General features: G+C 42.3%; 1 long non-coding RNA gene across 1 annotated transcript; it reads left to right on the forward strand.

The window, feature by feature from the left end:
* Positions 1-38,716: 38,716 nt before the first annotated feature.
* On the forward strand, positions 38,717-116,204 carry LOC134344741 (uncharacterized). The gene is made up of 3 exons (XR_010017509.1): positions 38,717-38,838; positions 67,625-67,750; positions 116,097-116,204. It is a non-coding gene; the product is annotated as an uncharacterized LOC134344741 (long non-coding RNA).
* The last annotated feature ends 27,975 nt before the right edge of the window (positions 116,205-144,179 follow it).

A 144,179-nucleotide genomic window follows, 5' to 3' on the forward strand; every position in this document is an offset into this window, starting at 1 on the left:
TCTTTTATCTGCCACTTTATGATATGAATATGACCAATGGCAAGGCAGTTCCCAATAGGAAGCAACCTACAGCAGGATTTAAATAAGCTCATTAGGGGAATGAAGGTGGAGGGGGTCAGTAGCTTTAAATTTCATGGTGTTAACATATCGGAGGATCTGCCCTGGGACCAACACAAGGAATGTGTCATCACAAAGGATGCACAACAGTGCCTCTACTTTCTTAGAAGTTTGCATAGATTCAGCAAGTTACCAAACACTTTGACAAACTTCTATAGAGAGCTTGGAAGGCCACGGAAGGTTGGTATAGCAGTATAGATTAAAAGTTCTGACACTGTAACATGATACATATCCTTCCTAAAAAGATCATTGTGAGGTGTACCAACGATAAGCCGTCATTAACTAAGGAGTTGAGGACTCATAGGTCTGCAAAGGATCATGCCTATAGGTCTAAAGACTAGGGCTAGGGTGATCAGACACACAAAAAAAACAATTTGAGTGTCTAGGAAATGTGGTAATAGGTTTCAATCAATAGGAGCATTTAATGTAAAAAAAATGTATACAATATACATCCTGAAATTCATTTTCTTTGCAAACATCCACGAGAACAGAGGAGCGCCCCAAAGAATGAATGACAGTTAAACGTTAGAACCCCAAAGCCCCCTCCTCAGCTCCCCACCCACACACAAGTAGCAGCAAGGCAACAATCCTACCCCCATCCCCACCAGAAAAAAATATCAGCGCCCTCCACCGAGCACTCAAGCATACAGCAAGCATCAATAAAGATGCAGAAATAAGAATACAAGCATGACAAGGTAACCTCAGCCTAATTTATTATCATAAAATAGAAAGCACTAATAAACCACACAGAATACTATACACTCAGACTCCGCATAACACTACTCCACATAGCAACACTCACAACACGCTGGAGGAAGGAGATGTTCGCAAACTATTTGGAAAGCATTAGGAAAGCTGCAAGCATTCACTGTGCTAATCAACCAGCACCTGTCCTCACTGAGGTACCCAACACCTCCCTGCAGTTATGCAGGCATCAGAATGCTTTAAAGTTGCTGCAATCATTCCAGTTACCAGGAAAGATAAGATCACCAGACTTCATTTTTATAGTCCATTTGCTCTGACTTCAGTAGTTATAAAAACCTTTGAATGACTGATGTTGGCCTACTTTGTCCATGACTGATCCTTTTCTTGACTAGCTGCAGATTGCTTCTAGAGCAGATTGCTCAGCTGAGGATGCCTTCATTACATTCTTCAATATTAGGTGTTGGGAAGAGTCCTATGTGAGGATCTTGTTTGTGGATTTTAGCACTGCCCTCAACACTATTGTTCCTGTATTGTTCCATAACAAGCAAAAACAGCTAGCTGCACTCTACAGTACTTGTCAGTGGATTACAAACTTCCTGACAGGAAGGGAGCAGTATGTAAAACTGGGTTCCTATTTGTCCGATCCAATGTTTGTAAGCACAGGCTCTCTCCTGGGCTGTGTTCTTTCACCCCTCCTGTTCTCATTTCATACATATGACTGTACCTCTACAGAGAAATCCTTTAAAATCCTAAAATTCACAGGTGACATGACAATAGTTGGCCTCATCTCGAATAATGATGTGACCTGCTATCAAAGAGAGACACACCATCTTGCAGTATGGTGTGCTTGTAACAACTTGGAGCTAAAGGTTATGAAGACGGTGGAAGTGAGGACTGATTTCTGCCAACAACCCCATAACTCTCCCCGCACCCTCCTGACAAATAATGGTCACGCTGTGTCTGTTGTCAAGCCATTTAAATCCCTAGGGACTAACATTACCAATATGTTGAAGGACAACTCCTCACTAGAAAAAGCCCAGCAGAAATTGTTCTTGCTACACCAGTGTATCCTGATGAATTTTTACTCAGCCATCATTGAGCATGTTGTGACCAGCTCTATCACCATTTGGTTCCCCACTGCATCTTCTCTTTCCAAGTCCAGGTTACAGTGAATGGTCCACTCAATGGATATCATTGGCAGTTAGCTACTGACATTAGAAGACCTATTGAGAATCAGAATCTGGTTTAATATCACGAGCATATGTCAGGAAATTTGCGGCATTAGTACAATGCAATACATGATAAATATAGACAAGAAACAAAAATAAATGATTTACATTACCATAAATGTACATTAAATAGTTAAATTAAGAATAGTGTAAAAGCAGAAAAAAGTTTTAATGTTCTGGTATGTTTCACATATTGGTCATAAAGTGATTCTGATTCTTAGTGTGATGCACTGTGGGGAGTATCCTAACACGTTGTATCATAGCCTAGTATAGAAACATCAATAACCAGGAGTGGAAAATGCTACAGGAAGTGGAGGACATAGCCCAGTCGATTGTAGGCAAAGTCCACCCTACCATTTACACGGAGCTCTGCCATAAGAAGCCACATCCAATCTCAAACACTCCACCATCCAAACCATGCCCTCTTTCGCTACTACCATCAGGCAGGAGGTATAGAAGCTTTAGGTCCTAAACCACCAAGTTCAGGAACAGTACTTACCCTTCAAACATCAGGCTCAGCAACCAGCGTGGATAACTACTACACTGAATCCTCAGACTCCCTTTCAAGGACATCAGTAGATAAGCTGTCTCCAGAGATAAGAGACAGAAAGATCTAGAAAGGGGAGGGAGGTGTCAGAAATGGACCAGGTAAACTTGAGTGCAGGGTGAAAGTTGGGGGTAAAGTTAATGTCAACGAGCTCAGCATGTGAGCAGGAAGCAGCGCCAATGCAGTCGTCAATATAGCAAAGGAAAATTGGGGGACAGATACTAGTATAGGCTTGGAACATAGATTGTTCCACAAAGCCAACAAAGCAGGCATAGCTGGGGCATGACTGCATTGGCACTGCTTCCTGCACACATGCTGAGCTCATTGACTTCATAACTTTGCCTCCAACTTTCACCCTGCTCTCAAGTTTACCTGGTCCATTTCCGACACCTCCCTCCCTTTTCTTGATCTTTCTGTCTATCTCTGGAGACAGCTTATCTACTGATGTCTACTATAAGCCTGCAGACTCTAACAGCTACCTAGATTATTCCTTTTCCCACCCTCCCTCTTGCAAAAATGCAACAGCTCCAATGGCAGGACAGCCAGACTTACCCAACAGAGGCAAAGACATGTCCCCTCCCCCGCCCCCCGCAGGGCAACAGCAAGATGGCCTGACTTACCCCACAGAGACAAGGACAAGACATGACCGCCCCCCCGCCCCACAGGGCGACAGCAAAACAGCCTGACTTACCACACAGAGGCAAGGACAAGAAGAGACAAACACCAAAGAACAACAGACAGTTTCATCTCTGCTCCAGGGTAGCTCCAAGTCTCAGTTCAGCCAGCAACCTCAGATGGCTACAGAAACAGCCATATCCCTACCTAGCTCAGAATGGCTAGCACCCATTCAGCTGCCCCAGGAAATAGCCAAATCCATACTACAAAGACTACTCCAACAAGTGGCAACAAGGCTCCATGAAGCAGTGGTCCTCCAACCAGGCCTAGAGGCCACAAATGGTTTCACTAGCCTTCCATCAGCAGATTGCTCCAAGGGGAACTGACAAGACAAACCAGCAGCCCACACTCTGTCTGTCTGTATCTTGTTTTACGGCGGTTGGCATCCAGCTTAATGGTGCATTTCCGCCACCCTCTGCTCCAGAACATATATATATATATATATATATATATATATATATATATACACATATACAAACCTACACTTCACCCTCCCATCTTTGACCATCCTAGTATCCTATTCCTGTTTATTCGTCATATTCTATAAAATACTCCCGTATCCCTTAAAAACGCTAAAAATACCCGGACTTGTGCTCTCTCACCCATGCCCAGCAACCCTTTTAATGTGAATTCTTGCATCCCCAACTCCCTTAATTTATTTCTCATCATCTCTCTCTGTATCCCATACTTCCTGCAATTCAGAACTGCATGTTCTACTGACTCCTCTTCCTGACATTCCTCACACAATCCTGTCTGGTGTTTCCCTATCATTTTCAATGTTTTGTTTAATGCACAGTGCCCCAGCCTTAACCTAGTCCACACAATTTCCTCTCTTCTGTTTCCATTACCTACCCTAGTAACTGCAACACTCTTTTGTATTTGATATAAATGCCTCCCTTTCCCCTCCCTGTCCCATCTTTCTTGCCACATTCGGTTGACTTTTTCCCAGATTACACACTTAACCTCTGCTTTACTGATACTAATGTGCATTTCCACATTTTCTTTCTTTAACGCCCTCTTTGCCAACTCATCCACCCTCTCATTCCCCTTCACCCCTACATGTGCTGGAACCCATAGAAATTTTACCTGACCTCCCTGATTTGCAATTCTTGTAACTAACTGAAGGACTTCATAAAGTACATCTTGCCGACTGTTTGTGTGAAAAGACCTTAAACTTGCTAGAACTGAGGATGAATCTGAACATATCAATGCTTTGGCTTGTCTGGCTTTCTGCACCCATTGCAATGCAACCAACACTGCCAGCATCTCCACTGTAAACACCCCTAACTTATTAGATGTTCTTCTGCTGATTCCAATTTCTTTTGCTGGTATAACCACCCCAAACCCTGTCACTCTTGTTTCAGGTTCCTTCGCACCATCCGTATAAATGTGAGTATAATCACTATACTTTTCCATCACATGACAGTTAAATGCATTTACCAAATCTGTTTTACATCTTTCTTTCCTTTTTACCTCTAACAAATGCCAGTCTATGTCAGGCCATACAAGCTTCCATGGAGCTACAACCGGATAAACTACTGAAGGACTTATCCTCAGATCAAACACTCCACATTCTTTCGCGATATCATTCCCTACCCGACTAAAGGTATCCCCCTGAAACCTCCCATTTTCCCAGCACTCCTGCAACACTCCTTTAGTAGGGTGAGAATCATTGTGCCCCTGCAAGTTAGCCCAGTAGTTTGCCATCAGTTGCATCCTTCTTAGTTCCAATGGCATTATTCCCATTTCTACCTGTAGGGCTGACACTGGTGACGTTTTAAAAGCCCCACTGCACATTCTCAAGGCCTGAGCCTGAATCACATCCAGTTTCCTTACAAGAGACCTAGCTGCTGATCCATATACTATATTTCCATAATCCAATACAGATCTTACTAAAGCCACATACATTCTCTTCAAAGCTGAACAACTTGCTCCCCATTCCCTACCAGTCAAGCATCTCATCACATCTATTACTTTTTAACATTTCTCCTCAACTTTCCTGATATGGTCTGCCCATGTTAATCGTGAATCAAATATAACTCCCAGAAATTTAAATGATGCAACGCTTTCTAATTCAACCCCATACATCCTTAACTTCTTCCCTACCTCAACCCTTTTCCTGGTAAAAAATACAGTTTGAGTTTTATCTACTGAAAATCTACATCCCCAATCATAACCCCACTCCACCACTTCATCAATTGCTTCTTGTAGTTTCCTGATTATATGGTCCATGTTCCCGCCTCTTTTCCACAAGGCCCCATCATCCGCAAACAGTGACCTACCTATATCCACTGGTACCTTTGTGAAGACATAATTGATCATAATAATGAAAAGTAACGGGCTAATCACATTACCTTGAGGTGTGCCATTTTCCACTATGTACTGTTTTGATAATTCTGATCCAATCCAAACTTGAATTTTTCTACCAAACAAAAAATCTTTAATCCAATTAAAAACTCTCCCACCAACCCCCATCTTGTGCAGTTTAATTAATAATCCTTCCTTCCACATCATATCATAGGCTTTTTCAATGTCAAAGAACACTGCCACTACTGACTCTTTATTTGCCTGGGCCTTCCTTATTTCAGTCTCTAACATAATCACTGAGTCCATGGAATTCCTTCCCTTCCTAAAACCACTCTGATAACTTGCCAGCATTCCCCTTTTCTCAAGCTCATATGATAACCTTTCTGTTATCATCCTTTCCATTATCTTACATATACTTGATATTAATGCAATTGGTCTGTAGCTAGTGGGTTTTGACAGATCCTTGCCAGGCTTCCTTATTGGAATTACTACTGCTTCTTTCCATGCACTTGGTAATCTTCCCTCCTCCCACACTCTGTTATAAAAATGCAGCAACTTCAAGAGCACTTCTTCTCCTAGATTTTTTAGCATCACAGAGCATATCAGATCTTTCCCTGGGGAGGTTGGTCTCGATCTCTTTATTGCTCTCACCATTTCTGCTAATGTAAATGGATCATCAATTATATCATCTGTTCCTTCCCTCCTGCTTAACACACCTGGGTATTAGCTCATTATTCTTTCCCTTCTTCTTCTCTCTTCTTCAGACAAATTTTCTGAACTGTGTATTGGTACAAATGACTTGGCCATGACCTCAGCCTTATCCAGCCCACACTCTCAATCCCAAGGCCACTTATATTGCAAGCCCAAAGATGGGAATCATGTGCCTTTGATTTAGTCAGACAAGGGTCAACTGGAAGACCCAGAGTCCTGAGTCCATGGACCGGACCGTGAACCGGAATGGGGAATTCATGGACCGGACCATGACAGTCCCATGATCCTCTCATGTCCCTTTTGCCAATCAACTTTCCAGCTCTTAGCTCTATCCCTCCCCCTCCTGTCTTCCCCTATCATTTCAGATCTCCCCCTCCCCCTCCCACTTTCAAATCTCTTACTATCTCTTCTTTCAGTTAGTCCTGATGAAGAGTGTCGGCCCAAAACATCGAATGTATCTCTTTCTAAAGATGCTGCCTGGCCTGCTGCGTTCACCAGCATTTTTTATGTGTGTTGCTTGAAATTCCAACATCTGCAGAATTCCTCGTGTTTCCATAGGTTGTGGGAACAGCTCTGTGCTGGTGTGAGTGAAGTTATCCCCTCTGGTTCAAGAGCCTGAAGGCTGAGTGGTAATAACTGTTCATGAACCTGGATGTGCGGGTCCTGAGGCTCCTGTACCACCTTCCTGATGGCAGCAGCGCAAAGAGACTTTTCAGCAGCATTCTGTGTGCTGCTCAGGATTTCCTCCTGTGCCTAATAAATTGGCTAATGAGTGCAAGTTCGTGATCTTCTGCTGCTGTAACCCATCCACTTCAAGGCTCGACGTGTTGTGCATTCAGATACGTTCTGCATACCACTGCTGTAATTTGAGTTACTGTCAGCATCTTGTCAGCTTGAAACAGTCTGGGCATTCTCCTCTGACCTCCCTCATCACCAACTGATTTGCACCCACAAAACTGCTGCTCACTAGATGAATTTGTTTTTCACATTATTTTCTGTTAACTCTAGAGACTTGTGCATGAAAATCCAAGGAGATCAATAGTTTCTGAGATAATCAAACCACTCTATCTGGCACCAACAATCATTCCGCAGTCAAAGTCAGTTAGATTACCCCTCTTCATTCTGATATTTCGCCTGAACAACAATTGAACCACTTGATCTTGCTTTTACATGTTGATTTGCTACCACATGATTGGCTGATTAGATATTAGTAATAATGAGCAGGTGTTTGTAACAAAGTGGCCACTGTGTGTATGATAGCTCTTCGAAAGAGCACGCAATGTAAACCCTTTCTCTTACCTTGTCAAATTCTCTAGCAATTTTACTCCCTCCCGCACCCCTCACCCTCACCTAATTCCTTTATCACAAGGATTGCTTGTGTAGCTTCACACAGTTCCGGGTTTTTCCATTTCATCAAAATCAATATGTTCAGTGAACACTGCCATTCAAGACAATATCTCATGAGGTGTGGACAGTGTTTGCAAGGGTTGTGCTAGATACTTGTCTACATTTTCTCATGAGTGGGTGGCGGCGAGCTCATTCCCTGAGCCACAAATTTCAAAGTTCAAAGTAAATTTATTATATAGTAAATATGTTTCATTATATACAACCCAGAGATTCTTTTTTTTTTGCGAGGATCCACAGTAAATACAGGAAACACAATGGAATCAATAAAACTCCACACCCAACAGCATTGACAAAGAACCAATGTGCAAATGGCAACAAACTGTGCAAATACAAAAAGAAAAGAAACAAAAAATATAATAATAAATAAATAAGCAAGAAGCAACAAGAACATGAGATGAAGAGTCCTTGAAAGTGAATCTATAGGTTGTGGGAACAGTTCAGTGATAGGGCAAGTGAAGTTAACCCCCTAGAAACCATAGAAAAACTACAGCACAGAAACAGGCCTTTTGGCCCTTCTTGGCTGTGCCGAACCATTTTCTGCCTAGTCCCACTGACCTGCACATGGACCATATCCCTCCATACACCTCCCATCCATGTATCTGTCCAATTTATTCTTAAATGTTAAAAAGAACCCACATTTACCACCTCGTCTGGCAGCTCATTCCACACTCCCACCACTCTCTGTGTGAAGAAACCTCCCCCCAATGTTCCCTTTAAACTTTTCCCCCTCACCCTTAACCCATGTTCTCTGGTTTTTTTCTCCATGTGCCTCAGTGGAAAAAGCCTGATTGCATTCACTCTATCTATACCCATCATAATTTTATATACCTCTATCAAATCTAGTTAAAAAGCCTGACAGCTGAGGGGTAATGACTGTTCTTGAGGCTGGTGGTGAGAGACCTGAGGCTTCTGTACCTTCTTCTTGATGGCAGCAGCGAGAAGGGTGTATGGCCTGGATGGTGGGTGTCCCTGATGATGAATGCTGCTTTCCTGTGACAGTGTCCATGTAGATGTGCTCTAATGTGGTCCTCAACTTGAAGGTACCCGTACAGTGCTTTTGGAAAGGGAGTCTCATGGACACCTGCAGCTTATGAATTTTGTGCTCAGCAAAGTAAGATACAGTTTTTTTTAATTCAGAAATAAAAATAACATCATTAATCCTGAGCACCGCACTGTAGAATACATACCAAGGCCTTGGAGAGGGTGCAGAGTAGATTGAGCAGATTGGAAGCAGAGGTTTTATTTACTGTACGTGATTAGACTAAACACTGGATTGTTCCCCTTGGAACACTGAAGGTTAGAAGATTTAAGAAGTTTTCAAAACCATGAAGGATTTTTATGTAATAACACAGCAATTTTACTAGACTTTCAAGACTTGCATCTACCTATTAGTGTGGGAAATTTCTCAATGGAAACTAAAACCTGTGGAGAGGTAGTGTTATGTGCAGTAACCTCATTATCATCATTATTATGTGCATGTCATATGATGTAGGTGATCAGGGTCCCATGACCATGATTGCTTTTGGCAATTTTTTCTGCAGGAGTGGTTTGTCATTACCTTGTTCTGGGCAGTGTCTTTACAAAACAGGCGCCCCAGCCATTATCAATACTCTTCAGATATTGTCTGCCTAGCATCAGTGGTCACATAACCAGCTGTCCATATGACCATCCACCATCTGCTCCCATGGCTTTATGTGTCCCGGATCGGGGGTCTAAGCAGGTACTACACCTTGCCCATGGGTGGCCTGCAGGCCAGCGGTGGGAAGGAGCGCCTTGCACCTCCTGTGAAAGAGAACTCCACCCTGCCACCCAAGCATTAACCTGCCAAAACCAATTAAGAAAATTATTAACAATTACATAGGTTCCTGACCTTTGTAAATACAGTAGTTGAATTACACATTGTTATTTTTTAACCTTATTCTAGCTCAATGCACTGTGTAAATCTGTACGAACAGAATGCAAGACAAGCTTTTCACAGTGTTCTAGTACAAGTGATGATAATACACCAAAACCAATGGAAACTAAGAATAAAAGAACAAGGAAGTTATGATGTTTATAAAACACTATCTTGGACACAACTAGAGTATTAATAAACAATCCTGGGCACAATACTTCAGGAAAAATGTCAAGGTGTTAGGGAGGGTGCAGAAGAGATTTACTAAATTGATTCCAAGAGACAGGAACTTCAGTTGCATGAATACTTTGGAAAACTGGCATTACCCTTCTACACACAGAGGAAGTTAATAAGGAATATAATTCATCATCATCATAATATGTCATATCGTATAATGTGGCCTATCATTGTTGACCATGAATGCTCCTGGCAAATTTTTCTATAGAAGTGGTTTGCCATTGCCTTCTTCTGGGCAGTGTCTTTACAAGACAGGTGACCCTAGCCATTATCAATATTCTTCAGAGATCGCCTGCTTGGCGTCAATAGTCTCATAACCAGGTCTTGTGATGTGCACCAGCTGCTCATACGTTATCTGCTCCCATGGCTTCATGTGACCCTGATCAGTGGGTGGGCTAAGCAGGTGCTACACCTTGCCCAAGGGTGACCTGCAGGCTGATGGAAGGAAGGAGCACTTTACTCCTCTCTTGGTAGAGACGTATCTCTGCCCCACCAACCCAGGAATATAATTAGGACATTTAAAATCATGAAGGGTCTGTGGAAGAAACTGGAAGAGAGAATGATTCCATTGTCAGAAGGGTTAGGAGATAGAGGACAGAAGGTAAAAGTGACAGACTGAATAATCAAGAGTAGCAAAATGTATTTACCCAATGAGTGACTGTGCTCTGAAATGCACTGCCTGGACCATGAGTGTACAGAGATTTAACCATGGTGTTCCAAAGGAAGCAGGATAAGTATAGAATGAAGATCATTTATAGAGCTGTGATGAGAGAGGGGGTTTAGCCAGATGGCTCCTGAAGGGTTCCAGTATAGATATATGGCCTTAATAGCCTCTGCTATGCTTTAAGCATTCTACGGTTTACAATAAAGGATGTTGTGGCCTAGTAGGAAACCTTAATGCGGGGCATTCTCATGTTTTCATTCTTCTTAGTGACCACTTTTGTACTGTAGGTTTGGGCAATACTGTTGGAGTACCCTAGATAAAGAACTAAAGTTCTTTGTAGATAATATACCAGTTACGGGAAAAATAATTTTTTAACACCACACAGCAAATGCTAGAGGAACTCAGCAGTTCAGACAGCAGATATGGAAGGGGATAAATAGTTGGTGTTTCAGGCCAAGATGGGAATGGAAGGGGGAAGAAGCCAGAATAGGAAGGTGGGGAGATGGGGAGAGTATCAGCTGTCAGTTGATAGGTGAGACCAAGTGAGAGAGAAGGTGAGTAGGTGGGGGAGGGGAAATGATGTGAGAAGCTGGGAGATGATAGGTAGAAGTCATAAAAGGCTGAAGAACAATGAATCTGATGAGAGAAGACAGTGGACCATAACAATAAAGGAAAGGAGATGTGGAACCAAAAAGGAATGATAGAGAGGTCATGAGGATGAGGAGGTGAAGAGAAGGGGTGAGAGGGCTACCAGAATGCTTGAAAAAAAAAGAGATGGGGTGGAGGGAAGCAGAGAGGAGTGATTACCAGAAGTTAGAGATATCAATGCTCATGACATCAGGTTGGAAACTACCCAGAGGGGAATATGAGTTGTTGCTCCTCCAACCTACGTTTGGCCTCTTGGTGGCAGTAGAGGAGGCCATGGACAGACATGTAGGTGTGGGAATGGGAGGTTGAACTGAAGTGTGTGGCCACCAGGGGACCCTGGCTTTTGTGGTGGACAGAGAAATGGTGTTCGATGAAGTCATGCCCCAGTCTGTGTCCAGTCTCACTGATGTAGAGGAAGCCGCACTAGGATAATTTGGTAAAATTTCTGGCATCTACTGAATAGCAAGGATTAAATTTTTTAGGTTGACAAGGTGCTAATCAAGAGGACTCCTTTATAGTGTTGTTGGAGCTACATCAGCTCAGGCAAACCCCTAACCTATATTTGGTAAATCATGAAACGGTTTTGGAATGAGTCACTTACAGTGGGCTAGCCAATCTTTCGTCCCTGTAACCCGGTGAATTTCATCTCAATGCTGACCATCCACACATGTTGATGGTGGGGTGCTCAACAATGGCAAAGTCATTCAATGTTAAGTCGAGGTGGTTAGACTCTCCCTTATAAGAGAATGCCACTTCCAGGTTTTTATGTTACACAGATTTTACTTGCTACGTCATCTCAGAGGGATGTGGACAAGGATGTTTTCTTTGTCTGAGGGATCGCAAATACAGCTGAACACTATACAGGCGTCTGCAAACATCTCCACTATCTTCTCCGTCACGGTGGAGAAGACAACTGATAAAACATCTGAAGATGGTTAGCCTTAGGGCTCTTTACTGAAAAACGTTAGGTCATGGTGAAAGAATGAATAGCTTTGAGAACTGCAAGGTACAGTTTGAGCCAGTGAATGCTTAATTCCCACTGAGAACAATTTTAATTGCATTGTTTGATGGATTCTTTCAGCCCTTCATTCTGTCTCCTCTGGTTCTAGCATTTCTGACAATGGGATCCTTTTCTCTCTATCTACCCTGAGTAAAAAAACTTCATGATTTTAAACATCTCCAAGAAAACCCCATTATCTTTCTTTGTTCAAAGGAGAGCAACCTGGTTTCTCTAGTCTGTCCATGTAACTACAGTACCACAGTTCTGCAATCATCGCAGTACATCTCACCTACACCATCGCTAAGGCTTTGACACATTTCTTAAAGTGTCATGCCCAGAAATAGAGACCAAGAAGGTATTTACAAGATTCACCATGATGTTACTCTTATATTTTATGCCTTTATTTCAAAAGCCATGGATCTTAAATAATTTTTAACCATTTTCTATATTGTCTGAACCAGAGTCAATGAACACTACACATATTCCAAGTGGCCAAGTTTTTGGACAATACAAAAATAAAACATAAGAAATAGGAGCAGGAGTAGACCATCTGACCCGTCAAGCCTGCTCCACCATTCAACAAGATCATAGTTGATTTGGCCATGGACTCATCTCCACCTACCTGCCTTTCCCCCATAACCCTTAATTCCCCTACTAGGCAAAAATCTATCCAAACTTGTCTTAAATATATTTACTGATGTAGCCTCCACTGTTTCATTGGGCAGAGAATTCCACAGATTCTCTGTCCTCTGGGAAAAGCAGTTTCTCTTCATCTCCATCCTATATCTACTCCCCCGAATCCTGAGGCTAAGTCCCCTAGTTCGAGTCTCACCTATCAGTGGAAATAACTTTCCTGCCTCTATCTTATATATCCCTTTCAAAATCTTATATGTTTCTATAAGATCTCCTCTCATTCTTCTGAATTCCAGTGAGTACAGTCTCAGGCAAATCAATCTATTCTCATTGTCTAACACCCCACCATCTCTGGAATCAACCTGGTGAACCTCCTTTGCACCACTTCCAAAGCCAGTATATCCTTCCTCAAGTAAGGAGACCAGAACTGCACACAGTACTCCAGGTAGTCTCACCAATATTCTGTACAGTTGCAGCATAACCTCCTTGCTCTTAAATTCAATCCCTCCAGCAATGAGGTGTGAACTACTGTCCTAACATCCCTACCTAGCGTCCGCTGCAAACATTCACACCTCCATTCATGCAAAGATAAGACCAATGACCCTTTCATTACCTCTATGACTCTTAATGACCCTCGTGCGATTGCTATACTTTCAAAAAACTAAAAGAGTTTATAAACCGGAAAACTACCCACAATGGATCAGTACCGAAGAAGCCTCTTGGATGAGTGGTGAAATGTCTTCGAGACAATACAGCAAGTCCAGTTGCATTGATATACTACTGCTAAATATACAATGACTGAGAGCCTTCATAGACTTCTAGACAGAGTGGATATGGAGAGGATGTTTCCTGTAGTGGGTGAATCTAGGATAAGTGGATAGAATCGCAGAGTAGAGGGAAGTCCATTTAGAACAGAGATGAAGAGGAATTTCTACAGCAAAGGATAGCAAATCTGTGGAATTCATTGTGGAATATTGTAAATGGGTATATCCAAAATGGAAGTTGATAGGCTCTTGATTAACAAGGGTGCCAAAAACAATGGGGAGAAGGCAGGAGAATGGGATTAAGAAAGATAATAAATCAGTCATAATTGAATGGTGGAGCAGACTTGATGGGCAAAATGGCTTATTTCTGCTCCTATGACTTATGATCTATTCCCTAGATCCACAGAATTTTGACTTCTAGTTTATATTGAAGTTTTCCATGTTAATTTTCCCCATCCTATTACTGTGCAGTATCTCTATATAAAACAATAAAAAATGGCTAATGTCAGTATTGAAGCTGCACTAGAACTGCTATATTGTCACATCAAAACTCTTCATGGCTTTGAAAGCCTCTTAAATCTCATCTTACCCTTCAGTGCTCCAAGGGGTTCAATCCAGTTTTTATTCTAATCAAGTAAAACAAGTCTCTGCTACCATTCCACTCAATCTTCTCCGCACCCTCTCCCAGGCCTTGTGATATGCTCTACATTGCAGTCCTCAGGATTAATGAAGTTTCTTTCATTTCTAAAAAAACTTTATCTCACTTTGCTGAGCACAGAACTCATTCCTGACAAGCATTTGAAGCAACGTCTGCTATTCCACACTTTATCTGCTGGGATTGGAGATTTGCCTATCAGAACAATTAAATAGCAGAGCTGCAGTTCATCAGAGCCAGTCAGCCTAGCTGAGAGAAATGACAGAATGCTATTAATTCAAAGCAGATTGTCTGGAATTAAGCAAGGAGCCCAACAGAAGCAAACACCCATTATATACAATAATGAATTAATAAGCATCACAGCTACAGATGTTTTATTTTGAGTATATTCTGAAATTATTTCCTTAAAAATGAAGCAGTATGAATGTTAGGCTTATTAAGTAGTAGAGGATGGAGAGCATTATGCAGGTTTATAGAATAGATGAAAGCTTCTTAGGGTGACAAGACTATGCTCTTTCTCAAAAGTTAGAAAGCAACATTGAGATACTGTATAGAACCTCATGTAGGCTTTAGCAGAGTGTTTTGTATAATATACGGTCGATACAAATGGAAAAAAGGCTTCAATGTTAATTCATTTGGATTCTGCTTGAAGTAAAGGCAGATGATTATGGAGAAAAGCTTTTCAATGAATAAATTATAGAGCATGATTCATCATTATTATTATAATTGTAGACTTATTAAATTAGCTTTTAATAATATTAACCTAGAATATTTCAAGACCATCATAGCTGTGGTGAAACATTGACCCAGATTTTCCCAAGAAACACCAACAGTTTTTCAGTAAATGTCAGGAAGCTCGAGGCACCTGGACAAACATGGGGAAAAATAAAATACTAGGCTTCCCAGAAACTTCCCAACTAAGCACAAGCATTGGACAATATGTTCAGTCTAGTCATCTGAATTGAGATCTGGTGTGAATTCAGCCATTCCATTCAATTCAACAGAGAAAGATAAATTACAGAAAATTTATAATTTAAAAAATAGGACATAGAACAGTACAGGCCCTTCAGCCCAAAATGTTGTTCTAACCTTTTAACATACTCCAAGATCAATGTTGCACTTCCCCCATACATAGTTCTCCATTTTTTCATCTATGTGCCTATCTAAGAATGTCTAAAATATACCTAATGTCTCTATCTTTACCAAACCCTCACCCTGTCCCCAGTTGTGCACTCTATTCATATTCCACTCTTTGCATAAAAAGCCTAACCTGACATCCCCCCTTTTTTTTCCTCCACCATATAGTTATCCCTTCTTGTATTAATCATTGACACCCTGGGAAAAAGATGCTGACTGTCCATTCTATTGATGCCCTTATCATCTAATACACCGCTATCAAATCACCTTTCATCCTTCTTCGCTTCAAAGAGAAAAGCCCTAGCTCAATCAAATTTTAATCATAAGGCATGTTCTTTAAACCAGGCAGCATCCTGGTAAATCTCCGCTGCACCCTCCCTAAAGCTTCCACATCCTTCCTATGATAAGACAAGCAGAACTAAACACAATAGTCCAAGTGTAGACTAACAAGTTTTACAGAACTGCAACATTAGGTCATGGTTCTTGAATTCAATCCCCCAATTAACGAAGGCCAACACATCATATGCTTTCCAAACTACCCTATCATCTTTGAGGGACCTATGGATGTGGGTCCCAAGAGCCCTCTGTTCCTCCACACTGCGAAGAATCCCAATATTAATCTTATACTCTGCCCTCAAATTTGACCTTCCAAAGTGTATCACTTCACAGTTCTCTGGGTTGAACTCCATCTGCCACTCCTCAGCCCAGCTCTGCATCCTATCAATGTCCTGTTGTAACCTACAACAACCTTCTAGACTATCCACAATACCATCTACCTTTACATCATCTGCAAACTTACTAACCCACTATTCCATTTCCTCATCTAAGTTTGTCCATTAATTTCGTTTACTAGAGATATTCAATTCTAGTATGCATGCTAGTGTTTCTACAAAATTTAAATGATATTTTAATGATGTGATTAATTTTAAAAGCTTTAATGTTTTTTTATGTTCCTCTTTATCAGAGTCACTTACAATATTTAAATTAATTGATAGCCAGCCAGTTCTATCATTATTGCTTAAGCAGCTGACAGACCTTCTCAGCATCCTTGTGGACAGAGTATGTTAAGGCTATTTACGATTTGACAGTAGTGCTGTTTAATTTACCCATTTTACTGCCTGGTTAAGTTCTGGAAAACTATCTTCTTTCTCTTTATTGGTTATCCAACATCTTATCATCATTCTTGGTCCACGTGTTTCCTGAATATCATATTAACCTCAGACAATCACATTCTGCCACTTAGGAGAATATTGTTTGGCTGCAGAATTTGATGATTGCCTCCCAGAATACTATTCAATAAAGCTGACTAAATTTCAGCTTTCCCAATATCAGTAATGGAACTGAATGGCAAAATATGGAATGAAAGATTTGTACTTGCACTTATTAAAGTTGCTATTGAACCATCCTTAGTTACATTGCAATATGCAATTGGCAACATCCCTTCATGTGTGATTTAATAATTTGTTTTGCACCTGCCTAATAAGAGTTGTAACCTTTGCCTGGATATGAGACTCCCATATGTACAAGCTATGGGAAATTAAAATGGGCCATGGATTAAGTAATATAAGACCATAAGGCATAGAGCAGAATTAGGCTATTCAGTTCATCACATCTGCTCAACCATTCCACCATGGGTGATCCTGGATAACACTCAACCCCACCCACCTGCCTTCTCACCATATCCTTTGCTGCCCTGACCGATCAGGAAACAACCAACTTCCACCTAAAATATACCCCACCGACTTGGCCTCCACAACCATCTGTGGCAGAGAATTCCACAGATTCACTACTGGTAGGTTAAAAAATATTTCTCCTTACCTCTGTTCTAAAAGGTCACTCCTCAGTTATGAGCCTGTGCCCTCTAGTTCTGGATATCCCCACCATAAGTAATATCCTCTCCATATACACCCTAACTAGTCCTTTCAACATTTGTTAGGTTTCAATGAAATCTTCCCCACCCCATATTCCAGTGAGTACCGGCACAAAGCTGCCAAGCTCTCCTCATATGTCAACCCCATCATTCCCGCAATCATCCTCGTAAACCTCCTCTGGACTTTCTCCAATGACAACACATCCTCTCTGAGACGTGGGGACCAAAACGATTGACAATACTCCAAGTGCAGCCTGACAAGTGTCTTATAAGTCTTCAGCATTATCTCTTGCTTTTATATTCTATTATCCTTAAAATAAATGTCAATATTGCATTTGCCTTCTTTACCAGAGATTCGACCTGTAAATTAACCTTCAGGGAATCTTGCACGAGGTCTCCAAAGTCCCTCTGCACCTCTGATGTTTGAAACTTCTCCCAATTTAGGTATTAGTCCACACAACAGTTCCTTTTACTAAAATGCATTATCATACATTTTCCAACACTGTATTCTATTTGCCACTTTTTTGCCCATTCTTCCAATTTGTCTAAGTCCTGCTGCAATCACATTGCTTCTTCATCACTCCCTACCCCTCTACCTATCTTTATATCATTTGCAAACTTTGCCACAAAGCCATCAATTTCATTATCCAAATCTTTGACAATCTGAAAATTAGTAGTCCCAATATTGACCCCTGAGGAATGCCACTAGTCACTGGCAGCCAACTGGAAAAGTCCCCCTTTATTCACACTCACTGCCTCCTCTGTCCATTAAACAGCCTCATGTCTAGCACCTTATCAAATACTTTCTTAAATTCCAAGTAAGTGACATCCACTGCCTCGCTTTTGTCCACCCTGCTTGTTACTTCATCGAAGAACTCTAACAGATTTGTCAGGCAAGATTTCCCTTGATAGAAATCATGCTGACTTTGACGTATCCTATCAGTAGTCTCCAACTACCCTGAAACCCCATTTCTTAATAATAGACTCCAACACTTTCCCAGCCACTGAGGTTAGGCTAACTGGCCTATAATTTCCTTTCTTTTTACTTCCTCCTTCTTAAAGAGTTGGGTGACATTTACAATCTTCCAGTCTTCAGGGACCATGCCAGAATCAAATGATTCTTGAAAGATCATGATCAGTGCATTCATTATCCCTTCAGCAACCTCTCTCAGGACTCTGGGATGTAGTACATTTGGTCCAGGTGATTTATCCACCTTAAGACCTTTGAATTTACCTAGCACTTTTTCCATTGTAAGAGCAATGTTACTCACTCCTACTCCCTGACACTCACAGACCTCTGGCACACTGCTGGTGTCTTCCACAGTGAAGACTGATGCAAAGTACTTAAGTTCATCTGCCATTTCTTTACTACCTCACCAACATCATTTTCCAATGGTCCAATAACAACTCTCACCTCCATTTTACTCTTCATATAGCTGAAAAAAACTTTTAGTATCCTGCTTTATATTATTGGCTAGTTTTCCCTCATACTTCATCTTTTCCCTTCTTATAGATTTTTAGTTGCCTTTTGTTGGATTTTAAAAGTTTCCCAATTATCCAACGCCTCCCTCACTTTTGCCACCTTATATGCCCTTTCCTTGGCTTTTATGTAGTCCTTAACTTCCCTTGTTGCCTACCCCTGCCATTTGAAAACTAGTTCTTCTGTGGGACATATCTATCTTGCATCTTGTGAACTATTCCCAGAAACTTCAGCCATCTCTGCTCTGCTGTCAATTCCACCAGTATCCTCCTCCAATCCACTTGGGTAAGCTCCTCTCTCATGCCTCTGTAATGCCCTTTATTCCACTGCGATGCTGATAAATGTGACTTATGCTTTTCCTCTTAAATTGCAGTATGAATTCAATCATATTATGATCATTGGCTCCTAAGGGTTCCTTTCCGTTAAACTGACTAATAAAATCTGGGTTATTACACAACACCCAATTTAAGGCAGCCTTTCCCCTAATAGGCTCAAGCACATGCTGCTCTAAAAATCCATCTCATAGGCATTCAACAAATTCCCACTCTTGCGATCCAACACCAACCTGATTTTCCCAATCCCCTTGCATATTGAAGTCCCCCATTACAGTTGTGTCATTACCCTTGTTACATGCCTTTTCCAGCTCCCTTTGCAATCTCAATCCCACATCTTGGCTACTATTTGGAGGCTTATATATGATTTCCATAATCATTTTTTACCCTTGCAGTTTCTTAACTCCACCCACAAAGATTCAACATTCTCTGACCTTACGTCACCTCTTTCTAGAGATGTAATTCCATCTCTTACCAGCAGAGCCACACCGCCACTTATGTCTTCCTGCCTGTCCTTTCGATACAATGTATATCCTTTGATGTTATACTCCCAGCTATAGCCTTTTCTCAGCCGTGCTTCAGTGATGGCCACAACGCCATACCAACCAATTTCTAAGTGTAAATATTCAATGTTACTAACAACCATTTCTGGTATGGAATGGTAACAGTAACAATGGATAAACATATTTCCCAAGTAACAGTAATAGTGAATGATAAGGTGTATAATCACTTAGATTTTGACACAGTGGGATCTGTATTTAAGCTGAAAGAGTCTCTGGAGTGAAAAGATCCACAATAAACAAGCGCTTCATTAATTACTGCCTAATTAAAGCCTTAGAATGTCTCACCTTTATAGATGCAAGCCTATTCATTGCGAGAGTAAAGGGGCCTAATTTGCCTATTCATTATTCCATTATCATTGCCCCACCTCCATCCAGCATGCAAATCATTGCTGGTTCATCTCTCTAAATTCAAATCAAATACATCAAAGTAAACAGGTAGAGGACGGAACAATTGCTAAGAGTCAGTGAACAGCACACAGTGTTCTCCAGTAGAGTGAACAATCACAACCCCAGTGGAATAATTTAGTGAGCATTAATGTCAACTGTGTACACAATATATCATCCAGAAATACGGCAACCTATAAAAGGGATAAATTCAGCAATTTGCTGCATATCTTTTGCTCAAATTACAATGGCGTTACTTTTCTGGGCCTCCGTAGAAAATCTCCGACAAGCATTTTAAATTAACCCCACCATTTGCTAATCCAGTCCAGAATAGGGCGATTGGGCATGCTTCAATACATTACATTTCTTTGATTTGGAATTTTGTGCTTGATTTTATTGCTGCAAGGTGGTCAGGGAGACTCAATTATGCTCAGTGAAATGGGCTGTGGTTACATGAGGAGTTCTGAGCTGCAGTTATTAGCAACACATTTGGAATTGTTGGATTGTAGACAACCTATTGGAAGGAGACAAATACTGGGGACTTCTGTTTTGCCATGCTGGTGTTCTGTAGTAGTTTCCTGTTTTGTTGACGGTAAGAGTAAACCCGTTCTAATTCCAAAAATGGACAGCACGCGGCAGATGATTGAACCTCAAGTGAGTTCACCTTCTTTGGTGAGTTCTACGTGACTGTTCATTCCAGGCAGTGTGTTCACTGCTACAACACATGTCGACAGGCAGGTTAACTTTCACAGAGTCATACAGCAAGTAAACAGCCCATTTGATCAATCACCTCCAAGTCAGCCAGTGGGGACCCATCAATTTCCTAACCCTATCTTCCAGCACTTGGCCTATAGCCTTCACTGCCTAACTGATTCAAGTGCTTGAATAAGAATCTTTTAAATATTTTCAGTTTTGCTGCTTCTACCGGTCTCTCAGACACCCATTGTATTGTGCTTCTACGACCTAATCAACCTAAGCTCTCTCCCCAGATTCCTCCAACTTCACTGAAAGCATAAACAAGCCAACACCAGTGTCCTGTCCAAAGCCAACATCCCTGGCAATGAATCTTCATTGTAGTATTTTGGCTACATTGGGCAGACCTCATCACTTGCTTGAGATCAATACCAGCACCCTGAAACAGACTCTTTATTTCAACCAATACTGGGAAGAAATCACCTGTACGATAGAGAAGGAAAGGTTCACGGACATGCTCTATGACTCTCTGAAGAAATGATAGCAGCCCCACTGTCTCCCAGGAATCTAAAGCCCACGACTGCCCAAGCAGAAGATCTGCAGTGGGTATAGTATTGAGCACAGATAAGCCTGTAAAAGCAGCAGAAGAAACTCACCACCCACACTCCCCGTCAGTCACCTCGTGTACAGCAGTGGAGTGTCGGAAATTCCCACACTGGCTTCATTAACTACCTCAGAACCAACAAAATCCAAGTGGAATAAACCCCTCTTGCCGGAGAGTCCCAAGATTCCCATATTGACTCCCGAGGTTCCCAAGATTGCCTGGGATTCCCACCGATAAAGATTACCTGAGAAGTCCACCTGAGATTCTCACATTGACCTCATTAGCTACCTCACAGCCCACAAAATCCAAGTGGAATAGATTATCCTCAATTGACAAGACTGCTGCTGGGATATCTGAATCAGAATCAGGTTTATTATCACAAGCATGTGTCATGAAATTTGTTAACTTAGGAGCAGCAGTTCAATGCAATAAATAATACAGTAGAAAAAATCAATCAATCAATTATAGTATATGTATATTGAATAGATTAAAAATCATACAAAAACAGAAATAATATATATTAAAAAAGTGAGGTAGTGTTCACGGATTCAAGGTCCATTTAGGAATCAGATGGCAGAGAGGAAGAAGCTGTTCCTGAATCACTGAGTGTGTGTCTTCGGACTTCTGTACCTCCTACCTGATGCTAACAGTGAGAAAAGGAAATGCCTTGGGTGCTGGGGGTCTTTAAGAATGGACACTGCCTTTCTAAGACACTGTTCTTTGAAGATGTCCTGGGTACTTTGTACGCTAGTACCCAAGATGGAGCCAACTAAATTTACAACCCTCTGTGGGTTGTTTTGGTCCTATGCATTATTACCCCCCCCCAACCTTGCGCACCCCCCCCATACCAGACAGTGATGCAGACTGTCAGAATGCTCTCCATGATACATCTATAGAAGTTTTTGAGTGTTTTTGTTGACATACCAAATCTCTCCAAACTCCTAATGAAATATAGTTGCTGTCTTGCCTTCATCATAGTTGCATCAATATGTTGGGACCAGTTAGATCCTCAGAAATCTTGAGACCCAGGAACTTGAAACTGCTCACTCTCTCCACTTCTGATCCCTCTATGAGGATTGGTATGTATTCCTTCGTCTTATATTTCCTGAAGTCCACAGTCAACTCTTTTGTCTTACTGACGTTGAGTGCCAGGTTGCTGCTGTGGCACCACGCCACTAGTTGGTATATGTCTCTCCTGTATGCCCTCTCGTCACCACCTGAGATTCTAACAACAATGACTGTATCATCTGCAAATTTATAGATGGTATTTGAGCTATGCGTAGCCACACAGTCGTGGGTATAGAGAGAAAGAGCAGAGTTGCCCAAGTGTACATCAGGAGTCTCATAAGGAATGAAAATGCAGCAAATAGATTCTCTTCTTGCAGTGGATAACTTCCAAATTTGATTTTCAGCATCCCTGAAGTGACATGCGCACTTCTAATGACACCTGACACTGTAGGATGATGCACGATTCTGTATGTTTGCTCTGTGACAGGATCCTGAATTATCCCTTATGAGCTGTGCTTTTAAAAAAAGAGAAAGAGCTGTACAGCACAAACACCTTGTTATTAAGAGAGAGAGAGGTGACACGGTTTGCTTACAGTTTGTTTAGAATTTCTGCAAGGATACTGCCTGCTTCTGAGTTCCTACAGAGAGAGAAGGGAGGAGCTACTTGATGGACAGCTGGTGTTCAGCTGCTGAGATAAATACAAGGTCAGCAGGTTGTTACAGTCACACATGGTTTTGGACACTGGATGAGCTTTGTTGTGCCCACAGAAAGGTGGGTTTTTGGAGGATCGATCAGGAGAATGGATCAGTGGCTCTCGCAGTGTGTAGATGGTGACCGGTGGGAAGTTATTGGTGTATCCAACCCTTGCCTGGGTTGATAACTCCACCACAGAAAACGGTCCCCTTGTTGTGGTCACATTTGGTGACTTCTAAAGGATTTCGGAGGACAACGGGAAGAATCGACGGCATCGGCTTACTCGAACAACCACAACACCTCTCTCTCTCCATCACTACTCAACTCAATACCATGAACCGAACTGAACTTTACCTATCATCGTAGACTGTATCCATTTACCCCTAAGTTTGAAAAAGCTTGGTTTTTATATTTCCACACATATATATATATAAATAATCTTTGCTAACCTGTTTGATTTATCCGATTTTATATTACTGCATTGTGTAGTTACTAATAAATAGCATTAGTTAACAGCAATACCAGACTCCAAAGTGTTTTCCATTTCTGCTGGTTCTTTAACCTGTCACAGGGTATGTGACAGTTCCTTTGGCTGATCTATGTAAATAAAACTGAGATACTATAGCTCTAGAGATGAAGATCAGTGGTTCTCCATTTCTCAAAAATATTGTGACATATTGTGTCTCCGTTTTATTCACTTTTCACAATATCCATCTTTCACTAAGACTATCTTTCGCAATAGTTCACAGTGAAATGGAGGACATCATGGATAGCTCCTGCTGAAACCTGGAGAAAGAACAGCATGCAGAGTCTCAAGCAACCGCCACTTTAACAGCCACCAAAAGTAGTCCTTATTGAGTTAGTTATATGTGAAACATAGATCAGATTTCAGTATCACCTCTTTGAGCCACAGCTTCTGCAGAAATGATTCACTTTTGCTCCCAGAAGACTTTGACTGTGTTTGATCCCCTTCTTTCCCACTTTCCTCCTTTTCTACTGCCTCTTTAGCTATGCATGCCCTTTCTTACTCTCCCTCTCACGCTTCACGTCAAGGAGAATAACTACTATGATATCTGTATTTGGAAGTAACCGAGTTTTATAAAAGTGATCACCACCTCATCCAGCTTTCAGCACACCAATCAGTACAAACTCTGCAAACTTCTTTGAAGTCTAGAACCACCAAATTCTCCTGCAGTTAACAATCTATAGAAACCAATTATCATCTAATCGACAACAAAATGCTGGAGAAACTCAGCAGGCCAGGTGGCATCTATGGAAAGGAGTTGGTGTTTCAGGCCAAGGCCGTTCAGCAGGACTGGAGAAACAAAGATGAGTAGGTTTAAAAGGTGAGTGGAGGGAAAAGAGATACACAAGTTGATAGGAGGGGGGAGGGATGAAGTAAAGAGCTGGGAAGTTGATTGGCGAGAGTGATACAGGGCTGGAGAAGGGGAAGACTGATAGGTAAGGACAGAAGGCCATGGAAGAAAGAAAAATGGGGAGGAACACCAGAGGGAGGCATTGGGCAGGCAATGAGATAAGGTTAAAGAATGGTGAAGTGGAGGGGGCATTACTGAAAGTTCGAGAAATCAATATTCATGCCATCAGGTCGGAGGCTACCCAGATGGAATATCAGTGTTGTTCCTCCAACCTGAGTGTGGCCTCATCGCAACAGTAGAGGAGGCCGTGGATTGACATATCAGAATGGCAAATGGGAAGTGGAATTAAAATGGCCACAGGGCTGCTTCTTCTGGCAGACAGATCTACATTGGGTCTCACCGATATACAGGAGGCCACATCAGGAGCACCGGACACAGCATATGACCCCAAAAGGCTCACAGGTGAAGCGTTGCCTCAGCTGGAAGGACTGTTTGGGTAGTGAGGGAGGAGGTGTAGGGGCAGGGGTAGCACTTGTTCCACTTGCAAGGATAAGTGCTAGGAGGGAGATCACTGGGGAGGGATGAGTTTCCAGTGCTCCTGGTGTGGACTTCTCTATATCGGTGAGACTTAACATAGATTGGGAGACCACTTTGCCGAGCATCTACACTCCATCGGCCAGAAGAAGTGGGATCTCCTAGTGGCCATCCATTTTTATTCCGTTTCCCATTCTCATTCCAATAGTTAATCCATGGCCTCTTCTGCTGTCGCGATGAGGGCACACTCAGATTGGAGGAACAACACCTTATATTCCGTCTGGGTAGCCTCCAAACTGACAGCATTAACATCAATTTCTTGAACTTCCAGTAATGCCCCCCAACCTCACTGCTCTCTCACCTTATCTCCTTGCCTGCTCATCGTTTCCCTCTGGTGCTCCTACCCCCTTTTCTTTCTTCCACTGCCCTCTAACCTCTCCAATAAGACTCCCCCTTCTCCAGCCCTGTATCTCTTTCACCAATCAACTTCCCAGCTCTTTGCTTCATCCCTCCCCCTCCTGGTTTCACCTATCATCTTGCATTTCTCTCTTCCCTCTGCCCACCCTTAAATCTACTCCTCATCTTTTTTTCTCCAGTCCTATACTCTTTTCCATAGATGTTGCTGGCCCGCTGAGTTCCTCCAGTATTTTGTGTGTGTTGCTTGGATTTCCAGCATCTGCAGAGGGTAGATTGGATGGGAGTGGTTGGGAAGTCTTTCCTAATAATAGACATTTCTTCAAGTTCAAGTTTATTGTTTTCTGACAGTACATATATTAAACCAACCTTTCCTCTGAAACACAACGCGCCCACAATACATATATCACACACAGTTCATAAAAACATTACCACAGATAAGTTAATAAAATACAATTCAAAATGCATGTGAAGTGCACAACACAATAAACAGTACAGGAAACAGCTTGCTGTCCTAGTGTCAGCAGCTCAGTGATGGCAGGGTATTTATTATTCTCACAACCTGACAGACTAGTAGTCCAAGTCATGATGCTCCTGTATCTCCTTCTTGATGGTAGTGGGTCAAAGAGATTGTAGGCAGGGATCCTCAACGGCGTTTTGAGCCCTTTGTATATGAAACCCCTTTTTGCTCGTTAACCCTTCACTAAGAGCCACTAGACTCAGCGGTGGGAAAACCACCTTTCTCAAACTCTAGCAACACACATCAAAGTTGCTGGTGAACGCAGCAGGCCAGGCAGCATCTCTAGGAAGAGGTACAGTCGACCTTTCAGGCCGAGACCCTTCGTCAGGGCTAACCGAAAGGAGAGCTAGTAAGAGATTTGAAAGTGGGAGGGGGAGGGAGAGATCCAAAATGATAGGAGAAGACAGGAGGGGGAGGGATGGAGCCAAGAGCTGGGCAGGTGATTGGCAAAAGGGATATGAGAGGATCATGGGACAGGAGTCCTAGGGAGAAAGAAAAGGGGGAGGGGGAAGCCCAGAGGACGGGCAAGGGGTATAGTGAGAGGGACAGAGAGAGAGAGACAGAGAGACAGAGAGAGAGACAGAGAGACAGAGAGACAGAGAGACAGAGAGACAGAGAGAGAGAGAGAGAGAGAGAGAGAGAGAGAGAGAGAGAGAGAGAATGTGTGTATATAAATAAATAACAGATGGGGTACAAGGGGGAGGTGGGGCATTAGCGGAAGTTTGAGAAGTCAATGTTCATGCCATCAGGTTGGAGGCTACCCAGACGGAATATAAGGTGCTGAGGTTTCATCTTTACAGTAGAGGAGGCCGTGGATAGATATATCAGAATGGGAATGGGACGTGGAATTAAAATGTGTGGCCACTGGGAGATCCTGCTTTCTCTGGCGGACAGAACATAGGTGTTCAGCAAAATGATCTCCCAGTCTGCATCGGGTCTCGCCAATATATAGAAGGCCACATTGGGAGCACCAGACGCAGTATATCACCCCAGCCGACTCACAGGTGAAGTATCACCTCACCTGGTAGGACGGTCTGTGGCCCTGAATGGTGGTAAGGGAGGAAGTGTAAGGGCATGTGTAGCACTTGTTCCGCTTACAAGGGTAAGTGCCAGGAGGGAGATCGGTGGGGAGGGATAGGGGGGACGAATGGACAAGGGAGTCGCGTAGGGAGCGATCCTGCAGAAAGCAGTGGGGGGGGGAGGGAAAGATCTGCTTGGTGGTGGGATCCCGTTGGAGGTGGCGGAAGTTACAGAGAATAATATGTTGGACCCGGAGGCTGGTGGGGTGGTAGGTGAGGACATGGGGAACCCTATTCCTAGTGGGGTGGTGGGAGGATGGAGTGAGAGCAGATGTGCGTGAAATGTGGGAGATGCGTTTGAGAGCAGAGTTGATGGTGGAGGAAGGGAAGCCCCTTTCTTTAAAAAAGGAGGACATCTCCCTCGTCCTGAAATGAAAAGCCTCATCCTGAGAGCAGATGCGGCGAAGACGGAGGAATTGCGAGAAGGGGATGGCATTTTTGCAAGAGGCAGGGTGAGAAGAGGAATAGTCCAGATAGCTGTGAGAGTTCTCAAACTCTGTACGCCTGGGGTCAGTATGACTTAGGTCCCACCTAAACCGGGAAGTTGGGAATTCTCAACCACCCGGGTTCCTGGAAATGAAAATAAGAAAAAACAAACCTGAAGATGCTGGAAATCTGAAACTAAGACAGAAACTGCGGGAAATTTTCAGCATGTCAGGCAGCATCTGTGGAAAAAGAGACAGTCAAAGTTCTCGTGAAGGGCTGCAGATGCAAGATGTTGACTGTTAGTCTATCTGTAGAAGCTGCCTGACCTATTGAATTTTTTTCCAGCACTTTTGTTTTGGGATCACAGAGACAGCTAAAGCTGGGAAAATCTGGGGCAACATAACAAGTTGCTGGAAGAATTAAATGGATCAGGCATCATCTATATTGGACACTCTCTGTTTCAGGTTGAATCCTTTCATCAGACTGAAGGAGCAAAGGGAAGAGTCTTAGAATAAAGCTGACTATAAACCACACTCTCACCAACTTTAAGTTAATAAACCCCCCCCCCCAGTTTCTCCTTAGTATTTCACCTTTCACCCTTAACCTATGACTCTAGTTTTATCCTCACTCAACCTAGGAGGAAACACTTGGCTTGCAATTACCCTCTTTATACCCTTCATACTTGAATATACCCCTCTCCTATCTCCTCTGGTTCTCCTACGTCGCAGAGAATAAAGTCCTAACCTATTAAACCTTTCCATATAACTCAAGTCCTCAAGACCTGGCAACAGCCTTGCAAATTTTCTCTGCACTCTTTCAATCTTATTGACAACTTCCTGTAGGTAAATGACTAGAAATGCACACAATGCTCTAAATATGGTCTCACCAACGAGTTGTACAACTTCAACATAACATCCCAACTCGTGTACTCAGTACTTTGATTAATGAAGGTCAATAAGCCAAAAGCTCTCTTTATAGCACTCTCTACCTGTGATGCCACATTGCAGGAATCATGGATTTATATTCCAGATGATATGTGATAGGTTGGAGGCAGCAAATTGCTACAGATTTTATCTTGGCTTCAGTTTGATAATGTGGATGTCAATCAACTTAGCATGTAATTGATGGCACTTCGTTATTCTGTATAGGTCTGGCATGCAAGAACAAGCAATATGGTATTACCCTTCTAGATATGGTGGGTGAGGCATCTATCTCCAGAATTTTAGGATTATCCCAAGACGGAGAAAAAACAGGGCCCATTGAATCTTAACATTGGACACTAACCACATAACTGAAACGTAGAGGATAATTGTTGATAATTGTTTCTGTTTGTACTCCTGAGCAAACATTGAAATGGTGCATGGGTCTGTAGTTTCTAAACCCTCACAACTGAATTCCCATTTGATTGTGAGGAGACTGTGGGGATAAGTGGAATACCAGGTGCAGGAAACCTTTAAATTAATCCTTGACCTCTGCCTGTCAGCAGATGAGCTTAGTCCATTTTTCTGGATGGCAGCTGGATTTCATATGGAGTGACTAACTATTCCTGAACAACGAGATACATTGTTCAGCATAAGTTGAGAGGCAACACTTGATGGGAAACAGACATTAGAGCATGAAATCTGGCTCCCCATTCTGGTGTTGTGCCAAATCTCAATGTGGTACTGGTGAAAATCAAGAATGATTACAACATCATTGAGGAATAAAAAGCAGGTTTTTATTGGAAGAAGATTACATTTCGGAGTCTGTCTCATTCTTCATCTCTCAAGGTGAACCCTATTCCTCCAGGGATCCATGGCATCTCAATACAGGTTAAAAATTATTTCTTCCTTGTTTAACCAAGTAATGAAAACAATCTTCAAAAGGATAAACACAAGTTATGTTACTATCAATGACCTTGTACAAATTGCAATGTCATGGACACTTACCAAACTACATAACTTCCTTATTGAAGCTTTAAAAACTTGCAGTTTTTCCACAAAAAAAGTAAGTAGACAAACATCCCATGAAGCAATTTGCTGGATGACGTCATCTGTGAAATTCAGCTATGACCATCATTCCCATTCAAATTTATCCACTGGTCTGGAAAACCTAGGCTAAATAGACTTTACATTTAGTGAACTTTAGGCATTATCCGATACTATTGAAGTTTGAAAAAGACTAATTGGTTAGATGAAATGCATTTCCAGGTGGGAGATGACAGCCTTTTTCTCTTCTCCCTCTTCGGACCTGGGATTGAGGATGACTTTCTTCCCCATCAGTTCTGAGGTGGCTAATGAGTTCAACATGCGACTTGCAGATTTTGCCACAGGTGAGGCAGAAGTGCTTATTACAATAAGTAGGTAGTTTGTAGAGTGGTGTGCTCCTGTCTCCATTCACTTCTGATTTCCATAGATTCTTCAAAGTTACTGTGCAAGTTGATGGAGTTGTTAAGAAGGCATATGGTGTGTTGGCCCTTATTAGTCAAGGGATTGAGTTCAAGAGCCACAAGGTAAGGCTGCAGCTCTGTAAAACTCTGGTTAGACCACACTTGGAATATTGAATTCAGTTCTGGTCATCTCATTATAGGAAGGATATGGAAGCTTTAGAGAGGGTGCAGACAAGATTTAACAGGATGCAGCTTGGATTAAAGAGCATGACTTATGAGAAGAGGCTGAGTGAGCTGGACTTTTTTCTTTGGCGAGAAGGAGGATGTGGGTGACTTACGGAGGAGAATAAGGCAATAAGAGGAAAGAATCGAGTGGATAGCCAGAGACGTTTTCCCAGGGCAGAAATGGCTAATACAAGGGGAATAATTTCAAAGTGATTGGAGGAAAGCAGAGGGAGAAAACTAGAGGGGGGATGTCAGAGGTAAGTTTTTTTACACAGAGTGGTAAGTTCATTAAACACCCTGCCTGGGGTGGTGGTAGAGGCAGATACTATACATTAGGACATTTAATAAACTCGTAGATAGGCACATGAATGATAGCAAAATGGAGGGCTATGTAGGATGGAAGGGTTAGATAGATCTTGAATGCACACAAAATGCTGGAAGAACTCGGCAGGACAGGCAGCATCTAAGGGAAAGAGTAAACAGTTGACGTTTCAGGCCGAGACCCTTCATCAGGACTGCAAAGGAAGAGGAGAAGTCAGAGTAAGAAGATAGGAGGAAGGGGAGGAGGAAGTACAAGGTGGTAAGTGATAGGTGAAACTGGGGGAGAGAGAGAGGTCGAAGTAAAGAGCTGGGAAGTCGATTGGTGAAAGAGAGAAAGGGCTGGAGAAGGGGAAATCTGATGGGAAATGACTGAAGACTATGGAAGAAAGGAAAGGGGAAAGAGCACCAGAGGGAAATGATGGGCAGGTAAGGTGATAAAGTGAGAGAAGGAAATGGGAATGGGGTATGGTGAAGGAGAGGAGTGGGAGAGGCAATTACTGGAAGTTCAAGAAATCAATTTTCATGCGATCAGGTGGGTGGCTACCCAGATGGAATACAAGGTGTGACTCCTCCAACTTGAGTGTGGCCTCATCGTGATGGTAGAGGAGGCCATGACTGACAGGTCAGAATGGGAATGGTAAGTAGAATTGAAATGGGGGGCAATACAAGGTCCCGCTTTATGTGGTGGACAGAGCAGAGGTGCTTGGCGAAACAATCTCCCAATCTATGTCGGGTCTCACCGATATACAAATAGATAGCAGATGGATCTTGAAGTAGTTTAAAAGGTCAACATAACATAATGGACCAAAGGGCCTGTACTGTGCTGCAACATTCAATGTTCTGCAGTATGTTCGATGTTCTGCACATTCCCAAATGTGGATTCAAGTTTTTCAATGCCATCCTAAATATTATTTCCCTGCTTTAACCAGTAAAGGAACAAGGATTGACAATGAGTTTCTGAAAGAAGCTTTAAGACCATCTGGAAATCTGTACCCCTCTGTAGTTGGTAGTCTCTTCTTACAACAGAATTGGGAATAAAGTGTCTGATTCAGGAGTCTGGTGGCAGATTGGAAGTGATTTGACAATCTCATCAGAGCTGAATGGGAGTCATTACTGTCTTGATGATTTTTGTTTAACACAACTTCATTAAATACTTCTCAGGCTTCCATCCGGGTACAGGTATCGATTATAACAAATGTATTAATGTCCGATGTCAGTTATAATCGATACCTGTACCCAGCTGAAAGCCTCAAAAGAGGTTATTTGTCATATATACCAGGAAAGCACTAGATCCTTTTTCAACAATTTCATTATTGCAAAACAAATGAGAAAATCCACATGTTTCCAAAGGCTTGGGAAGAGATTCACAAGGGACACTTAGGCCTGGGGAAGCCTGAGTTCATAGGAACTATTCCCCACCACTTTAACATAGAACATAGAATAGTACAGCACAGTACAGGCCCTTCGGCCCACAATGTTGTGCCGACCCTCAAACCCTGCCTCCCATATAAGCCCCCACCTTAGATTCCTCCATATACCTGGCTAGTAGTCTCCTAAACTTCACTAGTGTATCTGCCTCCACCACTGACTCAGGCAGTGAATTCCATGCACCAACCACTCTCTGAGTAAAAAACCTTCCTCTAATATCCTCCTTGAACTTCCCACTCCTTACCTTAAAGCCACGTCCTCTTGTATTGAGCAGTGGTGCCCTGGGGAAGAGGTGCTGGCTATCCACTCTATCTATTCCTCTTATTATCTTGTACACCTCTATCATGTCTCCTCTCATCCTCCTTCTCTCCAAAGAGTAAAGCCCTAGCTCCCTTAATCTCTGATCATAATGCATACTCTCTAAACCAGGAAGCATCCTGGGAAATCTCCTCTGTACCCTTTCCAATGCTTCCACATCCTTCCTATAATGAGGTGACCAGAACTGGACACAATACTCCAAGTGTGGCCTAACCAGAGTTTTATAGAGTTGCATCATTACATCGCGACTCTTAAACTCTATCCCTCGACTTATGAAAGCTAACACCCCATAAGCTTTCTTAACTACCCTATCCACCTGTGAGGCAACTTTCAGGGATCTGTGGACATGTACCCCGAGATCCCTCTGCTCCTCCACACTACCAGATATCCTGCCATTTACTTTGTACTCTGCCTTGGAGTTTGTCCTTCCAAAGTGTACCACCTCACACTTCTCCGGGTTGAACTCCATCTGCCACTTCTCAGCCCACTTCTGCATCCTATCAATGTCTTTCTGCAATCTTTGACAATCCTCTACACTATCTACAACACCACCAACCTTTGTGTCATCTGCAAACTTGCCAACCCACCCTTCTACCCCCACATGCAGGTCGTTAATAAAAATCACGAAAAGTAGAGGTCCCAGAACAGATCCTTGTGGGACACCACTAGTCACAATCCTCCAATCTGAATGTACTCCCTCCACCACCACCCTCTGCCTTCTGCAGGCAAGCCAATTCTGAATCCACCTGGCCAAACTTCCCTGGATCCCATGCCTTCTAACTTTCTGAATAAACCTACTGTGTGGAACCTTGTTAAATGCCTTACTAAAATCCATATAGATCACATCCACTGCACTACCCTCATCTATATGCCTGGTCACCTCCTCAAAGAACTCTATCAGGCTCGTTAGACACGATCTGCCCTTCACAAAGCCATGCTGACTGTCCCTGATTAGACCATGATTCTCTAAATGCCTATAGATCCTATCTCTAAGAATCTTTTCCAACAGCTTTCCCACCACAGACGTAAGGCTCACTGGTCTATAATTACCCGGACTATCCCTACTACCTTTTTTGAACAAGGGAACAACATTCGCCTCCCTCCAATCCTCCGGTACCGTTCCCGTGGACAACTAGGACATAAAGATCCTAGCCAGAGGCTCAGCAATCTCTTCTCTCGCCTCGTGGAGCAGCCTGGGGAATATTCCATCAGGCCCCGGGGACTTATCTGTCCTAATGTATTTTAACAACTCCAACACCTCCTCTCCCTTAATATCAGCATGCTCCAGAACATCAACCTCACTCATACTGTCCTCACCATCATCAAGTTCCCTCTCATTGGTGAATACCGAAGAGAAGTATTCATTGAGGACCTCACTCACTTCCGCAGCCTCCAGGCACATCTTCCCACCTTTATCTCTAATCGGTCCTACCTTCACTCCTGTCATCCTTTTTTTCTTCACATAATTGAAGAATGCCTTGGGGTTTTCCTTTACCCTACTCGCCAGGCTCTTCTCAGCCCCTTCTTAAGCTCCTTTCTTGCTTCCCTATATTCCTCAATAGACCCATCTGATCCTTGCTTCCTAAACCTCATGTATGTTGCCTTCTTCCTCCTGACTAGATTTTCCACCTCACTTGTCACCCATGGTTCCTTCACCCTACCATTCTTTATCTTCCACACCTGGACAAATTTATCCCTTACATCTCGCAAGAGATCTCTAAACATCGACCACATGTCCATAGTACATTTCCCTGCAAAAACATCATCCCAATTCACACCCGCAAGTTCTAGCCTTATAGCCTCATAATTTGCCTTTCCCCAATTAAAAATGTTCCTGTCCTCTTTGATTCTATCCTTTTCCATGATAATTATAAAGGTCAGGGAGCGGTGGTCACTGTCCCCCAGATGCTCACCCACTGAGAGATCCGTGACCTGACCCGGTTCATTACCCAGTACTAGATCAAGTTTGGCATTCCCCCTGGTTGGCCTGTCCACATACTGTGACAGGAATCCATCCTGGACACACTTAACAAACTCTGCCCCATCTAAACCCTTGGAACTAATGAAGTGCCAATCAATATTAGGGAAGTTAAAGTCACCCATGATAACAACCCTGTTATTTTTGCACCTTTCCAAGATCTGCCTCCCAATCTGCTCCTCTGTATCTCTGCTGCTACCAGGTGGCCTAGAGAATACCCCCAATAGAGTAACTGCTCCCTTCCTGTTCCTGACTTCCACCCATATTGACTCAAAAGAGGATCCTGCTACATTACCCACCCTTTCTGTAGCTGTAGTAGTATCCCTGACCAGTAATGCCACCCCTCCTCCCCTTTTTCCACCCTCTCTATCCCTTTTAAAGCACTGAAATCCAGGAATATTGAGAATCCATTCCTGCCCTGGTGCCAGCCAAGTCTCTGTAATGGCCACTACATCATAATTCCATGTATGTATCCAAGCTCTCAGTTCATCACCTTTGTTCCTTTACTATGAACACAACAGTTAACTCAATAATATTATTTCATAGCCACCTTTGGAAGCATATACACAATGTCTTGAAGTGCATGATATTCTGATTGAAAATCTTTTGAATGGCCCCATCTCTGGGAAAATACTAGCTAGCCCTAACCTTCATTGGCATACCTGTTATTCTGTTGTTTCTTGACCTTGGTGAGGATACTGATGCTGGACGCCTTAACCTACTAGTAGATTTAGAGGATTTTGCAGGCCCTTTTATAGAAACATAGAAAACCTGTAGCACAATACTGGCCCTTTGGCCCATGAAGCTGTGCCGAACATGTCCTTACCTGAGAAATTAACTAGGGTTACCCATAGCCCTCTATTTATTGAGCTCCATGTACCTATCCAGGAGTCTCTTAAAAGACCCTATTGTATCCGCCTCCACCACCGACGCTGACAGCCCATTCCACGCACTCACCACTCTCTGCATAGAAAAATTGCCCCTGACATCTCCTCCGTACCTACATAGAAGCACCTTAAAACTGTGTCCTCTAGTGCTAGCCATTTTAGCCTCTGACTGTGCACATGATCAATGCCTCTCATCATCTTATAAACCTCTATCAGGTCACCTCTCATCCTCCAACACTCCAAGAAGAAAAGGCCAAATTCACTCAACCTATTCTCATAAGGCATGCTCTCCAATCCAGGCAACATCCTTGTAAATCTCCTCTGCACTCTTTCTATGGTTTCCACATCCTTCATATAGTGAGGCAACCAGAACTGAGCACAGTACTCCAAGTGGGGTCTGACCAGGTCCTATACAGCTGCAACATTACCTCTCGGCTCTTAAACTCAATCCCACGGTTGATGAAGGCGAATGCATCATATGCCTTTTTAACCACAGAGTCAATCTGCGCAGCAGCTTTGAGTGTCCTATGGACTCGGACCCCAAGATTCCTCTGATCCTCCAGACTGCCAATAGTCTTACCATTAATATTATATTCTGTCATCATATTTGACTACCAAAATGAACCACTGCATACTTATCTGGGTTGAACTCCATCTGCCACTTCTCAGCCCAGTTTTGCATCCTATCAATTTCCCACTGTAACCTCTGACAGCCCTCCACACTATCCACAACACCTCCAACCTTTGTGTCATCAGCAAATTTACTAACTAATCCCTCCACCACTTCTTCATCCAGGTCATTTATGAAAATCACAAAGAGTAGGGGTTCCAGAACAGATCCCTGAGACACAACACTGGAGACCGACATCCATGCTCAATATGACCCGTCTACAACCACTCTTTGCCTTCTGTGGGCAAGCCAGTTCTGGATCCACAAAGCAATGTCCCCTTGGATCCCATGCTTCCTTACTTTCTCAATAAGCCTTACATGGGGTATCTTGACAAATGCCTTGCTGAACTCCATCTACTGCTCTACCCTCATCAATGAGTTTAGCCACATCCTCAAAAAACTTAATCAGGCTCGTAAGGCACGACCTTCCTTTCACAAAGCCATGCTGACTCTTCCTAATCATATTATGCCTCTCCAAATGTTCATAAATCCTGTCTCTCAGGATCTTCTCCATCAACTTACCAACCATTGAAGTAAGACTCACTGGTCTATAATTTCCTGGGCTATTTCAATTCCCTTTCTTGAATAATGGAACAACATCTGCAACCCTCTATTCCTCTGGAACCTCTCCTGTCCCCATTGATGATGCAAAGATCATCACAAGAGGTTCAGCAATCTTCTCCCTGACCTCCCACAGTAGCCTGGGGTACATCTCCTCCGGTCCCAGTGACTTATCCAAGTTGATGCTTTCCAAAAGCTCCTGCGCATCCTCCTTCTTAATACCTACATGCTCAAGCTTTTCAGTCCACTACAAGTCATCCCTACAATCGCGAAGATCCTTTCCATAGTGAATGTTGAAGCAAAGTCAAATTAAGTACCTCTGCTATCTCCTCCTGTTCCATGCACACTTTTCACCTGTCACGCTTGATTGGTCCTATTCTCTCATGTATTATCCTCTTCCTCTTCACATACTTGTAGAATGCCTTAGGGATTTCTTTAATCCTGTCCCCCAAGGCCTTCTCTTGGCCCCTTCTGGCTCTCTTAATTTCTTTCTTAAGCTCCTTTCTGCTAGCCTTATAATCTTCTAGATCTCTATCATTACCTAGTTTTTTGAACCTTTTGTAAGCTCTTCTTTTCTTCTTGACTGGATTTACGACAGCCTTTGTACACCACGGTTCCTGTACCTAACTGTTCTTTCCTTGTCTCATTGGAACATTCCTATGCAGAACTCCACGTAAACATCCCCTGAACATTTGCCACATTTCTTCCATACATTTCCCTGAGAACATCTGCTCCCAATTCATGCTTCCAAGCTCCTGCCTGATAGCCTCATATTTCCCCTTAGTCCAATTAAACTCTTTCCTAACTTGTCTGTTCCTATCCCTCTTCAATGCTATGCTAAAGGAGATGGAATTGTGACCACTATTACCAAAATGCTCTCCCACTTAGAGATCTGACACTTGACCAGGTTCATTTCCCAATACCAGATCAAGTACAGCCTCTCCTATTGTAGGCTTATCTACATATCTACACCTAACAAACTCCACCTCATCCAAACCCCTCATTCTAGGGGGTTAACAATCAATATCTGGGAAATTATAATCTCCCACCATGACAACCCTGTTATTATTACACCTTTCCAGAATCTGTCTCCCTATCTGCTCCTCTATATCCCTGTTACTATTGGGTGGTCTATAAAAAACACCCAGTAGGGTTAGTGATCCCTTCCTGTTCCTAACTTCCACCCACAGAGACTCCATAGACAACCCCTCCATGACTTCCTCCTTTTCTGCAGCCGTGACACTATCTCTGATCAATAACGCCATGCCCCCACCTCTTTTGCCTCCCTCCCTATCCGTTCCGAAACATCTAAAGCCTGGCACTTGAAGTAGCCATTCCTGCCCCTGCACCATCCAAGTCTCTGTAATGTCCACAACAATCATAGCTCCAAATGCTGATCCACGCTCTAAGCTCATCCACTTTATTCATAATACTCCTCACATTAAAATAGACACACCTCAAGCCATCGGCCTGAGCACATCCCTTCTCTATCACCTGCCTTTCCTCCCTTTCGCACTGTCTCCAAGCTTTCTCTATTTGTGAGCCAACTTCCCTTTCCTCCATCTCTTCAGTTTGGTTCCCACCCCCCAGCAATTCTAGTATAAACTCTCCCCAAAACCCTTAGCATACCTCCCCGCCAGGATATTGGTCCCCCTGCAATTCAAGTGCAACCCGTCCTTTTTGTACAGGTCACTCCTGCCCTAAAAGAGGTCCCAATGATCCAGAAATCTGAATCCCTGCCCACTGTTCCAATCCCTCAGCCACACATTTATCCTCCACCTCACTCTATTCCTATACTCACTGTCACATGGCACAGGCAGTAATCCCAAAATTACTACCTTTGTGATCCTGCTTCTCAACATCCTTCCTAATTTCCTGTAGTCTGCTTTCAGGACCTCCTCCCTTTTCCTGCCTATGTCATTGGTACCAATATGTACCACGACTTCTGGCTGTTCTTAGACTTATGTCTAAGGTCAGAGCAGATTAAATCACCTAAGGAAAGTAAGTGAATAGTAAGCTGACTGTGAAATAGAAATCAGTAAAAAAGAGTTAAAAGCAGTTTGAAATTAAAGCAGAAAATGTTGGAAATACTGAGCAGGTCAGGCATTTTCTGTTTTATATTAAAGTATTTCAATACCTGATGCAATCCCAGCTCCTGATCCAAATCATTAATTAGTCATGGGCTGCTTCAAGAATCTCTGTCTACTTTGGCTCATGAGACTCTGTTCTTATTGATCTGAAGTCAGACAAATCTTTTGAAGTGTGAAGTAAATTCTTTGCACCTTCTCACTGCAGTGAGGAAAACAGGGGCAGTGTGATCTCTGGATCATCTTTTTTGAAGAAAACAAACCATACATTCAAATAAAAACCAATTAACATTATTAGCAAGTGAAATATCTATATTCTCAGCATACACTTCTATGTTGGAACAGAGAGAACCAAGTGAAAGTGTCAGATCTATGACCTTCTGCTGTTCCCTCTCTATTTTACCTGTGTTTTACTGATGCTTCCCGATAGGGCTTTTGATTGTACTGCCTTCAACTGCAGCCTGCTGTAGCTGTCACTGCAACTGGATCCTTGACTTCCTTATCAGGGGGCAGAGTGAATCAGAAATAATACCTCCTCCTCACTGACAATCAACACAGATGCACCTCAGGGATATGTGCTTAACGCACTGCTCTTCTCTCTCTACACCCATGCCTGTGTGGTTAGGCATCGATAAACTCATTTGATGATACAACTGTTGCCGGCAGAATTTCACGTGATGACGCGAAGGTATGTAGTTCCGAGTTACAATAACTTTGCACTCAGTGTTTGTAAGACCAAGGGATTGATTGTAAACTTTAGGAAGGGAAATCAAGGGAACACGCAACAGTTCTCATAAGGGGGTTAGCAGTGGAAAAAGTGGGTAGTTTCAAGTACCTGTGTGTCAACATCTCTGAAAATCTGTCCCGGACCCAACATATTGATACAATTATGAATAAGGAATGCCAGCAATGATATTTCATTAGGAGTTAGCGGAGATTTGGTATGTCACCAAAGACTCTCGCAAATTTCTGCAGATGTACCATAGAGAGCTTTCTATTTGGTTGCATCACCATCTGGAATGGAGGGGCCACTGCATAGGATCCGGAAATCCGAAGAAGATTGTAAGCTCAGCCAGTTCAGTCATGGGCACCAGCCTCCCCACTATCGAGGAAATCCTCAAAGAAGCAGCCTCCATCATTAACAACCTCTCCCCACCACCCAGGACATGACCTCTTCTCATTACTACCATCAAGGAGGTGGTACAGGAGCCCATGAACACAATCTCAACATTTTAGGAACAGCTTCTTCCCCCCTGCCATCAGATTTTTGAACGGAAAATGAACCAATGAACACTACCTTGCTATTTTTGCTCTCTTATTGCTTTACGTATTTACATTTTATAACTACTGTACTGTGCAAAAGTCTTAGGCACATATATATATAACTAGGGTCCCTAAGACTTCTGCGCAGTGCTGTATTTCTCAACGTGGAATGGAGAGCGAATTTGTAAATCTGGCATGAGCAAAGGCTGCTGAGAATGGCAAGAGTGAAGTGCTACAGGAGGGGTGTGGGACAGGTGGAAGAGAAGGAGTGCCAGGGAAGTGGGTGGTGTGGGTGCAGACACCCAGCTTTGAAACACCTGGCAAGGCCATTTTATTCCAATCAATTGGTTTACTGATCATTACGAAATTCTAACCATGATTCCCCTCTCCATGCCCCCTTCCCACTCTCAGTCCACAAAAGGGACCCATATCAGAATTAGATTTATCATCACTCACATATGTCAAGAGATCTGTGTTGTTTTTTTTTGCAACAGTGCAGTGCAATACCTAAAATTACTACAGTACTGTGCTAAGTCTTAGGCGGCCTAACTATATACATGCACTCAATACTGTTGAACAGTACTATATATACATATATATTTCTTATTGTAGCTTATAGCATATTTTATGTATTGCACTGTACTGCTGCCACAAAGCAACAAATTTCACGACTTGCTGTATGTCAGTGATATTAAACCCAGATCTGGGCCGTACCCTCCAAATATCCAGACCTGCATCTCGATTTTTTTTGCACTACCTTACTTTCCATTTTTCTATTTTCTGTTTATAATTTATAATTTAAATTTTTAATATTTACTATCGATTTGTAATCCAGGGAGCGGGAAGCGCAGAATCAAATATCGCTATGATGATTGTACATTCTAGTATCAATTGTCTGGCGACAATAAAGTATAAACCTGATTCTGAATGCTGAACAGTGAATGGGAATTGCACGGATGGGCTACCCAGAGGATGACTGTGGATTGCTCAGTAAAATACCAATATCAAGGCAAGCCCTGTAGCTCAGTAGCATGATGGACGTTACGTATGTACAATAAATGCAAGTGTACCCTTTGAAGCTAACTGCACCATGTGGTGTGACCCTGATGCAGTATTGCACCTTGATCCCTTGCTGTTTAGCTGGAATCGCTGCCTTCTATACACACAGTAATACAAAGAAACTCATAGATGCTAAACCTGCATTAGGAGCTGCCCCAGGCAGCTGGAAAATTTGACTAATCAAGGAGGATGGAGACAGAAAACAGAATAACATGGGATAATTAGGCTAATACTGTCATTTGACAGATTCTGGAACCCATTAATAAGGGAGTACCATCAGGACATTCCAAAAACTCTTACACAATCTAAAATCTGAATGTGGTTTTATGAAGAAGGATTGGTATTTGCCAAATTTCCTGGAATCTGAGACAGCAACAATTAGGTTGTATATAGGAAAAACAGAAGTTGAGGGCTTTGGTCTTTGGGATTTCTAGAAGGTATTTGGTACGTGCCACATAGAAAGATGTTGAACAATTTAAGAGCACATCAGGTCAGGAAAATATGCTGGTATGGATATAGGAGTAGTCTTTATTGCAATGGACATGGAGCATAAAAGTGTAAAATTCTGATGCAACTTTGCAGGGTATTGCTAATACTCAACCTGGAGTATTACTTACAGTTTTGAGTCATAGAGCATCAGAATCTAACACTTACATAGTATGGAAAAAGGCCCTTTAGCCCAACAGGTGCCTTCTCAATCCAGTCCCATTTTACTGGTCCCCATTTTTCTGTATTTTGCCCATTTCTTTCTAAGTTGATCTTATCCATGAGTCTGCCCAAATGTCTTCTGAAGTTTGTACTTCTACACACCCCTGTCATTTCCTCTGGCAACATTCTATATACCCACAATATATGGAAAAATGCACTTCAGATTCGTTTCAAATCTTACCCCTTTTAAATTCTGAGTCTATTACCTTAAACCTATGAGTCTATGATGCTCCAGATGGCTCTTGATGTGAGTTGGCAACAGCACATGATGAATGTTGAGCTCTATAACGACCTACCGATGCTGTCCACTAAAATTGAGGCGAGAAGACTGCAACTAGCGGGGCACTGTCTACATCCCCCCGAGCAACCTGCCAGCCTAGTCATCATATGGGAGCCCAAGCACAGGAGGATGAACCCTGGGCGCCCTCCCAAGACTATGATCAACACGCTGCTAGAAGACAGCGGCGCGGCTAATGTAGATGAACTGAACACACTGATGAGGGAGAGGGAGAAGTGGAGAGTCCGTCATCGTGCCCGACGTCGGCCCCCTAGGCCTGAGTCGACATAGAAGTAGTATGAGTCTAGCTTTAGACTCCTTACATTGGGAAGAAGGTTGTGACAATCCAGTTTATCTGTGTCCCATACAATTTAGTCAACTTCTATAAGGTCACCCTTAGACTCCGGTGCAAAGAGTCCTGCCCTATCCAGTCTGTACTTACAACACGAGCCCTCGAGGCCTGGCAACATCCTTGTGAATCTTTTCAGAACCTTCTCTAGCTCAACCACTTCCAGCCAAATCTGCCTGCACTATTCCTGCTGCAGTCTCACCAGATGTCTTGTACAGCTGTAACACAAGATCCTAATTCCTGTACTCAATTCCCTGACAGTGTGGGATACAACTTCTCCACCACCTCTGTCTGCCTGCATTGTCATTCCAGGGAACTATGTTCTTGTACCCCCTACTGTAGGTCTCTCTGTTCTGAAACACTGTCCAAATACATTCATTTACCATATATGTCCTACCCAGCTGATCCAGATCGAGTTAAGTAACCTCAGACAACCTGCTTCACTGTGCTCTACACCATCAATGTTGGTGCTATTGTAAACTTGCTAATCATGCTACCAACATTCTTATTCAATTTGCTAATACTGTTTGTATGCACTGAACCCTGTACTACAACACTGGTCACAGGCCTCCAATCTGAAAACCAATCCTCCACTATCACAAAGCTAATTTCATGTCCAATTGGCTATGTGAGTTAACTTTGCTCATGGCACCTGGCTTAAAGTCCACGTACTCTTCTACAACCCTGTCCTCATCAATCTTTTACAAAAGTCTCAAGTTTGGTGATTACGATTTTCCAAGCACAAAGCCATGCTGATTATTCCTAATCAGTACTCATCTTTCTAAAAGTAGTTATTTCTTGTCTTTCAGAATCCCTTCCCCTCCCCCACCCCCACTCCCCATAACTTGCCCAGCACTGATGGCAGACATCCCACCTCTCCAGGGAGTTCCAGGAGTCTCCCGCAAGTTCCGGGAGTCTCCCGCATATCGATAGCGGCTCCCTGATGTCCGCAAATTATATATAATATCCCAGAAATCGATTTTTTAGAGAGGGAGAGGGAAAAGGCAAGAAAGAAAATGAATGAATCCTGCTTGATCTCTCTTTGTGCTAAGTAGACCTATCAGTTTTCTCTGTGGGCAAGCTTTACAATCGACCTCTCTCTCTCTTCCATATTCCATCAGTTCAGTTACAGCCATTTGTAATGACGCTGAAATGATGCGAACAACTGAGTGAGACCCTCTCTCACTGCTCCCCCTCTGTGATCTCCGCCTCTCTGCGACTCTTCAACCAGATCTTCACCTGGAACCTACCAGCCTTCTCCTTCCCACCCTCCCCCCACCTTTTTTATAGGGCCTCTGCCCCTTCCCTCCTCAGTCCTGACAAAGGGTTCCGGCATGAAACGTCGACTGATCTTTTCCACGGATGCTGCCTGACCTGCTGAGTTCCTCCAGCGTGTTGTGAGTGTTGCTTTGACCCCAGCATCTGCAGATTATTTTGTGTTTACAACTGTCGGTGATGAAGTACAAAAGCCTGGTGAAGAAATTCCCAAGGCTAGCGGTGACAACCTGACTACGCGAGGCTGTCCTATACGGGCGGGGCGCGTTGGCATCTTAAAGGGGATTAGACCGGGGTTTAAATTGCAGCGAAATTCCAAAATCGTCCGCTAGGACATCTTTAAAAACGCGCTCGCAGCAAGCAAATTCTTTGGGTTTTTTTTCCTGAAACACTTCCACTTACAGGTACATTGAAGCCCATGATGGGATGGGTTTAAGCACAGCCGTTTTCAGAAGAAAAACCAATTTTAATAAATACCCAGCCCCCACCGAGGTCTCGTCATTAGGACAGCAAACTGTTTACCTGTGCTATGCACTTCATATGCATTTTGAATTACACTTTATTAAATAATACAGTAATATATTGTTTTATGTGGTGTGCGTGATATATGTATTGTGGCTACACTGTGGTCCAGACAGAGGTTGTTTCGTTTGTGGACAATCAACCAGATGACAATAAACTTGAACTTGAAGATGCAGAACTTCTAAATCACTCATTTAAAATCCCCCATTTCGATGTAAAAAAAGTAAGTTCTGATCCCGACTATTGCAGGCAGTGTGTGTGTGTGTGTGTGTGTGTGTGCGTGTGTGCGTGAGACTACGGACGTATATGCGATCTGACCTTGTCCGAATGGACATTAGGTGGCGCACACCTGTAATAAGGATACACCTTATGCTTTTATTCTTTTAGGGACCACAACATATTAGGGAGGCTAAGCACAGGGAAGGCTGCTCAAGTATTTCACAGATCTTTTCAGCAGAAAACCGAAGTCTGACAGAGAAGGTCACTGGAGCTGAGGTGTACTTTACATCTTTCATCGTTGAGCATAACCTGCCATTCCAGGTGTGTAAGCACACAGGCAAGCTATTCAGGAAAACGTTTCCTGATTCAGAAATAGCAAAAAACTATGCCTACTCATCAACCAAGACAGCAGCTGTTGTGAACTTGGCACATTAAGGCAGATTTCAGAAGTCAGCTGTCTCACAAAACACTTGTGAATCTGATGTCTTGCAAAATTAACAAATTCATTGACACAGACTGCTCTGAGGTTGAGACCTCCCTGAAATGAGTTTTTGCAGGGTGGGATGTCTGTGATGTTAGGGTCACCGGCCTGCAGTTCCCTGGTTTGTCCCTGCAGCCCTTCTTAAATTGAAGTAGAACATGCTTCCCAATTCCACATCCAGACAAAGGAACATACAAAAATCTCTGCCAGGGACCCTTCAATTTCTTAGATGAGAAAATCTGCAGATGCTGGAAATCCAAGCAACACACACAAAATGCTGCAGGAACTCAACAGGCCAGGCAGCATCCGTGGAAAAGATTAAACAGTCAACATTTCAGGCGAAGACCCTTCATCTAATACTATTTCAGTTCTGATGAACGATCTCGACCCAAGTCTCGAAGAGTTTGCTCTTTCCCATAGATGCTGCCTGGTCTGCTGAGTTCCTCCAGCATTTTGTGTGTGTTGCTGCAATTTCTTACTTGGCTTCCCACAAAGTCCTAACATAAATTTGACCTGACCCTGTGGATTTATCTACCTTTACGTGCTTAAGACTGGCAAAACCTTCTCCTTCATAATATCAGAATGTTTCAAGACATGACCTAGTTCACTGTGAATACAGATGTAAAGACCACCTGCACCTCCTATGGCTCCACACAGTCAATCACATGGATAGATTAGAAGACCGATTCTCTCTATAGTTTAACTTTAGCTCTTAATTTACATATAGAATCTCTTTAACAGACCCCTTTATGCTATAACAAGGACAACTAGTGTTCCTTTCTTGCCTTTCTGATTACTTATTCCAACATTCTTTATATTCCTCAGGAGATTCCCTTGATAGCAACTGCCTGCACCTGACATATGTCATATTCTTTCACCTGCCCAGAACCTCAATATCCATCTTTAGCCAGGGTTCCCTCATCCTCCCAGACTTGCCCTTCACTCTAACAGGAATGTGATGACCCTGAACTCTCTCTATCTCATTTTTAAAATTCCCCCACTTGGCAGACATCCATTTGCCCACTAACAGCCTCTCCTAGTCAATATTTGCAAGTTCCTATCTAATACCATCAAAATTTGCCTTGCCTCAATTTAGGATCTTAATTTGTGAGCCAGTCTTATCTTCTTCCATAATTATTTTTAAACTAATAGAATTATGATCATATTTATTTTCAACATTGATGGAAGGATCTCCTAGCATTGGAAGCACTGCAAAGGCTTACTAGATTGAATCCTGGAATGAAGGGATTGGTGAATTAAGAACAATTAAGCAGGCTGGACCCTTATTATTTGAAATTTGGAATAAGGGCTTATAATGAAACAGATATGATTCTGTGAGGTATTTAACTGGGTGAATGGTGAGAAAATAAGTCCTTTATTGTATCTGAAGTGAGAAGACATAGTTTCATAAAACAGGTTTGACCATTTAAGATGAAGATAAGGAGGGGTGGGAATTCTCTATCCAAGAGAGCTGCAGAGGTGGAGTTATTAAATATACTCAAAGTGGAGACTGACAGACATTTGATCTTCATTAGAGTCAAGGGGTATGGAAAGAACATTGCGAACTGGAATTGAGCCCAAGTGGATCAGTTATGGTTTTACGGGAGCAGGCTTGAAAGACCAACTGGCCAAGTCCTGCTCTCATTTCTCACGCTCCCATCTTTTCACAGTGGGTATGGCATGGTAGAGCATAGCAGTAAGAAAGTTGCCAAAGCGCTGTTTGTGATATGACTGTACCAGAAAGAAATTCGCTTACTCTCGCCGCTGGATACCCTGCATGCAATAATACTGCAGTCCTTGTGTGTGAAGTTATGAATTCAGTTTTAATGAGCACTAGCTGAGGAGATGACAGTAAGTGATAGAGATGGTGAAATGCATCCACAGGCTTAGAGACTGAAAGCAAGTGATGGCACTTGACTCTCCCCAGGTTATATGGTCATGTTCAATGACTATTATTTCACACATTTTGGATCCTTCTTGTGATGTTGATTAAAAATGGCTTGCAAAGCATACAATGGAGCTTTCTAAAGACTGAATAAACCAAAAGCACTCACACAATAGTATTGCCTGGGATGCTGGTGTGTACTGCCTTCATCTCGTGCTGCTAAGGCATCATTCCACAGTAACAGAACTGCAGTGAACTTCTTTGACATTATAACTGTGGAATCCGTCTCTCTTATATAGCAATATCAAAGTACCTTTAGGTTTCATCATAAATGGCTGGCATTGGTCTTTCTATTAATCAACTGGTAGTTAAAGGCTTTCAGTTCTCTAGGTTAAAGGGGAGAGCTTAGCTTTGGAAAATGGGACAGCCATTATAACTAAAATAAAAACATTGCAGAGAACACTGGGGTTTATGGTTGTATCACAACTTGCAGATGTCTTTTCTCTGACATTGTGAATTGTTATATGAAATCGTTATCATGAAAGATCCTGTCAATTGTGAACTCGTGGTATCCTGCCTCACTGCAGTGTGTGCAGCAACTGTTCTGCTCACACTCAGTAACTTATTGCTGAAATTCCTGAACACAGAACAAACAATATCTAACAACTCTTGACCAACAGCTTTGGGAATAAACTACTACTGTTCCAGCCTTTGGCATCGGAAGCTGGTCCCTTATTTTCTTTAAAAACAAATTTACCAAATATCTTTTTTATGTATTTTGGTTTAATGTGAAAGACGAATAAGTCAAGCTCAGTTTGAACAAGTAGCGTGTTGTTCAGCTGCGGATACCACCCTTGCTCTCAGTCTGCCCTCTCCATATTGGAATCCAGATATTGACAAGTTGGAACTATGTTTGTCATGAGCTTTGGGTTTCATGCTGAGTACAACTTAAATAAAAGTTCATGGTTTAGCAGCTGCTGAAAAGTGGCTTCAAACTCAATCCATCAAACTCACCTGTACTGGTATGTGGATATGCAAGAATGTAGCATTCAATTCACTTTACCTCATCCATTCTACAAATAATCTCCACCCACCCCTCCTTTAAATTATTCCAGGATTGCTTTCGCCTCTGGTTGGACTTGTATAGAGTCATACAGCACAGAAAAAGGCCCTTACTTACTGAGTTCACGCCACATTTTTATACTTCAATAATAAATTTACTTTGAACTTTGAATTGATGACATCATATACTTCCTCCTCATTTTAACGCTGAGGCTATTTCTCATGAAAATCAAAAATACTGCAGATGTTGGAAATGTGAAATAAAAATAGAAAATGCTGAAGTATTCAGCAGTTTAGCAAGGCTGAATATCTTGAATTGCTGGCTGAAGTTACTGCTGATAACTTACCTTCGTTGTGTCTTGGTTTATGTGGTTTTTGACCATGGGGACAAGAGGGATTGTATTAAGATGGGCTGAGAGCACAAGGATGCTGAAAATACTCAGTGGGTCAGGCCACACCTTTGGGAAGAGAAACAGAGTTAAGGTTTCTGGTCAGATATCCATTGTTATAACTGGTAATGCCACAAAAGAAATTTGTTGAGCTGCAGGGATAGCGTAGAGGGAGAATGTCTCTGAGAGGGTAATGTAGAAGGTGAGCATGGGGATAATATTTTCAGGTCTGTGACGACTTGAGGTCCACTTAGGGTTGAGGGACAGCACCTCATATACAGTCAGGGCATGTCATAGCCTTGTGGACCAAATATTGAATCTCAGGTCATTGATTTCTCTGTCTGCATCAGTCATCCACTGTGATATTATCTCAGTTGATTTTTTTCTCTTCAGTACATAGAACATAGAATAGTACAGCACAGTACAGGCCCTTCGGCCCACAATGTTGTGCCAACCCTCAAACCCTGCCTCTCATATAAGCCCCCACCTTAAATTCCTCCATATACCTGTCTAGTAGTCTCTTAAACTTCACTAGCGTATCTGCCTCCACCACTGACTCAGTAGTGGGGTATATGCCCAGACTAACCATCTGTAAAACCTGCAAACTCAGGGAATGGACTTCCAATTTCTGATGCAAATTATTTATACAAATTGTGAATACCAACATCATTTCTATGGGGGCCAAGTAGTGATCACTCTTACTAATAGCAATAGAGAGATGGAACAGGTAGAATTCCAGAAGATAGTTTCTGAAGGATAAAACAATGGATTTATTCCTTCCACTAGTTCACATCTCACAGAAAAATAGAGGGCTATGGGTAAATCTAGGTAATTTCTAAGGTAAGGACATGTTCAGTGCAGAATTGTGGGCCGAAGGGCCTGTACTGTGCTGTAGTTTTTCTAATTTTCTACGTTTCTATATCCCTGATAATCGAGTAGCTGTGTTCTTTTCAACTCTGCCTGTCAGGTCTGTGGTAGGAAAAGTGAGACATTCTCCAAGATAAACACTGCAGCTTCCTCATCCTGGGCACTCAAAGCCCACAATACTTCTTCCAAGTACATGGAAGTGTACTTATTCATCAGTTGATGGAGGGAAGTTGATGGGTATTGGAAGTGTATTTCCCTAACAATTTCAACCTAGTGCTCTGAGACTTCATGGTATTTGAAGACAATCTAGAGATTCCATGGGGCAGTTCATTCCCAACAAACCATGGTGTTTATGGAAACCTCATGAGACTGTCAAGACTCAGAGCCAGGACCAAAGTGCAGGTAAGGCTCCTCGGGGACTTCCTGTTTGCCGGTGACGCAGCTGTCGCAACTCACTCACAGCACATGCCACAAGATTTCATGACCCGCTTTGCGGAAGCCTGCAGAGAGTTCGGTCTGACTATCAAGACACAGGTGATAGGGGTGCAAGACATTGACAACAAGCCATCCCTTAACATTGTCGACTATGAGCTGGAAGTTGTCCACAAATTCACATACTTGATCTTGGATAAACAGTCACTCAAAAGCGAGATCAACAAGCGCATTGGAAAAGCAGCCATAACCTTCCCAAGGTTGACCAGGAGCATCTGGGCCAGCAACAGACTCACCATCAACACCAAAGTCCAGGTGTACACAGCCTGTGTGCTGAGCACTTTGCTCTACGCCAGAGAAACTTGGATCCTGTGCACAAAACAAGAGCACCGACTCAATGCTTTCCATATGCGCTGCCTCAGATACATACGTGGTTTCACCTGGGAAGACAAGGTTACCAACAACACAGTGCTAGAGAGAGCAAACAGAGGCTAGGCCATGTCTTGCGCATGGCAGATGGGTGTATACCCAAGGACCTTCTCCTTGGGGAGTTTGAATCAGGAAAGAGGCCAACAGGAAGACCCCAACTGCACTACAGGGACATTTGCAAGTGCGACCTCAAGGCCCTTGGTATTAGCACCAGCACATGGCAATCACTAACCCAGACAGGTGTGCCTGGAAGCAGGAGGTGAAAAAGAGTCTCTTGAGGTATAAGACCACTCTGATGCAGCAAGCAGAGGAAAAGAGAACATAGAACATAGAAAACCTACAGCACAATACAGGCCCTTCGGCCCACAAAGCTGTGCCGAACATGTCCTTATCTGAGAAATTACCTAGGGTTACCCATAGCCCTCTATTTTTCTAAGCTCCATATGCCTGTCCAGGAGTCTCTTAAAAGACCCTATCGTATCCGTCTCCATCACCTTCGCCAGCAACCCATTCCACACAGTCACCACTCTCTGCATAAAAAACTTACCCCTGACATCTCCTTTGTACCTACTTCCAAGCACCTTAAAACTGTTCCTTGTTGTGTTAGCCATTTCAGCCCTGGGAAAAAGCCTCTGACTATCCACACGATCAATGCCTCCTATCATCTTATGCACCTCTATCAGGTCACCTCTCATCCTCGGTCGCTCCAAGGAGAAAACAGCCCGCTGAAAGCTCTGTGCCCAAGCTGTCCGAGACGACAGAGCTGCCTTAGCGTTCTGCTGTACACGGTGTGGCAAGGACTGTCACTCCCGCATTGGACTCCACAGTCACAGCAGACTCTACTTAATCCAGTCCACCAGAGGTGCAAACTCATGACCCTCTGGGATTGACGGCTGCCTATATATACCACAGTGGCACCAAACCGATTGGGTCAATCATGTCATTGTGATCAGCAGACTCAAGAACTGTGATGGAGAACATGTAATGGAGCTTCAAAGGAAGCTTCTGAACAGGCGTGATAGAACTCTTGAATGGACCTCTTGTATGATAAAGATGAATTCCTGATCTCTCAGTCTGCCTCATTACAGCCCTTACACCTTATCTGTCTACCTGCATTGCAGTTTCTCTGTAACTGTACCATTATTTTCCACATTCTGCTTTGCTATTCCCTTTGTTCTACCTTGATTTACTGAACATTGTTTGAAAAATATAATGATAGGAGAATAATGATATCAGCCTACTGTTTGCTAGTCAATGGGACAACTCTTCCAACTCGAAAGGATATTTGTAATGTTAACTAGATGGGACTTGTTGGGCACGTGGCCAAGTGGTTAAGGCGTTCATCTAGTGATCTCAAGGTCGCTAGTTCGAGCCTCAGCTGTGGCAGCGTGTTTGTGCCTTTGAGCAAGGCACTTAACCACACATTGATCTAGTCTGTGCGAGGAGTGGCGCCCCACACAGACTTCCAATCTGCGCCTTGTAAGGCATGAAAATGCCTGATGCAGGCCTCTCATGGTCTGAGTTGACGTTAAAAAAAAAGATGGGACTTGCCATTGCCTTTGCCATATGCAATGCTGAGGTTAATGTCAGTGTTCAAACATCTGAACGGCTCAGCTTGCCAGAACATTTCAAAGGAGTGGCATTCTGGGTCAGGGGTCAGGGGTCACACAAGTGCCAGCGTGGGTAAAGGAAACAGGTTACCCATCCCTAGAGCACTGGAAGCGCTTTTACTTGAATCTGTTGTTTCATTTACTTAGAAAAATTTTAAATCCCCAGGTCCCATAATGGGATTTCAGCTAATGCCTCCAAACCTTTAATCCACATGCCTGGATGACTATTAAAACACAGTATACATTGTAAATACATGATGATATTTATGTATTTTTGCACATTTATTCCAAATCATACTTATATTCTTTTTATTTAATTGTTTATGTAAATTGGAAGTTGCTGCTATTTGCTTCACATTGCACCAACAGACAACAGCAAATTCCTAATACATGTAAATGTATATGGTGAATAAAGTTGATCCCTAATCCTTCACTACTACAATGACTTTCCCATGACTGCTGAAGCAGTTTACCCTGCAGGCTAGCAGTCTATGGGCTTGAGAACTTGCAATTCATTTTGTATCAAGAAAAATTCAATCTGAGATCAACTATGCACATAAAAATAACAAAACAACTGTCAGGATCACGAGGGAAATTGGTGGTTTCTCCCACCCATTCTTGTGACACAGACTCGAACCATTAATCAGAAAGAACTGAGCAATAATAGAACAAAGCTACGGGAGCTTTCACTAACACTAGAGCGCAAATTTTTTTCAAAAGTAGTGCTTCCTCAGAAATTCTTTGTTTATGATAGGCTGCTGGATGCTGAACACGATATATTTTCAGAATACTTGTATCACGTAGGAATTTGGAGAAACAATAAATTAATTTTTATTAAGGTACAAGAAATTAACTTTTATTGTGTTTAATTGCATAATGGTGCTGCACTTTGCAATAGTTCAACTAAAAATGTTGTGCTGATGATTTTTATTTGTACTTAGTGTCTGAGACTTCTCGCTTAAGTGTCCAACAATAATCAAAGGTTTCAAAGGTACATTTAATGTCAGAGAAATGTATACAATATACATCCTGAAATGCTTTTTTTTTTGCAACCATCCACAAAAACAGAGGAGTGCCCCCAAAGAATGAACGACAGTCAAATGTTAGAACCCCATAGTACCCCCCAGCTACCCTCCCTCCCACGTGTAAGCGGCAGCAAACAACGATCCCCCCCCTTCCCCCACCGGCAAAAATATCATCAGCACCCGCCACCAAGTACTCAAGGATGAGCAAAGCAACAGCAAAGACCCAGACTTGCAGTACTCCAAGGATTACATTGTTCACCCAGTATTCGAGATACCACAGGCTCTCTCTCTCTCCCTAATAAGGGAGAAAGAGGTGTCTCTGTTTCACAGCGAGAGGGGAGACATAACAAACACCTCACTGGTTTATGATGTTAAAAGTTGTTCTGTCACTTTCTCCAAGCTCTGTGCCCAAAGAACTTGGATCTCTGGGCACACAGCCTTAGATCTTCTGTCTCCAACGACACACTGATCTCCTGCGATTCCCCCATCTCCAGAGCCACGAGATCCCGAGCCCCTGTAGGCGAGCAGAGCTCTTAGGCTGAGCCTTGGCATGCTGAACAATGGCCAGTTGTGAAACCCCGAGAGCGGGTCCTATTCCCACAAAGAATCGTAGTCAGTGTGTAACTCCAGGTCAGGGTCTTCAAAAGAAACCCAAAAGGGAAAAAGAGATATTGAAGATAGAAATAGAGCTGTTTCCAAATGTAGCCCCCCATGGCCACCCTCAGGGTCGCTCGGCTCACTGTCGTCTAGGGAAACAGCCTCGGCCCCGCCAAGCTGGATAATTCATTTGTGGGGATGCTGTGTGAGGTACCCCACCCCGCCCAAATAACAGACAATACACCAGATGCAATTAAATGATTTACAGTTTATAGATATTACTGGAACTATATAATTAAAAGAGAATAAAATATAAAAGGAAAATAAAAGGCGCCCCACTTATCAAAGTTCAATCTCTTCGTGCACAAAAACCGTTGGAGCTCAAGGACCTTCTTCTTCACCCTGCGACCCCCTCTGACCACCTCGACCGGCCGCCTGGGACCAACAACGGTGGTTGACCAGACGCTCCACACGAGTCCGTCTCCGTCTCCTCGCCGAACGTCCCGCTCAGGGTCCGACCCCATTAGCGGACTCACAGCACCTCGTCCATCCTCTGTCTCGCTCTCCCGCCTTCTGCCCCAAAACCCCACGTGTACAGTATCTTCAAATACACCAAAACCATAACAACTATCCCAATTGGTTAATAACGTATTTCTTATCACCCTCTAAACCACAACAAGCTGCTAGCGCAAACTTTCTCGGCGTTTAACACAACAAAGCCGCATTCCCCAGATTAACATAACAAAGACGACATTTTAATTAGCCTCCGCAGTAACATAAAAATCGAAACCCCCTTACACAAAGATGCAAGCAAAGGAATCACTGTTATGCACCATTAACCCTCCGAAGGTCCACCAATCAGCCAGCTTTGCTGGATTCCGGTTGCCCTGATATTATTTCTCCATGACTGCAGTGTCTTGGTGAAACTTTGCACAATGCTCATCACTGAAAACACCAAAAATGTGCAGAGAAGAAGTCTGAATGGGAATGCAGAAAAGAAATCCTTAGCGATATGTTGCACTTCATGTTTTCGTCTGCTTGAAGCATGTCGTCAACCAGCTGCACATAGCTTGGTGCTCTGTAGTTCCCAAAAAAATTTTCAACAACTTCCTTGAATGCCTTCCAAGTTATTTTCTCTGGTCTCACTAGAAGTTCTGCGAATTGGCCATCGTTGATGACCTGTTTGATTTGTGGACCAACAAAAAGTGCCCTCCCTAATCTAGGCATCAGTTATTCAGGGAAAGGTCTGTCTCAGATATCGAAATCATTCATCTTCCTTGTTTATTGCTTTCACAACATTTTTCATGAACCCCAGTTTTACATGAAGCGAAGGCAAAAATACCCTTGCTGGGTCTACAAGTGGTTTATGTGCCACATTTTTCTTCCCTGGAACCAACTGTTTATGGAGTGGTCAATCCTTTTTAATGTAATGAGATTCTTTAGCAAGACTGTCCCATTCGCATGCAAAACAATACTGGGTGCATCCAAGCTGCATTCCTAATAGCAGCACTACCACTGCCAGGCTACCACAGATGTTCCAGTTGTACTTACTGTACAGCATGTTTCAACAGGACTTCTAAATTTCAATAGTTTCTTTTCATACGTACTGCATAGCCGATTGGTATTGAAGATTGGACATTGCCAATTGGTACTGAAGGGTGACTGCATAGCTGATTGGTATCGAAGGGTAGACATTAGAAACATAGAAAACCTACAGCACAATACAGGCCCTTCAGCCCACAATGCTGTGTCCACATGTACTTACTTTACAAATTACCGTTGCAAGGACGTGGCTGTGGACAAACACAAGTGCAGGACACAGGCGCTAAGGCAGAGTCGTTAGGCGTTAGCGCCACCACAAACGGGGAACTGGTATCCAGGAGAGTCTTTACACAGAGACAAGGTTCACGTAGCGTATCCAGGAAACGATGCGGAACTTAGAACTGACAGTTCTCAGGAATCAGGGAACAAGGTTTACTCACACTAGAGTCAACCAGCAAACTGATGGAAAGCAGGTGTGTGTAATTAGTGGAACTGGGAATGATTGGAAATTAGATGAGAGGATTGAGGCCCAATTCCTGAGGTAATAGCAAGGTGGGGAATTGCCAGACAGGACCATGACAATTACCTAGGGTTATCATAGCCCTCTATTTTTTCTAAGCTCCATGTAGCTATTCAGGAGTCTCTTAAAAGACCCTATCCTATCTGCCTCCACCACCGTTGCCGGCAGCCCATTCCACACACTCACCACTCTCTGTGTAAAAAACCTACCCCTGATATCTCCTCTGTACCTACTTCCAAGCACCTTAAAATTGTGCCCTCTCATGATAGCCATTTCAGCCCTAGGGAAAAGCCTCTGACTATCCACACGATCAATGTCCCTCATTATCTTGTACAACTCTATCCTCCACTGCTCCACAGAGAAAAGGCCAAGTTCACTCAACCTATTCTCATAAGGCATGCTCCTCAGTCCAGGCAACATCCTTGTAAATCTCTTCTACACCATTTCAGTAGTTACCACAACCTTCCTGTAGTGAGGTGACCAGAACTGAGCACAGTACTCCAAGTGGGGTCTGGCCAGGGTCCTATATAGCTGTAACAATACCTCTCGGCTCTTAAACTCAATCTCACGGTTGATGAAGGCCAATGCACCGTATGCCTTTTTAAACACAGAGTCAACCTGCTCAGCAGCTTTGAGTGTCCTATGGACATGGACCCCAAGATCCCTTTGATCCTCCACACTACAAAGATTCTTACCATTAATACCATATTCTGCCATCATACTTGACCTACCGAAACGAACCACCTCACACTTATCTTGATTGAACTCCATCTGCCACTTGTCAGCCCAGTTTTGCATCCTATTGATGTCTGGCTGTAACCTCTGACAGCCCTCCACACAAACCACAACACCTCCAACCTTTGTGTTGTCAGCAACTTTACTAACCCATCCCTCCACTTCCTCATCCAGGTCATTTATAAAAATCACAAAGAGTAAGGGTCCCAGAACAGATCCCTGAGGCACACCACTGGTCACCAACCTCCATGCAGAATATGACCTGTCTACAACCACTCTTTGCCTTCTGTGGGCAAGCCAGTTCTGGATCCACAAAGCAAGGTACCCTTGGATCCCATGTCTCCTTACTTTCTCAATAAGCCTTGCATGGGGTACCTTATCAAATACCTTGCTTGAAATTCATCTACACTACATTTACTGCTCTACCTTCATCATCGTGTTTAGTAACATCCTCAAAGAAATTCAGTGAGGCTCGTAAGGCACAACCTGCCTTTGACAAAGGCATACTGACTATTCCTAATCATATTATGTCTCTCCAAATTTTCATATATCCTGCCCCTCAAGATCTTTCCATCAACTTACCAACCACTGAAGTAAGACTCACTGGTCTATAATTTCCTTGTCTATCTCTACTCCCTTTCTTCAATAAGGGAACAACATCTGCAACCCTCCAATCCTCTGGACCCTCTCCCATCCCCACAGATGATGCAAAGATCATCGCCAGAGGATCAGCAATCTCTTCCCTCGCCTCCCACAGTAGCCTGAGATACATCTCATTCGATCCAGGAGACTTATCCAACTTGATGCTTTCCAAAAGCTCCAGCACATCCTCTTTCTTAATGTCTATACTCTCAACCTTTTCAATCCACTATAAGTCATCCCTACAATCACCAAGATCCTTTTCTGTAGTGAATACAGAAGAAAGTATTCATTAAATACCTCTGCTACCTCCTCCGGTTCCATATACACTTTTCCACTTTCACACTTGATTGGCCCTATTCTCTCATGTCTTACCCTCTTGCTCTTCACATACTTGTAGAACGCCTTGGGGTTTTCTTTAATCCTGCTCGTCAAGGCCCTCTCATGGCCCCTTCTGGTTCTCCTAATTTCATTATTAAACTCCTTCCTGCTAGCCTTATGATCTTCTAGATCTCTATCATTACCTAGTTTTTTGAACCTTTCGTAGATTTTCAACAGCCTTTGTACACCATGGTTTCTGTACCCTACCATCCTTCCCCTGTCTCATTGGACATACCTAAGCAGAACATCACTCAAATATCCCCTGAACATTTGCCACATTTCTGCCGTACATTACCCTGAGAATATCTGTTCCCAATTTATGTTTCCAAGTTCCTGCCTGATAGCATCATATTTCCCCTTACTCCAATTAAACACTTCCCGAACTTGCCTGTTCCTATCCCTCTCCAATGCTATGGTACTACTACTACGTCGACTCAGGCCTAGGGGGCTGGCATCAGGCAAGGCAATGCTATGGTAAAGGAGATGGAATTGTTATCACTATCTCCAAAACGTTCTCCCACTGAGAGGCCTGACACCTGACCAGGTTCATTTCCCAATAGCAGATTGTAGGTTTATCTACATATTCTGTCAGGAAGCCTTCCTGAATACACCTAGCAAACATCACCCCATCTAAACCCCTTGCTCTAGAGAGATGCCAATCAATATTTGGGAAATTAAAATCTCCCACCACAACAACCCTGTTATTATTACGCCTTTCCAGAATCTGTCTCCCTACCTGCTCCTCAGTGTCCCTGTTACTATTGGGTGGTCTATAAAAAACACCCAGTAGGGTTATTGACCCATTCCTGTTTCTAGCTTCCACCCACAGAGACTCAGTAGACAACCCCTCCATGAAGTCCTCCTTTTCTGCAGCCGTGATACTATCTCTGATCAGCAGTGCCACGCCCCCACCTCTTTTGCCTCCCTCCCTTTCCTTTCTGAAACATCTAAAGCCTGGAATTCTAAGTAACTATTCCTGCCCCTGAGCCACCCATGTCTCTATAATGGCCACAACATCGTAGCTCCAAGTACTGATCCAGGCTCTAAGCTCATCCGCTTTGTTCATGATACTTTTTGCATTAAAATAGACACATTTCTTCTCCGTGGATTGTCACCTTGTTGTGGTGGAGAAGCTTGTGTGGTCCTGTGATCTTGAGAGCAATACGTCTGGAGCTATGCTCCTGGTAGGGTCACCTATGGCGGTAAGGTCGAGGCTGAGGTCCCTGACAAAGAACAATCCAACCAAGACCTCAACGGTGGAACAGGTGGATGAAGTTACTTCAAGCTCAATGGCTGTGAAGGTGGATGAAGGCTGCAACAAATCCATCAGCTCCAGTCGTTGTGGTTTTCATTCCATTGGAATCAGTTGGCTGATTTGTGAAGTATCGTGTGCTTCTTGGAGTGCAACATCAAGTACACGTTAAACAAATACACGCACAGGTGTCTTCACTCTGTGGGCCACTTCTTCCGACCGAAGACCATCATCCTCGACCTTGAGGGATAGCCACCATGACGACAAGACACATCTCAAACCATCGGTTTGAGCTTTTTCCTTCTCTATCACCTGCCTATCCTACCTCTTGCACTCTCTCCAAGCTCTCTCTAATTGTGAAACAACTGTCCCTTCCTCCGCCTCTTCAGTTCGGTTCCCACCCCCCCAGCGATTCTAGTTCAAACTTTCCCCAACAGCCTTAGCAAACTTCCCTGCCAGGATATTGGTCCACCTGGGATTCAAGTGCAACCCATCCTTTTTGTCTCGGTCACGCCTGCCCCAAAAGAGGTCCCAATGGCCTAGAAAACTGAATCCCTGCCCCCTGCTCCAATCCGTCAGCCACGCATTTATCCTCCACCTCATTCTATTCCTATACTTACTGTCGTGTGGCAAGGGCAGTAATCCCGAGATTACTAACTTTGAGGTCCCACTTCTCAACTTCCTTCCTAACTCTCTGTAGTCTGTTTTCAGGACCTCCTCCCTTTTCCTGCCTATGTTGTTGGTACCAATATGTACCACGACCTCTGGCTGTTCACCTTCCCACTTCAGGATATCGTGGACGTGATCAGGAACATCCCGGACCCTAGCACCTGGGAGGCAAACTACCATCCGCGTTTCTTTCCTGCATCCACAGAATCGCCAGTCTGACCACCTAACTATAGAGTCCCCTATCACTGCTGCCTTCCTCCTTTCCCTACCCTTCTGAGCCACAGGGTCAGACTCTGTGCCGGAGGTGCAGCCACTGTTGCTTCCCCCAGGTAGGCCATCCACCCCGCCACAGTACTCAAACAGGAGTATTTATTGGTAAGGGGGGCAGGCACCAGGATACTGTCCAGTATGACTACTTGCCTACAGCTCCTTTGTATCACTTCCTCACTTTCCCTAACCAAACGAACGTCAATTGCTGATTGGTATTGAAGGGTGGACATGACAGCAAAGCTTTCAGGCTTAAGTCTGAAGAATCAATAAAAAGACTCTATTGTTGGGGGCCATGCTGCAACCCAAAACATGCCAAGGCATTCCTGTACAAGGTAGAAAACTTTGCAGTTTACATTGAGGGCAACATTTTAATTGACTTGAATTATGAATTGAAATAACAAATATAAGAGATTCCAAAAAATCATGAGTGATAAAGAAATTTCATGGTGATTTTCCTGATCAGCAGCCCAAAATCCATAAGACACACCCAAAAGTATTTGAAAAAAACAAAATCTTTGTTGTCCAGCGTAATTAGTTTGGTTTTACTACTGATCTCTAGTTTTGCTTCATTCTATATCTATTTATTTATTTATGTTATAACAAATAAGGGGGAATTTTTGGCCTATTGAATCTGTACTAGCTCACTAATTTTCCTTGCAATCTTTTTCCAGCCACCTTCACTTCCAGAGTCAATAACAGTGTCTATGAACAGGGAGAAATTCACAGTAGCCAATTACTCTACCAACCTGCATGTCTTTAGGAAGTGGGAGGGAATTAAAAGAGTCACAAGCAAGAACCTGCAAATTCCACTCACCACTGGAGGTCAAGGTTGAAACAAGGTTGCTAAAACTGTCAGACAATGTCTTGACTAACTTTGCTAGTGTGCTACCCTATCTGCTGTGTACAATCTCAGCAAAAGCCTTGCAATAATGTTCACTGTTGTACAGTACCCTAGCAGGCATCCAGCACAATAATCATTATTTACTTTATTATGAATTATTCATTCACCATGGTGCAGCTCATAAAGCAATTACCAAAGAGGATATGAACATTATTGGGAATGTCATTTTTGCCCATTCTTAATTGTCCCTGAACAGAGGAAGCAATTCTAAATCATCACATATTTGGGTTTGCAGTCAAATATGGGCCAGAGTAGAGAAGAAGAGCAGATTTCCTCAGCTGATAGACTTCAATGCCAATCTAACCATTTCAAGGTCACTGCACTGAGACTAGCTTCCTTTAAATTCTAGAATCATTTCTCATTGCTTTATCTGTAAACAAGGGAAGGCAAAGAAGAAAATTGACACTTTAGTGTAATAAAAAGAGACATCTTTGCAGTTATTATGTCTCTCAGCCTTATATCTTGTATTAGAAGAATAGACAAGGAATAGAATTTATAGCCATGAGTCCAATTGACATATCAGAATGTGGATGCAATGAGTTTCACTCAGCAGAAAGAATCACTATGGAGCATATCATTAATATTCCGAATCAGCACTTCAGAGCTTGAGTCTGTAAGGTCCTGCCTGACAAATGGAAAATCATGAGCAGACTACCAATCATTTTCGAGCAATGTGCAGCCAGGCAAGATTAATTCCCAATAGCAGACAAACGAAAGCAGCAGCTGTACTGAAGTCACAGAAACTTTGTGATACAAGCTGCCCTGCCATGGAGAAAGGAGGTTCCAACCCATGGCCAGAGTGCCCCACAGACATCAATTAATCAAGCATGATCACTGAACACTCTTATAGCCAGGAAGACTCTAGTGTCAAGCATTCAAGAGTATTCAACTAAATGCCTGCACAACAATTGGCTCCATTGTGTTCTTTGTATTGTTGTCTGCACCTTCTCAACTAATGCTTTGTTCTAAATTTTCCTACACCATCTCCATCTCACCTATTAAAGCAGAGGTTCCCAACCTGGGGTCGACAGATGCCTTGATTAATGCTATTGGTCCAGGGCATAAAAAAGGTTTGGAACCCCTGCATTAGAGTGAGTTTGGTTACAGTCCAAATAATTATCTTACCAAATTGTTGTCTGTTTTTTTGGCTGTGAAATCCTGTCAGATCTGCCCAATTACCATCATTTTTCTATCAGTTCTCCAAGATTCTGTTAATCCTGCAGAAATTCCTGAATGTAGGTTCCTAAATGCCTGAGTTTTCCATGTAGCGTAGAAGCCCTAAACTGTCACTCCCTGTAAATGATTGGTGGCAGATGTAAGTATTTTCACTGGAACCTCTTGATATAAAGATAACTCTGTGTGTCTTTGTTTTGGCTGCTATAATAGTTATAAAATGATTGAACTTCTGCCATGAATGTCTGAAACTATTAATTTTCCTGCATTTCAACTGTCATTTGTGCAGAGGTCCAGACAAGCAAAATACTTCCATACAATTTGATGATTCTTAGGATCAAAAGTTTTTTTTTATTTCTCCAGGGCAAAGAATAAATTATTGATGAACAGTGCATGATGCCACCCCATACTTCAGATCAATTCTGATTGGTCAATAATTCCTCAGGTTAATCTAGCCATAAAAAAAATGTTGGATGCAAAATTATACAGAGTTTGGAAAGACCTGCACATCTTATAAATATATGATACATTTTATACTTACTGTTCTAACAAAGTCAAATTATGAAATATTAACAGGGTTTCTGATTAGGTTCACAATGAAAAGTTCTGTTGCAAACAGATCTCAGTGTTGTTCTCCCTTCTGAGTCACTAGCTTCAAGTCCAACTACAGAGGCAAGTGCAAAATATGCCCTGATGCTGACGATCAATGGTGTCTTCTTTAGAACTTAGTCCAACAACTACCAACAAATAATAAAAACTTCAGGTTATATTATCACCATTAGTAAGAACTTGATGTGCATAAATAGGAGGTTATCATCTCAACATTACCAAAGGGACTGCATCTTGTATATACCTCCAGCATTTTGTATGTGTTGTTTCAAAGGACTCCATTTTGTATGCACTTCATTGGTAAAACCACTAAAGATCATCTAAGCCTGTGTAACGTGCGATGGGAGATTATTTAAACCTCTGTAAGGGTAATAGAGATTATCTGAGCCTGTGTAAGGGTGATAGAGATGATCTGAGCCTGTGTGAGGGATGATGGGGGATGATCTCACCCTGTGTAAGGGGTGAAGGGAGATGATCTCACCCTGTGTAAGGGGTGATGGAGATGATCTAAACTTGTATGAGAGGTGATGGAGATTATCTGAACCTGTGTGAGAGGTGATGGAGATGATCTCACCCTGTGTGAGGGGTTATGAAGATGATCTCACCCTGTGTGAGGGGTAATGGGAGATGATCTCACTCTGTGTGAGGGGTGAAGGAGATGATCTCACCTTGTGTGAGGGGTGATGAAGATGATCTCACCCTGTGTGAGGGATGATGGAGATTATCTGAGTCTGTGTGAGGGGTGATGGGAATGATCTCACCCTGCATGAGGAGTGATAGGAGATTATCTGAACCTGTGTGAGGGATGATGGAGATGATCTCACCTTGTGTGAGGGGTGATAGAGCTGATCTTACCCTGTGTAAGGGGCGATGAAGATGATCTGAGCCTGTGTGAGGGTTGATGGAGATGATCTCACCCTGTGTGAGGGGTGATGGGAGATGATCTCACCCTGTGTGACGGGTGATGGGAGATGATCTCACCCTGTGTGAGGAGTGATGGGAGATGATCTCACCCTGTGTGAGGAGTGATGGGAGATGATCTAAAACTGTATGAGAGGTGATGGAGATTATCTGAACCTGTGTGAGAGGTGATGGAGATGATCTCACCCTGTGTGAGGGGTTATGAAGATGATCTCACCCTGTGTGAGGGGTAATGGGAGATGATCTCACTCTGTGTGAGGGGTGAAGGAGATGATCTCACCCTGTGTGAGGGGTGATGGGAGATGATCTCACCCTGTGTGACGGGTGATGGGAGATGATCTCACCCTGTGTGACGGGTGATGGGAGATGATCTCACCCTGTGTGAGGAGTGATGGGAGATGATCTGAACCTGTGTGAGGGATGATGGAGATGATCTTACCCTGTGTGAGGGGTGATGGAGCTGATCTTGCCCTGTGTAAGGGGTGATGAAGATGATCTGAGCCTGTGTGAGGGATGATGAAGATGATCTCACCCTGTGTGAGGGGTGATGGAGATGATCTCACCCTGTGTGAGGGATGATGGAGATGATCTAAACCTGTATGAGAGGTGATGGAGATTATCTGAACCTGTGTGAGAGGTGATGGAGATGATCTCACCCTGTGTGAGGGGTGATGGGAATGATCTCACCCTGCGTGAGGGGTGATGGGAATGATCTCACCCTGCGTGAGGAGTGATAGGAGATGATCTGAACCTGTGTGAGGGATGATGGAGATGATCTCACCTTGTGTGAGGGGTGATAGAGCTGATCTTACCCTGTGTATGGGGCGATGAAGATGATCTGAGCCTGTGTGAGGGTTGATGGAGATGATCTCACCCTGTGTGAGGGGTGATGGGAGATGATCTCACCCTGTGTGAGGGGTGATGGGAGATGATCTCACCCTGTGTGAGGAGTGATGGGAGATGATCTGAACCTGTGTGAGGGATGATGGAGATGATCTTACCCTGTGTGAGGGGTGATGGAGATGATCTCACCCTGTGTGAGGGATGATGGAGATGATCTAAACCTGTATGAGAGCTGATGGAGATTATCTGAACCTGTGTGAGAGGTGATGGAGATGATCTCACCCTGTGTGAGGGGTTATGAAGATGATCTCACCCTGTGTGAGGGGTAATGGGAGATGATCACACTCTGTGTGAGGGGTGAAGGAGATGATCTCACCTTGTGTGAGGGGTGATGAAGATGATCTCACCCTGTGTGAGAGGTGATGGAGATAATCTGAGCCTGTGTGAGGGGTCATGGAGATGATCTAAACCTGTGTGAGGGATGATGGAGATTATCTGAGTCTGTGTGAGGGGTTATGAAGATGATCTGAGCCTGTGTCAGGAGTGATGGAGATGATCTCACCCTGTGTGAGGGGTGATGGAGATAATCTGAGCCTGTGTGAGGGGTCATGGAGATGATCTAAACCTGTGTGAGGGATGATGGAGATTATCTGAGTCTGTGTGAGGGGTGATGAAGATGATCTGAGCCTGTGTCAGGGGTGATGGAGATGATCTCACCTTGTGTCAGGGGTGATGGAGATAATCTGAGTCTGTGTGAGGGGTGATGAAGATGATCTGAGCCTGTGTCAGGGGTGATGGGAGATGACCTGAGCCTGTGTGAGGGGTGATGGGAATGATCTCACCCTGCGTGAGGAGTGATAGGAGATGATCTGAACCTGTGTGAGGGATGATGGAGATGATCTCACCTTGTGTGAGGGGTGATGGAGCTGATCTTACCCTGTGTAAGGGGTGATGAAGATGATCTGAGCCTGTGTGAGGGTTGATGGAGATGATCTCACCCTGTGTGAGGGGTGATGGGAGATGATCTCACCCTGTGTGAGGAGTGATGGGAGATGATCTGAACCTGTGTGAGGGATGATGGAGATGATCTTACCCTGTGTGAGGGGTGATGGAGATGATCTCACCCTGTGTGAGGGATGATGGGAAATGATCTCATCCTGTGTAAGGAGTGAAGGGAATGCATTTTCCTTCTTTCAGCTTTCATTCAAACCCTTTCACGTATAGCAAATAGCACAGTAAACGGGAAGAGGAAGGGACATGAAACCCCAAGCCACTATTTCATAAGCAGTGGATTAATTATAACCTGCCTTCTTGATGTACAGTACAGTGCCAAAGTCTTAGACACATACAGTACCTACAGTGTATATAGCTAGCTTGCCTAGGGCAGTTGAACAGTACTGTAGTAATTTTAATTATTGTGTTGTATAGGTGCTGCAAAAAAAATTTCATGACAGGGTGTGTCAGCAGCCACGCCAACCTCCCCACCCCCCACAATGCCCCGTGCAGTCCTTCTCTGCCACCTGCCCTGCACCCCTCCTGCAGGCACCCCACCCTCACCATTCCAAATATCTGTATAAGCTCTCTCTCTCTGCTCCACATTGACAAATAAAGTACTATGTAAATTCTTATGCACCCTAGCTCTATATATCCTAAGACTTTGCACAGTACTGTAGTTGATAGACTTATTAAAATAACAAGTAAGAAAGATTGCATTAAGCTGGAAAGAGTGCCCAAGAGATTTACAAGGATTTCACTGGAATTCAAGAGACTGATATATAGAGAAAGGATGAACAAATTGGTGTTCTATTCATTAGAGTGTCGGAGAAGGAGGGGTGATATAATAGAGGTCTATAAAGTCATATAGAGGGTGTGACAAGAATACACATAGATAAGATGTTAGCTGTCCTGTGTAATCAGCAGTTGGTCTGCCACCTGTCTTCAAGAGAGAGATAAGGAACACAATGAAACAGCATCTGGAGATGTGTCATGAAGGGACGGGGGAGAGAGCTGTCTGGAGCGGCTCTCCCTTTGAACCCTGAACTGTTTGAAGTGATGGACAGGCAATACCCCAGCAGGGGGATAAAAAGGGACAGGTTCGCTAAGGCAGGACACACACGACACCCGAGGTAACGAGACCCTGGAAGTGGTGCGCCTCTCACGAGTCGGTGGGAAGTATCGGACCTTAAACGCACAGGGTGGAAAGGTACGATCAGCGGGAACCCGGTGTGTGTCCACCCTCGCTTGGGTGCCGGGTTCACTGCAGAGGATCGACCACATCTGGAGGAGGGGTCACCGTCGGTGACCTCAGGTGACATCACAAAGGACTCGCCCGAAAGCTGCTTGTGAGCAATATCGCCGGTCTGTGAGTGGAAGCCGTTCTGAATGATCAGTCGTTCCCGTTCTCTCTCTCTCCCTCCCCCTACGTTGTTCATCGCCATGGCAACGATTACTGCGAACTGAACTATTAAATCGAACTGGACTTTTGTGTCACTTTGAAATTGGTCATTTACCCCTAGACAATGATAGAGCTTGATTGATGCTGTTATTTTAATTCTGTGCACATGTGTGTTTATCATTGCTGAACTGTTGCATTTATTATCCTTTCGATTACTGTGTTGCTTGTTTCTTTAATAAAACTTTCTTAGTTCTAGTAATCCAGACTCCAACTGAGTGATCCATTTCTGCTGGTTTGGCAACCCAGTTACGGGGTACGTAACAAGGGTGATAGTGAAAAATCTTTTTTCCCAGGTTTGGGGAATCAAGAACAAGAGAACATAGGTTTAGGTGAGAGGGGAGAATTTTGATATGAACCTTATAGTATTACTAAATAAGGCATGAATAGATTAAAAAGTTGTTTGTTCGCTCTATACGACTCTTTTTAAATTTATTTTCTTCTAATGTGATTAAGTAGTCCCCTCAATTTGGAAAACAGACCTATGGGTGATGGAGTCTGAAAGGAAACCCAAAATGCTAGAAACACTCAGACAGTCAGGCAGCGTCTGTGGAAAGAGATGTTTCAGACTCCTGTCAGTGACTATTTCCCTTTCCACCAACGCTGGCTGAGCTCTTCTAACATTTCTGGTTCTGTTTCCAACCTATGTAATATGCTGGAAATAGACTCCCTTTCCACATTAAGGAGTATATTTTGCTTTGTCTATATTCTCTGAAGCCAAGTCAAAGAAAATGTTGGCTTTCCTTTCAGACATTCCAGTGTCTTGGCCAAACTATAATTTTCCGTAATAAAAGGAAAAAGTATATTTGTTTATCTTTTGTGGTCCTGAAATCTACTGTAGCGCTCTTTGTGTCTTCTCTAGGAAAAGTCTTTGGTACTCCTTAATAAGACTGGCCTAATACAACCTGAAATCTGTGAGTTATTTCTCAGTTATTCATCTCTGCACTGAACTGCTCAGCAGAATCAGTATCAGGATCACAATCAGGTTTATTGTTGCTGTCTTATATGACATGAAATTTGTGGTTTTGTGGCAGCAGTACAGTGCAAAGACATACAATTGCTATAAAAACAATATAAATAGTGCGAAAAAGAGGATTAATAAGATAGTAGTCTTCATGCACCATTCAGAAAACTGATGGCAGGTGGGAAGTAGCTGCTTCTGGACTGATGATCTAGAAGGCAAGGGTCCCTATGATCGATGCCGCCACCTTGAGGCACAGCCACTTGACGATGTTCTCGCTGGTGGGGAGGGTTGTGCTTGTGATGGAGCTGGCTGAGTCTACAACCCTCCGGAGCCTCTTTCAGTCCTGAGCGTTGGAGCCTCCCTACCAGGCTCTTATGAAGCCAGTCAGAATGCTCTCCACTGTACATCTACAAAAATTTGCAAAAGTATTTGGAAACATGACTAATCTTCTCAAACTTCTAACAAAGTAGAGCCATTGGCATGCCTTCTTCACGACTATATTGACATGTTGGGCCCAGGACGAGACGTTGACACCTCTGTAGATCAGATGCAGTTTGAACACTTACATCTCAATCTCACTGCCATTTATATACTTATTCATTTAGAGCAGTGGTTCCCAGCCTTGCTTAATGGTATTGGTCCATGGCATTAAAAAACGGTTGGAAATCCCCGATTTTCAGCATCTGGGCTGAAGCGTTTCCAGCATTTACTGCCCATCCCTAATTACCCCTGAGATGGTGACAATGATCCACTTTCTTGAAGCATTGTAGTCTCCTGGTAAAGAGCTTGCACAGTATTGTTGGACACAGAGTTCCAGCATTAAGACCCAATGGTGATGTATTTCCACGTCACCTTGCGAAATGAACTGGAAAGAAAAGGTAGGTCCTGCCACTCTTGGCTTTCTCACTGGTAGAGGCTATGAGCCTGGATACTATCAGGGTAGCCTGGTTAAGTAATTGCTCGTTATTTTGTATATTTCAAAATTTGTAGACATGGAAAGGGGGTGAACACTAAGACTAATAAAGGTGGAAAGAATGTTTCTAGTAATCAATGGATTAACCATATCTGCAGTTAACAGATCTGTCACATAATTAACATCAGCAGAAAAAAAACACTGCCAAATAACATTTCAATAACCCAAATATTTTATACAGATAGATTTTCAAAGGAGGGAATAGTTGCATCCTAATAGCTGCTGAAGTCCTTTCAGTGTTGTTGGAACCACATTCATTCGGCCACGGGATTGTGCTTTATGGTGAAAATATTTTGGGCATCAGGAGGTGAGTCATATATTACAGCTTACTCTTTCTGTGGATACTCTAAAGTGGATAACCCTGTCAACAACACAAAATGTATAGTGTACCTCAAATGAGCAAAGCATGGCAGGAGAATCTTTATTTACTCAGCCCTGTTTCCTTGCATTCTTTGTTGAAACCTCTCCTCCAGTTTTTCTTTAATCTCCAAGCAATCAAACATTCATTCAATCATCCTTTTCTCCTCCAACATGGCTTACATTGTGTTCCTTGTATTTGTTTACTAATCCCCTTGGAATATTTATTTAAATAAATAATACAGTGGAAATGAAAGTTGTTATTCTTGTTTTTGTTTTTGTTTTATTATGTCATCAGAATTGGAGGTGTATTCTTGAGATAATGCACTTTGACACAAGCATTAAGAAAGATGACAAGATTCTTGGGTAAAAAATCCATTTTTGAAAAAAGCTATTTCAATTTTCTTTCATGAGTGAAAAGTCAAGGAAAGATTTTGTACAGACCAAGAGAGACTAAGATTGTTAGTGTATGGAGAAAATCTCAGATACAGAGTGGGCTGAGTTCCTTGATGGATATATGAGGCATAGATAGAGCAAGTAGCCTTTGTAAAAGAAAGGTATGCAATGCAGCGTGTATCTTTATCCTGCTGAAGAATTGCTGGAATAACAAGTCAACGCAGCTTATACTTCTCTGACTGCTTAATTTATCACGATGTAACAACCGGTCTTGTATGCCACAAATTTCAATCATTGCAGCGCAGAGTCTTGATGTGGCAACAGGGGAAGGTTACCCATAGGTGGACAGTTAGTTGGCTTAAGAAACAGCTCGGTAATCTGAGCAGTTTTCTGGAGTCCTACCGAGTGTAATTCTGACCATTGCACAATGCTGAAAGCTGTCACCTTTTCACCAGTCTACCCCAGTACACTAAGATAGCAGATACTAAACGAGGGCAAAAAAACTCTTATATAAACCTTGTGGCATAAGATACATACGACTTAAATATTTGAAAAACAAATTAAAATTCCAAACTGCTTAGAACAGCTCTCTAAATTAAATAGTTCACAAAATTCCCAATATCCATTTATTTTGCTCAATACCCAGCAAGCAAATAAGCGTATCCCATTATCGGAAAAACCAAATCAGCTACTTCAAAAGAAGCCAAGTTTTCATTAATTATTAACAATGAATTGAATTCAGTTAAATTAAAGGTGTAGTTATTGGAACTTATTCAAAAGGAACTGAAAGGACTTGAGGGTTTGGAGCATTAAGAGCTTTTTCTCTGACCTGTACAAATCTTTGCTATTTACTATTTACTGCTAAGTACAGGTTGCAACAAACAAATGTACTTTTACAAAAGGCCACATTCTTTCACCTTCGGTGGGGAAATGGCTGCTTACTGTCCAGAACTGAGTTACAACAAAGAAGTCTCACAGACTGAGCCTCATCATAAAGAGCAGCAGAACATGTGCCAAAATCTGCACAGCTCTGTCCTGAAGTTAGCTTGGTCCAAATTTCTTAAAGTCGCATGGACAGATTTCTCAGCATCAAATTCACCAGACTACTTCTATTCCTGAAAAAAAATTTATTGAGATCATTTGATTAGAAAAGATAATGATGCCAGAGGCAATTAACTATTTACTTACCACAACCCAGAAGTCCATTAGCTCCAGACCTGCTCCCATCATTTTCATCTCCCCCTCCCTATTTTTCCTGTCACCTGTTCTTCACAACCCTATCAACTCCCCCTGTTATTTTTTATCTGCACTAAGTTGTAGCTTCCAGTAAATAAATTACCTACCCCAATATCTTTGAGATGTGGGAGGAAGCCCTCATGTGGGTCCAGTTCCTCTGCAATTTATTTCAGGTTTAAGTACTGTTTAAAAGTGTGGCCTATCTCAAAGGATGTTTTCTTTCCACAGTATTGTATTAATGCTGCAAATTATTGATTTAAATCTTTTGTGGCAGGTAGGATTCATGCCATGAAATATTCAAAGTCAAGCTAAAGACAGCAAACACAGCCCCTGTGATCAAAGTGTAGAACTAGATGTAACATTGGACCAGGGTGAGGAAGAGTGCCAGCAGGCACATGGAGCATTTTGCTCACTTGTTATATAAATGGCATGGTGCTACGTGAGGCATTTCATAGACTCAAGCTTTCAACCTGTTACGTGAACACACATTGTAATGATGAGGTAATGTAAAAATGAAAATATTTCACACAAAGATGAAAGTCAAAGTAGCTGCTCGCTGAAAATGACCGTGCAAGTTGATAGGGTGGTAAAACAGACTTATGGCATGCTTGCTTTCATTAGTTGAGACACTGAGTTCAAGAATCAGGAAGAAAAGTTACAGCTTTATAAAATTCTGTCAAGTTTTCTACATAGGGACTGGTAGAAACGTTTCAAGGAATTGCGATGGAGGCAGATACAACAGAGATATTTCTGAGGTTCTTAGAAAGGCACCTGAATATGCAGACACTGGAGGGATATGAACCATGTGCAGGCAGAGGAGTAAATTGGTTTATTAATGTCACAGTACGGAGGTCCAGTGAAAATCTTTATTTGCATACCATTCATTCAGATCATTTCATTATTGGAATTGATTTATTATTGTCACATGTACCGTGATATAGTGAAAAGCTTGTCTTGCATTCTATTCATACAGATCAGATCATTACCGGGTGCATTGAGATAGAATAAGGTAAAACAATAACAGAATGCAGAATAAAGTGCAACAGGTACAGAGAAGGCACAGTGCAAGTAAACAATAACAAAGTAGATTGTCAGGTAAAGAACCCATCTATCGTACTAAGAAACTATTCAATAATCTTATAACAGTGGGGTTGAAGCTGTCCTTGAGCCTGTGAACTGTGCTTTCAGGCATTTTTTAATCTTCTGCTTGATGGGGAAACTGAGAAGAGAGACTGTCTAGGGTGGGTAGCACCTTTGATTATGCTGGCCACTTTACCAAGGCAGCGAGCAGTATAGACAGAGTTCACAGAGAAGAGGCTAGCTTCCTTGATGTACGGAGCGGTGTCTACAATTCTCTGCAGCTTCTTGCAGTCACAGACAGAGCAGTTGCCATACCAAGCGGTGATGCATCCAGACAGTATGATGGTATTGGTTTCCTTGTCCGTAAAGCCCTAAACTCAAAAGAGGATTTTAAGCCCTATCTGTTATAGATATCTGCAGGCATCCGTATTATAGGGAAGTTATATTGTATCCACCTACCCTTGAAGGACTAGCTTACCTCCCTGTCTAGTCTCTGAGGCAATGTCTGGCTGCCATGCACATGGCTTGAGTAGTGGGTTTCCCTCCTACCAAGTAGGAGATAACAAAGTAGTTTAAACACAGATTATTTTTTTTTGATGAGACACGTTTAAAGTTAGACATTTAACACTCACAGAGGCCTTCTGATTTATAAAACATTTACAAGCTACAAATGATTTCCAAACACAGGAGCAATTCCAACAAACAAAATGAAAATACCCATGAGTTTCAGACAAACATTGCAGAAAAGAAAAGCTGTAGAATGTACTCTAGTTCTTTTTTTATCATTCTCCTTCTCATTCATAACAACGCCTAATGATTTCTAATATTTATACTATGACATCATCTTCATCTGATGTATTCCAGGTACCTCTGCTAGGACAAAGTAATTTACACAGATGTCTGAGGACAGTGAGTGCAAATAACTTATTTGTAGTTGCCTGGTTTAACGTATGCCAATTAACATAACCCCTTTGTCCTGTGTTTGGCAAATGGAGACAAGGAATCTCATGGTCACTTCACTTTCCAAACCACATCTCTTAGCAACCAGCCTCTCCTCAACCCACCCCTCCCCCGCAGCTCTTCCACTGTGGATATAGCAGCTTGAGCTCTGTAATACAGCTTGCAAAACCGTTCATTTAACTTCAAACAGACTACTGCTTAAAATAATTCTTGTTTATGCCAAGGAGCTGAGCAAGGAATGTTGGTTAGAAGTTTAAATCTGTCACAAACAACTCTGACCCTTTGGAATGGCCATGCTGCTGTAGTAGAAAGCTGAGGTTGGCATTAATAAACACGCCAGATGTTGGAAATCCAGAGTAACATACACAAAATGCTGGAGGAACTCAGTAGGTCAGGCAGCATCTATAGGCATCCGTTAGTCTCGTGAGACCATGGATTTGCATCTTGGAAGGTTTCCAGGGCACAGGCCTGGGCAAGGTTGTATGGAAGACCGGCAGTTGCCCATGCTACAAGTCTTCCCTCTCCATGCTGCCGATGTTGTCCAAGGGAAGGGCACTAGGGCCAATACAGCTTGGCACTGGTGTCGTCGCAGAGCAATATGTGGTTAAGTGCCTTGCTCAAGGACACAACACACTGCCTCAGCTGAGGCTCGAACTAGCGACCTTCAGATCACCAGACCGACGCCTTAACCACTTGGCCACGTGCCAACAGTGAAAATGAATAAACAGTCAATATTTCGGATCAATACCTCTATTAGAACTGAAAAGAAGGGAGAATGTGTCAGAATAAAAAGGTGGTGCAGAGGAGGGGAAGGAAGTCAAGCTACAACATGATAGGTGAAGCCAGGTGGGTGGGAAAGATAAAAGGTTGAAGAAGATGGAATCTGTTAGAAGAGTAAAGATGACCATGGGAGAAAGGGAAAAAGAAGGGACACCGGGGAGAGCTGATAGGCAGGTGAGTAGAAGAGGTAAGAGGCCAGCATGTGGAATGGAAGAAGAGGGGAAAAGAAAAAAAATGAGAAAAAAAGTTACAGAAAGGGGAACTCGATGTTCACGCCATTAGGTTGTTAGCTACCTAGACAGAATATAAAATGCTACCCCTCCATCCTGAGAGTGGCCTTATCATGTCAGAAGAGGAGGCCATAGAATTACATGTCGGAACAGGAATGGGGGTAGGAATTAAAATGGTTGGCTACTGGGAAATTCCACTTTTGGCGGATGGAGCGGACGTGCTCGACAAAGCGATTCCCCCACTTATGTCAAGTGTCTCCCAATGTACGGGAGACAGCGTCAGAAGGACTGGATACAATAGTTGGCCCCAACAGCTTCGCAGGTGAGGTATCGCCTCACCTGGAAGAACTGTTTGTACCTCTGAATGGAGGTGAGGGAGGAGGTGAATGAGCAAGTGCTGCATTCATCTCACTTGAGGCAAGATGTGTCGGGATAGATGAATGAACAAGGGAATCACGGAGGGATCAATCCCAATGGAAAGCAGAGAGTGGGACTAAAGATGTGTTTTATGGTAAGATCTTGTTAAAGATTCCAGAAGGTGCGGAGAATGATGTGTTTGATATCATGGGTGGTAGGTGAGGAGAAGAGGAGCTCTATCACTGTTAAGGCGGCAGGAAGGTGGGGTGAGTGTGGACATATGGAAAATGTAGGAGATGCTAATGAGGGCAATATCAATGATGTAGGAAGGGAAATCCCGTCCTTTGTAGAAGGAGGACACCTCTGACGGCCTGGAAAGGAAAACCTCATACTGGGAACACATGCAGCAGAGATGAAGGAACTGCGAAAATGGAAAAGCATGTTTAAAGGTGATGGGGGAAAGAGGTATAGTCAAGATAGCAATAAGCCTCTCGGCCTCTGGAAAGTGAGGTGTCCATCACAATAAGATGCTTTCTATGGTGTAGTGTAAAATTGGTGAGAATGGATGGGAACATGCGGAATATCTTTAGCTTTCTGGGGAACTAGAGGCTTTGGTGAGCTTCCTGATCCAGCCATGGTGTCTACATGGTTGGATCAGGACTGGCTATTGGTCATGTACACTCCTAGGAACTTGAAGCTCTCAACCCTCTCAATTTCCGCTTTCTTGATGAAAACAGGAGCGTATACACCAGCTTCCAGAAGTTAATGACGAGCTTGTTTGTCTTGCTGACATTGATGGAAGGGCTGTTGTTATGACCCCATGTCACGAGACTCCCCACCTCCTTCCAGTACATTGGTATTTGAGATACGGCCCACTAGAGTGGCGTCATCTGCAAATGTGTAGCTGGGTCAAGAGCAGAGTCTGCCACACAGTCATCAGTGTAGAGGGAGCAGAGTGGGTGGGGAAGACAGGAGAGGGGTGTCTGATGACACAGCCTTATGGGCAGTGGTGTGGAGAATAATCATGGCAGTAGAATTGCTGCCTACTCCTGCTGATTGCAATCTGTTAGTCAGAAAGTCACTCATCCATTGTAGAAGGAGGTGTTGACTCCCAGAACTTGGAATTTGTTGATGAGTTTGCTTGGAATTATAGTATTCCCTGAGGCTGTGATACTGCTGAACCTATCACAGCACTAAGCAGTATTGCATCCGTATTGTAATGTCTCAGTACTTCTATTTTTGTGTGCTGTAGCACTTTTTTTATTTGCAGTTATTTTGCAAATAACACTATTCTTTGTATTTCTGGTCAGATGCTAAATGCATTTCATTGGCTTTGTATCTGTACTCGGCACAATGACAATAAAGTTGAATCTAATCTAATCTAATCTAGTATTGAAGGCTGAGCTCTAGTCAGTAAACAATATATAGCTTAATTAAACAGTATATAGCTTAAGTAAACAGTATATAGCTTAAGTAAACAGTATATAGCTTAATTTTGGTCAAATGTAGACATAGCATAATTTAAAATTTCCTGTAAATATCACACATTTTAATTTTTTTCCCCCTTCCCATTTCAGTCCCAGCTGTGATTATCTCAAACATGAAAAAACCTGCAGATGTTGGAAGTTCAAACAACGCACACAAAATGCTGAAGGAACAAAACAGGCCAGGCAGCATCAATGGAAGAGAGTACAGTCGACATTTCAGGCCGAGATGCTTCATCAGGACTGAGGGAGAAAAAGAAAGATGAGGAGTGAGAAGGTGGGGGGAGAGGAGAAAGAAATACAAGGTGATAGGTGAAGCCAGGGGGGTGGGGAGGTGCAGGAGGATGAAGTAAAGAGCTAGAAAGACGATTAGTGAAGAAGATTAAAAAGCTGGAGAAGGGGGAATCTGATAGAAGAGAACTGAAGGCCATGGAAGAAAGGAAAGGGGAAGAGCACCGGGGAGGTGATGTGGAGGTAAGGAGATACGGAGGGAGAGGGAAATGGGAATGGGGAAATGTGATGGGGGCGGGGGGGGGCGCCATTACTGGAAGTTCGAGAAATCGATGTTCATGAGATCAGGCTGGAGGCTACCCAGACAGAATATAAGGTGTTGCTCCTCCAACCTGAGTGTGGCCTTATCACAACAGTAGAGGAGGCCATTGATTGACATATCAGAATGGGAAGAGGAATTAAAATGGGTGGCCACTGGGAGATCCCACTTTTTCTGATGGCTGGAGTATAGGTGCTCGGTGAAGTGGTCTCCCAGTCTACGCTGGTCTCACTGATATACAGGAGGCCACACCATGAGCACTGGATAAGTAGACGACCTCAACGGACTCACAGGTGAAGTGTGGGCTCAAGTGGAATGACTGTTTGGAGCCCTGAACAGTAGCGAATAATTCTCTGTAACCTCTGCCATCTCCAACTGGATCCCACCACCAAACACATCTTTCCCTATCACCCCACTTTCTGCTTTCTGCGGGGATTGTTTCCCACACAAATCCCTTTTCCATTCACCCCTCTCTACTGACCTCCCTCCTGGCACTTATCCTTGCAAGCAGAACAGGTGCTAAACCTGCCCCCTACACTTCCTCCCTCACTACCATCTAGGGCCCCAAACAGCCCTTCCCAGTGAGGTGATACTTCACTTGTGAGTCTGCTGGGGTCATATACTGTGTCCTTTGCTCCCAGTGTGGCCTCTTGTATATCAGTGAGACCCAACATAGATTGGGAGGCTGCTTCACCAAGCACCTACTTCACCAAAAAAAGCAGGATCTCCCAGTTTAATTCCAATTCCAATTCCCATTCTGGCATGTCAGTCCATGGCCTCTTCTACTGCTGCGATGAGGCAACACTCAGGTTGGAGGAGCAACACCTTATATTCCATTTGGGTAGCCTCCAACCTGATGGCACGAACTTTGATTTCTCCAATTTCCAGTAATGGCCCCAACCCCTCCTTCATCATTCCCCATTCCCCTTTCCCTCTCTCTCCTTAATCCTTTAACTGCCATCACCTCCCTCTGGTGCTCCTCCTCTTCCCTTTCTACCATGACCTTCTGTCCTTTCCTATCAGAATCCCTTTATCTTCTTCACCAATCGACTTCCCTGCCCTTTGCTTCACCCCTCCACCCCTCCCGGTTTCACCTATCACCTGCTACCTCATATTTTCCCTCCCTCCCCCCACCGTCTTTCTCTGATTTCTCATCTTTTTTTCTCCAGTCCTGATGAAGGGTCTCAGCCCGAAACATCGACTGTTTACTCTTCTCCATAGATGCTGCCTGTCCTTCTGAGTTCCTCCAGCATTTGTGTGTGTTTCCAGCTGTGATTATACTGTCTTTATGGAATATTCATTCCTCTCTGCTGGGTTTAGTTTTTTACAATTTCAGTATCATTCCTTACTGTTGCTTCAGATGATTCTCCCTCACATATGTTCGATCTTCAATATATCACTTCTCTCCTTTTCCACCCAACTTCACACTTTGTTTCTGCATCCTGCCATTCCAATTTTCAACCAAAATTCTTGTTAAGTAATATGTGATTTCTCAAAAATCGTATTAGCCTCATATGTCTTTTCCGTAAGAATTGGGGAGCCATTTTCCCATTTCTATTTGCTCTTTGGAATTAAAGCAGTGGTACATATAAAATTCTTCACAGCAATTGATTCTCCTCACACAGTTGGCTGCTATTATTGAATGCATCAAAGGGAAAGATGGATTACTCTCTGTTACATAATGAGAAAGAAGTGGAATATAACTTACACTCCCAGGATACTTTGATTATTGATTCTTTTATTCCAAGATAAGTAACAGCTCTTCAATAGCAGTGTTGCAATTTGATGCAAGTCATATGAATCAAAAGAAAGAATATTAATCATCCGATAAAGGCTGAGGTTAAAATTTGGTGAAGCCAACGAAACATTACTGTTCTTTTACCTGATGCCCTTGGCCAGTTACTGCAAACTTGTACGTAATGATTGCATCAGCTCATTCGTCACATTGGGAATGACCATAAATAATTGGAGTAACACAGACAAAATGCCGGAGGAACTCAGCAGGTCAGGCAGCATCTCTGGAGGGGAATAAACAGTCGATATTTCAGGCTGAGATCCTTCATCAGGATTGGAAAGGAAGGGGGAAGAAAGGAGTAGGAACTGGAACTGGTTTATTATTTTCACATACACCAAGATGCAGTGATAAGCTTGCTTTACATACTGTTCGTACAGATCAGATCATTACACAGTGCAGTGCATTGAGGTAAAGTAAAACAATAACAATAGAGAATAAAATGTAAATGTGACATGCAAAGTGCAGAACAGGAGACAATAACAGGGCAAGATTGTGAGGTCAAAAGTCCAATTTATCATATTAGGGAACAATTCAATAATCTTATAATTGCAGGATTGAATCTGCCTTTGAGCCTAGCTGTACGTGCTTTTTATCTTGTCCAGTGGAATAGGGGAGAATAGGGAATTGAGAAGATGAATAGTCAGGCAGTGTTCATGAGTTCATGGACTGTTCAGTACACTGATGGCAGAGGCAAAGCAGCTGCTCCTAAAATTTTGTGTATGAGTCTTCAGGATCCCTGACGGCAGTAATGAAAAGAGGCCATATCCCAGATAGTAAGGTTCCTTAATGACACTGCCTTTTGAAGATGAACTCCTATGATATTAAACTTCAGATTCCTCTGAACCAATGTGTGGATAACAGAGCACCTTCCTTCAGCTGCTGACAATTCCACGCGGGAAAGGTTCCATCAGTTGGATAACAACTATATTTAGAAAGCAACAGGCTGCTGTGTTTGGCTAGCTGCAGACTTCCTCTTCCTGAAAAAGAATCATGCTCTCCCTGCCAATATCCCTATGTAAACAGGAACCAACCACAGAACGAATGGATGCTTGCCAGCATTTCAAGCTGCATAAAACAAGCAAATAGAAAGTTAAACCCCTGCCCCATGTCTATGCTTTATCAATTAGAAACATAGGGAGAGAACATAAGTCTGTCTTATATCCACTTGATTCCTGTTTATTCAGGCGTATAGCTTCCAAAGCGTAATCCCCTTATACAATCCTACTGCTCACTAAAAATCATGACAGATAGACAGAGGGAGGGCTCACCAAATAAAATCAGAGATTTAGCTTTTGTATTAGGCTGTCGGCTCTGTGACTGGAATCATGGATTGTCCACTAACTTCTAGCAGAGTTTACTGTCTCCTGAGTGATGGTACCGCAGAAGCCCTACAAAGCCATTAATACTGATAATAATCATTCATACTCACACATAGCCAGAGTTCCTCAGATGCTAGCATACAGCGTGTGCATTGGCGCCACAGATGGAAACCTCTCTCTTTGGTTCTTAGCACTTCCAGCTAATCAGCACAGCCTTGGAAATACAGGAGGCCAGCAATTTATAATCAGGAGCGACAAGGTTGGCACAGTAGCTTCTTTAAACTAAACTGTTTTAGACAGCAAAGTAGCAAGCTGATTTAACCCCAATTTAAATAATTATGGTGACCTTCACAAAGAAATTTTGTTTAAAATACTTTTTTTCATGCCATGCCATAATTTACAGTATAAAAAATTCTAATTCACTTGTTTAGCTGAAGTACTACAGTGCATAGCAAAATCAAAATGCTGCAGATCCTGGAAGTCTGAAAAACAATCAGAGTGTATTTGAAAGTCTCATCGGGTCAGAGTCACAGAGAGATACAGCACTGAGAGAGGCATTTCAACACACTTAGTCTGTACTGATACAAAGCACCCATTTGTTACACAAATTCTTCCCTGGCCATTTCATTCTCTCTATCTTAATATCAATTCCTCTCAAAATGCTATTGGTCATCTATGCACAAGGGGCTGTTTACCATTGCCAATTAATCGCTCAACCTGCACACTTTTGGCACGTGGAAGGAAAGTGGAGCTTCCAGAAGCACGTCACATATATATATAAATAAACATAAATATATATAAAGGATCAATAGTGTGAACTATTATCTAAGTGGGGAGAAGTTTCAGACATCAGAGGTGCAGAGGAACTTAGGAGTCCTCGTGCAAGACCCCCAGCAAGTTAATTTACAGGTTGAGTCTGTGGTAAGGAAGGCAAATAGAATGTTGGCATTTATTTTAAGGGGAACAGAATATAAAAGCAAGGAGATAGCATTGAGCCTTTATAAGACACTAGTCAGGCCGCACTTGGAGTATTGTCAACAGTTTTGGGCCCCATATCTCAGAAAGGAGGTGTTGTCATTGGAGAGAGTCCAGAGGAGGTTCATGATGATGATTCCAGGAATGAAGGGTTTAACATGTTTTACAGCTTTGGGCCTGTACTCACTGGAATTTAGAAGAATGTGTGGGGATCTCATTGAAACCTACTGAATGTTGAAAGGACGAGGGAGGGTGGATATGAAGAGGATGTTTCCTGTGGTGGCGGTATCCAGAACTAGAGACAGCCTCAAAACTGAGGTGCAACCTTTTAGAACAGAGGTAAGGAGGGTCTTTTTAGCCAGAGAAGTGAATCTGTGGAATGCTCTGCCACAGACTACGGTGGAGGCCAAGTCGGTGGAAGTTGATAGTTTCCCGATCAGTCAAGGCATCAATGGATGTGGTGAGAAGGCAGGTGTATGGGGTTGAGTAGGATTCGGGATCACCCATGATGGAAAGGTGGAGCAGACTTGATGGGCTAAATGGCCTAATTCTGCTCCTATGTCTTATGGTCTCATATGTCAAGGATGAGAACCATTTCTGGTGTAAGTTACTTTTTTTATTTAAGAGTTGAGATACATTATTAAAGAATTTTAGAACAGTGTAAGCAAATAGCATGGACTGTGCTACAATGTGTTTACCTGGCTGTAGGCTTTTTGTTTTGTAAAATGGCAGTAACAGGCGAAAGAAACAATACTTTAACAGTTTGATTTATTCTTTGCCCAGTACAGACATTATTATTGGTATTGCACTATTCTGTCTCAATCTCATTGTCACTAAATCGACTTGAACTTGTAGTTTTGGAAATTGGCCGAGTTGATTGTCTTACCAATCAGCTTTACCAGAATACCTCTTGAATAGGACCTATCAACTCATGCTACCTGGCAAATTGAAGAAGATGGTGATGGACCTTACTGGAATCTATCAAATATTGAAAGGCCCAGATAGAGTTGACATGCAGAGGATGTTCCCTATGGAGGGTAAGTCTAGGACCAGAGCCTCAGAATAGAAGGACCTCCCCTTGGAACAGAGATGACAAGAATTTCATTAGCTAATGCGTGATGAATCTTTGGAATTTGTTGCCACAGATGACTGTGGAGGCCAGGTCGTTGAATATATTTAAAGCAGAGGTTAATAGGCTCCTGACTAGCAAGGGTGTCAAAGGTTATGGGGAGAAGGCAAGAGAATAGGGCTGAGAGGATAATAAATCAGCCATGTTGGAATGGTAGAGCAGACTCATTGGGATGAATGATATAATTCTGCTCCTATGTCTTTGCAATATTTTTATTAGTCTCTACATAGAAGAATACAGAGTTCAAGAAAGTATATATAAAAGGTCAAAAAAGATTTTAAAAAACACCAATTACATTATATCTATTCATAATAACAATCTCATTACCCCGTATTCATGTCAGTTAATCTAAAGTTATATCGAAATATACTAACTTATTACAAAAAAAGTGTCTAACCCCTACCAAGACTGAAGCTGTTTATTAAGGAGGAAAGAAGGGTAAAATACCTTCTCATATAATAAAAATTAACAATAGCCAACATCTAAATTTAAACAATGAATTGAAGGTTTTGAAAGTTTTGAAAATAATTGAGAAAAGGTCCTCACAACCTTTGAAAGTCTTGACAAGATTCAGAAATTGAACAATGAATCTTCTCTAAATCTAAGCATGACATAACGTCGCATAACCATTGAGCACGAGTAGGAGAAAAAGCATCTTTCCATTTAAACAAAAGAGCCCTCCTAGCTGTAAGAGCTAAAAGCCAAAATATGTAAATCAGATGTTTTCAGCTTGATATCTTGTCCTGTAATAATACCAAATAAGGCTGTCAGAGGATTAGGCTTAAAATTGACTTTGAAAGGTAAAGAGAAAGTTTGAAAAACTTCCTTCCAATATTTTTCAAGACTCGGACAAGTCCAAAACATATGAATTAATGAAGCTTCTCCATTATTCCATCTGTCACAGTAGGGAGATATATCCAAAAAAAAACGAGGAAGCTTATCTTTAGTCATATGGACTCTATGTACCACCTTAAATTGTATGAGGGAATGGTGAGCACATAGTGGTGAAGTATTAACTAGTTTAAAAATTTCATTCCAAGTTTCCTCAGATATTGATGTCTGTAAATCTTGTTCCCAGAGATTCTTAATTTTGTCTAAAGGAATATTCCTCGTCTCCAGTAACATACCATATATATTAGATATTGAACCATTATGAAAAGATGTCAAATTAAAAATTACGTCTAGTAAGTTCTTATCTGAGCTTATAGGAAATGTAAATAATTGAGATCTTAGAAAGTCTCTGATTTGTAGATATCTAAAAAAGTGAGTTTTGGGTAAGCTATATTTAGCTGACAATTGCTCAAATGAAAAAAAAAAATTCCTCCAACAAACAGATCCCAAAAACGTTTAATACCCAATCTTTCCCATTCTTTAAAAACTAAATCAGTCATGGAGGGTTTAAAAAAATTAGAATAAGTGGAATTTGAAAGGGAAGATCTCAATAAACCAAAATGTTTTCTAAATTGTATCCAGATCCTCAGACTATGTTTAACTACTAAATTATCAGTTAGTTTACTTACAAATAAAGGAAGTGAGGACCGAAGAAGAGAAATAATGGAAAATTTATTAACAGAGTTAGCTTCTAAAGAAACCCATACCAGACAGTCTACACGATTAGTATAATATAGCGAAAACATAAGATATCGTATATTAACTGCCCAGTAATAAAACCTAAAAGTAGGTAAGGCTAAACTTCCAGACTTATTAAGTTTTTGAGGATGAACTTTATTTAAACAAGGACATATATTTTTCCATATATAGGAGGATAAGATAGATTCATGAGAGTCAAAAATGAATTTAGGAATAAAAACAGGTAAAGACTGAAAAAGATATATAAATTTAGGTAGAATATTCATTTTAATAGAATTAATTCATTCAATAAATGATATTGAAAGAGGTGACCAATTTAATAATATCCTTTTTACATGATTCAATAAAATAAGAAAGTTTTCTTTAAACAAGTGTTTGTAATTCTTAGTGACTGTTACACCCAAATAAGTAAATTGATTCCTTACAATTTTAAAAGGGAGATTAGTATTAATTGATACCAAATTATTTAAAGGAAATAATTCACTCTTTATGCAGGTTCAACTTATGTCCTGAAAACTGGCTAAAACGGGAGAGTAAAGAAAGTATGCAAGATAACAAGGTCTCAACATTAGAAATACAAAGCAATATATCATCAGTGTAAAGCGAGATTTTGTGGGTGATACCTCTCCTTAAAATACCACAGATATCATTAGATTCTCGGAAAGCAATGGCAAGGGGTTCTAAAGCTAGATCAAAAAGCAAAGGACTCAACGGACAGCCTTGTCTATTTCCGCGGTGACGTTTAAATGGTTTGGAATTTTGAAAATTAGTAAGAACCAAAGCAGAAGGAGATAGACAAAGTAATTTAATCCATTGAATAAAATCTGGTCCAAAATTAAATTTTTCTAAGGTTTTAAATAAATAATTCCATTCAACCGGTCAAAGGCCTCTCAGCAGCTAAGGATATCACACATTCTGATATCTCCTGAGAAGGAGAATAAATAACATTTAATACATGGCGTATATTAAAATGGGAATGTCGGCTTTTAATAAATCCAGTCTGATCATCAGAAATAATAGAAGGTTAAATATTTTCAATCCTACGAGCCAGAACTTTAGAAAGAATTTTAGTATCAACATTGAGTAATGAAATTGGCCTATATGAAGAGCATTTTTTTTTAGGATAAGCAAAATAGAAGCTTCATAAAAAGATTGAGGCAAATTACCCAATTTGAAAGAATCCAAAAAGACTAAGTGTAACTGCAGTATAATTAATGAAGAAAAAGCCTTATAAAATTCTCCAGAAGATCCACCTGGACCCGAAGCCTTCCCCTAGTGTAATGAACATATAGCCTCGGCGATTTCCTCATAGGAAATGGGTTGATCCATCTGTTTGCAATTATCTGCAGAAAGTGTAGGGATATTTAATTGATCTAGAAAATTATTCATTACAGTATTATCTTTAGGGGAATCAGAACTATAAATTTTAAAATAGAATTCTCTAAAAGTATCATTTATTTCAGAGTGATCAGTTGTCCTATCACCATTAGTTTTGCAAATTTCTTTAATTTGTCGTTTAACTAGAGAAGTTTTTAATCGGTTGGCCAATACTTTGCCTGATTTATCTCCATGAATGTAAAATTGAGTTTATCTTTAAGAAGTTGAGTTTCAATTGGATATGTTAACAGAAGATCATGTTTAGTTTTAACTTCAACACATCTTTTATATAAAACAGGATCTGGAGCCATGGCATATTTTTGATCTAATTGTTTCAATTGATTGGCTAATTCAATTCTTTCTTTATTAGCTTTATTCTTAACACTAGCAGTATAAGAAATAATTTGTCCTCTAATATAAGCCTTGAAAGTATCCCATACAATAAGATTAGAAGTCTCTTCCTTTTTATTCTCTTCAAAAATCAAAATAGTATGCTCCTCTAGAAATTTTAAAAATTCCTTATCAGATAACAAAGTTGTATTAAAATGCCAAAATCTGTTGGTTTGAGGAAGACCAGGGAGATTTAAAGATAGAAATACAGGAGCATGATCTGAAACAGCAGTCTCTTTATATTCACAGGAACGAACTGATGAAATCATTTGACTATCAATAAAAAAAAATCAATCCTGGAATATGTATGATGAACATGAGAAAAAAATGATTACTCCCTATCTAAAGGATGTAAAAAACGCCAAACATCAACAATACCACACTTCAATAAAAAAGATTGAATAAACAAAGCTGATTTATTAAGAGATGCTGGTTTAGAAGATGATCAGTCTAAAATTGGGTCTAGCCAACAGTTAAAATCTCCTCCCATCATCAAAGAATAAAGATTCGGATCTGGTAAAAATGAAAAAAAAAAACGCTTAAAGAATCGTGGATCATCTACATTTGGGGCATACAAATTGGCAAATACTATTAATTTATTAACATTTATTATCTAGTTTTCCTGAAGATATAACAAAACATCCATTAGTATCAGACACTACTTAATGTTGGACAAAGCAAATTGTTTTATCTATAAGAATCTAAACTCCTCTAGATTTGGCCTGAAAAGAAGAATGAAAACAAAATCCATTCCAACGGTTAAAAAAATGTGGATTATCATATTTGTGTATGTGAGTTTCTTGTAAGAAAATAATAGAGACCTTAAATTTCCTAATATAAGTAAAAATCTTATTACGTTTAACAGGGGGATTGAACCCTTTCATGTTATAACTAAGTAAATTAATAGTTTGGTCCATTTTTAATATTATTTTAAGGAAGGGTTAAAATGTAAGTTAAAACCAAGCCATAAACCTTGAGAAATGGTAACCAAGCAACAAGTTGGCTTAAAAATTCAAAAACAGCTTCTGAGAAAAAAAAACCATACCCCCGGCCACCTCCCAAAGGAAGAAGACCGACTAATAGAGAGTCAGCATCTACAACTACGGACAACCCCTCAAAAAGCCTGGTGATCGCTCCAATTAGTTTCAAGGTCATTTATATTCCAACCTAGACTAAACAATATCCAAACAAGAAATTCAATTCTCGTATATCAAAAATACAGTATTAAAAAACGTGAAAAGAAATTAATTACAAAGGTTTACCAAAAGTAAAAGATACAATTATTCATACAGAAAGACATTAAACATTTAATCTCATATCTTCATGAAAATACAAACTAAGCAGTTAGCCTTCAAATTTAAAAAAATCTTTGTGCTTCAGCATTCAAACAAAAGCATTCGAAGGATCCAACTTTAATGAGATTCTCAATCAAATTGGGTAGCCAAGCGACGGGTTAAAACCCTTGTTAAAAACATTCCAACAAAGCTTGTTTAAACTTAGCACACTCCTGCATAACCTCAAGTGAATAGTCTTCGAGAATCTTAATATTCCACCCTATAACTAATCATGCCCCTTCGACGGGATTTGCAAATTAAAATTTTCTCATTTAATCTTGTGTCTTCATGTAACGACAAACTAAACAGCTAGCCTTCGTATTTTAAAAACATTTGTGCTTCAACAGTCGAACGGAACCATTCGAAAGATCCATCTTTAAGTGTGATTCTGAGTCAGGCGGGGTAGCAAAGGGAAGGCTTGAAACCCTTATTAAAAAGTTCAGACATAACTTCTTTGAACTTAACATGGTCCTGCATAACCTCAGGCGAGTAATCTTCGACAAATCTAATCTTGCAACCATTATAGTCAATCATGCCTCTTCAACGAGATTCGCAAATTAAGAGTTCCTTTGTTTTAAATTCCTGAAAACAGATTATTACTGATCTTGGTCTCTGACCATTAGGAGGTCTAAGTGCAGGAGACCTGTGAACTCTATCAATCATAGGCACAGACATCAAAATCTCTGGAAATAATTCTTGCAAAAAGTTTGCAAAAAATTCCATAGGATGATTACTTTTGATTAATTCTTTGAGACCCAGAACCCGGAGGTTGTTTCTTCTACTTCTATTTTCTAGGTTGATAATCTTCTGTTTTAACTTTTTGTTCGAGTTCGATTGCTTTTCACAAAGCTTTTGCAATTCATCCACTTCCGTTTCCAGAGACGCCAAAATTTCTTCATTATTTTTTATACGTTTATCGTGTTCGTTAAGAGTTTGTTGAATAAAATCCAATTTACCATCTATTTGTTTAAATTCAGAGTTGAATTGTTGAAACTGCTCAGAGGCTTCTCGTGTATGACTTTGCAGCAAATCCTTAATAGAATCCAAAGAAGCAGGGAAATCATCCTTTTTAGTACATCTGGTACTAAAAGAATATCACACTTTAAAAAAAAGTTTCAAGACAGGTTGGAAATAGTAGGATAATTAGAGTTAGAGCAATGGCAGATTACTGTTACTCCATCAGCCACCACCAGGAATCTGCTCCTATATCTTAAGGTTTTATAGCCTTACTGATTTGAAGAACAGGAGATTGACATCATCAGTCCCCTTGAAATACTGATTCAACCATAGCCTAAAAGGATCATGATGATGCAATCACACATGGGAAACTTGCTTGTTAGTAGGATAGACACCATACATTTTCTATGGTATAGTATCATCCTCAGTGATATAGTAATCTCAGGATTCAGCAAAGAAACAGTAGAGCCAATAGAAAAGAGTGAGAGCAAAGCAAATGCACTTCTGCCTTCTCCCTCTAACCTTTGGCACCCTTAGTTATCAAGAACATATTGATCTCCACTTGAAATATACCCTATTATTTGGGCTCCATTTATTCACCACTCTCTGACTCATCTCTGTCAAAAAGGATGTCTTTCTGTTCTAGGGCTGTATACCTTGGTCCTAGATTCTCCCACTATTGGAAACATTCTCTCCATATCCACTCTATCTAAGCCTTTCAATGCTCGATAGCTTTCAATGAAAGAACCCTTCATTCTTTTAAACTCCAGAAGGTTCGGGCCCAGAACCATCAAATGTTCCTCGTACGTTAGCCCTTTCATTCCCAGGATCATTCACATGAAACTGCTCTGGATCCTCACCAATACCAGAAATTCTTTCTTAGATATGGGGCATAAAACTGCTCCCAATGCTCTAAGTGCGGCCTGACCTTTGCCTTATAAAGTCTCAGTACTAAATGCTTCTTTTTATATTCTAGTCCCCTTGAAATGAATGATAACATGGCATTTTCCTTCCTTACTACCAACTCAACCAGCAAGTTAGCCATTAGGAAATCCTGCACTAGGACTCCCAGGTCCCTTTGCATCTCCGATTTCTGAATTTGCTCTCCAGTTTGCAAATATTCTCCTCCTTTACTCTTTCTACCAAAGTGCATGACTATACACTTCCCAACACTGTATTTATAATTTCCATGTTTACTACCATCTCTGTGAACTTTTTGCAAGCAAGCAGTTGCATTTCACCCTAGTATAGAGCAATGAACTAATCTGAATTGGAGTCAGATGCTGGCACAAAGAAACTCACTGTGTGGTGATAGACGCTGAAACCCCTATCACAATTTGAGGAGGCATGACCTGCAGAACTATGGGCCTGTGGCTGGAAGATAGGATTAACCTGGAAAACTCCTTATTGACTACTTCAAATGGTCTGAAAGAAAAGAGACACAGACTGATAGATTTCTTGAAATTATGGGAATCCAGTTGAGATCTTATTGAAACGTATAAAATTCTAAAGGGATTGGACAGGCTAGATGCAGGAAGATTGTTCCGGATGTTGGGGAAGACCAGAACGAGGGGTCACAGTTTGAGGATAAAGGGGAAACCTTTTAGGACCGAGATGAGGAAAAACTTCACACAGAGAGTGGTGAATCTGCGGAATTCTCTGCCACAGGAAACAGTTGAGGCCAGTTCATTGGTTATATTTAAGAGGGAGTTAGATATGGCCCTTGTGGCTAAAGGGATCAGGGGGTATGGAGAGAAAGCAGGTACAGGGTTCTGAGTTGGATGATCAGCCATGATCATATTGAATGGCGGTGCAGGCTCGAAGGGCCGAATGGCCTACTCCTGCACCTATTTTCTATGTTTCTATGAGATGGATCCAAGCTGTGAAATTTGTCAATGTCATGACTTGGACTTGTCTGCTATTTTAGGTTTGTGGGGATGGCTTTTGGGACAGCACAGTGAGTTCAGGTTCAGGTTAGGACTTAAGGACAGAGATGAGGGGGCCTGGGTTAGAGGTCAGGGACAGTAAATGAAGAGTCTATGTAGGAGTTCAAGTCCAACTCAAAGCAATCCGGCAGGTGTTGAGGAGACCAGTCATCCCCAGGTTGGAGAACGATCCTGTGTTGCAGGTCCATTCAGTTGTCAAGTTCTGGGTACAGGCAGGAGTCCCAAGGTCCAGTTACTCCTCCCAGGTCACCGGGGTTGGAGCACGCAAGTCTGGAAGGTGAGGCCCAAACATCCAATCTGTGAATGGTGAGTGCTGGGCTGAAGTCCAAAGTTGGAGGCCCAGTGTCTGGGTGTCTGAGAGTCTGGGCAAAAGGACTGGAAGCCTGCAGGCGGTCTGTCTTGGGGCTGGAGTCCTGTCTGTGTGTGTGAGGGAAGGATAGGAAAACAGTTGTATTGCTGTTGTCTTGTTTTGTTTATTGTTGGTTTTGTTGCTGATTGCGTCTTTCTGCTGGGGCCAGAATTGTGAGCAGACCCCAGCACGCACTAGTTGTTAACACAAATGGCACAGTTCACCGTGTTTCGATGTATCTGTGATAAATAAATTTGAATCATGGGAAATGATATTTATGCAGGAAAATGATGTTGTGGTAATAAACCAGCCTTGAACATTAAATGGGAGAGTACACACAAGGGAGGGAGTGTTCTTCTGTCCTGGTTCTTTTTTATTCATTTTTAGGATATGCAAGGTGTCAGCAACTCCAGAACTAATTACTCTTGTGAAAATAATGATGAAATGCTGCAGACATTCTTATCGAGTTACTCCCATAATGTTGTTGAGGAGGGAATTCCCGGATTTAGACCCAGTTTCACTGAAGGACAAGTGATGTATCTCCATGTCTGGATGATGTGTAACTTGGAGGAGAATCTGTTGGCAAGTCCAGAATTAATTACCCTTGCAAAACCGATGATGAAATGCTGCAGACATTCTTATAGAGTTCCTCCCATAATGTTGCTGAGGCGGGAATTCCAGGATTTAGATTAAAGAGTGATGTTTGCTATCTTGGTGGTACGGATCACAGTATTAGGAGGCGTTGTGAAGTAACGTGGGTGAGTAGGAAGTCCTGGGAGATTCCAACGATACGCCCATCATGGCATAATCAACAAATCGAGTGCTTGATGGGTAAAGATATACTTAGAAATTGGGAGGCCTCCAAAAACAAAATTTTGAGTACAAAGCTTATATGTGTCTGTCAGAATAAAATGTAGAGATAAAGAAAAGGGAATCTTGGTTTTGTATTAGATAACATTGAGTGTTTAATGATTACTGGCAATGCACATCATAGGCATCCGTTAGTCTCATGAGACTATGGATTTATGCCTTGGAAGGTTTCCAGAGCACAGGCCTGGAAAAGGTTGCATGGAAGACTGACAGTTGCCCATGCTACAAGTCTCCTCTCTCCACGCCACCAATATTGTCCAAGGGAAGGGAACTTGGGCAAATACAGCTTGACACCAGTGTCGTCACAGAGTAATGTGTGGTTAAGTGCCTTGCTCAAGGACACAACACACTGCCTCAGCTGAGGCTCAAACTAGCGACCTTCAGATCACTAGACTGATGCCATAACCACTTGGCCACGAAAATTATTTCATCACATTCTTAATTAGTGGCATGAACATCGATTTCTCTAATTTCCTGTCTTTTCTCATCCCTTCCCCCTTCTCTCTTTTTCTGTTCCCCATTCTGCATCCTCTCTTACATCTTCAGAGTTTGTCAAATGTGTTCACTGAAGGTTTCCTTATTCAGTACATAGAAGTCCCAATGAGATAATGTGTGATACTGGATCTGTTATTAGGAAATGAGACAGGGGAGGTGACAGAAGTTTGTGTAGTGAATACTTTGCTACTAATTTTAAAGTAAGTATGCAAAAAGATAGGTCTGGTCTGTCAGTTGAGATTTTAAATTGGAGAAAGGCCAATTTTGATGGTATCAGAAATTATCTGGCAAGTGTGGATTGGGACAGGTTGTTTTCTGGCAAAGGTGTACTTGGAAAGTGGGACGCCTTCAAAAACAAATTTTTGAGAGTACAAAGATTGTATGTGCCTGTCAGAATAAAAGGTAAAGAGAACAAATGTAGGGAAGCTTGGTTTTCAAGAGATATTTAGGTCCTGGTTAAGAGAAAAAAAGAAGATGCATAGCAGATAGGAACAAATGAGGTGCTTATGGAGTACAAGAAATACAAGAAAACACTTAAGAAAGAAATCAGTAGGGCAAAAAGAAGGCATGAAGTTGCTCTACCCAGACAAGGTGAAGGAGAATCCTAAGGGGTTCTACAGATATGTTAAGAGCAAAAAGATTGGAAGGGACACAATTGGTCCTCTGGAAGACTAGAATGGTAATCCAGGTGTGGAGAGATGGTGGAGATCTTAAATAATTTTTTTGCATCTGTATTTACTCAGGAGATGGACAGAGAGTCAATAGAAGTGAGGCAGAATGGCATCAACTTCATGGACCCTTTACAGATTACAAAGGAAGGGGTGCTCCCGCGGAACCTATGGGAGGTAAATATAGAAATTGCTGGGGCCTTAGTGGAGATATCTAAATCGTTCTTAGAAACAGGGGAGGTACCAGAGGATTGGAGGGTAGCCTGTGTTGTTCTGCTGTTTAAGAAAGGCTCTAAACATAAATCAGGAAATTTAGGTCAGTGAATCTGACATCAGTTGTGGAAAAGTTATTGGAAGGTAAATCTAAGAGACCAGATATATGAGTATTTGGATAGACATGGACTGATTAAGGATAGTCAGCATGGCTTTGTGTGTGGTAGGTCATGTCTAACCAATCTTATACAGTTTGCCGAGGAAGTTACCAGGAAAGTGACTGAAGGCAAGGCAGTGAGTGTTGTCTACCTGGACTTTAGAAAAGCATTTGACAAGGGCCTGAAGGGGAGCTTGGTCAAGAAGGTTCAGTCACCCAGCATTCAAGATGAGGTAGTAAATTGGATTAGAGATTGGTTTTGTGGGAGAAACTAGAGAGTGATAGTAGACAGTTGCCTCTCTGACTGGAGGCCTGTGACTAGTGGGGTGCCACAGGGATCGGTGCTGGGCTGGGTCTGTTGTTGTTCGTCATCTGTATCAACGATCTGGATGATAATGTTGCTAATTGAATCTGCAAATTTGTGGATGACACCATTATTGGGGGTTCAGTGGACAGAAAGGAAGACAATCAAAGCTTGCAGCAGGACTTGGACTGGCTGAAAATTAGCAGGTAGAACTTAATGCAGACAAGTGCGAGATGCTGCACTCTGGTAGGACCAACCAGGGTAGGTCTTGAACAGAGAATAGTAGGGCACTGAGAAGTGTGATAGAACAAGGGGATCTGGGATTACAGGTCCATAATTTGTCAAAGGTGGTGTCACAGGTAGATAGGGTTGTAAAGAAAGCTTTTTGCACATTGGCCTTTATAAATCAATGTATTGAGTACAGGAGATGGGATGTTATGTTGAAATTGTATAAGACATTGATTAGGCCTAATTTGGAGTATTGCGTGCAGTTTTCGTCACCTATCTACAGGAAAGATGTAAGTAAGGTTGAAAGAGTACAGAGAAAATTTACCAGGATGTTGCTGGATCTGGAAGACCTGATTTATAAGGAAAGATTGATTAGGTTAGGACTTTATTCCTCAGAACATAGAAGATTGAGAGGAGATTTAATAGTGGTATACAAAGTTATGAAGGGTGAAGGTATAGATAGGATAAATGCAAGCAGGCTTTTGCCACTGAGGTTAGGTGGGACTACAACTGGAGGTCATGGGTTAAGGGAGAAAGGTGAGAAGTTTAACAGGAGGGAGGGAGGGAATATCGACTCAGACCATGAGAGGCCTCCTCCCCCTCCTCCCCCTTAAGGGAAACATGAGGGGAAACTTCTTCACTCAGAGGGTCATGAGAGTGTGGAATGAGCTGTTAGCACAAGTGGTACATACAAGCTCAATTTCAACATTCAAGCGAAGTTTGGATAGGTACATGGATAGTAGGGGTATGGAGAGCTATGGTGCTGGTGCACTTCGATGGGAATAGGCAGTTTATATGCTTTCGATATGGACTAGAGGGGCTGAAGGGCCTGATTCTGTGCTATAGTTTTCTATGACTCCATGACCTTCTCTTCACCTCACCTGCCCATCACCTCCCTATGGCGAACCTCCTCCTTCCCTTTCTCCCATGATTCACTGCCCTCTCCTATTAGATATCTTCTTCTTCAGATCCTAAAATCTTCCACCTATCACCTCCCAGCTTCTTACTTCACCCCTCCCCTCCAAACCTCCTTTCCCCTCACCTAGTTTCAGCTCTCACCTGCCAGCTTGTACTTCATCTCCCTCCGCCTCCTTATACTGGTTTCTACCCCTCCTTTTCCAGTCCTGATAAAGGGTCTCGGCCCGACTCATTGATTGTTTATTCCTCTTCATAAATGCTGCCTGACGTGCTGAGTTCCTCCAGCGTTTTGTGCAAGATTTCTAGCCATCTACAGAATTGCATGTGTTTTTGATTAGTACCTTGTTAGTGACAGAAAGAACATGGTCTCTTATGTTTAGACTCCCTCTGTGTTATAAATTTTCAATGCTTCTATGATTCAGTCATTCTAAATGGGAAACAGGAGGGCTCGAGGCAGAGTGCAAAGCGTCACTCTAAGTTCAAAGAGTGGAGCTGCTTGGATAAAGATGCTATCACTGACATGTCCTCATGGAGGTCAGTTTGCTTTACAAATGTGTATGATTTGTTCTGGCTTCTGATCTTAGGACAAGTCTCTAAACCTTTTTAAATGTCATGAGGGTTTCTTTCTTTTCAGGCTGTGAGCTTTAGAACCATTCCGCTCTCTAGGTGAAAAGATTTTTCCTTACAGTGTCATAGAATCATATAACATGAAATTCGGCCCTTTGGCCCATCGAATATATGACAGCACAAGCACTCATTTACACTCATCCTAACCAAACTCATATTTCCAACAAATCCACCTTGATTCTACCAATTACCTAACACTAGGGGCAATATACATCGGCCAACTAACCTACCAACCCTTAAATCTCTCTTCTAATCCTTATAGGAATTACTTCTGCCAACACTTACTCTGAAACAAAAGAAATTCAAATATAGTTCTGTGAAACAATTTTTAATCCCTCTTCCTGTTAGAGTTCTCAACAGAAAGCACAGATCTAATCTATATAATTATAACTAGACTTCAATCCTTTAAATCCACCAATTCATTTGCAATTTGGCTTTCAAGGCCCAACTTGATCCAAGGCTTGGAAACAGATGCCTCTTTTCCATCTGTGCCCTGCATCCTCCCAGACTGATAGATAGAAATATCACGGGGACATGGCATGACCTTTCATTTTAATGTCAGTTTTAGACCAGGGATGTTTGATGTGCTAATATGTTCCCCAAGAGGCAAATAGTGGACAAATTGGCAAATTATGCTTGCATATCTTCCAGCCAATAATTTACTGATCCTTCTGGCCATGTAATATAAACAAATTGTCAAATCTGTCACATTAGTTTTAATCAATTATAGGTATCCAAAATAAGAATGTGAAAGAGAAAGATATGAAGAATTATGCTTATTCAAACAATTATTTTGGTATAGAGACTGACTCTTTTACCTTATAAACTATCGATAGGGCAAAGTGCAAGGTGCAATGTTCAACCTTTTTTTTTGGGACTCATCAGGTGCTGCAGGGAGTTTGTGGAAACTGATGCTTCTGTAGTACCCCACTGCTGATGTCGTTAAGAACTCAGATCTAAAGGGTGTGAAGAGGTGTGTGAAGAACCATTATGCTATTGCATCATCTTTGTGTCTGAGGAGACTGGCAAAATGGGAATGGTCTCTGCAATGTGGAGAGACATTTATATTCCTAGTAATTAGGCCATAAGATCATAAGATATAGGAGCAGAATTAGGCCATTTCACCCATCGAGTCTGCTCCACCATTTAATCATGGCTGATCCTCTCAGCCCCAATCTCATGCCTTCTCCCCATATCCCTTCATGCCTGATTAATCAAGAATCCATCAATGTCTACGTTAAATATACCAAATGATTTGGCGTCCACAGCCACCTGCACCAGCAAGTTCCACAGATTCATTACTCTCACTAAAAAAATTCCTCCTCATCTCCATTCTAAATGGACATCCCTCTACAGTAAGGCTGTGTCCTCTAGTCTTAGACTCCACCACCATAGGAAACATCCTCTCCAAATCTACTCGAATAGGTTTGAATGAGATCCCACCCCCCTCCTTCTTCTGGATTCCAGGGAGTACAGGCCCAGAGCCATCAAACTCTTTAAATATGGTAAGCCTTTCAATCACAGAATCATTTTTGTGAACCTCCTTTGAACCCTGCCCAATGTAAGCACATCTTTTCTTAGATAAGGGGCCCAAAACTGCTCACAATACTCCAAATGAGGCCTCATTAATGCTTTATAAAGCCTTAACATTACACCATTGCTTTTATATTGTGGCGAGCATTCGGTCCATGGTGACAGACAAGAATAGCTTGTTTATCTCAACTGTCATCTTTATTGTGACAAGCACAATAACAGGCAAAGAGCAACAGCTCGGTGAGAATTAACTCAGTCACATACAGATGGGGAAGGTGTTTATTACACACCTCGATTACATTCAGGGTGGCAAACAAGTGAACAACTGTATGATCTGAGTTAAAATAAATGAACTTGAACACCTCACCATAATTCTACTGAACACGCACACCACAAACGCACTTTAAAACAAGAACAATAAGTAGCGCAGTGCACTAGGAATGCTGGGGAAAGCTGTCGACCACGCCCCCTGGAGCACCACACTGCCCCCACATAAGGGGTCAGCCATCCCCAGCAACTCCAGTCCACAACAAAGTCCAAAAGTCCCGGTGGTGGTAGACACCACCACCTGGGGCACTGGGGGATGTCTGCAGCCCCGAGGGGAGGCAGTGCTTGGTGAGGCAAGAGACAGGGCAGCCAGAATTTCACCTCTGGGTCGCTGGGTCAGAGGTGGCCAAGGACCGATATGGTACCAGCCGGTCCCGGTGCAACATGACTGCCTTCTGTCACCCAGGCAGCTGCACCCAGTGTACCACACCGGTGATACAGTCGAGCACCTCTCCCAATCCCATCCGGCAGATTCCGAGCTTGGGGGGTAGTCCCTTCTTCTGGCTGGAGCCCCCACAGTGAAGTCCTGCCCTGCCTGTGGGAATTAGACATTTTTGGCGGCTGCTAGCCGCTCTTTGGTTCTGCCAAGCCAGATCGTGGACAGCCTGCAGGTGCCCCTGAGGTGCTGCAGGTACCCTGACCCAGCCTCCCCAGGAGTCTCTGGCTTGGGAAGGTAGCCAAGCACCAGATCCACCCGAACATCAGCACAGCTAGCCTACGTCTGGTTCTCTCCTGAACTGCTGTCTGGTGTGCCCACAGAACTAGCGATCCAGATCGTGCTGGTGCAGACAAATGAGGATGGCAAGCCCTGTGGCAATGGGGCCTCCGGCCCATCTCTTTGCAGGTGAAGTGGAGGTGGGGGTCTGCGCTTTGGTAATCCCTAGCTGCCTGCAAGAGATTGTAGAGGCATTAGTAATGATCTCTCAAGAATCAATGGATTCTGGCATACTTCGGAAGACTGGAAAATTTGCAAATGTCACTCCATTTTTCAGGAAGGGAGACAGGCAGGAGAAAGGAAACATTTAATCTGACCTCAGTGGTTGGGAAGATGTTGGAGTCATTTCCATTAAGGGTGTGGTTTCAGGGGGAGATCTTGCCTGACAAATTTGTTGGAATTCTTTGAAGAAGTAACAAGCAGGATAGACAAAGGAGAAGCAATTGATGTTGTGTACTTGGAATTTCAGAAGGCCTTTGACAAGCTGCCACACATGAGGCTGCTTAACAAGTTAAAAGCCCATGGTATTACAGGAAATGGCATGGATAGAGCAGTGGTGCTGTGTCTCAGCACATCACCATTTTGTACAATATGGGCAAAATGTGAGAAAGTATTAGTTTAGACAGGCATCTTGTTCAGCATGGACAGGTTGGGCTGAAAACCCTTTTTCCCTGTTGTATGATTCGGTGATTCAAGGTGCTGGACTATACACCCAAAATACCACAGAGTCATAGAGCACCTCAGCAATTAAGCAGCCCCTTCAGCCCATCTAGTGTGCACTGGACTATTAATCTGTCCAGTCCCACTGACCAGCAGCAGACCACTGCTCTCCTACCTCTCCAATCCATGTACTTATCCAAACCTTACATCCACCACTTCCATTCATTCCACACTCATCACACTCTAAGTGAGGAAGTTCCCCTCATGTTCCCCTTAACATGAAGGGTTCCTGACAACATGATCTACCAAACCTTCTACTTCACCTGCCTCGAAAACACACATAGCTAAGAGAGAATTTAGCTCAATCATTAGAGATCATTACCCAGTCTCAGCAGATAAGAAACATAAAGTGACTCATCTGCTGTTGGGGACAACACTTCACCATGGGATCTCAGCGTGAATAATGAGAGATACAGAGATGGCAGAGGAACTGAATGCGTATTTTGCATCAGTCTTCACAGTGCAAGACATCTGCAGTATACCAGACATTCAAGAGTGCCAGGGAAGTGAAGTTCATGCAGTGAAGATTACGACTCAGAAGATGCTCAGGAAGCTTAATAGTCTGAGGGTGGATAAACCTCCTGGACCTGATGGAATGCACCCTTGAGTTCTGGAGGAAGTAGTTGGAGAGATTGCAGAGATATTAATGATGATCTTTTAAGAAACGATAAATTCTGGCATCGTACCAGATGACTGGAAAATTGCAAATGTTACTCCGCTATTTAAGAAGGATGGGACGCAGCAGAAAGGAAACTATAGACCTGTTAGCCTGACATCAATGGTTGGGAAGTTGTTGGAATCGACTGTTAGGGATGAGATTACGGAGTGCCTGGAGGCACATGACAAGATAGGCCAAAACCAGCATGGTTTCCTGAAAGGAGAATCCTGCCTGACAAATCTACAGCAATTCTTTGAGGAAATTACAAGCAGGGTAGATGAAGGAGACGCAGTAGATGTGGTGTTCTTAGATTTTCAGAAGGCCTTTAACAAGGTGCCACACATGAGGCTGCTTAGCAAGACATGAGCGCATGGAACTAGTGGAGTTCCACAGGGGTCAGTGTTGGGGCCGCTACAGTATTAATGGATTTGTTGCTAAATTTGCCGAAGATGCAGTAATAGGTGGAGGAGCGAGTAGTGTTGAGGAAACAGAGAGCCTGCAGAGAGACTTAGATAGTTTGGGAGAATAGTCAAAGAAGTGGCAAATGAAATACAATGTTGGAAAGTGTATGGTCATGCACTTTGTTGGAAGAAATAAACAGGCAGACTATTATTTAGATGGGGAGAGAATTCAAAACGCAGGGATGCAAAGGGACTTGGGAGTCCTTGTGCAAAATATCCTAAAGTTTAACCTCCAGGTTGAGTTGGTTGTGAAGAAGGCGAATGCAATGCTGGCATTCATTCCTAGAGGTATAGAATATAAGAGCAGGGATGTGATGTTGAGGCTCTATAAGGCACTCGTGAGACCACACTTGGAGTATTATGTGCAGTTTTGGGCTCCTTATTTTAGAAAGGATATACTGACATTGGAGAGGGTTCAGAGAAGATTCACGAGAATGATTCCAGGAATGAAAAGGTTACTGTATGAAGAATGTCTGGCAGCTCTTGGGCTGAATTCCCTGGAGTTCAGGAGAATGAGAGGGGATCTCATAGAAACATTCCGAATGTTAAAAGGCCCAAACAGATTAGAGCTGGCAAAGTTACTTCCCAGGGTAGGGAAGTCTAGGACAAGAGGACACGACTTTAGGATTGAAGGACATCCATTTAGAATAGAGATGCAGGGAAATTACTTTAGTCAGAGGGTGGCATATCTGTGCAATTTGTTGCTACGAGCAGCAGTGGAGGTCAAGTCATTGGATACATTTAAGGCAGAGATAGATAGGTTTCGCATCAAAGGGTATGGGGTGAAAGCAGGGGAGTGGGGAATGACTGGAAGAATTGAATCAGCCCATGATTGAATGGCAGAGCGGTCTCGATGGGCCAAATAGCCTACTTCTGCCCCTATATCTTATGGTTTTATAGATTTATGGGTGGAAATTGGAGGCAAAGTTGATGAAAATCTTCACTGAGTCTCAATTCCTGGACCTCCACCCTGTAATTTAACTAAACCAGTCTAATAATTTTGTAACTTCTCAATGAAGCAAAGCATTGAACAGATTAGATATGGCAAAGTTATTTCCCATGGTAGGGGATTCTAGGACAGGAGGGAACGACTTCAGGATTGAAGGATGTCCTTTTAGAACTGAGATGCGGGGAAATTACTTTAGTCAGAGGGTGGTAAATCTGTGGAGTTTGTTGCCATGAGCGGCTGTGGAGGCCAAGTCATTGGGTGTATTTAAGGCAGAGATAGATAGGTTCTTGATTAGCCAGGGCATCAAAGGGTATGGTGTGAAAGTAGGGCAGTGGGGATGACTGGAAGAATTGGATTAGCCCATAATTGAATGGCAGAGCAGACTCAATGGGCCAAATGGCCTATTTCTGCTCCTATATCTTATGGTCTTATGGTCTAATATCGGGAACCCTCCAAGGATAGGTATCACTTTGCATGCATTGGTAAATAGGTAGCTGGCTTACGCATTTTCATGATAACAATGCATTCAAGTCATCAGAAGAAGATGGAAAATGATATCCATAGATTGAAGAGGCTTTTGGTAAGAAGGAAGTTGGGAAATGTTTGTGCTCCTTTGACACGGGGATCAGCAGTCACTCAAGGATGAAATAAAAAACAGAAAATGCAAGATACCCTTTGCAAGCTAGGCACCATTGATGGAGAGCCAAATAGGTTTAATGTACTAGGTCGAACAACTTTGATCAGGACTTCATTTTGATATGTTAATGCTGTTTCACTTTCTGAAGATGCTGCCTGACATCCTGAGTATTTTCAAAAATGCTTTTTTTTCCAGCAGCTTATCTGAGTTTCACTCATGGGTGGAATCCTCTAAGACAGGGATTGCCAACCTGGAGTCTACAGACCATTGGGTTCATGGTAGAGGGGACTATGGCATAAAAAAGGTTGGGAACCCCTGCGCCAAAACCTCGAAGGCCACTTCATGGCAAATCAACTTAGATGGAGAAAGAAAGCTTTGCTTATGTGGAAAATCAACAGATGACACTAAGGTGATCCAGAATTTTGTAAACATGATTATATTGAGGGAGACCTTTAATACTGCCTGCAATAACAGAAGGAAACTAGTAAAGACTATCAGAGTGAGGAACTGCAGTGAATGGGCTCTGAGGAGATGAATGATCACAGCCAGACTCAGATTGTTAGGTCAACAATCATTAATGCGGATGTGAGACAATACCAGGCTCATTTATAGTCAGTTATGTTGACTCTGACATTCTTGGAAAATCAAAGTAAAATAATTAACTGAATTAGAACCTGGCTCATATTTTACAAGAGAGCCGCAGATTGGTTGATCAGCCACACAGTCTGGCATTTTATAGCAGTCGGGTCAATTGTCTGTGAGTCTATGAATGTAGCTAATTATATGCAGCAAATTATGCTGTTTAAAATGGTGTTGTATAGAGACCAAACTTGCTGATTTCATTTTTTTTTTCTTGAACATGATACTCCAAACAGTAGCCAGGCAGTGGGGGACAAATTACAACGGGAGATAGAAAAGGCATGTAAAAAGGGCAATGTTATGATAGTCATGGGGGATTTCACTATGCAGATAAATTGAGAAAATCAGGTTAGCACTGGATCCCAAGAGAGGGAATTTGTACAATGCCTACAAGACGGCTTTTCAGAGCAGCGTGTGGTTGAGCCCAGTAAGGTATTGGCCATTCTGGATAGGATTAGGGAGCTTGAGGTAAAGGAATCTTTAGGAGTCGGTGATCATAATAAAAGACCATAAGACCATAACATATAGGAGCAGAATTAGGCCATTTGGTCCATCGAGTCTGCTCTACCATTTCATCATGGCTGATCCAATTTTCTTCCCAGCCCCAATTTCCTGCCTTCTTCTCATAACCTTTCATGCCCTGACCAATCAAAAATCTATCAACTTCTGCCCTAAATATACATAAAGACTTAGCTTCCACAGCTGCCTATGGCGAAGAATTCCACAGATTCAACACTCTCTGACTAAAGAAATTCTTTTTCATCTCCATTCTAAAAGAATACCCCTTCATTCTGAGGCTATGGCCTCTGGTCTTACACTCTTCCACCATAGGAAACATGACACCCCTCTATTTTGAGGTTATGTTCTCTGGTCTTAGACTGTCCATCACAGAAAACATCCTCACCACATCCATTCTATCAAGGCCTTTCACCATTCAAGAGGTTTTAATTAGGTCACCTCTCATTCTTCAGGATTCCAGTGAATACAGGCCCAGAGCCATCAAATACTCTTCATATGTCAAGTCATTCAATCCTGGAATCACTTTCGATAACCTCCTTTGAGCCTTTTTTCGGCACATACTTTCTAAGATAGAGGGTCCACAAACGGCTCACAATACTCCAACTAAGGCCTAACCAATGCTTTATAAAATCTCAACATTACATCTTTGTGGTTCAACAGGGAAAAGCTAATGTCTTGGTGTTTCAGTAGACTAAAGTGAACTACAGAGGCATGAGAAAGGAGCCGGCCACGGTTGTTTGGAAGTGGACACTAATGACAATGAAGGTAGAACAGCAGTGGTTGGAGTTTCTGGGAGCAGCTTGGAAGGTGCAGGATAAATACATCACAAGACATTGCTGAAGAAATTGTGAAGGATTAGGAGTGATCTTTCAAATATCAATAGATCCTGGAATGGTTTCAGAGGACTGGAAATCGCAAATGTCACTGCACTCTTTAACGGATGAAGGCAGAAGAAAGGAAATTTTTGGCCAGTTAACCTGACTACAATGGTTAGACCATTAGACCATAAGACGAAGGAGCAGAAGTCGGCCATTCGGCCCATCGAGTCTGCTCCGCCATTTTATCATGAGCTGATCCATTCTCCCATTTAGTCCCACTCCCCCACCTTCTCACCATAACCTTTGATGCCCTGGCTACTCAGATACCTATCAATCTCTGCCTTAAATACACCCAGTGACTTGGCCTCCACTGCTGCCTGTGGCAACAAATTCCATAGATTCACCACCCTCTGACTAAAAAAAATTTCTTCGCATTTCTGTTCTGAAAGGGCGCCCTTCAATCCTTAAGTCATGTCCTCTTGTACTAGACTCCCCAGTCATGGGAAACAACTTTGCCACATCCACTCTGTCCATGCCTTTTAACATTCGAAATGTTAGAGTCTATTATTAAGAATGAGGTTTCAGGGTACTTGGAGGCACATGAGGTCAGCATGGTTGCCTTCAGGGGAAATCTTACCCGACATATCTATTGGAATTCTTTGAGGAACTAACAAGCAGGATAGACATGGAAGATTCAGTAGATGTTTTTTTACTTGGATCTTCAGAAGGCCTTTGACAAGATGCCAGGCATAAGGGTGCTAAACAAGAAAAGAGCGTCACAGTATTACAGGACAGAAATTAGCATGGGCAGAAGATTGGCTGACAGGCAGGAGGAAAGAATGGGAATAAAGGGGGGGCAAATTTGCAAATAATACAAAGGCAGGTAGTATTGGGGAAGTAGATACTCTAGAGATGGGCATGGACAGATTCAGAAAATGGGTAAAAGAGTGACAAATGGAATACTATGTAAGAGGCATACAGTAATGCAGTTTGGTTGAACATAGAACAGTACAGACTCTTCTGCCCATGATGTTGTGTCGACCTTATAACCTACTCTAAGACCAACTTAAACTTCCCCCACATAACACTCCATTTTTTTCACTCAAGGAAGAAAACTCTAGACTTTAGCAGAAGGAAGGCAAATGCAATGTTAGCATTCATTTCCAGATGATGAAAATACAAAAGCAGGGATGTAATGTTTATAAGGCTGCATTTGGGTCCCATATCTAAGAAATTATATGCTGACATTGTAGAGGGTCCATAATAGATTTACAAGAATGATATGGTTAATGAAGGAGAAGCCTTCGATAGTTTAGGCCTGTACTCCCTGGACTTTACAAGAATGTGCTGAAATTTCATTGAAAGCTAGTGAAAGATGTAGATAGAATAGACATGCAGAGGATGTTTCCACTAAAGGGGGAGTCTTGGAGGGGCACAGGCTTGGAATAGAAGGATGTCCTTTTATAACATAACTGAATATCTTCTTCAGGCAGAGGCTGGTGAATTTTTGGAAGTAACTGCCACAAACAGTTGTGAAAGCCAAGTCATTGAATATATTCTGCCCTTGCTCAAGGCTTTACCTGTTTTTGCATGTAGATAGATAGATTACTGCAGTCCCGGTGTAGCTGTTGAAGGCGTTTTTATTATTCACCAGCACATCACAGCACGCAAGGAGCTGCTCCGAAAAAACAGTGCTTCTTGGCATTCTCGTGAGAGGTAGATTCAAACACTGATCAAAACTCCATTTACTTCCACCAAAATGCTTCTTACTGACTGTAATGTACAAATGATATAAAATGGCTGACCTGATAATGAAAGCTAATTGCTTAACAATGCGATAATGAGCAATCAACAACAGCTGTGAACCTGCAAGTAAGCAGTAAGATCGAGTAATTAGAGATACAGCGGGAAAGACATAACGAAATATATTTAAAGTGGAGTTTCTTAGATGCTTGATTAGTATGGGTGTCAAAGGTTACAGAGAGAAGGGAGGAGAATAGATTCAGTAGAAAAATAAATCAGTCATGATCAAATTGTGGAACAAACTCAATGGGCTGAATGGCCTCGTTCTGCTCCTATGGTTTTTTTTTAATGGTTTTGTGGTTAGCCCAAATGGTTTGTTGCATGCGGTTTTCACCTGCACTTCCCATTTACAATCAAAATACAAACTACAGATGCTGGAATTTGAAATGAGCAGAAATGAGGGGAGAATGAGGGGAGACCTCATAAAAACATTTCGAATATTAAAAGGCATGGACAGAGTGGATGTGGCAAAGTTGTTTCCCATGATGGGGGAGTCTAGTACGAGAGGGCATGACTTAAGGATTAAAGGGCGCCCTTTCAGAACAGAAATGCAAAGAAATTTTTTTAGTCAGAGGGTGGTGGATCCATGGAATTTGTTGCCACGGGCAGCAGTGGAGGCCAAGTCACTGGGTGTATTTAAAGCAGAGATTGATCAGTATCTGAGTAGCCAGGGCATCAAAGGTTATGGTGAGAAGGCGGGGGAGTGGGACTAAATAGGAGAATGGATCAGCTCATGATAAAATGGCGGAGCAGACTCAATGGGCCGAATGGCCGACTTCTGCTCCTTTGTCTTATGGTCTTATGGGCTAAATGCTGAAAAGTTCTGCCAATGGTGAAGATCATCTCCATTCTGATAAAAGGTCTTCAATTGAAATGTTAATCGGTTTTTCTTTCTACAGACACTAATTGGCTGGCTGAGTTGTAGCAAATCTGCTTTTGTTCCTGAATCAGGATTTATTTGCCAATGATAACAAGCAGAATGCTTTATTCTGTAAAAGTTTTATAGCATTAATTGAGATTAAAAGATTTCAGCAAACTTAATGTAACTCTTGTCACGAGGATATCTTTCCTTTTCACTTGTTACAGGTTAAACTTTGCACATCTTCCTGACCAGCTCAGGATGAATCTCCCAATAACTGAATGTGACACGACTCATAGTACCCTTCCCTGATTACATCCCCGTCTCTGTGGAGCACCGATTGAGGTTTGCCAGTGAAAAGCCAGTTCATCCTTCTTGTAGTGCAGGATCTCTATCCTATGGCTCAGGGACTCTAGACCCTACCCCAACCACAGTAATACAGGGTAAAAGTTTAAAGTAAGTTTATTATCAAACTACACATATGCCATAATATACCACCCTGAGATTCATTTTCTTGCAGGCATACTCAGTAAGTCCAATAACCATAATAGGATCAACGAAAGGCCGCACAAAGAGGGTGGCCAACCAGTGTGCAAAAGACAACAAACTGTTCAAATACAAAAAGCCTAATAATAACAATAATAATAATAAATATGGAGAACATGAAATGGAGGGTCCTTGAAAGTGAGTCCATATGTTTTGGGCAACATACACAAAATGCTGGAGGAATTCAGCAGGCAAGGCAGCATCTATGGAAAAGAGTGAATTCCTGATAAAGGGTCTCAGCCCAAAACGTCGACTGTTTACTCTTCTCCACAGATGCTGCCTGGCCTGCTGAGTTCCTCCAGTATTTTGTATGTGTTGCTTTGGATTTCCAGCATTTGCAGATTTTCTTGTGTTGGCCATAAGTTTAGGGAACAGTTCAGTGATGGGAACTTCTTTACTCAGAGAGTGGTAGCTGTGTGGAACGAGCTTCCAGCAGAAGTGGTTGAGGCAGGTTCGGTGTTGTCATTTAAAGTTAAATTGGACAGCTATATGGACAGGAAAGGAATGGAGGGTTATGGGCTGAGTGCAGGTCGGTGGGACTAGGTGAGAGTAAAAGTTCAGCACGGACTAGAAGGGCCGAGATGGCTTGTTTCCATGCTGTAATTGTTATACGATTGTATGGGATGAGTGAAGTTATCCCCTCTGTTTCAAGAGCCTGATGGTTGAGGCTAAATAACTGTTCTTAAACCTGGTGACATGAACCCTGAAGTTCCTGCACCTTCTTCCTGATGGTAGAAAGGCCAGGTCCTGTTTGACAAACTTACTGGAGTTCTTTGAGGACATAATGAGTACAGTGGATAGAGGGGAACAGGTGGATGTCGTACACTTGGATTTCCAGAAGGCATTCGATAAGGTGCTGCACAAGAGACTTATAAATAAGATACGGATACACGGAGGAAGTGTATTGGCATGGATAGTGGATTGGTTAACCAATAGAAGGCAGAGAGTTGGTATAAATGGGTGTTTCTCCAGTTGGCATTCAGTGGTGAGTGGGGTGCCGCAGGGGTCGGTGCTGGGCCCGCAGCTGTTTACCATTTACACTGATGATTTGGAAGAGGGGACTGAGTATAGCGTAGCAAAATTTGCTGATGACACTAAACTGAGTGGAAAAGCAAATTGTACAGAGCGTATGGAGAGTCTGCAGAGGGATATAGATAGGTTAAGTGAGTGGGCCAAGGTCTGGCAGATGGAATACAACATTGGTAAATGTGAGATCATCCACTTTGGAAGGAATAATAGAAGAGCAGATTATTATTTAAATTGTGAAAGATTGCAGCATGCTGTTGTGCAGAGGGACTTGTGAGCGCTTGTTCATGAATCACAAAAAGTTGGCTTGCAGGTACAACAGGTTATTAAGAAGGCAAATGGAATGTTGGCCTTCATTGCTAGAGGGATTGAATTCAAGAGCAGGGATGTCATGCTGTAACTATACAGGGTACTGGTGAGGCCGCACCTGGAGTACTGTGTGCAATTCCGGTCTCCATACTTCAGGAAGGATATACTGGTTTTGGAAGCAGTGCAGAGGAGGTTCACTAGGTTGATTCCAGAGATGAAGGGGTTAACCTATGGGGAGAGATTGAGTTGCCTGGGACTATACTCCCTGGAATTCAGAAGAATGAAAGAGGATCTTATAGAAACATTCAAAATTTTGAAAGGGATAAATAAGATAGAAATAGGAAAGTTGTTTCCATTGGTAGGTGAGACTAGAACTAGGGGACATTGCCGCAAGATTCAGGGGTGAAGATTTAGAAACATAGAAAAACCTACTGTACAATACAGGCCCTTCCGCCCACAAAGTTGTGCCGAACATGTCCCTACCTTAGAAATTACTAGGCTTATCCATAGCCCTCTATTTTTCGAAGCTCCATGTACCTATCCAAAAGTCTCTTAAAAGACCCTATCGTATCCACCTCCACCACCGTTGCCAGCAGCCAATTCCATGCACTCACCACTGTCTGCATAAAAAACTTACCCCTGACATCTCCTCTGTATCTACTCCCCAGCACCTTAAACCTCTGTCCTCTTGTGGCAACCATTTCAGCCCTGGGAAAAAGCCTCTGACTATCCACACGATCAATGCCTCTCATCATCTTATACACCTCTGTCAGGTCACCTCTCATCCTCTGTTGCTCCAAGGAGAAAAGGCCGAGTTCACTCAATCTGTTTTCGTAAGGCATGCTCCCCAATCCAGCAACATCCTTGGAAATCTCCTCTGCACCCTTTCTATGGCTTCCACATCCTTCCTGTAGTGAGGCGACCAGAACTGAGCACAGTACTCCAAGTGGGGTCTGACCAGGGTCCTGCATAGCTGCAACATTACCTCTCAGCTCCTAAACTCAATCCCACGACTGATGAAGGCACTATATGCCTTCTTAACTACAGAGTCAACCTGCGCAGCTGCTTTGAGCATCCTATGGACTCGGACCCCAAGATTCCTCTGCTCCTCCACACTGCCAAGAGTCTTACCAATAATACTCTATTCTGCCATCTTATTTGACCTACCAAAATGAACCACTTCACACTTATCTGGGTTGAACTCATTCTGCCACTTCTCAGCCCAGTTTTGCATCCTATCAATGTCCCACTGTAACCTCTGACAGCTCTCCACACTATCCACAACACCTCCAACCTTTGTGTCATCAGCAAACTTACTAACCCATCCCTCCAATTCCTCATCCAGGTCATTTATAAAAATCACGAAGAGTAAGGGTCCCAGGACAGATCCCTGAGGCACTCCACTGGTCACTGATCTCCATGCAGAATATGACCCGTCTACAACCACTCATTGCCTTCTGTGGGCAAGCCAGTTCTGGATCTACAAAGCAATGTCCCCTTGGATCCCATGCCTCCTTACATTCTCTGTTAGCCTTGTATGGGGTACCTTACCAAATGCCTTGCTGAAATCCATATACACTGCATCTACTGCTCTTCATTCATCAATGTGTTTACTCACATCCTTAAAAAATTCAGTCAGGCTCGTAAGGCACGACCTGCCCTTGACGAAGCCATGCTGACTATTCCTAATCATATTATACCTCTCCAAATGTTCATAAATCCTGCCTCTCAAGATCTTCTCCATCAACTTCCCAACCACTAAGTTAAGACTCACTGGTCTATAATTTCCTGGGCTATCTCTACTCCCTTCCTGGATAAAGGAACAACATCCACAACCCTCCAATCCTCCAGAACTTCTCCCATCCCCATTGATGATGCAAAGATCATCGCCAGAGGCTCAGCAATCTCCTCCCTCACCTCCCACAGCAGCCTAGGATACATCTCATCCAGTTCCAGTGACTTATCCAACTTGATGTTTTCCAAAAGCTCCAGCACATCCTCTTTCTTAATATCTACATGCTCAAGCTTTTTAGTCTGCTGCAAGTCATCACTACAATCACCAAGATCCTTTTCCATAGTGAATACTGAAGTAAAGTATTCATTATGTACCTCTGCTATCTCCTCCGGTTCCATACACACTTTCCCACTGTCACACTTGATAGGTCCTATTCTTTCAAGTCTTCTCCTCTTGCTCTTCACATACTTGTAGAATGCCTTGGGGTTTTCCTTAATCCTGCCCGTCAAGGCCTTCTCATGGACCCTTCTGCTCTCCTAATTTCCTTCTTAAGCTCCTTCCTGTTAGCATTATAATCATCTAGATCTCTAACATTACCTAGCTCTCTGAACCTTTTGTAAGCTTTTCTTTTCTTCTTGACTAGATTTATTACAGCCCTTGTACACTACAATTCCTGTACCCTACCATAATTTTCCTGTCTCACTGGAACGTACCTGTGCAGAACACCATACAAATATCCCCTGAACATTTGCCACATTTCTTCTGTACTTTCCTCTGAGAAAATATGTTCCCAATTTAAGCTTCCAATTTCCTGCCTGATAGCCTCATAATTCTCCTTACTCCAATTAAATGCTTTACTAACTTTTCTGTTCCTATCTCTCTCCAATGCTATTGTAAAGGAGGTAGAATTATGATCACTATCTCCAAAATGCTCTCCCACTGAGAGATTTGACACTTGACCCGGTTTCCCAACACCAAATCAAGTACAGTCTTGTAGGCTTATCTACATATTGCATCAAGAAACCTTCCTGAACACACCTAACAAACTCCACCCCATCTAAACCCCTCGATCTGGGGAGATGCCAATCAATATTTGGGAAATTGAAATCTCCCATCACGACAACTCTGTTATTATTACACCTTTCCAGGATCTGTTTCCCTATCTGCTCCTTGATATCCCTGTTACAATTGGGCAGTCTATAAAAAACACCCAGCAAAGTTATTGACCCCTTCCTGTTCCTAACCTCCACCCACAGAGACTCCGTAGACAATTCCTCCATGATGTCCACCTTTTCTGCAGCCGTGACACTATCTCTGATCAACAGTGCCACGCCCCCACCTCTTTTGCCTCCCTCCCTGTCCTTTCTGAAACATCTAAAACCCGGCACTTGAATTAACCTTTCCTGTCCCTGAGCCATTCAAGTCTCTGTAATGGCCACCACATCATAACTCTAAGCACTGATCCACGCTTTAAGCTCATCCGCTTTGTGCACAATACTCCTTGTGTTAAAATAGACACATCTCAAACCTTCAGTCTGAGCGTGTCCCTTCTCTATCACCTGCCTATCCTCCCTCACACACTGTCTCCAAGCTTTCTCTATTCGTGAGCCAACCGCCTCTTCCCCTGTTTCTTCAGTCCGGTTCCCACCCTTCAACAATTCTACTATAAACTCTCCCCAGTAGCCTTAGCAAACCTCCCCGCCAGGATATTGGTCCCCCGGGATTCAAGTGCAACCCATCCTTTTTGTACAGGTCACAGCTGCCCCATAAGAGGTCCCAATGATCCAGAAATCTGAATCCTTAGGACGGAGATGAGGAGAAACTGTTTTTCCCCTGAGAGTGGCGAATCTGTGGAATTCTCTGCCCAGGGAAGCAGTTGAGGCATCTTCACTAAATATATTTAAGCTACAGTTAGATAGATTTTTATATAGTGGGGAATTAAGGGGTATGGAGAAAAGGTAGGTAGGTGGAGCTGGGTTTACAAACAGATCAGCCATCATCTTATTGAATGGTGGGGCAGGCTCGATGGGCCGGATGGTCTACTCCTGCTCCTATTTCTTATGTTTTCTTATGACCTAGATAGCAGGGGTCCCTGAAGATGGATGCTGCTTTCCTGCAATAACTCTCTGTGTAAAATGTGCTCAGTGGTGGGGAGGGGTTCACCTATGATGGACTGAACCATATCCGCTACTTTCTGTAGGATTTTCCATTCAAAGGCATTGGTGTTTCCGTACTAGGCTGTGATGAGCCAGTCAATGTACTTTCTGCCGCACGTCTATAGAAGGTGATACAGGAGCCTTGGAGCCCACACCACTAGAAGCAGATTCAGAAACACCTATTACCCCTTAACTGTCAGGCTCTTGACCAGAGTGATGCAATTTTAATTATCTAAAAGGGTGCATTTTAAGTATGGCAATAAATATAGTTAACTTCTCAGCAACTATGTTTTGCTGATACAAGAGACCGCAGATGCTGGAATCTCTTACTGCTGGAGGAACTCAACAGGTTGGCCAACATCTGAGGAGGCAAAGAAATGATCGAGACCCTGCATTAATTTCTGCTGTTGAACTAAAGCAAATTGATACGACATGTGTATAAATAATTACTGCATGGCATTATTTTTGAAAGGTCCTCAGGCTAAAACTTAAACTTACAAGTTTTATAGTCATAGTCATACTTTATTGATCCCGGGGGAAATTGGTTTTCGTTACAGTTGCACCATAAATAATTAAATAGTAATAAAACCATAAATAATTAAATAGTAATATGTAAATTATGCCAGGAAATAAGTCCAGGACCAGCCTATTGGCTCAGGGTGTCTGACCCTCCAAGGGAGGAGTTGTAAAGTTTGATGGCCACGGGCAGGAATGACTTCCTGTGACGCTTTGTGTTGCATCTCGGTGGAATGAGTCTCTGGCTGAATGTACTCCTGTGCCCAACCAGTACATTATGTAGTGGATGGGAGACATTGTCCAAGGAGGCATGCAACGTGGACAGCATCCTCTTTTCAGACACCACCATGAGAGAGTCCAGTTCCATCCCCACAACATCACTGGCCTTACGAATGAATTTGTTGATTCTGTTGGTGTCTGCTACACTCAGCCTGCTGCCCCAGCACACAACAGCAAACATGATAGCACTGGCTACCACAGACTCATAGAACATCCTCAGCATTGTCCGGCAGATGTTAAAGGACCTCAGTCTCCTCAGGAAATAGAGACGGCTCTGATTCTTCTTGTAGACAGCCTCAGTGTTCTTTGACCAGTCCAGTTTATTGTCAATTGGTATCCCCAGATATTTGTAATCCTCCACCATGTCCACACTGACCCCCCCGGATGGAAACAGGGGTCACCGGTACCTTAGCTCTCCTCAGGTCTACCACCAGCTCCTTAGTCTTTTTCACATTAAGCTGCAGATAATTCTGCTCACACCATGTGACAAAGTTTCCTACCATAGCCCTGTACTCAGCCTCATCTCCCTTGCTGATGCATCCAACTATGGCAGAGTCATCCGAAAACTTCTGAAGATGATGATGACAGTGGTGCCGCTAGTTCCTTAGACAAGCAAACATCCCAGTTTGCTCTTCTTGCAGACTCCCCACTGTCACAATGCTGTTTCTCACAGACCATAGCCTACATGCAGAACAGTCCAGAACTTCGGTTCTCTCAAAGCATGATGTAGAGCTGCCATCAATTTCTGGATTGTGACACAGCCTTGTTCTTTTTTCATCCTGCCCTGTTAACATCAGAACCATCAGTTACTCTTTGTGCAGGAGTTGCTACAGGTACAACATATCTACAAGGGATCACTCCTTACAAAGGCAGGACAGGCTATCATGGGGAATAAGAACATTTAGCATCAGAGGGCACTTTAGTACAGCAGCAGGCCCTTTGGCCCATCTAATCCACGCTGAAATTCTATTCTGTCTAGTCCTATCAATCCACATCTGGATCATAGACCTCCCATCCATGTACAAACGTTTGTACTTATCCAAGTCCCTTTTAAATGCTGAAATCAAATGCATATTCAACACTTGCTCGTTCCATACTCTCACCATCCACTAAAAGTGAAGAAGTCCTCCTTAAATATTTCATCTTTTATCAAGCTCCGGGACAGCTTCTTCCAACAGGCCATCAGACTGATTAACTCACACTGATTTGAGTGTATTTCTATATTACATTGACTGTTCTATTTATTATAAATTACTATAAATTACTATGATTGCGTATTGCACATTTAGACGAGACATAATGCAAATATTTTTATTCCTCATGTATGTGAAGGCTGTAAGAAATAAAGTCAATTCAATTCAATTCTATTCTATCTCTCAGCTCACTTGCTTGCATTTACCCTATCTAGAGCATACCCTTCATAATTTGTATACACCTGTTAAACATCTCTTCATTCTCCCAAATTTCAAAGGAATAAAGTCCTAACCTATTCAATCTTTCCCTTTAACTCAGGCCCTCAAGACCTCATACAAAAAAAATTTACTGTATTCTTGTAAATTTTCTCTGTACTCTTTCAATGTTATAATATCCCTCCTGTGAAGTAGGTGGCCAGAGCAGTCACATGCTCCAAATTAGGCCTCACTAGCATCTTATAAAACTTCAACATAACATTTTTTTAAATATTCAACAAACAATCCAAATCTGTCCTCACAATGGCAAATTCAGTAAAATGAGAGACCAAGAGTCTGGTGAGAATTGGACATTGGAATTAGTATCACGAAAGAACTTATATGTGGGAGGTTAGAAAGTGTTAAAAGCCATCAAGCTCATGATGGCATGTACCCTAGTGTTTTAAATAGTGGCTATCAGGAGAAAGATATGCGCGAGATGGGGTAAAAGGCATTAGTATAGGAAGGTACAATGGCTGGCATGGTCATGATGGGCCAAAGGGCCTGCTTCTGTGCTGTCTATAACTTTATCATTTTATGATTTGACTCTACAATTAAATGACTCTAGTAAGTGTACTGGCTTCAGTTTTCCAGGAATCCATATATTTTAGAATCGTACCTGCAGATAACAGCATCAGCTTTGCCAGTACAAGAAAGGACAAGGAGAGAAGGCAGAGAATGCAGTGCCAGTGATCCTGATACCAGTAGCAGCAACAATGATGAAATCTACATCTTAGTATTACAATAATAGTGAAAACCATAATGTGATTGGGGCAGAATTGGGTGGATTTATGAATAGGAAATGATTTTTGATAAATCTATTTAATTAGATAGATAGAAGGGAAACAACTGTATTTGACTTTTGAAAAATTCAATAAGGGTCTATAAAGGGATATTGCAAAAAAATTTTGATTCACGGGATTGAGAGAAATGCTTTAGCAGGATTGAGTATTGGTTTACAAATGGTCACTTTTGAATTGCAGATTGTAGACCAGTTAGAAACCAAAAGATTCAGTGTCAGACATCCATTCTGTTTCAATGTGCTGATGGGGAGAGTATATTTATAGATGATACAAAGCATGGGTTATTACAGAATGGTATTTTGAGAGTCATACCAAATGAGTGTAGTGAAGTCATTGAGTAAAGATGTGCAGAAAGAATATAAATTGAGGAAAGGTGAAGCCATTGATTTTGCACCAAAGGCAATGAGAGTGGTGGGAAATTCAGAAAAAAATCTGCTATTGTACAGATTGCTGACGTGCAGTAGGTGGTATATTAGGCTTTATTAAAAACAGATTGAACTGGAGTGATGTAATCAGTTCTGGTCTCCTTCACTAAGGATATAATTGTCATAAAATATGTCTATTAAACTCTCACCTTAAACCAATGCCCTTAGTATAAGAGATTTCTACCCTGAGGAAAAAGACTCTATGCTACCTACAGATGACCAAGTCCCTATATTCTCTGGAAACACAAGCAACTGCAAATGCTGGAATCTGGAATAACAAAAATAACTGTCGGAAGAACTCAGCAGGTCAAGCAGTATCTGTGGATGCAAAGGGCACAGGGCGTCAATCCCAAGCATTCCTTTACCTCAGCAGACGCTGCTCAACCTGTTGAGTTTTACCTGCAGTTTATTTTTTCCTTCTGCACTCTCTGGAGTTTGCATGAACAAAATACGTGAATGGATTTATGCTGGTGATTGCCAACGTCCTTACTAAAATGAGGAGTTGTTTAGTTTTGACATAAGGAATTGGGTATTTAGGAAGGAGAGAAAATTATTCACTCAGAGTCCTGTGAGTATTTGGAGTTTGCTGCCCCAGTGGACCACAGAAATCAGTGAGTGGGGAAGGAAATGAATCAGTCAAGAGTATTGTAATGTAGTGGATCTGATGCACTGGCAAGCATAGATTAGAAAAGCCGAGTGGCCTATTTCTCCTCTGTATCGACTTATAAAGCTATCAACTGGTTACACATGCTGAGAACTCTGAAGTGGTACATAACAAGTCATCTAGCATTGCAGAAGATTTAATTTAGACATCTTAAATGCTAGAGAAACTGCTAACAATTCTCTGGTGCTTTTATCATCTCCTAAATATAGCAGAATTCTAAGTGATGTGATAAAATGAATGTCATCACTGTACTGTATAAATTATTGTAACAATGAATTTTCTCTCCATTCCTTTACCTATCAGGAGAAAGTAATCTATAAATTAAAGGAACGGTAAAAGGTACCACCAATTTTAAAATTCGCACTGCATTGCCTTAACATAATTATTTCTTTCAAGCATAATGAAGATGTATCATAGTTGACTTTATCTGATCACTCTCAAGTGTGAATCTTACTTTTTTTTTGCTTGATTATCATTCTGTCATCCCTACAGTAGAGCTTCCCAACAGTGAAAATATTAATTAAACAGTATTATTTAAAGGGCAGACAAGATGTATAGCATTTCTTTTTTCAAAAGACTAATTAGCATTGCCACAGCAAAAATAAAATGACATTTCCTGACATCCAATTAAATGTGCAGAATGCAAAGGAACAATTTTTGTAACTTCATTACTCACTTTCTAACACCAAGCTGCTGTCAAGCTTATTAAAGTTGTCGTATTTTTAGAATCACCTATCCATTTTGAACCTTATTAAGTTACAACTTTTTGTCAGCCTTTTTCATTTACTTCATCTGCAAAATCAATCTTGCCTTGTGTCTGATATTAATTTTGTCAAGAACATGATTCAATAAAAAGGAAACTTTGGAACATATTTAATACTATTTCTGCTGAATAAATCAAGTTACTTCAAGTCAGAAATCACATTTGTAATTATTAGGTAATGCTCTGTTTAGCAGATTTATTGGAAGGTTCGAGCAGGATAAATTTTACGATGACCTTGAGAAGAGTAATAATGATAATTTGGAGTGTTAGTAAGGATCAGAGAATATGCAGTACAGAGTAACTCTTTGTTGCAGAAGGCTGAAAGACCACAGTACAGAAGGTGCATAGATGGTGTAGGATGCAGAATAATGCACTGCTAAGCTAATTATTTCAATGGGCTTCGGGGCAAGGGTTAGAAAACATGATTGTAAATTAACTAGCCTTCAGCAAGACTGCAAATTAGAAGAATGTCTTCCCTACAGATAGAATGACTAACCAGAAAACAGAAATGAAATGAGGAGAATCTTTTTTAACACACCAGGTTGTTCTGATGTAGAACGTGTAGCCTATCAGGGTGGAAGCATACTCAGTAAAAACTTTCACAGTGGAATCAGACATCAGGATATTTTGGAGGTACCGAAAGATCTCCCCCTCCCTCTCCTCTCTTTTCTCCTTTCCCCATTCTTGTTCCCCTCTTACTCTTTCTCTTCCCTTCACCTGCCTATCATCTCCATCTGGCACCCTTCCTCCTTACCTTTCCCCCACTCACCTCCCCCATCAGATTACTTCATCTTCAGTCCTTTACTTTTTCCACCTATCACCTTCTTACTTCATCCTTCCTCCCCCACCCAACTACCTCCTCCCCACCCCCCTCATCTGGTTTCACCTATCCTCGTCCACCTGGAACTCCTTCCCCTTCCCTATCTTCTCATTCTGGCTTCTTCCGCCTTCCTTTCCAGTCTTGATGAAGGGTCTTGGCCCAAGACGTTGGTTCTTTACTCCTCTCCATAGATGCTGCCTGACCTGATAAGTTCCTCCAGTGTGTGTTGTTCTGGGTTTTCAGCATCTGCAGAATCTCACGTGTTTAAGATTAATGAGACTGATTTCTTGGTTCTTTCAAAGAGCTGGCACAGCACTGATGGCCTGCATCCTGTGCGGTATCATTCTATAGTTTTACATCTTAAACGGAAAGACCTCCAGTGACACTATTTAACTTTGTTAATTATCTCCTCCAGCAAAAAAAAAGGAATGGAGAAATATTTGGCCGAATATAAAGTTGCTGATTAGAAGAGAAGTAATTAAGAGCTGTGCAGAACACATTAATTTCTGTATTTCCTGTTGCCATGGAAATTTCAAGCTATTGAATGCAATCAATTAAGGTTGAATAATATGACAAGGTTGGGTGGATAATCTGGGGCTTTAGTGGAATAAGCAAGGAAGGGAAGGAGGATGGTCTCAACTGACTTCACTTTAGATATTAAATAAATTGTAGGATAACATTATCCATACCTAGAGGAAAGAACTGATCTTCCTCACCTTTTTCTTGCTATTTTTTTAAAGATGACTGCAATATTGGGAGGGGAGGAGAAGATAGCGGTGCAACGCAGCGCGTGCAGCCACTCCGAAATGATATCGTATTTGTTAAATAGGGGCCGTGCACAATCCTGATTTGATGGAGACAGATGTGAGAAGCATGGAGGAACATCTGGCGAAACTTCTGAAATGCCCACTTTGCTGCCGCTGCTACTGTGCGATCGAGCATCTCCGGAGGGGAAGGACCCAAATCCTCCGCTTTGCCTATTGTCTGTTGCCAGGGCTGGGATCGAAGCGCTCGGCAGAGATGGTGCTTGGTGTTCGGTGTCGGAGGCTCGAAGTTTTCGGATGGACTCAGAGTCGGACTGTGGTCGGGTGCTTCCAGGGTGCTGCATCGGCAAGTTTGCAGTGCTGGAAGCTCATGGCAGGGAGAGTTTCTCCCTTCTACCATCTGCATGAGATGATGGGACTTTCGAGAGACTTTGAGACTTTTTTTACCGTGCCCATGGTCTGTTCTTATCAAATTATGGTATTGCTTTGCACTGTTGTAACTAGATGTTATAATTATGTGATTTTTGTTAGTTTTTTTAGTCTTGGTTTGTCTTGTGTTTCTGTGTTATCATTCTGGAGGAACATTGTATCATTTCTTAATGTATGCATTACTAAATGACAATAAAAGAGGACTGCGTGTGCTCATAATCTAATCTAATCTAATATTCACACCATTATGTTCACGCTCAGATTTTGGAGTAGGTGTGAATTATCAACTCTGAGGAATATTGGGTTGGATTGAACTCCACTCCTACAGCACCGGTTAAGACTGCCTCTCATCCTCCCTTCAGTGGTTGTCACCTCATCAACAACAGCAAAATCAGAAACGTGCTGGAGTGTCACATCTGAGCTCCAGCTCCAGGGCCTGGCTCACCGTGGAGTCCAGTGGTGGGGGTGACGATTGCATTAAACTGAGAAACCAGGTGCAATCCCCTTTGGCAGGTGGGTGACCCAGTCATCTGAATGGAGTCAGCGACCTTCAATGGAAAGCTAAGTTCAGTTTCTTTTTGGTTTATTTATATTAAGGGCGGCACAGTGACATAGTGGTCAGCACAGTGCTTAACAGTGCCAGTGACCCAGGTTCAATTCCCGCCGCTGCTGTAAGGAGTTAATACATTCTCACTGTGACCACATGGGAGCTTTGGTTTCTTCCCACAGTCCAAAGGTGTAGCAGTTGTCAGGCTAATTGGTCATTGTAAATTGTCCCGTGATTAAGCTCGGGTTGAATCGCGGGTTGCTGGGTGCCGTGGTTCAAAGGGCCGGAAGAGCCTACCCCGTGTTGCATCTCAATAAATATAAATAAATTATTTAACAGAAGTTCAATGCACTGTAATAGAACTTACAGAAATTTGGCATGTCCTCATTGGCCCTCACTAATCACCACAGATGTAGCATTCTACCTGAATGCATCCGGCATAGTACAACTTCCCTTCCATCATCAGGTTTCTGAACGCTCTAGAAACATATGTATGAACACAACTACATTATTCATCTTAGGCACTATTTCTTTATTTTATTTTTATTGTAACATAGTAATTTCTTTATGACTTGAGGTCTGCCCCAAAGCAACAAATTTCATGGTATTTTTCAGTGATACCCAATACTGATTGCAATTCATTTCAGAGCCCATATGTTAGCTTGGCCATGAATTCTGCACTATCAAACTCTTTGAAATATCCGATAAAACCCAAGCAATAATGTGCCTCAAAGATTCCAAACTGGCGAGTAACATCACCCAGAATACCTGGCCCCTTGAATTCATAAATTAGGAACCTTTACAAAATGGCTTCAAACTGACTGCAGTAGGAGTCACGCTTAAAGTAGCCAAGCAACAAGACTTTAAATAGAGGCTTGGAGTCTGACAGGAACATTTGGTTCATGATCGAATTATTGAGCTGGGCCACCCGTCCGGAGACCAAAACAGCTGTGGAATTTAAAATCAAGTCTCTAATTAAGAAGTTAGATTTAGAAATAGTGCTTTCTGGATTACCAGATTGTTGTTTAAAAAAAACGTCTGGTTTCCTAGTATGCTCCAGGGAATGAAATATGCCATCCCTCTCTAGTCTGCTCACTGAAGTGGCCGATTGAGCCACTAAGTTTAAGCTATACAAGAGATTTTGCAAGTGCTGGAAATTTTGAGCAACTTGCACAAAATGATGGGGGAACTCAGCAGGTCAGCACCTGTGGAGGGAAATAAACAATCAGCATTTCATGGTGAAGGCTCCAGTCCTGAAGATGGCTCTCCACTCAAGATATTGATGGTTTATTTCCTCCCATAGGTGCCTCCTGACCTGCTGAGTTCCTGCAGCATTTTGTATGTGTTGCACTAAATTTAAAGGCTTAGGGTAAAGAATGGACCATTGCTACTAGTTTTTCCAGCAACATTTGCATCATGAGTACATTTATAAAAAGTGAACAAAAATCTGTGCAATATTCCAAAATATGGGTTCGTGAGGAACAAAATGTCCCCTGTGGTTCAATCTGTTAAAACTTCCCAGCCGTCACAAATTGTTTCAACTCCCAATTCTCTCCCTAATTCAACAGATCCCTTCACAATTAAGGTAAATACATGGGTAATCTTCTTAAGTATGTCTGTGGCATCATGGATTAATAATGTTTTTTTTTGTTATAGCTACTACAAGAATCTGCTTAAGGAGTACATATTTTTCAACCTCTGCTAATCTCTGGTCAACATCAAACAGCTCAGTGGGAGACAGAAAATTGTGAAGAAGCAGTCTTTAAGCGGACAGAATACCAAACATTTCACAGGTATATCACGGATCGAAGAACAGTAAAACACTGGAAAAGGCCCTTTGGCCCATTGTGCCTGTGCCAGGCACAAGGGAGAAATAAACTAACTACCTGCCTGCGCATCATCCATTCCCTGTATATTCAGTGTCTGCATAGCAGCCTCTGAAACACCACCATCAAATCTGCTTCTATGACTACACCGAACAGCCTGTTCCAGAAACCTAACCAACTCTACAGAAGTAATGTGCCTGACAATTTTTCTTTAACCTTTCCCTTCTCCCATTAAATTCATGCCCTCTAGTATCTGGCATTCCTACCTTGCTAAAGACTCTGACTACCCTACCCCGTAGCCAGAAGTCTTAGTACACATTGGCACCAATGACATTGGTAGAAAAGCTGAAGAGAGATTTTAGGGAGCATGGTAGAAAGCTGAAAAATAGGACCCCCCCCCCCACAAGGTAGTAATCTCCAGATTGCTGCCTATGTAACACACCAATGAGGGTAAAAATAAGATGTTTTGGGAGATGAACGAGTGGCTGGAGAGCTGGTGCAGGAGGCAATATTTTGGATTTATGCATCATTGAGATCTCTTCTGGGGAAGGTATGACCTGTGCAGAAAGGAAGGGTTACACCCGAACCCAAGGGGGACCAATATCCTTGTGGACAAGTCTGCTAGAGCTGTTTGGGAGAGGTTAAACTACTTTGGAAGAGGCATGGGAACTGGAGTGATAGTGCTGAGGATGGGGTAGCCGGTGTACAAACATATGCAGTGTGTAATATTTTATATTTTATAGGCATCCGTTAGTCTCATGAGACAATGGATTTGTGCCTTGGAAGGTTTCCAGGGAGCAGGCCTGGGCAAAGTTGTATGGAAGACCGGCAGTTGCCCATGTCTCCCCTCTCCACACCACCGATGTCGTCCAAGGGAAGGGCATTAGGACCCATACAGCTTGGCACCGGTGTCGTCGCAGAGCAATGTGTGGTTAAGTGCCTTGCTCAAGGACACACATGCTGCCTCAGCCAAGGCTCAAACTAGCAACCTTCAAATCACTAGACGAACACCTTCACCACTTGGCCACACACCAACAGTGTGTAATAGGAGAAGAAGAAGAAGTATTTTATTAAACCCAAGTAGGAAATTATTTCATTACAGCAGCAATATTTAAAAGCACACTTAGCAGTGTGCAGACTTAACTAATAATAAAGTACAGAATAATAATATACACCATAATAATTTACCAATGTGCAATAATAATGTACAAAATAATAAAGATCTCAGCTTCCTTAAAAAATAGAGTCTGCTCATTCCCTTCTTGTAAACAGCCTTGCTGTTGGTTCTCCAGTCAATTCTGTTGCCAAGGTGAACATTCAGGTATTTGTCTTCCTCCACCAGCACATCTTCTTCTCCCAGAATGTATATATTCTGCTCACAAGTAGTGTAACTGCCAGCAAGGAGAGGCTGATGACAGGGCAAAATTGCAGTCAACGGGGTGAGTTGCAATATAAAAGGGGAACAAAATTGAAAAGCAAAATACAAAATTGAAGGTGGTATTTGAATGAATACAGTATACAGAAAAAGGTAAATGAACTTGTAGCGCAATTACAGATTGGCATGTATGATGTGGACATCTCTGAAAGAAGATTAAAGCTGGGAGTTTAACATCCAAGGATACATATTGTATCGAAAAGATGGGCAGGTAGACAGAGAGGCTGGCGTGGCTCTTTTGATAAAAAATGAAATGAAATCATTAGAAAGAGTTGCATAGGATCGGAAGGTAAAGAATCGGTGTGAATAGAGCTAAGGAACTGCAAGAGTGAAAAGACCCTGATGGGAGTTGTATGCAGACCCCCAAACAGTGGTAAGGATGTGGTCTACAAATTACAATGTGAGAAAGAAAACACATGCCTAAAGGGCAATGTTACATAGTCATGGGGATTTCAATATGCAGGTACATTGGGAAAATCAGGTTGGTGTTGGATCCCAAGAGGGGGAATTTCTATAATGCCAACTGGATGTTTTTTTTTAGAGCAGCTCATGGTTGAGCCCACTATGGGATCAGCTATTTTGCAGTGGGTGTTATGCAATAACTGGAATTGATTCGAGAGCTAAGGTAAAAGAACCCTCAGGGGGAAAAGATCATCATATCTTCAAATGCACCCTGAAATTTGAGAAGGAGAAGCTAAAGTCAGATGTATCACTTTTACAGTGAAGTACAGCCGAAGGGCCTGTACTGTGCTGTACTATTCTATGTTCTATGTTCTATGTTCTAAAGAGAAGTACAGAGGGATGGGAAAGGAGCTGGACAAATTGATTGGAAAAGAACACTGGCAGAGATGATGACAGAGCAGCAATGGCTGGAATTTCTGGGAGCAATTCAGAAAGCACAGGATATATACATACCAAAGAGGAAGAAATATTCTCAAGGAAAGATGACACAACCGTGACTAACAAGAAAAGTCAAAGCCAACATAAAAGCCAAAGGGAGGGCATATAATAGAGCATATATTAATGGGAGGTTTGAGGATCGGGAAGCAACAAAAAGCAACTTAAAAAGTCATTAATAATGTAAAGATGGAATACGGAAGTAAGCATAACCAATAATATTAAAGAAAATACCAAAAGTTTCTTCAGATTCATAAAGTGTAAAGGAGAGGTGAGCGTATTTATCGGACCACTGAAAAATTATGCAGGAGAGGGGGAGAAGGAAATGGCGAATGAACTGAATAAGACACTAGCAGTATGCCAGAAGTTCAAGAGTGTTAGGGGCCAGAAGTGTGTGAAGTTGCAGTGAGAAGGTTCTTGTGAAACTAAAAGTTCTGAAGGTATATAAGTCACCTCGATCAGATGCCCTCACCCTGGAGTTCTGAAAGAGGTGGCTGAAGAGTTTGCAGAGGTATTAGTATGATCTTTCAAGAATCACTTGAAAGATCATTACTAATGCCTTCCAGCTTGGTTCTGGAAGGCTGGAAAATTGCAGATGCCACTCCATTTTTCAAGAAGGAAGAGAGGCAGAAGAGAGAGGCTAGTTAGTTTGACTTCAGTGGTTGGGAAGCTGTTGGAGTTGATTGTCGAGGATTGGTTTTTGGAGTACTTGGAGGCACATGATAAAATAGGCTGTAGTCAATATGGTTTCCTTTAGGAAAAATCTTGCCTGACAAATCTGCTTTTATTCTTTGATGAAGTAACAAGCAGGATAGACAAAGGAGAATTGGTTGATGTTGTATACTTGGATTTTCAGAAGGCCTTTGACAAGGTGCCACACATGAGGGTACTTAACAAGTGAAGAGCCCGTGGTATTACAGGAAAGATACTAACAGTGGCTGATTGGCATGAGGCAAAGAGTGGGAATAAAGGGAGCTTTTTCTGGTTGGCTGCCAATGACCAGTGACAGATCTCCCATAGAGATCTGTGTCTGAACTACTTCTTTTTACATTATATGCTAATAATTTGGATGACAGAATTGATGGTTTTGTAGTCAAGTTTGGGGTTGATATGAAGATAGGTGGAGGAGTAGGTAGTTCTGAGGAAGTAGAGAGGCTACAGAAGGATTTATACAGATTAGGAGAATAGGCAAAGAAGTGGCAGAAAAAATATCGTGTCAGGATGTGTTTAGTCATGCATTTTAGTAGAAGAAATACAACCACAGACTAATTTCTAAATGGAGGGAAAATCCAAAAAAAACTGAGGTGCAAAGGGACTTTGGGGGGTCCTTGTGCAGGATTCCCTAAAGGTTAATTTGCAGGTGGAGTCTGTGGTGAGGAGGGCAAATGTAATGTTTCATTTATTTTGCAAGGACTAGAATATAAAAGCAATGATGAAATATTGAGGTTTATAAAGCATGATGATTCACTTGGAGTATTGTGAACAGTTTTGGGCGCATTATCTGACGAAGAATGTGCTGACATTGGAGAATTCAAAATATTTTCACAATAATGATTCCATAATTAAAAGTCTTGTCATAGGAGGAACATTTGTACTCACTGGATTTGGGAGGACTTCATTGAAACCTATCGAATATTGAAAGGACTCGATAGAATGGATGTGGAGAGAATGTTTCCTATGGTAGGAGAGTCTAAAACAAGAAGACACAGCCTCAGAACTGAGGGACTTCCTTTTAGAATGGAGAGGAGGAAGAATTTCTTTAGCCAGAGAGTGCTGAATCTGTGGAATTCACTGCAACAGGTGGCTGTGGAGGACAAGTCATTGAGTATATTTCAGACAGAGCTTGCTAGATTCTTGATTAGTTAGAATATGAAGCGATATGGGGAGATGGCAAGAGATTGGGACTGAGAAGAAAAGTGGATCTGCCATGATGAAATGGTGGAGCAGAGTCGATGGGCCAAATGGTCTATACTATATCGCATGGTCTTATGGCCTATTTGTGCCTCTCGTAATTTCATAAACCTCTATCATGTCTCCACCTCAGTCTCTGACACTCCAGAGAAAGCAGCCCAGTTTGTCCAAAACCTCTTTATACCTCATCCATTCTCATCCAAGCAGAATTGTGGCAAATCTCCTGCACACCTTCTCCAAAGCCTCCTTCTTGTTACGGGTAACCAAGTTTTCTGTGGAAATCTGGGATATACTGAGAGCAGGAGAATGCACTGATCTGTTCATCAATTTGTCAGAATAAGGTGAAGGGACAGGAATTCCTTCCCTGAAACACTGACCAGTTCACAGTAAATAATAATTAATGAAACATTGATGGGAACTCGCTTACACTCACTCATCAAACTAATTAGCCTGAGAGTTAGCATGAGTACACTACTTGGCCCCTTATGCCCTACACGGATCGTATGCTGTAAGAGCTTTATTTCTGGCAGTCCTGATGTAGCCTGGGGAAAAGTACGCACTCAGGACAACAAAGACTTTTTCGGGTTTCGATTCCTTGATCGGTTTTCGATGTTTAAGTGCCAGAAGAGGGTCGCGAAACAAAACGAACGAATTTACAACCAATTCTTGCCATTACAATCTCAGTTTAACTTTCGATCCACACCCTTGTGTATGAACAGAATTGCATATGCAGTATAAAAAATACCAGAACTAATACGGTACAAATAAGGAACTAATACGGTACAAATATGTTACAAATATGGTAGTGGCAATCCTGAAGGAACACAATACAAATAACATTAGAAACGCAAACAACAGGAATTCTGCAGATGCTGGAAATTCAAGCAACACACATCAAAGTTGCTGGTGAACGCAGCAGGCCAGGCAGCATCTCTAGGAAGAGGTACAGTCGACGTTTCAGGCCGAGACCCTTCGTCAGGACTAACTGAAGAAAGAGTTAGTAAGAGATTTGAAAGTGGGAGGGGGAGGGGGAGATCCAAAATGATAGGAGAGACAGAGGCGAGACCCGACGCAGACTGGGAGACCACTTTGCTGAACACCTACGCTCTGTCCGCCAGAGAAAGCAGGATCTCCCAGTGGCCACACATTTTAATTCCACATCCCATTCCCATTCTGACATGTCTATCCACGGCCTCCTCTACTGTAAAGATGAAGCCACACTCAGGTTGGAGGAGCAACACCTTATATTCCGTCTGGGTAGCCTCCAACCTGATGGCATGAACATCGACTTCTCTAACTTCCGCTAATGCCCCACTTCCCCCTCGTACCCCATCCGTTATTTATTTATATACACACGTTCTTTTTCTCTCTCTCCTTTTTCTCCATCTGTCCCTCTGACTATACCCCTTGCCCATCCTCTGGGTTCCCCCCCACCCTGTCTTTCTCCTCGGACCTCCTGTCCCATGATCCTCTCATATCCCCTTTGCCAATCAACTGTCCAGCTCTTGGCTCCATCCCTCCCCCTCCTGTCTTCTCCTATCATTTTGCAACGGTCACCTGGTTACACTGAAATAAAAAGATTAACAAAAAACCTTAAATCAATTGGAATTTTAGATGTAGGATTTTTCCAGTTGACCATCTGCCTTCATTTCTTTTAATTCATACACATTAGAGGACCTGGGTGTTTTTGGCAAATCCAGCATTTATTCCCCATCCCTATATGCCCTTGAGAAGTTGGCAGTGAGCCACAATTTTAAATTGTTGATGTTCTTCTGGTTAAGGTAGGTGAGACAGTCAAGATGGGTGGGGCAGCATTTCCAGGAGTTAGACCAGTGAGAAGGAGAAATCCAAGTCAAGACTCTTTGTGTGCTTTGGAGGAAAACCTGCAGGTGGCAGTGTTCCCATGTATCTGCTGCCCTTGATGTTCTTGGTAGCAATGGTTTCAAGTTTGGGAAGAGCAGCTAGGTAGTCTAATTGACTAACTGCCAAGCACCTGAGAAATGGGAAATGTCTTCATGCTGTGCACTAGTGGTTAAAGGAATGAATGGTGAATAGGATTCCAACACGTAGGATGCTTTGTCTTGGGTGTTGTTGGAGACACATTCATCTGGGAACATCACTCTTACCTCACATCTGGCATTCAGCTCTTTGGCACATATTTGAATCAAGATTGTGATTATGTTGGAGTCTGACAAAACTCAGACTGGACTTCAGTGATAAACCTGGTAATTAGGATCCTTTGATAGCAACTTCATCACTTTGCTGATGATCGGGAGTTGACTATTTGTGCGGTAATGAACTGGGTTGGATTTGTCCTTCTGAAGAACATGAACCAGAGAAATTTTCCACATTACAGGCAGAGGTCGGTATTGTAATTGTTCTGGAACAGGTTGTCTGGAGCCACAGCTAATTCTGGAGTGCAGATCTTTGGAAGTATAACTAGTTGGTTGCTTTGTCCTATAGCCTTTTGATGCATCAAATATTTTCGACTCTTCCTTAATTTGAGATTGCATGGAATGAAGCAAAATAGCTCACTACAGGCAACTGTGATGGTCAAAAGATAAGAAAGAGGTGAAGGTGAATTATTTCCATCAGGTGTTACCTGTTTGCGAATGCTTCTGTCTTATCTATCACCATCACATGTTGCACCCCACTATCATTGAAGAGAGGAATCTTCCTCTACTCATTAGTTTGGATAATTGAGATTTTTAGAAAAGCACTTACTATTGGCTAATTGTGAGAGTCATCAGCCAATAAGAGGAAAGCAGGTTCTAATAGAGTGGCCATTGTAAGAGTGGGCCTTTGTTTGAGTGGTACAGTAAGTTAAGAGGCTTTGGTTCACAAGCTTTTGGTTAGCAGAAACACATGTAAAGATCCTTGAATTTCCTTTTTAGTATTAGAGTGTTCAGCTGGCAGTTAAGGAGTTGGCATGCTCTTCCTGAAGGATATAGAAGATCTGGGAGACTTCCAGTGTCCCTGAGGACATCACTTGTGTGAAGTGTGTCCAGCTGCTCCTCCTGACTGATCATGTAAGGAGCTGGATCTGTAATTAGAGTTGGACGTACTCAGGGTTACCCAAGATGCTGACAATTTCATGGATATGAGTTTTAGAGAGGTGGTCACATCTAAGGTATAGACAGAAAGTTGTTGGGTCATCACCAGAAAAGGGCAGGAGAAAGCAAGTACACCATTTTTGACACTCCTGGGAGAGTTAACCATTCAGAAGCAGGCAGGCAGCAATAACCAGGTATGTGGCTCAAGGACATGTTCCGAGGCTCGGATGAAGGCAGAGAGGACTAGTGTGAAACAGAAGTTGATAGTTAGGGGTGGACAGGAGTCTATAGCATGTTGCCTCCTTGTGCCAGGGTCCAGGATGTCATAGAGTAGCTACAGAACTTTCCCAAGGAGGAGGGTGAGCAAACTGAAGTCATTGTGCATGCTGGCATGAAAGACATGGGCAGAGAAAGGAATGAGGTCCAGCAGAGTGAACATAGAGACCTAGGGAAGAAATTAAAAAGCAGGACCTTGAGGGTAGAAATCTCTGGATAACTTCTAATGCCACGTGCTAATGAGGATAAGAATAGGAGAATATAGCAAATGAATGTGTGACTGAAAATTTGGCGTAGGGGGCAAAATGCAGATTCTTTGACTACTTGGATGCCTGGATCCTCTTTTACCTTGCTTATTCCAGTCTAAATCTCTTAAACATATGTTTCGTTAGGAGTCTGAAGAGATGTGGTGTGTCAGCGAATACGCCAGCAAATTTCTACAGAGGTACTGCAGAGCAGTCTCAAAGGGCTGAATGGCCCAGTTCTGCTCCTATGTCTTATGGTCTTATTGTGTGGAGTATTATAACTGGTTGAATCATCATCTGGTATGGAAGGGTCACAGCACAGTGTCGGAAAAACGCTCAGAAGGTTGCCGACTCAGCCAGCTCCATCATGGGCTCTAGTCTCCCCAACATGCAGGACATCTTCAAACAACGATGCGTCATCCATCATTAAGAACTCCCACCATCCAGAACATGCTCTCTTCTCATTATTACCATCAGAGGAGGTACAGGAGCCTGAAGACACAAACTAACCATACATTTTAGAAACAGGTTCTTCCTCTCCATTATCAGGTTTCTGAACGGACTGTTTTTGCTACCTTTTTGTACTACTTATTAAATCATATATATATTTATTACTCAGTTAATTAATATATAAAGAAGTTAAATCCATTTAGTTATATATATAATTAAATAGATTTAACTTACTTATATATTAATTAACTGAGTAACAAACATGCATTTAAATAAATTACAGAACAAATTAGATCACTAGCAATACTTTTACAGTATTATATAACTGTATATTAGTTCCTAATTGTTATCAGCAGAGGAATTCATCCAGTGTACCTGTATGCTGTCATGTTCTTTTGATTGGCTGTAAATGAAGAAAATCAGCACAGACATCTAGAGTAGATAATGGACTGTTTTCATTCAATGGTATTGATGATTTAATCTTCTAATTCTTCATTTTCATCACAAAATTCAAGATAATTGCCGATACCTTCAAATTCTTCGTAGTTTCTAACTTGTTGAAGTAGTGAAATCTCCAGGCCTGAATACTTGAAACCACTGTGCACAAAACAGGTCTGAATTGTCTTACTACTTATTTCTCACCAATAATCAGAGACACAAACCACTGCTTTTTCAGCACAAGCGCACGCAACTGACGTTATTTAAAAACTTTTCATTCTAAGCATTCTAAGCACAAAGTGCACACATTTGACGCCAATTAGAAACTGTTCAACGATTCAAAGATTCATTTATTATCAAAGTATACAACTCTGAAATTCTTCAGTTCTCCGGGTAACCACAAAATCAAGAAAGAAAAGAAAGGCAACACGCTCATCAATCCCCAAATCCCACCTGCCCACAAAAAAAATGAACAAAACGGATCAGACACATCAACCCCCAAATCCCCCCTCCTGCTCAAAAAAAAGAACGAAACGGCAATAGTCCCCAGCCTCAATTAAGCGGAATCCCAGCTATTCTCCGATTAGTTTTTGTTCTTTAAGAGTTGTTCCAAATAAACGGCAGCCCTGATTAACCAATGGCCCAATTAACTAGAATCCACTGTGTGTGTGTGTGTGTGTGTGTGTGTGTGTGTATATATATACTTCTTATTGTAATTTATAGTATATTTTACGTATTGCGCTGTACTGCTGTCACAAAACAATACATTTTATGACAAAGGAAAGCAAGCCTAGCCTGTCTAAAAACTAGAGTTCTCTAATCTAGAGAACATCTGGGTGAATCTAATGGTGGGTCCTCAGGTGGCTATAGAGGCCGATCCAGGATCGACATATTCTGCAGCATCGTGGCCATGAGTAAGTGGTGGCTGTGGCTAGTGGTTGGGTCTTATGAGACTAACAGATGCCTATTATGAAAGACAGATCTCAATCCCCGATTGTGTTTGCTTCAAGATCACTGATGAGCGCAGAATACAACTATGTATAGATCAACCAAGGGGCCCTTAGTCTAGTAGGGGGAATAAAGAAGTTCCACCGCTACCTTAGTGGACAAAAGTTTACACTAGTGACAGATCACCAGCCTCTTGTATCCATTTTCAATCCCAAGAAGGGAATTCCAGTGATGACTGCTACCCGGTTGCAATGTTGGGCACTGTTCCTAGGAGCCCACTCTTATGGTGTAGAGTTCAAGGGTCCAAACAATACGGCAAGGCTAATGGCTTGATATAGCTTCCACTTTTAGCAACTGAAAAAGGAAAGTCTTCATACAGTGACCCAGCAGAAGTGTTCCACACTGCATTGGTGGACCAGTTGCCGGTAACAAATTCTGAAATACAAAGGGAAACAAAGAATGGCCCAATATTGTGAAAAGTGTATGACATCACTGTGCAAGGATGGCCAGCTCATGGTAACCCTATGTTTCCAGAGTTCCAGAGATGAGACCAGCTGTTGGTATGTCAAAGAATGTTGATGTGTGGATCATGTGTTGTGGTTTCCTCCAAACTGAGCACCAGTGTGTAAGAGAATCTGCACAAAGCACACCTGGGTACAGTCAAGATGAAGAGTCTCACCCGGAGCTACTTGTGGTGGTCGGGAATAGATAAACAGATAGAACACTTGGCTAAAAGCTATTCAGGATGCCAAAATGTTCAAAATGCACCCCCACAGGCACTGTTTCACCCATGGGAGAGGCCGTTGTCACTATGGCAAAGAGTAAATATTGACTTTGATGGGCCATTCACGCACTCCATGTTTCCGATTGTTGTGGATGCTCATTCGAAGTGGCTGGAAGTTATGCCAATGAAGTCAGCCACCTCAGCAAAGATTGTCTCCGCTCAAGGACAACCTTCACCAGAAATGGCTTATCAGAACAAATTGTGAGTAACAACGGGCCACAATACACGTCAGAAGAATTACGACTGTTCATGAAATTCAAATCAGCTCCTCACTACACAGCAGCGAATGAGTTATCCAAACATTCAAGGTCCATTAAAGCTATAGACAAGGAGGATATTTCTCTATAGCATAAGGTGGACAACTTCCTTTTTGTGTATCGGAACTCTGTTCATGCGATGACAAATCAATACCTGCAATGTTGTTCATGGGCAGGAATCTGAGATCTCGCATAGACCTCCTGAAACCAGATCTCCGGAGGGAAGTGCAGAATAAACAGTTCATCCAGTTGCCAAGTGAAGCAGCAAGGAGTTTCAAGATTGGACGGGAAGTCCTAGCCCGTGATTAGTGAGAGGACAGGAGGATATCCAGTAGGAATTGCTACAAGAATTGGACCAGTGATGTACAGGGTGAATGTTGGAGATCAGACTTGGAGATGTCATGTGGACCAGATACTAGATGCTCAACCGAAGAACACACCTGGGTCAATTGCATCCAACAAAATGGACACTCTACAGCCTCTGGCCTTACCTCTCAGTGATGATCATGTCATTGACATCAATGTGACACGGGTAACTGAGAACATTGTTTTAGACAAGACACCTTGATGCCACTCCACAGGTCCAGAGGTGCTATCCAGAAAGAAGCAGAGCGTCACCCAGAAGACTGAACCTTGAACTATGAAGTTAGTTATGGACTGTTATTGTGAAAGCATGTTTATTTGGAATATGGGTTTATGAGAGGGAAATTGAACGTTTTGTACATATACAGTTTTATGTTGCGTTAATCTAAAGGGGGAGGAAGTGTAATGTATGGATCTATTTCTTTTAGAGCAATGACCCCACCCGCCACCCCCTCCCCCTTTAGCACTAGATATTGATCTGTTGTCTGCGCATGGAGACTGCTACAAGAACTGAACCACTGATGTACGCAGTGGATGTTGAAGATCAGACATAGAGACATCACTTGGACCAGATACTGGATACTCAGCCAAAGAGCACACCTGAGTTGACTGCATCAAACAAGATGGACACATCAGAGTCACCGGACTTTACACCAGTTTAGAGCCATCTCCCGCATGCGTGCTTTTATTTAATTGTTATGTATCTGTGCACAAGCAAAACATCTAGTGCATAGCATGTGCACACACCCTAATTATAACTATTGCTCCTCGACTAGTATGGATGAAATGTGCCGGAATAACAGCTTAACACAAATGTTGATTTCCATACCCACTCTTGTTTGGAGATGTGCTGTAATTAGTGGCACTTTCATTGTTCTCAAGTTAAATCCAATTTAAATAGAAAGCATCATTACCCTAGCAACTGGGAATGTTCCATAATTATCTTATTGGCATGGGATTGAAAACTATCTTATCATCAGCAATCATCATTCTTTGAATGGATCTTCTATGCACATAATCAGAGGGTTATTTCTTTCTCAGTTAGCCCTAATCAGAAAAACCCACAGCAGTTCATTTCAACTTGGAGCACTGTCAGTGGCCTGACTTTACAGCAATCATTTTCACTTCAACAGTGTGATTAATAAAAGAAATGAATAATTTGAAGAAGTCATAAATCTTCTGTGAAAAGTCAACAGTATACTGTAAGTTTGTTTCATATACTGTCATTAGTGCCCCAAAAAGTAACAAAGCCCTGATTCTTTGTCCCAGGTATAATTGACCAAAGTTCAATCAAATTTATCATCAAAGTATGTTTACATTATACATCCTTGACATTTGGCTTCTTACAGCCAGCCACAAAACAAGAAATCTAAAATTTTTAAAAAGACAAACAAAAACCCAATGCACAAAGAGAGAAATACGAGGGGTGATTGAGAAGTTCGTGGCCTAAGGTAGAAGGAGTCAATTTTAGAAAACCTAGCACATTTATTTTTCCTACATTTACACACTTAGTCCAGTGGTCATGAAGCATACGGATCCCTTGTAGAAGCTGGCATCTTGGACCTCCAGAAGTAGTCCAGAGCAGGGGTGATTGATAAGTTAGTGGCCTAAAGTAGAAGGAGATGAGGAGAAACTTCAAACTTTCTGCACTTTCACTCAAAGAGCTGACCTGCACGTGCACGTAATGAGAGCTGTATAACTCAACTCCTTCCACCTTAGGCCACAAACTTATCAATCACCCCCGCTGTGGACCACTTCTACAAAGAAGGGATCCGTATGCTCCACAACTGCTGGACTAAGTGTGTACATGTAGGAGGGGACTATGTTGAAAAATAAATGTGCTAGGTTTTCTAAAATTGACTCTTTCTACCTTAGGCCATGAACTTATCAATCACCCTCATAAAACACAAATTGTGCAAACAATAAAAGCAAGGAACAGCATTCAGAATGAAAGTGAGCCCAGAGACATGAAACCCAGAGCAGCCGGAGCAGGCCCACAGCCTCAGACTTAGTGCAGTGAAGAGCGGAGCAAACGTCACACCAGCCCAGCCCTCACCTCTGATCCTGACACCCTGCCTTTTCAATCCATCTGGCCTGGTGTTTAAATTTTCCAAACATCGGGTCATTCCTCTCTCTAAGACCCACGCCCCACTGCGTTGACATGCTCTGGGCTTGGACCTTGCTGCCATATTTTAGCCCGTAAATGAACTTTCCAAATTGGCCCGGCAGTTGATCGATCAGACCGCACTCGCTGTTTAAGAGGTCAAGCTCTGAAACTTGTCCGCTCCAACTTTTCTCTGCTTTGCACACCCTGACTCCATTTAGACTATCTCTTGACCTCACGCTGACCACTTCGCCTTGAACATGCTTCGACCTCGCTCCAAATCCATCTCACACCCTCACGCCTCAACCCTCGAGTCAGCCTCACCTTCGCTGTGATTCTGGCCGGACATCTCCCTTTAGACAGATGTGACTCAGATGTCACCACTGAGTCCATAAGACGTAGAAGCAGAATTAGCCCATTTGGCCCATCAAGTCTGCTCCACCATTTGATCATGGTTGATCCATTTCCCTCTTAGCCCCAATCTTCGGCCTTCCCCACCCCGGTGACCTTATTCAAGACTTATCAAAAATCAGCCAACCTCCATGTTAAATGCACTCAATGACCTGGCCTCATTAAATGCTTGTGGCAATGAATTCCACAAGTTCACTCCCCGCCAGCTAAAGAAATCTCTCCTCTTTTCCATTCTAAATGGATGCCCCTTTATTCTGAGTCTGTTCCCTCTGGTCCTAGATTCCCCCACTATAGGAAGCATCCTCTCCACATCCATTCTATTTATGCCTTTCAACACACAAGAGGCTTCAATGAGATTCCCCCCTCATTCTTCTAAATTCCAGCAAGTACAGGCCCAGAGCCATCGAGTGCTCCTCATATGATAAGCTTTTCATTTGTGCAATCATTTTCATGATCCTCCTTTGTAAGCTCTCCAATGTTAGCACATCATTTCTTAGATAAGGCATCAAAAATTGCTCACAATACTCCAAGTGAGGCATCAACAGTGCCTTATGAAGTCTTTGCATTTGATTCCTCAACACTGACTCAAACTTCATTTTAAACTTTAGGGAATCCAAAAGTTCCCTTTGAAAATAGACCTTTTGAATTTTCTCCTCATTTAGAAAATAGTCCACATTTTTTTTTCCTTCTGCCATAGTGCATGGTCATACATTTCTCGACACTGCTTTCAATCTGCCACTTCTTTGCCCATTCTGATCATCTATCCACATGCTCTGCAGCCTCCTTGCTTCCCAACACTACCCGCCTCTCCACCTATCTTAATATCGTCCGCAAACCTGGCCACTCATACAACATTAAAATTAGCGTACTGAGCACTGACCTCTATGGAACTCCAGTAGTCACCAGCAGCCAACCAGTAAAGGCCACCTTTATCCCCAGCTCTTAGGCATTCTATAAACTCCCTCTCTTTGGATCCAAAGTCAGCACCAAACTGATTTTACTAATCTACCTGCATGTTAAAATTACCGATGACTATCGTAACATTGTCCTTTTGACATGCATTTTCTATCTCCCGTTGTAATTTGTATCCCACATCCTGGCTACTGTTCGGAGGGCTGTATATAACTCCCATCAGGGTCTTTTTACACTTCCAGTTCCTTAACTCTACCCACAACAATTCTACATCTTCTGATCCTATGTCACCTCTTTCTAAGGATTTGATTTCATTTTTTACCCACAGAGCCACTCCAACCCTTGGCCTACCTTCGTGTCCTTTCGATGAATGTGTATCCTTGGATTTTAAGCTTCCAGCTATAATCTTCTTTCAGCCAAAACTCAATGATGCCCACAACATCATACCTGCCGATCTCTAACTGCACAAGAAGGTAATCTACCCTATTCTGTATACCGCGTGCAGTCAAATATAACACCTTCAGTCCTGTATCTGTCACCTTTTCAATTTAGTTCCCCTGTTACACTGTAACTCATCCTACTGACTGCAGGTATGCCCTATTATCTGCCTGTCCTTCCTGACAGTCTCACAACGTACTGCCTCTGCTTGCATACCGACTGCCCCATCCTCAGCCCTATCATTCAGTTTCTCATCCCCCTGTCAAATTAGTTCAAACCTACCCTTCCCCCAGCAGTGCCCGAAAACCTGCCTGCAAAGATATTGATCCAGCTCAGGTTCAGGTGTAAACCATTGTTTTTGTACAGGCCATACTTCTCCAGAAGAAATCCCAATAATCCAGAAATTCAAAACCCTGCCCTCCTGCACCAGTTCCTCAGCTATGCATTCATCTGTCAAACCATCCTGTTCTTAACTTCACTGGCGTGTGGCTCAGGCAGCAATCTAGAAATTACTACCCTGGAGGTCCTGCTTTACAGCTTTCTACCTAGCTCCCTAAATTCTGTCTTCATGACCTGCTCCCTTTTCCTACCTACGTTATTGGTGCCAATATGTACCAAATCTTCTAGCTGCTCACCCTCCACTTTTAGAATAGGGCCACCCTATCCAAAATGTCCCTGACCTTGGCACTTGGGAAGCAATGTACAATCCAGCTATCTCTATAGCATCCACAGAATCTTGTGTCTACTTCTCTAACTATGGAATCCCCTATCACTACTGCGATCCACTTCTCACTCCTTCCCTTCTGAGAACAGTGGCAAACTCAGTACCAGAGACCCAGTCACTGCGGCTTACCCCTAGAAGGTCATCAACCCCCTTCCCCAACAGTATCAAAAGCAATATATTTATTATTGAGGGGATAGGCCACAGGGGTACTCTGCACTGGCTGCCCACTTCCTTTCTCTCTCCTAACAGTCAACCTGGTACCTGCCTCCTGCAACTTAGGGGCAATTACCTCCCTGTAGCCCCTATCTATCTCCTCCTCTGTTTCCCATATGAACTGAGGTTCATTGAACTGCAGTTCCAGCTCCTGAGCACGTTCTCTGAGGAGCCACAGCTCGGTGCAGATGTGGTTATCCAGGAGGCTGGTGGTCTGCCAGCGTTCCCATATCTCACACAAAGGACACAACATAACCCCTGGAGCCACCCCCACTGCTCTAACTATGTACTAACATATAAAGAATGAAGGACGATGAAGAAGAAACTTACCAGATATGTAAGTTCTCGCGTAAGCCTCCCCATTCTAACACTGGTCCACTCTATCAATGGCTTCTCCACCTGCCCTTACCTTATCTTTATTTGTCCAGTTGTTGTTCAGACCAAACAACAGAACAGGGAAGAAATGTGATCGAAGAGACTTTGACCACAAAATGATTGTTGGTGCCAGAAAGGGCAATTTGAGTATCTTAGGAACTGCAGATCTCCAGTGGCTGCTCCACCTGCCCTTACCTTATCTTTATTTGTTCAATTGTTATTCAGACCAAACATCAGAACAGGGAAGAAATGTGATCGAAGAGACTTTGACCATAAATAATTGTTGGTGCCAGAAAGGGCGGTTTGAGTATCTTAGGAACTGCAGATCTCCTGGAATTTTCATGTATAGCAGTCTCTAGACTGAGTTCACAGCGAATGGTGTTAAGAACAAAACAACATCCAGTGAGCGGCAGTTCAGTTGGCAAAAATGCCTTGTTAATGAGGGGGATCAGGGAAAATGGCCAGACTGGTTCAAGCTGACAGGAAAGCCACAGTAACTCAATAACCACACATTACAACAGTAGTGTGCAGAACATATATCACTGAGTGCTCAGATGCGTTGTTAGTCAAAACTTGGTGATTTCAGTGCCAAAAGCAGCTAAGTTTGGTTTTGTGCAAACAATTTACAGTACTGTGCAAAAGTCAGGCACATATATAGAGCTAGGACTTGTGCACAGTACTGTCAATGTTATTATCTTCAATTGACTTCATTTGTTTCTGGAGAGGATGCCCTGATTTAGTCGGGAGAAATTGCTGGAGTTTCTCTCTCTCCTCCATTCTGCATAGAGCTAATTGACCCTGTTTGCGGTACAATTGACTGCAATGAGTCATAAAGATGGCCCTATTCCCAACTCATTTGGAGCTGTGGCGGTGTCAATAAATATTCTCATCCAATATACATTTTTTTTCTTTTGCTTTACAAAATCTGATTACTACTTTAGTGCTGAATTGACAGTAGGTTGTATTTTGTGGCCACCCACCTGTTTCACAGGCAGTGGAGTCCACAAGTTCCAGATATTAAGTTTGCAATTACTTTTCAAGATTCTCAAGGGAGCGCTTCAGCTGCAAGTACAGGTTCACAAGGTTATCTGTTGCTCCTAATAAGTGGCATATGGGAAATAATAGAGAAATCTGTGCATAATTCAGAAACCAAATTTAAAATGAATTGCAGATGGTCATATCAGCAAACATTAACATAAAAATGCTAAAATAATGTGCCAAATAATATTTAAATATGATAAATTAACACAAAAGATGGAGATTTCTTAATTTAATTGTGAGTTCAGTTGGGATCAGTGCAGCCAGGAAAGGTTTCATACACAAAAGATTTGGCCAGACTACCAAAAATGGGTTGGCTTCTATGGCAACTCAGACCTCTTAAGAAGAAGAGGGTGAACCTGGCCCTGCCCTGGCTGCGACCCAAGTCATTGATAAAGTACAAGGAGACAACTGGATAGATGAACTAATCATCTCGTGAAAGATAATCTTGTTTCCTCATCTGCGTCAAAGGGTTGGCACCTGAGAGATAAGCAGAGAAACAAGCAAGCTGACATTTGGTACCCTGAACTGCAGACTTATTTAATCAGGAGCTGTTCAATGCACTGTGTAATCAAGACAGCAGATGACTTGATTGCTGATAAAATTGGCCATCTTATTGACCTTATTAAAGGCATAACAGGTTTCTGAAGGCTGTTTACTATTAGAGGTTGTCAACCTTCTGATTTTCTATTCTTTGCTGCTTGATGTATAGGACTGTGAAAAGAATGGTAATGTGAGAGATCATTAAATAACCCACTTGCATTGCACGCGTGGCTCAGTGCCTGCCACAATTCCAAAATACAGGGACTCTTGACTGGATCAGATTTCAGTACATCGGAAGGGAAGACCCTGAAATGAGTTCCTTCTTTGAAAGCAAGTGGGAATTTTAAGAACTGAAAGCATACACTCAACAATTCAGGAACAGCTTCTTCCCCTCTGGCATCAGATTTCTGTATGAACAATGAACACTACCTCACTACTTTTTTCTTTCTTTTTACTTAATTCAACTTTTTAATGTATATACTTCTTACTGTAATTTACAGTTTTTATTATGTATTGCAATGTATTGCTGCTGCATAACATCAGATTTCATGACATATGCCTGTGATATTAAACCTGATTCTAATTCTGATTTTCATTATAACTGGACCAGGAGTCTGCAAAGCTGTGAAATCAGGTTTTTTCCAGTTATATAAAGAATAAAAGGGAGGTGAGAGCTGATATTGCACCACTGGAAAATGACGCTGGTGAGGTAGTTATGGGGGTCAAAGAAATGGCAGATGAATTTAATGGGTGCCTTCGCTGTTGAAGACACTAGCAGTGTGCCAGAGGTCCATGAGTGTCAGGGAGCAGAAGTGAGTGCCATTGCTACTACAAAGGAAAAAGTGCTGGCAAACTCAAGGTTCTTAAGGTGGATAAGTCACCCGGGCCAGATGAACTACATCCCAGAGTCCTGAGAGAGGTTTCAGAAGAGATATCGGATGCATTGGTCATGATCTTTCAAGAATCACTTGATTCTAGCATGGTCCCAGAGGACTGGAAGATTACAAATATCACTCCACTCTTTAAGAAAGGAGAAATTAGCAAAAGGCAGAAATTATAGGCCAGTTAGCCTAACCTCAAGTGGTTGAGAAAGTGTTGGAGTCTATTATTAAGGATGAGGTTTTGGGATACTCTGAGACTAATGATAAAATAAGTCAAAGTCAGCATGGTTTCTGTAAAGGGAAATCTTGCCTGACAAATCAGTTAGAGTGCTTTGAGGAAGTAACAAGCAGGGTGGACAAGGAGAGGCAGTGGATGTCATTTACTTCAATTTTCACAAGGCATTTGAGAAGGTGCCACAAATGAGGCAGCTTAAAATCTTAAGGCATTACAGCAAAGATAATGGCATTAATAGAGGAATGTCTGACAGAATGGAGACAGAAAGAGAGGCAGTGAATGTCATTTACTTGGATTTTCAGAAGGGTTTTTGATAAGATGCCACACATGAGGCTGCTTAACAAGATAAAATCCTGTGGTGCTACAGGAAAGGCACTGGCATGGATAGCAGAATGGCTGACGGACAGGAGGCAGTGAGTGGGAATGCAAGGGGCCTTTTCTGGTTGGCTGCCCGTGACTAGAGGTTTTCCTCAGGGGTCAGTATTGGGACTGCCACTTTTCACATTGTTTGTCAATTACTTAGAGAATGGAATTGATGGTTTTGTGGCGAAGTCTGAAGATGTTACAAAGACGGGCGGGGAGAGGGTAGTGCTGATGAAGCAAAATGGTTGCAGCAAGATAGAAGAATGAGCAAAAATGTGGTAAATGGAATACAGTGTTGGGAAATGTATAATAATGCATTTTGGTAAAAGGAACAATAGTGTGGACTATTATCTGTATGGGGCGATGGTTCAAACATCAAAGGTGCAGAGGGATTTGGAAATCCTTGTGCAAGACTCCCAGAAGGGTAATTTACAGGCTGAGTCTGTGGTAAAGAAGGCAAATGCAATGTTGGCATTTATTTCAAGGGGAACAGAATATAAAATCGAAGAGATACTGCTGAACCTTTATAAGACACTAGTCAGGCCACACCTGGAGCATTGTCAATAGTTTTTGGCCGCATATCTCAGAGAGGATGTGTTATCACTGGAGAGAGTACAGAGGAGGTTCATGAGGATGATTCTGGGAATTAATGGGGTTAACATATGAGGAGCATTTGGCAGCTTTGGGTCTGTACTCACTGGAATTTAGGGGAATGTGGAGGGATCTCATTGAAACCTACTGAATGTTGAAAGGACTAGATAGAGTGGATGTTGACAGGATGTTTCCTATGGTGGGGGTATCCAGGTCTAAAGGGCACAGCTTCAGAATTGAGGGATGACTCTTTAGAACGAGGTAAGGAGGAATTTTTTTTAGCCAAAGAGTAGTAAATCTGTGGAATGCTCTGGAGGCCAAGTCCATGTGTATATTTACGGTGGAATTGATCATTTCCTGATTGGTCAGGGCATGAAAGGATGTGGCAAGAAGGCAGGTGTATGGGGTTGAGTTGGATCCAGGATCAGCCATGATGGAATGGTGGAGCAGACTTGATGGGCTGAATGGCCTAATTCTGCTCCTTTGTGTTATGGTCTTATTTTCCTATTGTTTTATTGCTCGTTGTGTTCTATGTTGTTCTTCCAAGCATTGCGGGCATGCTATGCTCTAAGTTCAAAGTAAAGTTCCTTATCAGAGTATGTACATGTCACCACATACAACCCTGAGATTCTTTTTCTGTGGGCATACTTAGCAAATCTACAGAACGGTAACTGTAAACAGGATCTGTAAACTATAAACAGACTGTGCAAATGCATATAATAAATAAATAGCAATAAATAATAAGCATGAAATAACAAGATAAATGAGTCCTTAAATGAGTGTAGTTATCCCTTTTTGTTCAAAAGCCTGATGGTGAAGGGGTAGTAACTGTTCTTGGACCTGGTGGTGTGAGTCCTGAGGCAGCTGTACCTTCTACTTGATGGCAGCAGCGAGAAAAGAGCATGGCCTGGGTGGTGAGGATCTTTGATGATGGGTGTTGCTTTTCTATGGCAATGTTTCATGTAGATGTGCTCAATGGTTGGAAGGGTTTTACGCGTGATGTACTGGGCCAAATCCATTACCTTCTGCAAGGATTTTCCACTCAAAGATATTGGTGTTCCCATACCAGGCTGCAATGTAGCCAGTAAGCATGCTTTCCACCACACATCTATAGAAGTTTGCCAAGGTTTTTGATGACGTGCTGAATCTCCAGAGACTCCTGAGGAAGTAGAGGCACTGTCGTGCTTTCTTCACAAGTATATTTATATGATGGGTCCAGGACAGGCTTTCTGAGATGGTGACACCCAGGAATATAAAGTTACTGACCCTCTCCACCTCTGATCCTCCTATGATTACTGGCTCATGGTCCTCTGGTTTCCCTCTCCTGAAGTCTAGTATCAGTTCCTTGGTCTTATTGGCATTGACTGAGAGGTTGTTGTTATGACATCACTCAGCCAAATTTTCAATCTCCCTCCTGTATACTGATTTATTACCACCTTTGATTTGGCCCACAACAGTGGTGTCATCAGAAAAATGTATATGGTGTTGGAGCTGTACTTAGCCACACAGTCGTAGATGTAAAGTCAGTAGAGCAGAGGGCTAAGTACATATCCCTGTGGTGCTCCTGTCCTGATGGAGATCGTAGAGATGTTTTTGCCAATCTGCACTGACTGGACTCTACAAGTGAAGAAATCCAGGATACAATTGTGCAAGGGTGTTTGAGACCCAGGTCTTGGAATTTACTGATTAGTTTAGAGGAGCTGATGGTGTTAAATGTCGATCTGTTGGTGGCAGAATGTATGTCCAATCTTGCAGGCTGCTCCCAGCACATCCGAGAGTGTTAACATTAATTACACATTTCACTGTATGTTTTGGTGTACACATGATAAATAAACCTGAATCTTGAATGTTTCCTCTCATGGGGAAAATCTCAAACTAGGAGCTGTTGGGTAAAATAAAGGGTCACCTGGTTAAAACAGGACACATCTTTCTCTGAGAACCATGAGTCTATGGAACTCTTCCTTAGAGGATGGTGGAGGCAGAACCTTTGAATACTCTTAAGACAGAGTTAAATTAATTATTGATCAGCAAGGTGTTATCAGGAGTAAACAGGTATGTGGAGCTAAGGGAAACAGAATACAGAAGTTCCGGATATTAAGTTTGCAATTATTATTCCTGATTCTCAAGGGAGAACTTCAGCTGCCGTGAACTTATTAGATGGCAGAGAAGACTCGAGGAACTGAAGGGTTTTCTCCTGCTCTGAACTCAACTGTTGGTATGTACGTGTGTATGTTCCTACCATTAGAGTCCAGCAATGAGGATTCCAGTAAGGATCTTCAGCCACAATTATAAGCACAATTATAAGCAGGATACTTGGTAGTGTGGAGGAGCAGAGGGATCTCGGGGTACATGTCCACAGATCCCTGAAAGTTGCCTCACAGGTGGATAGGGTAGTTAAGAAAGCTTATGGGGTGTTAGCTTTCATAAGTCGAGGGATAGAGTTTAAGAGTCGCGATGTAATGATGCAGCTCTATAAAACTCTGGTTAGGCCACACTTGGAGTACTGTGTCCAGTTCTGGTCGCCTCACTATAGGAAGGATGTGGAAGCATTGGAAAGGGTACAGAGGAGATTTACCAGGATGCTGCCTGGTTTAGAAAGTATGCATTATGATCAGAGATTAAGGGAGCTAGGGCTTTACTCTATGGAGAGAAGGAGGATGAGAGGAGACATGATAGAGGTGTACAAGATAATAAGAGGAATAGATAGAGTGGATAGCCAGCGCCTCTTCCCCAGGGCACCACTGCTCAATACAAGAGGACATGGCTTTAAGGTAAGGGGTGGGAAGTTCAAGGGGGATATTAGAGGAAGGTTTTTTACTCAGAAAGTGGTTGGTGCGTGGAATGCACTGCCTGAGTCAGTGGTGGAGGCAGATACACTAGTGAAGTTTAAGAGACTACTAGACAGGTATTTGGAGGAATCTAAGGTGGGGGCTTATATGGAAGGCAGGGTTTGAGGGTCGGCACAACATTATGGGCCGAAGGGCCTGTACTGTGCTGTACTATTCTATGTTCTATGTTCTATGATTATTTATAGCAAAGGTCCAAAGTTAGATTGCTATTTCCAGGGAGTTCTAGTCCAGTGGTCCCATATATATTCCAAGCCCTCAAATCTAGATTCATGACAAGGATATTCTTCTTCAATATGAGCAACAGAAATTGGTTTGGATACATCCACACACGAGGAATTCTGCAGATGCTGGAAATTCAAGCAACACACATCAGTCCTGACGAAGGGTCTTGGCCTGAAACGTCGACTGTACCTCTTCCTAGAGATGCTGCCTGGCCTGCTGCGTTCACCAGCAACTTTGATGTGTGTTGGATACATCCAAGAAGTTTTCCATACAACTGACATGCAAAATAGTCTGTTACTTATTTTCAGTCCAGATATATAGGAACTTTGGAAACTGGAGGATACTGTTCACCACTTGGACCTTGTCAACCACTCTGTTTGGGATCTTTCAAACCATTATTCTAACATTGCTTCTGATCCAGAGTTTCCTTACCTGCACAAGGTCTTTCTATTGTTTTCTTGAACATTGCAAACCCTCCAGTGTCCACAAGCATTTAAAGAAAGGAGTTAGGAACTTGAGAGACACCTATAAGGGGTCTTTCTAGAGATTGTCCCATTTCCCAATTATGACAACCTTGGGAAATCTGAATATGTGAATACATTGTTCATCAGAGATATTGCACCTCTGAAACCTCTGTAGTGCTGGCTTTGATGAACATACTGTATCATTGTCTCCTGTCTCAAGGACACGATCTTACCCTCCAGTGATAAGAGTGCTGAATCACTGAAGTGCCGAAGAAAGCAATTCACTGTTTACTTATAGCACAGTTGAGGTACCTGCACAACCTATGGCAAATTCATAGGTTCATGGTCCTATCTTGCAATATCAGCATGGTATTCCTATAAATAACTCTATCTGGTTCTTTGGGTTAAGCTGAGACTCTTCCTAACTAAGTATAGCTTCATCATTATGTCTCAATTTACAATGAAAACTTCACATCAAACATGATTTCACCTTGAAATGATCATTTGATCAATCACAGTCATGCCCGGGTGAAATCGAAGCCTTTGTGAAATTTGACCAGGGACCTCCATGTGCTGTTCATTCAGGCTACAACAATATTTGCATACTTTGACTAAAAAAAATGCATGCTAATTGACACTATTTCTAGGTTTAGGATAAACCCAGCAGAAAATACGCATTCTTAACTCTCCTATCAAATCAGATATGACTTTTGCCTACATCAGGCATTTTGTGTCAAAGGTATTGGAACCATAGGGAAGATGAAGCAGGAACAATTAGGAACCACTTTATCGAGCACCTCTGCTCCATCCACCAAAAGCAAAACTTCCCAGTGGCCAAACATATTAATTCCAATTCATGGCCAAGATGAGGCCACCCTCAGAGATGAGGAGTAACATCTGGGTAGCCTTCAACCCGATGGCATGAGTATCGATTTCTCCTTCTGGTAAAAAAATCACTCCCCCTCCCCCGTCTTTTATTCCCCACTGTGGCCTTTTACCTCTTCTCACCGACCTATTACTTCCCCCTGGGTCCCCTCCTCCTTCCCATTCTCCTATGGTCCACTCTCCTCTCCTATAGGAGTCTTTCTTTTCTAGCACTTTGCTTTTCCCACCCGCCTGGCTTCACCTATCACCTTCCAACTGTCCTCCTTCCCCTCAGCCTCCCACCAGCTTTTTATTCTGACGCCTTCCCCCTTTCTTTTCAGTCCTGAAGAAGGGTCTCGGCCCAAAACGTCACTGTTTATTTATTTCTATAGATGCTGCCTGACCTGCTGAGTTCCTTAAGTATTTTGTGTGTGTTAACTGGGAATGATGCTTTTATATAAATACCCGACAGTCATGAGTAAAACCAGGCTAATCCTTTAAAAATGTACTGCGTGAATGTGGGGATTAGATAACATTGACGTACAATGTTATCACTGACACAGATTTTACTGCAGTGTTGAACTGAGTTTTATCACTGTGTTGGGATGCAAATATGGGAAAAATAAGCCCTAAAACATTGCTTTGTAGCCAACTCATCACTAGAAGTAGGTCAAGAGTGTTCAATGAATTTTAGTTGACAGATTTAAAGGCCTGGAAATGTTATTGCCGTGGTAAATTAATGATCATTAAATTTTCTTCATTGAAGGCAGCAGTAGGAGGCATAATAAACTCTTTACCAGAAACATTACTGTCTCCACTTGCATCGACATACCACAGCTGCCTGATTACAGCATCCTTCCGTTCTTGCTACTTTCAAAGCGATCAGCTGTCACTTAAATCTGATATGGATGACGATGGACAGCTTAGAAATGGTCTTCATTTTCCAAGAGATTTAGGGCGATTTGATTGTGACAGCTCCAGAGCATCTAGTAAGGGACAAAATAAATGGTCGTTGTGGAGTCGCATCTGATAGGCCAACCTACAACATTCAGCCCTGATGAAGGGTCTCGGCCCGAAACGGCCCGAAAGATTGGAGAGGCAAGTTTACAGAGAATGCTAGGTTCCTGGAACACACCACCTGGGAAAATGGTGGAAGCAGAATAGGAATGAGAAGTTAGAATAAGAAGCATTTAAGCATTCACACCTTGGTCAACGTTTTCTCTTCCCCTCCCCCCACCCCCAACTCTTTTTCCTACCTGTCAGCTGCTCTGGATGTAATGGTGGTATGGTTGCGTACAAAGACTTTCCAGACTTGGCAATGAGGTTATGCATTAAGAAGACATCAGGAAATGATAATACCTCGAAGGACTCCTCCAAAGCAGTTCAGCATTTGTCAGTAGAATAATGAATTCCTCTGTTATATTGCATTTTGCTTATTATTTGCTGATCCAGACAGGCAAAATGTCACAGTGGCCTGGCAGTAAGCATATTGTTACAACCCGACCATCAACCATCTGAACCACATATTTTCCGAGTTATTTCCAGTTTGTACGTTCTCACCACAATCAATGTGATTCCTTGGGTTTCTCAGCTTTCCTACTCCAAAGACATACAGATTAGTATAGGTTCAATGGTCACACGGATATAACTGGGTGGCGTGGGCTCTTTGGGACAAAATGACCTGATC

Source organism: Mobula hypostoma, chromosome 4 (assembly GCF_963921235.1).
Source record: "Mobula hypostoma chromosome 4, sMobHyp1.1, whole genome shotgun sequence".
NCBI classification, from domain to species: domain Eukaryota; kingdom Metazoa; phylum Chordata; class Chondrichthyes; order Myliobatiformes; family Myliobatidae; genus Mobula; species Mobula hypostoma.